Here is a 144,179-nt window from a genome sequence, read left to right as displayed (position 1 = left end):
TGCGGTGGCTTCTCTTGTTGCAGAGCACAGGCTCTAGGTGCTCAGGCTTCAGTAGTTGTGGCATGTGGGCTCAGTAGTTGTGGCTTATGGGCTTTACAGCACAGACTCAGTAGTTGTGGTGCACGGGCTTAGTTGCTCCACAGCATGTGGGATCTTCCCAGACCAGGGCTCGAACCTGTGTCCCCTGCATTTGGCAGGCGGATTCTTAACCACTGCACCTCCAGGGAAGCCTAACACAATGTATTTTTTAAATGATTGTTTTCCAGACCTTTATTTTCAGTGATTCTCAGACATATGATAAAAATACATTAGATTTACTACTTTGTTTTTAATTTTGTTGTTGCTGTTCATCAAAGTTTAAACATAATGCCATAAATAATGGAACGTCTATAGCTAGAGGTTCTACTTAGAGAAAAATTTCTAATTTTAAATGTATATTGAATAATTTGCTTACAGTGGTATCTCTTTGATAAAGAAATATATCTATTTCATAGTTTTCCAAACTTGTCAGACAGAAGAGTCATACTTAACCATTACATAGTTCAGTTAACTAGCAAGATATCCAAAAAAATGATGAGTCAATATAACCTAGGCCAATGCAGAAGAATAGAGCTGTTCTGTTCTGTCTGTGAATACTAAAGCATAATTCACAACTTAAAAGTATGGCCTTTTACTGATTAGGGGCCGTTAGCAGAGTGAACGTGTTTCAGCCTTTTTACTCCAAGCCTGCCCTTCTGGTGAAGAATACAAAACCCAACCATGGCTCTGTTAGGCTTAAAGCACATTTTCTTTTCTAGGCCATGATCTTCACGAATCACAGTCTAGCTGCTGTCAACATTTTAGGCTAGAAGCACAGATAAATCTTCCTTACATAGTGGACCCCGGGCTCAGATATTTCATTCAGGGCGCCAGGATTCATTTTAAGCTTCAGTTCTTTATGAAGCTTGTGTTTTTTTCCACCGCCTTGTCACCCAGTTTGATTAGAGCCCTCACCAATGTCTCTCCATAGCACCTTGCCCATATCACTTTCTTTGTCATTACCTTCTTCATGCTTAAGTCTTGTCCCATTAAACACTGCGTTACTTGGTGTTAAGGCCTGTGCCAGCACAATGGAAGGTATATACTAGGAACTCAATACATGAGTTGAATGAATGACCACATCTATGAATGGTCATTGGTCTGGACACAAGTTCCATCCTGTTGGTTGATCTCCCAGCATTATTTCCTGAGTGCCCCAGATAGTAATTTCTTTCTTCACTGTGACCACTCAGAATTCTTTTTTCTTTCCTCCTTCATGGAACTGCTTTTGTAAAGGAAGAAGATGAGAAGGAAAAAGACAGAAATAGTTCAAGGGAAGAAGAAAAAGAGAGAAAGGAATTGAATTAGAAAAAATTTGTATTGAAGAAAAATAAATATATATTTAATTACTAGAATTAAGAACAGAGCATATAGTTGGAAAAGTAAATAGGCGATGTAAATTTCTGAATGGGGGGAATAAGAAATGCAGTAAATTTATCTTTTCAACCTATGTTCACCAGCATGGAATACAAGAAAGAGCCTGAGTTTTTAGAGTCAGTCGTATGTGGGTTTGAAGTCTGTCTCCCATTCTATCCAGATTTATGACCCTGGGGAAGTCATAGCTTCTCTAGTCTCAGTGTCTTTACTTGTAAAATGGAAATAATGATGGGTACCCCGCAGGGTAAATTCTTGTTTGGATTAAAAGAGGTAAAACTGGAAAGTGCCTGCCACACAGAAGCTCAATGTGTTATTTTCTCTTTATTTTTCCACAAATCCTCTTCATTAAAAGATGATATGGGGGCTTCCCTGGTGGCGCAGTGGTTGAGAGTCCGCCTGCCGATGCAGGGGACACGGGTTCGTGCCCTGGTCTGGGAAGATCCCACATGCCGCGGAGCGGCTGGGCCTGCGAGCCATGGCCTGAGCCTGCGCGTCCGGAGCCTGTGCTCTGCAATGGGAGAGGCCACAACAGTGAGAGGCCCGTGTACCGCAAAAAAAAAAAAAATAGTATGTGTCAATAAGCAGGTGACTGTAGAATTCTCAGCCTCAGTTTTGCGTTAGTGAGGCCCTGAATGCTCAAAGATATGCCAACTATGTAGAGTAGAAGCTGATTTCCAGGAGCAGCTAATTCAGCTGAGTTAAATAACCAATATTTGATCAAAGGTGGTCACCTATGATGAAACTGATTATGCTTTTTATCAGTTTGAGCTTCAAATCCTGTAAGTTTGCCATTTTCTTTTTAACTGGCTCATGTATTTCCTGTCTCAAGGAACTTTAAAATATAAAACAGGCAATTTTTATGTACTGAAAAATAACTATGAAAACAAAGACTTTTTTAAAAAGATCTTTTTCTTAGGACAATTATTATATGACAATACTCATTGTATAACATAATGCTGAGTAAAGTATTGAAAGAATAGAGAAACAAACGTATAGTTACATTCATTAATCTTGTTTTTCAGCATTCACAAATGAATTGTGAACAATTTTGTTAGGTGTCCAGACTTCATAAATACTTCATCTCCCTAAAGATTATTTAAATTTCACTCAAATAGAACTACTTTTCCATCTTTAAAAATTTTCTGATGCTCTATAACTTCCCATTCTTCCTTTGGGTCCATGGAGGAAATAAGATGAAGAACACCAGAGAACAGAAGAACAGTCTGTTCTGTGACTAATAATAATTGTATGATTATGATGTACCACTGCAGATGTTTACCAGGTACTTCTGTGTACATGGCATTGAGGTTCCAAAGATACAGGTCAAGGAAGTGAGAGCAGCACACAGCCTCTTTCCAAAGAGTCCGTGGGGAATTGACTGCTATGTTTTATACCAAGGTGTCTGGATTATGCCTGTTCCAACATCAGAAGCTTCCAAACACAGAACTGTTTAATAAGCTCAGTGATCTCTAAGAAACATTTGCCAGAAAGAAAGCCTGAGGCTCATGATTTCAAAGTGACTCAAACAGAGCTTTTTACTACAAAGGGTCTTTTCAATTAGAATGCTGGAAATCAGACAGTGCTGTAAGATGTAACGAGGGCAGGTAAGTTGGGGCTGCCCATGGCTCAATTTAATTCAGCTCCTTGAAGAAACCTGGGGCGCAGCAGATACCAATGCCTTGCAGTTTCTCCCTTGTTTCCGCTTTGAGTGTCTTTGTATATAGTCTGTTATTCCTTCAAGTCTACTGTGAAGTGGCTATTAGTTTTGCTTTTGTTTCCAAGAGGTAGCCTTTTACTTTTCCCACAACAAGAAAATAAAATTACTAAATATCATAAGCTTGGGCCTGTTTCTAATCATGGGAAGATTAAATGAGGAGATCACCTGACAGTCTCTGGATGTTGGAAACATCAACTAATGACATTTATTACTAACGATCTAGGCCCTCAGGCAATGAAACTAGACAACTCTGATTAAGAGCGAAGCCTGCTGGTTTTTACAGCTATATAAAATAGGAGTTTTTGTGTTAATAGAGCAGGGATAGGGCAGAGGAAAAAATGTACAAATGAATGAGCTATAAAAAAGAAGGACTTTTTCCTTCCTTTGTGCTACATGTTTGAAAATTAATTAGCAAATATGAAGGCTCAGAAGTAATTTTGAACCAATTTGGGGGACTAGGTCTCTGGAATGGACAAATCTAACAACAAAAAAAGCAGTTACCCACCAAATTCTGTGAACTTGTCCTACACATGCTCCAGAAAAATGTGTCATTGTCTAAAGAGAGCTACATCAAGCACCTGAGACTTAGCAGAGTCCTGGCCAACTTCCACCTGACTTCAGTAGTGAGTTTAGCCATTAATATAATAATAGTCCTCAGGGGTCTCTCCTGTTAAGTGTTCTTTCTGTTCTCATGAAGTGGCACCAGGGAACTCCTTTACTGCTTCTCTTGGCAGGGTGTTTCTTTACACAGGCACCACCCACTGCTTAAAACACTTCCTTGAGATTATTGTTCAGACTTTATTTAACCATTGTTCGTCCATTTGTCCCTGGCCTGGAGGTTTAATGAATGCAGCTGATTCATATCCCTCTTTCATTTTAAAAAGATTTTAATACTTAAATCCACATTGGTTTCAACTATTCACTGATTTTCAACTATTAAGATGTCCACACACAGAGAAAATTTTTGCGGTTGCATTAGAAAATTCCCTTATCTAAAATAATTTGAAGTAGAAATATTGTGGAAAAACATAAAAGCAGATTCCATAAAATTAAAATCACTCATAATCCAAACATTCCCTAGAAATAAATACTTTAATAATTGGTTATGTTTCCAAAGAATCTTTCTTTCTAAAAAAAATGAGTTCACAGAGTATACAGAATTTGTGTACTATTTCTTGCGTTTAGCAGTACCGTATATTGTGAGAATTTTCCCATGATGTTGGAAATATGATTTTTATTGGCAGTCTAATGCTGGGCATGCAGAATGTAGTACTCCAATAGATATTCAAGCTGAAAATAATCAGATCAAACAACTAGTTAGTCCAAAAACAGTTAGCACATGATTAATAGCTAATTGTTAAATTCTGCCTTCTGATTAATATATGAACTGGTTGTATGAATTGATAAATCTTCATTTCTAACCCTCTGACTAAAAGCATTAGTTCAATTAGCTTATCACTTATTAAAATGTTTTCCATATGAAGAACAAGATATATCTTTGGATCATTGTTACAGAAAAAAATAACTCTACCTTTATGTGACTATTTTTTGGAGTGTATTTTATTTGAAAATCTTGAGGGTTTCAAATGGCTAAAATAGCTTTTCTTCTCTTTTGTAAAGATGTAGTAGAGTTCAGCAATCATATCTTTGAATTTATAGCATTCATTTATTCAATAAATATTTATTACCAGAGTCTATGCTAGGTGTTACCAATACTGCAGAAAACCAGATAGAAAAGAGTTTGGCAATCATGGAGCTTAGATTCTAATAAGGGGAGAAAGTAAAGAAATTATGGAAGAGAGAGTAATGTGCTAGACAGCTTTGTGAGAGGGTTGAGACCTCCCTGAGGAGGGCATTGACATTGAGACCAAAGAATGACAATGTGAAGAGATGTGAGGAAAGTATTCAGTCAGAAGAAAGAACATATGTAAAGTGCTGAGGCAAAAAGGGCCCCGGTTTCCTCAGGAAACAGAGAAGAGGTCAGTTGCTGGGGACAGTGAATGATGGGATAAGTATTGACATAATGTTGGAGAGTGGATAGAGCCAGGTTTATGCAGTGACTTATAAGTCATAGAAGTATTGAAGTGGGAGATGAGGACACTACAAGATTCTTGTTCCTCTTGGTGCCACAGAAAGATGAGAATTTTCATTTCTCAGGAGGGAAACAAAATATGAGGACTCATCGCTTTACCTAAGAGGAGAAATAGAGTACGTATGACTCAGCCCCATATGCATCCTCATTTTGGCTTAAGGGCTCTCAGGATGGATGTAAGTCCCTCCAGACCCTGTTCTTCATGAGGAGAGCCAGGGCCCAGGACTGCTTTCTAGATGCAGATCTGTAAGTCTGCTCTTTCTGTGAAGCAGTGATTCTTGATATTCATGTCTCTCTGCAAACTCAGACATGCCCTTGAGTGGGTGACCCAAGGTCTAGTGATAAATACATCTGTTTTTGCCATATTATTCACAAAATATAATAACAAACATTTAGTGAGACTTTCCTACTGCTTAAACCTCTGAACCCATTTAATCCTCACAACAGTTGTACGAGGTGGGCGTGATTGTTTTTTCTATTTTATAGGTAGAGAAATTAGGTACAAAGAAGTTAAGTAACTAACCCAATGTCAAGTACACAGCTTGGTAAGTAGCAGAGTTGAGATTTGAACGCAGGTTGTCTGGCTCCAATGTTTATGGTCTTAGTCATGTGTTCTTCTACTCTGCTGTATGTTTGCAATACCCATACTGTTGCTGCCTCTTGGCATTCACACCCTTCATCTTGAGTATGAAAGAGGACCTATTACTCATTTCCAAACAATAGGATAAGGTAAAGGGTGGGAAGTCCCTTCTAAGATTGTAATTTCTGTCTTGCTAGGAGACTTCATTGACTCTCTCCCTTGCTGGTTTAGATGAAGTAAGCCAGCCATTGAAAAGGCCCACATGGCAAGGAACTGAGAATGGCCTCTGGCCAATATCAGCAAAGGCCTGAAGACTCGGCCTGATAATCAAAAAGAACCGAATCTTGCCAACCAACATTTGAGCTTGAAAGTGGATCCTTTCCTATTTGAGTTTCAGATGAATCCCTTGTCTTGGTCAGCACCTTGAGTTCAGCCTTTTGAGAAGCTCTGAAACAGAGTATCCACTAGCTGTGTCTGGATTCCCCAAATACAGAAACTATGAGATAATGAATATGTGAGTTTTTAGCCACTAAGCTTATAGTAGTTTGCAATACAGAAATAGAGAACTAATACAAATGTAAGAGGACATAGGTATTGGCTACAGTGCCACTATAATAGGAACCTACTGGCACCAGTAAGCATTTCCCTACTATCTCCTTTCTCTGGTTCAAGCTGTAATACTCCCACAGACTGGGTCTTCTCTCTGGAGCTAGATGTCCTTTCTAGAACGATGACCTATTCCTCCCCAGAAAAGAAGCCAAAAAGAATGGGCTGCCTTTCTGAAATCATAGGGACCCACAATGGTGTGATACCACCCCTTGATTAAGTACAGTTTCCTTACCTGGCTTTGTCATCTCCTATTCCTCACTGGGCCATATCTCCCATGACTGATCACTGGAAGGAATGATCTATTTTACACTGACTCACGCCACAGCACGTACTCATGAAAAGTGGGAATACATTACTACTGGTCTAATTGCATTGTTCTGCTTAGGGAGATAAAAAAAAGTAGCATAAGAAAATCCATTATTCTAGTAGTCAAGTAGCAAAGGCCAGTATGAAGCCGTTACTCATATCAGAGTCCTTATAGCTTATAAACCAGTTTATATTTATTTTCCCACATTTACTCACTATCTCAGTGAATGCTTATTGAATGAGAAAAATAATTGAAAGAGTCAGTTGATTGATTATTTTATGCTAGGCATGTCTGGAAACTGACAAGCATCAGAAATGAAAAACAGGAGAGAATGGTAAGGTGAGAGAGAGAAAAACCAAAAATCAGTACTTTTTTTCTTTAACTGAAGACAAAATCGGCCCTAACCTTAAAGTGACAGCAAAAGCAACCTGACACTAACTTCACCTGCTACTATCTCCTACTCCATCCTTTAACAGGTCTAGCGTCAGAGTATCTTTCATAAATGCCGTGGCCAAATTTGCGTGTGCACAATTTAAAAAGTTATTCCATGTACTAAAAAGATTCCCACTGGCCAGTACCATCTGTTTAGCTGGTGACTTGAGATGAAATTCTGTTAATTTAAAAATGTCATAAAGGGGAGCACACTCTTAAATGCATAAACATAATTGCATCCTCAGAATTATACTGCCTTCTCTCATAAGGTTTCACTGTTGTTGTTGTTGTCGACTTTGGTTTAATATTAATGGGAGACTAGATGAAGAACATAGTCCAGAACATGGTACAGGACAATTCCCAGCTGAAATAAAGCCTCTTATAAAGCTCATAAATCTTTAAAAGAAGAGGAAGTACGATCAATCCGAAATCTTGCCCTCCAAATGACACAAAATATTCACTAGTGTAATATGCTACAAGTAAAGAGGAGAGTTACGATTCTAGATGTTGAGGTCTGCTTAGATATATAAGCTCCAGGTGGCAGCTAGAACTTTGAAATGAAGTACTGAAATTACCTACAGCAGATCACTGAGAAAAGTATGTGTGTCAGTATGGTATTATGTGCCTTAAACTCAGCATTTCAAAACCTTCATTTATATAATGATAAGAAAAAAAGTCAGCATTAAAAAGATCCAATCAGCCTAATTATTCTACATTTCATGTATATACTGGATTACTTTTCTCCCCAAATAGACCTGCTTCTTTTTTATTTTTTATCTTTGTGAAATATACCACCACACACCAGAGACCCATGCCAAAAATCTAGAGCCATTCTAGGGTTTTACTTCACATTTAGACATTACGGGCACTCAAAGTCTTATTAATTCAAACTCCTTACAACACTCTGAAGCTACTCCTTCCCCATCACTACTACAGATTGCTTTTCTTTTTTTTAATTTGGGGTATAGTTGTTTTACAATGTTGTGTTAGTTCCTACTGTACAGCGAAGTGGAGTTCCCTGTGCTATACAGCAGGTTCTCATTAGTTATCTATTTTATACATATTAGTGTATATATGTCAGTCCCAATCTCCCAATTCATCCCACCCCCCTTCCCCCCCTTGGTGTCCATACATTCATTCTGTACATCTGTGTCTCTATTTCTGCCTTGCAAACTGGTTCATCTGTACCATTTTTCTAGATTCCACATACATGGGTTAATGTGAGATATTTGTTTTTCTCTTTCTGACTTACTTCACTCTGTATGACAGTCTCTAGGTCCAACCACATCTCTACAAATGACCCACTTTTGTTCCTTTTTATGGCTGAGTAATATTCCATTATATATATATGTACCACATCTTCTTTATCCATTCGTCCATCTGCTTTTAAATATGGCTTGCCAACATTTCTGAACTGTTCTCCAAAGTTGTCTCCCTACTTCTATCTGTGCTTGCCTCACATTTGTCCTCCACAGTTGAAACCAACATGATATCCCTAAGATCAAGTTCAATCTTATTAACCCCCCCTCCTCTAAAACCGTGCAATGTTCCTCAACACCTTTTGACTAAATTCTCAATCTTTCAAAATGACATACAGAGCTCTGTAGAATGACATATGGGGTCCTTCAGAATTCTACGTCTTCAGCTGTTTTTCCCCTAACGTAACCCACCCTGTGTCATTGCTTTGTCAAACTGCTCATATATTTTCTTTTTCGTCAGACTCCCTCACTCTAGTCTACATCCTACTTGCTTATGCCATGCCTTATATTCTCTTCTATTCCTGCTTGCTCTTCCTGGAAGACCTTCACAGCTCTGACCAGCTAGAGAACATCTGGCCATCTTTCAACACTCAACTCAAGATTTTTCACCTCTATGAAGACTTGCCTAATCCTTCCCCACCTAAATAGAATTGATGACACCTAAGACCTTCATCCACAGTCTACTTTCTTGTATTTTCATAATCTGTAATACTTTTGTGCTCTTATTCATGTGTTGTCATCCCCAATAGGTCATAAGCATCTAAAAAAAAGGGAGAGAATTTATTAGTTTTTGCATCCTGAGCCACTAGAGACGGTGCCTTAAATGTTCATTCAAGGATTAATGTTGAAATAATGAATACATGTTCTGATATGTTATTCCATTTTTATAGTTTTATTATATATTTGATTTTTATTTGATCAAAAAATCATGAGGTGATTATAATATACATAAATGTAGGAATAACCATATTTGACATATTATTCATTGTGATTTTTTTCTTGGATATTACCCCTTTTACTTTGCTTTATTCCCCCATGTCAAGTTGCTAGACCTTTTCCTACTCAATACTTCACGGGAGAGATGAAAGAAGGCAGAAAAGAGAATTGTCCTGCCTATTGTTTTCCAAGAGACTGGTTCCCTCAGTAAATGGAGAAATACTATGTATACAATAAATATTTAAGGGGGTGGATTGAAGAGGGGAATCTTCACACTCACTCAAATAGAAAATTTTTCTTTGGAAAAAAGGAAAGTGAGAGGTGAGACACGATGAAGACAAGACACTGAAATAGATGGTTCCCTCCCAGACAAACATTCTGAGTTTTACTTCCCAAGCAGCACCATGAAAGTGGAAGAAAAAGACAAGCCCTCAGACAGCCTTCCAGGGATTTCTGTGCCTTAGCTTTGCATGGATATAGTAGCATGATTCTTGTACCTATGAATGTGGCATGGAAGTACAGGAAATAGAGGAAGAAGAAACAGAGGAATAGAGATGCCTACAAGGCAACGTATATGTACTGGTAAATGGGTCCAGATAAAACAATGGATCTCACTCAGCCAGGAAGAGGATGCTGAGGATCCACTGAGTCTCTCCAATGCCTTGTCCTATGTAAGATTTCCCAAAATTTAGCACTGCCTTAGAAAAAGAGAAGTGGTTGGTTATATATTAAATTTTTTTCCTGCCATATTGGCAGAAATTTAATTGAGTTATAGAAAATAAGCAAACATAAAACAGAGGTTCCTACATGTTACATAAATTTGAAACTCTATTCCCAGCCAACTAATTTATTTATAGTTGATTCTTTTTCCAGGTATTTAATAACAATACTCTTCATTGATGGCTGTATCAGTCACTCAGGTGATTGAGTTAGCCATTCATACATTGTGATTGACAGATTTCCCAATCGGGTGACTTTTGCCAATTAAATATAAACGTATATGCCTCACTGCCTGAAACTGTTAGATTTACTGTTACTCAACTTCAATTAACTCTTGACTTGATTTCAAATTCATCATATTTTAAAGAATTCAGTGTGTGATTTTACAAGAAAATCTTTGGAAAGTTTCACCACCCTCTCTGGCTGACTGAGAATGACTGATGTACACATTTCACAGGGAACTTACTGCTTTATATTTTATATTATAAAAAGATCTGCGTGATTTTCTTGTTTTCTGTCCTACTCTGTAAGCCCCTGAGGGTCTATTTATTTTTTTTGTGTTAAACATTTTTGCATCTCCTATGGAGTATAGTAGACTTATTTAAAGGTGGAGGTGCTCAGTAAATATTTATTGAATGAAGGAAAAAAAAGAATAAATCACAATTATATTCTATGAAGCCAAAGTCACAAATGCCTGTTAGAACCAAAACGCATTAGGATAGAAAGGACATATGCCTATAGACAAGGAAACTATTAATATGAAAATGAATTCTTTCTTAAATAGTATTTCAAATATAGGTATTTTGAATAACAAAATGTCCTCTTGAAAGTGCCCTGTATGCTATGTGTAACATTTAAGGATATTTGTGGGGCTTTTAGGAAGTTACATATTCGCTTTGGGAGAATCTTCAATTAGACACTCATGCAGTGAGCTAGATAATCTTCCCTGAGGGACGTTTTCTCTGTGTACATGGGAGTCTGAGTAATGTTCTTTTGGAGATTGTCTTATACAATGAGGTCAGGTACGGCATTTGGTACCAGCTGCAATCTCCACATGGTTTTCTCCCCGAGTTTCAGAAAAGTACATTGAAATAGACACATCTGAACATGATAAATGCAGGGATCACTGTAGCAAAGCCTGTGCTCTGTAGGAAAGGATGCAGACAGTCAGTCAGATGGAGAGTTTAAAAGGGCATCCTGGCCACCTAAGCAATCTGAAAAGCATCAAAAGTGATAAATCTAGTGATATTCCCAGGTCATGTTCCAACTTCACAGTTTGAGTACAACCAAAGTTCAATTTGTGATCCTGTTTCTCTCTTACGCACTATCAAAGTATGGTTTCCTTCTTGACAATATCACTTTTTGTTAACTGGAGTTCCACTTACCCACTCACACCAGATATTGAACTCCACTAGTTCTTTTATTATTTATTGTCAAAAATGAAACTGTATTTATGTCGTATATAATCTAAATGTTCAATATTTTCTTGTTACAATTCTGTCCAATATTTATCATTCACATGTGCATGTGTACCCTGCCAGTCATATATATTAACAGTGTCTGCCTTGCATTATTTCTACCAGATGTCCCAACTAAACCGATGAAACATGACAAATGAAAAATATGGTTTGTTTTGTTCATTAATACCTGACAACAGGTTGCTATATCTTAAAAAATCAGTTTACTGACTCTTTTCATATTTTTTCATTATCTACTCTGTCCTGGGGACTGTGGTAGGCACTAGAAATTAATCTGACTAGTTTCATCTGAAAAGCCCTAAATGGAAAAGTGCTCACTAATGACTCAGAATGAGGATATCATAGTGCTGGTGATGAGGGGCTTCTGAGTTAAGTGGCAGAAATTTAGGGGTACCTGACTGACCACCCCCTCACACTCCCGCCGAAACACAACACAAAATAAAATGTGAAAGTTTTAACAGCACTAGAACTATTTTTTTTTTAATCTGGCAAATATCAATAGAATGTCCCCTAACCAAAGTTCTAACAAAGACTTGAGGCAAAACAGCAAGTGCACGCAAGGAAGAAACACAGTGTATTTGTGTTCACTCACCAGTATTGCAATCACTCATCCCCCCCCCCAAAACCCAAACTTTTTTGTGGCTACAGGGAAGTAAGTCACCCCTTTATAATACTGGACCCAGTTTATAGAGCATTCAAAGCTGTTTTAACCCTTCTCCCTGCGCCACACCTCCCTTAAAATAATTTTTTCCTACTTCAATTTCTAGAAACGTGTTGTATTTGAAGGAGGAAAAAGATGTTAGTCTGGCAATAGCTGTCAGGGACTTCGCCTTGCTGAGACATAGGAACAATACAATCTGGCCACTGTAGCTTACCATTTATTATCCTGGGAAGAGAAGCTCTATACAGTCTTTTGGATTATTCACAAATAAGTAATTTCTTTACAAAACTAGCTGTTCCTATTGCTGCTTCTTTTTAAATATTGTAAACACTGAGACAAGATAATACAAAATCTTGAGAGTCAAAATAATACCAGTTGCTGTCTCTTTTTCATCTTGGTGTTTTCTTGATTTTTCAAATTTTCTAAAATATACACATATTATTCTTGCAGTCTTGAAAACCTAAATGCTCTCCAAAATAATGCTGAGAACCAATTTAGACTAGGTCAGTCTTATGTTTTCAACAGATACTAGGACAGCTGGGATCTTGCTCTATTGGATTTCATTCAAAGATGATGTAGAATTTTGTGTTCTACACAGGAATTGCCATATGAGTCAACAGACTTTGTGACCTTGGTCAGACTTTAACTAGATAGGCTGGCAACACCAAGCGCTTGAAATATCTACCTCTTAGGAAACTTAAAGTGAAATAGCAATTAAACCAAACAGTGTACCAGAACACAATAACTATTAGAATAATTCTCAAGAAGCTGAGAGTACATTTTGCAAAATCTTTTTTCTACACAGAACTATAAGGAACAGAATAAATTTTATAACGCTATCACGGATATGCTGTGACACATTTAATTTCAAGTTTTAATTCAAGGTTTATATGAAATAGGAAAAAAAACCTGAGGTATTAAGGTGGCTTTTTATGAGGGTCAAGTGGATGTATGACTTATAAGCAACAATAGCAGGGTAAAAAACAATAATGATGAAGACAGCAACAATAATAATAAGTGAGAACACTAACACATAACTTTGGATATTTAGTAAAAAAAAGACCCCATTTTATTTAAGTTTCAAAATGGTCCCAGTGTATGTTTTTGGCATTATAAATAGTCTGAGAATGCTCAACTTTTCTACTTATTTTTTATTAATTGACATTTCATAATAGATCACATGTAATTGGCAAGATACCCTGCCTCCTTGTCACTTGCTTCAGATGCAGCCTTTTCCTTCTAGGTTGGATAAACTACCTCATTCATGATGAATTTTTTTTTTTTTTTCTTTTTTTTTTTGCGGTGCTCGGGCCTCTCACTCTTGTGGCCTCTCCCGTTGCGGAGCACAGGCTCCGGACGCGCAGGCTCAGCGACCATGGCTTACGGGCCCAGCCGCTCGGCAGCATGTGGGATCTTCCCGGACCCGGGCACGAACCCGTGTCCCCTGCATCAGCAGGCGGACTCTCAACCACTGCGCCACCAGGGAAGCCCCACGATGAATCTTGAGGTACTCAGTTCTTGGAAATTAAAAACCAGCCCGTACTATGAAAGTGTGGTGAAACAAGGCCTTGTCATGGGGGGCGGGGTGAAGGTTTAAATTCTCTCTGTGTTCAATGGGTCTGTCAATGGATTGCATTTCTTTCGGAACGACAACAAAAAAAGATATAACCAAAGGCTGTATTAATTTGCTCCTGGAGAGTGAATGAAGAAAATCACTGGACTCTGCAGAACCCTATTGTTTTGCACATCTTACTGACACCTGGTGGCTGAATCTTAACAGACTTCACAATAATCAAAGATGAACTGTTTTTGCAATAAAACTTAGTCCAGGATTTGCAACACAGTGACACTGAGGGAGTGATAAACACTAACTCCAGTCTAAGCAGAGTAAGAAATTCAGAGTTGAAGAAAAAGCTTGCAATTTATTCATGTTCAAAGACACTCATGGGTATTCATTTTCAAGTTTTCACACCTGTTTTCAAGAACTCAATTAATCTGCTGTGAGTTTCTATGTGGAGAAAATCTGAGTGTTTGGAGGTTGAAGCAAAATCACCAAGAGGTCTTACTGGTCTTAAATCGATTTGGGCCAATTTTTCTCTACATACAAATGCATTAATAGAAGTACCAACATTAAAAAGAAATCAGTATTCTGTAGTAGGTGTTCATTTTGTGGTCAGGTTATTTTCTTGCTTCAGATAACAAGTGACAAAAAAAATCATACAAATTCACAACTCAGAGAAACTCTACACATTGAATTATTGAGAGACTCAGGCCTTCCCATGGTTATAGTTTTAATCCAGTGATTCTCAAACTTTATAGAGTGCTAAAGAATCCTGGTATTCTTATTTTAAAATGCACATCAATAGGACACAACCCTAGAAGATCTTGTTCAGATTCAGTAGAACTCAGGTGGAGATTATGAATATGTCCTTTTATCCTTTTTTTTCATTGAAGTATAGTTGATTTACAATGTTGTGTTAGTTTCAGGTGTACGGCAAAGTGATTCGTGCATATATATATATTTATATTTCAGATTCTTTTCCCTTTATAAGTTATTACAAAATATTTAGTATAATTCCCTGTACTATATTGTAGGCCCTTGTTATCTATTTTATATATAGTAGTGTATATATGTATTTTTACTTTTATCCTATTTTTGGACTTGTTTTTGCAAATCTCATTGGACTCCATCTCCCAGCTATTAATTTCTTCTAGTCCTTCTCTGATTCTCAGTATCCTGATTCCCTCCGTAATCCCCCACTTCCCTATCTGTCTCCCACCTACATACATTTCTACTTCTTCCAATAACATCATCCTGATTTTCCCTTAGTGAACAACTTCTGCACCCTCAGTCATGTTGAGCCAATGTGAAAAGCCTAACCCCTTACCCATTGAAGGTTGGGCATGTGAGTCAGGCCTGGACAAGGAGGGCATTCCATTTCCTAGATCATTTCCTAGTGAGTGAGTGGTTCAAGGATGAGTAGGTGACCTGGATTTAAAGGAGGCTTTATTATGGGAATTATTGAGAAAGAGGCACTACCTCATTGGAGTCACTTGGCTGGTAGAATATGACCTTGGAGGTGCTGTTGGCAATGTGTCACTTCATATGAAAAATTAAATCACACACAAAAACAGAGCCGGGAGATGATGAAACAGCTTCTTCTGCAGTCATTGTTTGAGCATATGGATACAATGTGTCTGAAGCTAGACAGGCCTCTACCTTTCCTGTTACATGTATCCATAAACTCCCTTTGGTGGTTTCTGTTATTACAATAACAGATTCTGTACTTGCAGTTTCCTGGCATGTGAGTTACCTTACCTTTAAGCTCCTGTGCTTTTCCTCCTCCACTTTCTGTACTTATTGACCACCTTATACCCAATTTATGATCTAGGTATTTGATCCTCCAAAAGAAAAACTAAATGCTGCCACGGCTGTAATGTCATCACAGCCGTAACCTCCTCATTATATTCAGAATAATGTAAAAAGTCCATGATTTAGCTCCATCCTCAACTCATATTGTTACCAAACTGGGTTCGTGGACTCTTTAGTTAATAAAAACTGATAAGAGGCCAGAGGAGGAATTCAGCCAAGGCTTAACTGGGACTCTTGTTGTAGCACAAGGGAGCGAGAAAAAGTAACAATTGCCCTTGCTGCTTGCCGCTGCCGTGGGAAGTGGGGGGCCCTAGCTGGCAAGCTGCTTCCCTAGAGGAGGTGAGGGTGGGAGCAGATCGGTGGGTTGGGCCAGAGGGGTGGCTTAGGTGGGCTGCCCACCATTATGTGGTGTTGTGTGCAGAGATCATGCGTCCTACCCTGCTTTTGCTCCTGGCACCTCAGAAGAGGCAGTTTGGGTTTGGCCTTTTTGTATCTTATTGTTCATAATTTGTCCAACTACTTAGGCGGGCAGTTATTTTTAGTCCCTTGTAGTTTCTTTGTATTCTGTTGCTTGAGGAGATGTTTGTCCAGGTGCAAGCACTGCAGTGAAGGGTTCTAGATCCTAAGTCCCAGCCTGCCTCAATATCACTGCCCCCATTGCTCAAAAACCCTCCAGCCCACCTGGAAATTTTTCACAAGCTCTTCCTTCATCTAAATTGTTATTGTTATTATTTAATGAGCTATTCATCCTGCCTGAAATGCACATCCTTTTTTTCTCCAGATGCATAACTTCTAGTCACCCTTCAGACTGCAGCTTAAATGCCATTTTGAGCAAGACTGTCTATAACCACCTCCCCTAAAAGTTGTTCTTCCTGTTACTGTATATCATTGCATTCTATTCTTTTCCTTCATTGCATTTTTCACAGATTTCAACTGTGGATTTATCTTTGTTCATTTAATGTCATTCCAAGATAACTAAAACTAGGTGCGCTTTGTTGAATACTAATAATAGGTACTCAAAAAGAGTATGTTGAACAGGTTATAGAAGTTTGGTCTCTAGGTTTTTGTTTTTTATTTTTTTAAATGAGGGTAATCTTATACAACTCAATTAAAAGGAGAGAAGAAACACATTATATTTAAATTAGCTTTTAAACAAAAATAACAAATTACTATTGAAATTTACTGTTTTCTGGCAAGTTAGCCTAAGGCTGGTTAACATATAAATAAACTTTAACCGCAGCATGCTAATCCATACATTTTAACTCTAGCAAAATTGTTAGAGATGATATTAGTCCATTTAGTTATGCAGTTATCAAAATTTTGCTACAAATATCTGTATGGTTAATGTTCTGTGGTTTCGATATTTGTACATTCTCCATATTCACCCCAAGATTATTCATGCCTGCTTTGGATAATAACCGAGATGACCTATACCAATGCGGACTAGCAGTTGACAGGAGAACTGACTAACGCATTGTTCCTTTCTCTCTCTCAAAGAGATGCTACAAATATTCTCTATTAAAGTCATCCTCATTTTATATTGTATAAAATGATCTCATTCAGGTGTACTCTTTGTTTTCTGTCCTCCAACTTTTGCTCAGTTATATACATTCAGTTATTTGCTTATGTTTTAAAAAATAAATTGTAAGCCAGTAAAAGACTGGAATCACAATAAGTTTCTTTAAAATAATTAAATATTTTTCAATAATTAAAATTTTCACTTTAAAGTGAAATTATACATGGACAAAAAAAAAAAAAGAAAACGAAACAAAAAAACCCAAAACAAGTTCTATTGATTTATAATGTATATGGAGGGTCTAGAACCTCACCTTACTTCCTTCAAGGACAAAAATTCAAGGAAAACTGAAATTTTTCATTACATATTTTATTTTTATGTTTATTATTTGTATCACAAAGTATTTTATTTCACTATTTTTTAATATTACTTCTGTATTTCACTTACATAGAATGTAGGTTAGTTTTTTTAAATTTTTCTTCATTAAGTTTATTCCCTAGTATTAATAGGTCTTGTATGCTAGTCTAGACAGAGTTTTCTACAGGAAACTACATTCCAAATATCAAGCAATTAATTTTTTAGTCTTTTGGAATGCAGACTTTTTAATTTGAGAATCTGGGGAATTTTGAGAACTATGGGTAAATAATACAATCCAATTATAAATAACCATAAAGGAGCTTAAGATAAATCCGAAGATCCAGGGATTAAGGATATATAATGGATTATTAAGGAAAGAGATTTAAATAACGCCAACTTTGTGAGATGTTAATTTATCAACCATGTTCATTTAACTTTAGGAAAATATTTAGTACAATACTGAAAGAGGAGATGTAAGAGTAGGCATGAATGTATTTGAAGATAGGACTTTGCAATAGTTTTCTGAAAGGTGCTCAGAAAAAAAAGCAAAGTTATGTTTCAGTAATGGGTACTAAAATGCAAAACATGATATTGGATATCTATCAGTATAATGATATCATTTTATTTCCTTTTTAATTTTGTTGTTGTAGTAAATTACATTAGAGATTTCCTGACATCAACTAATCTTTTGAGGTGCTTTTGAGGTGTTTTCCCCTTGATACAGTGTTAGGTTTTATTTACTAATACTTTATTTTGAATCTTTACTCATATGTGAAAATGTTCTACTTTTTTTTGCATTATTTGTGTTGCTTTGGTGACAGTGTTTTCCTCAATTTATAAAATTAGTTGGAAGATTTGGAAAATTTTAAATAAGAATTATATCTTCCTTGAAGGGCTGGTGAAATTTACAGTTTTCGTGTTGCACTTAATTGATTTTTAACTGTGTTTCCCCCAACCTGTAACTTCTCTCAGCTTAGAGACCAGGTCCTGCACCTCTGTACATTTAATACTTAGTGTAGACTTTGCCACATAGCAGATATTCTGTGAACTTATGTTCAGTGGATTAACAAAGTAATGCAGTTGGAGAATTCTTTGGATCTGACCAAGCACAAATAATGAAAGGAAAAGTTTTCTTTAAACACGTCTCCAAACTCTGTGTAAATTTTCTCCCAAACAATAAATGATCCCTCCACTTTAAGATAAAATCAACATACAGAAAAGATTTCTCTTATAACAGTATTGTTAGCTGAATGCCATTCCTTCAACTCCTGTGGAATTTTTTTGTTTCTATTTCAGCTAATTTACATGTTTTATTATTCCTATTCTGCAGAATAATTCTCCTGTGTAATTTAGAGAGAAGGGAAGCCTTGTCTATTCAACAGCAAGTTAGCCCACAATACCCTACAGGCAGTCAACCCATGTCAACTCAAGTTCAGTCATCATAGCAATGCAACAAAAATATTAGCCTTCTGAAAATAATGAGGACTTAGGGAACTTAACAGTATTTCATGCCAAAGATTTAACAAAAAGAGGTTATAATGTACCATATTAACAGAAATATTCTGTTCAATGTTCAAATTCTGTGGTTTATTGAACAACTCTTCAATTTGACTTTCATTCATTCTCACAAGTCTTGAATATCACAGAATATTCAAGTCTTGAACATTACAGCCATATAGTAAACATTAAAATGTTAATTTTGTCTTTTAAGAAATGATAGACTTTAAGAGGAAACATTAAGATAGAAAAGACAACCAAATATTGCACATATGAAAGGTGTAAAATTTTTCAAAGGCCTGAAAATTTCTACCTATGTTCTGCTCTTTCAAAAACAAAGGAACTGAAAAAGAGTGGGACTATAATGAATGCACATACTTTTGTTACTCGTATTTTGGGAATTAACCCTCAGTGTTTTTATTTTGCTTCTATTATTAGCAATTGAGATTGTCAGTGTACCCTTAAAAATAAAAACATGAGAAAAGTAATATTCGAAACATCTCCCTACTATATTCTACTATGCATTTTTCTTCTCTCTATTAAATGTACTGAGCTTTTCTTCCTTATAGACTGCTTAAGCTTTTTCATGGAATAGACTATGTCTCTTTTATCTTTATGTCCTTTAATATGCCTGGCATAATGTCACTCATGAAGTAAAACATTCTCTAAATATATTTAAACTTTCTTTTTAAAGATTATCAAAAATATAACAATGTAAAAACAATGAGATTAAGAGAACAAATTAAATGGAAAGTTTAAAAGATATGTTGGAACCTAACAAACCACATAGGAAACACGATTGACTGTGCAAACTTAAAGTGATATATTACTCTCCCTATAATGTAAATGTTCCTCACTGGCTTTGTCACCAAGGCCAAATATCTCATTTGTCATTATCCAGCACCTTTCCCCCAAGCACTTAAATGTTCCTACAGATTTTTTTTCCTGAAGTTCTTGCAATTGGAATTACTAATTAGAAAACCAAAGGTAGTTCAAAGTTTAAGTCTCTATAGTTTTTCTAAATGTAGGAATTTTTCATGAGATGCTAAACTTAAAAAAAATCCTTGAAAAAAAATTATTTTAGAATGACAGGCAGATTTTTACGCAAACAGGCACAGATGGAAGTTTCAGAACTTTACAAAACCTTTAAACAGACATTTTCCTCCCAATCTTTTCTTTGTTGATTAAGAGCCATTTTAGAAAGATTGAAGTCAAGGGAATTATTCACATATATACTTAGTACTATTGAAACATTAGGTTGACAGTCTTTCTCACTGTATTTTTCCACATTATAAAGTGCCCCAAGCGTAGTAGTAATTTCCTCCCTTGGAATATATAAATTGCCTTATATAACCTCTGACTATATTGTTGCTGAGTTGGGCTTTAGGATTTTCTCTTGGGGCATTATAATAAGGTATGCATGCATATTTGTCTTAAAAATCATTGTCCAATCACATAAGTCTCCAATATGACAAATTCCATTATTTTATGGCTCTTTTGTCTAACCCTAACAAAAATTTTAAAGCATCATTTTAGCGTCTTTCTGCACAGAAGTAAATAATTGTTTCAGTAAAACACAATCCTTGTAGGTAAAAGTATCGTGCCAAACGGAATGAACCATGTTTCTGCAAATATTTTTTAAACTCTCTATAGCTTATTTCCAGGGTTGTGTCAGTGAATTTATTGAATGACTATTACATGTCAGGGTAGGGACTGGCAATAAACCAAGTGGTGAATATCTAATTGGGTGTTGAAAGAACTAAGAGACAAATGTTTTGTTGAGGAAGGTAAGAGTAGGAGAGAGAATTAGATGCAGAGGCCCAGGATGTACATTACTACTCAGGATATTCAATTACTCACTACTTTCTCTTACCAGCAGGAATATACTGAGTGAGATTGGAAAATCAAGAGTAGCAAAGTGTTCACTCTTACAGTTACATTGGTTGTCCACAAAGATGCATGCCTACAAAGAAGGAGGGATTGCATTAGTTTGCCTGTAATTCAATCAGTGGTAAAGTGCAGGGAAAATTCCCTAAGAAGTGAAAGGAAAAGGAATAGCTTTCAGAATTGAAAATGCTGATTTAAGCGTTTCAATTTTTATTCCTCTACGGATCTGGAGTAATGGTATTCTGTAGAAAATGCCTTAGCTTACTAAAATCAGACACTTAGAACTGAACATACAATTACATATTTGTTTTCTGAACTCCTGGATAAGTGTCAAGAAGGCAGAAACAGCAATTGCCATGTTTATTTCTTCCTCTAAGCCACAGATTCAGAAGGGGCTCAGTAAATACCTGTTGAATAAATAGGTACATTAAAATCCAGTCTAAGAGTTGCATCATTTTTCTATTTGGATTAAGAAAAAGGAGAAGTAAAATATTGATATAAACTGAAAATTAACATTTCAAAAACTGCTTTTTAGCTAGCAAGCTAAATTTCCAGCTGGATCAAAGCTACGTAGTAAAACCAACTTGTCAAAAATAGGTTTAGCAATACAAGTATAGGTAGCACGGTTGTGTGAATAGCATCATTATGATCTTTTCCCTTTTCCTTACTCACATTTAGGAAACTATCAAATTACATTCTGGCATGCACATGATAATGGGAGAATGGGGTGGCCAAAGAACATAGCATTCATTACTGAATTTGAACAGTATGATAAAATCTCATACACGTTAATAAGTCCCAGAGCAGCAAATATCCCAATATTGAAAATGAAACTTTAGTTGTAAAGCATTATCACGCCAGAGAGCTTTGTTAAGATGAGATTTTAAGAATCTTTAAATAGCTGATATTTAAAGAAATAACAGCATATAATTGAGAAATACTTAATTCAGTTATGTGTGTACTCTCCTGACTAATGAATTACTTTTTGAGAGAGAACCATAGTACATTTCGATGATAAAATAAAATTAATTAACTCAGTGCCACAGTACACAGAAATTTCAAACACAAAAAGCACAATGTTACCTGAGCATGAACCAGAAACTCAGTTTTCCAGACATAGACCTAGATGATAACTGTAATTCATGTCATTTTATGACATTTCATGGAACATTTGGTCATTATGACATTTATGATGCAATGAAATAGGCCATAAAGTGCTGTAAATTGTTGGGAACAAAAGATTCATATTTGTGATAGGCATTTTAGGTTCAATCAAGATGTTAGTAGGTGAAATCAAAACTCAGTTTAGAGTTGAATGTTAAAGTTTTAAGTTTAGATTTTTCCTTTTCCTTCCTCCTTCCCCAAATCTCTTCAGTCATTCTTTTCTCTCTCTCTCTTTTCTATTAAATCAGATAAATAGTACAGAAAAGCTATAAGTTGAAAAAAGATTTTTTTCATATTTTCTATGTTAGTATTTCTAGAGAGTGAAAAAATTCTATGTGTTAGCATATATGAATGAGAATAACAAATCTAGAAATTGCAAAATACATGATTGTTGGTTCATTTGTTTATATCTCATGCTTGGGGAAAATGTGGAACATGAAGAATTTCTAAGAGTAAATGACTGTTTTTCCTATATCTGGTAACATTATTTCTTGAAAACTTTTTTTTAGCACTTACTGTAAAAGTTTTTAAAATGTCAGGATTGACCTTGTTGAATTATGCATGAAATTAATACAAATTATTTTCTGAGAAATAGATTTTAAATGCATATATATTCACTTTAGGAAAAGAGAGACAAATGTATGCCAGAGAACATTTTACTAACAAAGTTTGTCTATTCTTTTAGATCTTGTTACTTCTTTTTTAGTTAGTATTTAGACTGTCACAAGAGTAGCATTTGAATATTAAAGTTTGATATGTTCCAAAAATGTAATCGGCTCAATGTTCAATGAACTGTATAAGTATGCAGCTGCAATAATATATGAAGACAAGTAAGAGTATTGCTATTAATACCAAGAATACAACATTCCAGACTTGCAATTTTGTGGTTGGTCCACAAATAAAAGGTTAATTCCCTCATCAAATACATATAAACTACCCTGCTATCCAATTATTATCTAATTTTCTAACTTACCTTTTACCATTGTGGTGAGAGTTATTTGAAATACTTTGAGTAGTAAAAAGAAAAACGTATAGAAATGTTCTTTTTAAAAACAATTTTCCAATGTTATTTTGTATGATGTACAGTAGAAGAATATAGTGGTTCATAAACTCAGGAACTTGAAAATACTATTTTTTTTAAAAAAGTTATTATAATAGTAGAATTACTCTTATTGCTCAATGTATTTGAGTGTTTAACTTCTGTCACTTAGCAAAATGCATTTGAGATCTATCCATATTATTGCATGAATCAGTATTTTATTCCTTTTATTGCCAAGTAAAATTCCATTGTATTGATGTATCAAAGTTTATTCAACAATTGAAATGCAAATGTTTGATTTCAGTTTTTGGTGATTAACATAAGGCTGATATCCATTCAGAAACAGATTTTTGTATAATTATACATTTTCATTTCTCTAGGCCAAACACCTAGAAGGAGGATCATTGGATCATATGTCAAGTATATATTTAACTTTACAAGAAGCTGCGAAACTGTTTTCCAAAGCAGTTGTACAATATCATTTTACATTTCTACCAGCAAAATGTGAGAGTTCCAGTTGCTTCACATCCTCACCAGCACTTGGTATCGTAAGTGTTTTTTGTTTGTTTTTCATTTTAGCAATGTTAATAAGTATATGCCTGTATCTCATGTGGCCTTAAGTTACATTTCTCTAATAATTAATTTTGTTGAGTATCTTTTCCTATGCTTTCGCGTCATCAAAATATCTTCTTTGGTGCAGAACCAGATCCTTTTCTCATTTTTCATATTGGGTTTTCTTTCATTGTTTGACTTTTAGGAAATTTTATGCATTCTAGGTACAAATCCTTTGTCAGAAATGTGATTTATCAGTATTTTCTCTAGCTCTGTGGTTGATCTCTTCATTCTGTCAACAGTTCTTTCACAGAACAAAAGATTTTAATTTTGATAAAGTCTAATTTAGCAATTTTTCTTTTATATATCATGTTCCTGGTGCCTTATGTAAAAACTCTGACTAATCCAAGTCTTCAAATCAGGTAATGTGAGTATTCCAAATTTGTTCTGAAGGGGAAAGAACATGGAGGATCACATTCAATCTTCTATGGGTCACCTCTCGAAGTAGCACACTTTATATCATTGTCAAAATTCAGTCACTTGGCCACACCTAGCTGCAAGGTATGCTAGTAAATGTAGGTTAGCTCTGTGCAAGGGAGGAAGAAGAAACAAGTTTGGTAAACAGCCAGCCAGGTCCTGCAACAGAGATTAATAAGTATTTTATTTTGAGCAGCAAGCATAAACTAATTTTACTTTAACTATATCTTTCTAAGCTCATCTTTCATTTTCCTTGGGAAAACTTTACTAAACAGCAGTATTTTCCTAAGTCTTATAATTTCTATTTCTTCTGCTTTGTTTCTACTGCTCAAAAATCTTACTGATTGCTCATAGATTGTCTCAGATGCCACCTACTAAATGAGATATTTCTGGATTCTTAATGATATGTATGATCTCTCCTTTCTCTGGATTTTCACAATACTTTATTTATATTAATAGTGTTGTGTTTATAAATTTTATTTTCTTCATAATTTTTTTTTATTTTTTTTTATTTTTTTTGCGGTACGCGGGCCTCTCACTGTTGTGGGCTCTCCCGTTGTGGAGCACAGGCTCCGGACGCGCAGGCTCAGCGGCCATGGCTCACGGGCCCAGCCGCTCCGTGGCATGTGGGATCTTCCCGGACCAAGGCACGAACCCGTGTCCGCTGCATCGGCAGGCGGACGCTCAACCACTGCGCCACCAGGGAAGCCCTCTTCATAATTATTGATATACTCTCAGTACTTCTACTAGGTTTATAATCCTTGAAGAGAATGACTATAGCTTGTAAATATGTTCTATTCATTCCTATATTCCTAACACAAGAACTCAGTAAACATGTGCTTTACTGTTGATGGTTCAGCCAAATGGCCCTAACATTCTTAGTGAATTAAATTGAAGTCATCATAAGGCCAAAGTTCAAATGAAAGAGTATAAGAATTCATACGGCATTTTGTCACTGTGAAATGCTTCTATAATGCTTCTATCTTGTTCTATAAGGAACAAGAAGAAAAGAGCAAAATAAGATTGACAACCCTGAGCCTAAGGTGATTTGAAATATTCTTTGGCCTACATAAGTCAAATGAATGTCAGACTAATAATATAGAGAGAAGCATTTTCTGGCTGCAAACCTCATTAATTAAATTAAGAAGTGCAATTCCATTAGTTAATTTAGTCTACAATATTTTAAGAGAACCACTGGGCATTCTCAGCATTTTCTATCTCATTTCTGTTGTAGACGGTCCCTCTCTACTTTGATTTTCTCCTGGTGCCATTATAGGCCATGAATTTTATTTCTATTATAGGCAGATATGGTATTTAAATAATTTTAGAAATAGCCAATACAAGTATATCTGTTTCATCAATATTACATTTATTCTTTTCTTTTTAAAAAAATTAGTATATTTGTTAATATGTATTGTGAGATAATAGAAAAAAGAAAATATATATATATATATATTAGCCTCTGCCCCCAGTTCCTGACACAGGTCTCTTGAAACCCTTGTAATTTCCTAGGTGATAGGAGTGTCTTTTGTTCTAATGAGGCAATTCTGGATGGGCTCCTGGATGAGAGCTGGTCACCAGAAAGACCAAGCCATGATTAGAAGCTCCCCACTCCACATTCTCCTGAGAGGGCACAAGGGCTGGAAATAGAATTAATGGTTGATCATGCCTACATGAGGAAACCTCCATAAAATCTTAAAAGTATGTGTTAAGAGAGCTTCCAGGTTGGTGAACATACAAGAGGGTGACACACCACAACTCCACAGGGGCAGAGAAGCTCCTGCACCCAGAACCCTCCCAGACTTTACCCTATACATCTCTTCATCTCACTGTTTATCTGAATCATTTATCTTATCCTTTAATATACTGGTTAACATAAGTGTTTTCCTGAGTTCTGTGAGCCACTCTAGCAAGTTAATCAAACCTCAGGAGGAGGTCATTGGAACCTCCAATCTATAGCTGGTTTGTCAGAAGTATAGGTGATAAGCTGAGCTTGAGGGTGGGAGCAGTCTTGTGGGACTGAGCCTTAACCTGTGGGATCTGTCACTATCTCCAGGTAGATAGTGTTAAAATTGAGTTAAATTGTAGGACACCCAGCTTGTGTCATGGAAACTTGCTTCAGGTTGTGAGGAAAAACCCACACACAGTTGGTGACCAGAGGTGTCAAAAGTGAAGTGTTTTTGTGAATAGTAAAGAGGCTCACAGAGAAGAAAAACATAGTAACGAAGAACTGGGTTTTTCCCTACACAGGAAGGAAATAAGGACATTTGTATCTCTCTAAATGTTATCGTTGTTGAACAATAACCAGTGTCAAGGCTGCAAAGAACTTTATTTGGATTCTTAGGAATTGCAATTCCAGAGACACAGATTTGGGTAAAACCGAAAGAGTGTTCTGGGGAAGAGAAAGAGTCAGGGGATTATAAAGATAAAAGTCACACAATTGTTAAAGTTGTTTAGCAAGAATTGTGGCTGACCGTGATGCAGGAAAGTAAATATTTGTCCTTAAGGAATAGGCTGTCACGAGTTATTTTAGGGTAAGTGGCCAATAAATATCTTAAGTTTCTGGCAGATGGTCTGTATGCCTGGTTAAGACAATAAGTGGTCAAAGGTTTAAATTCCATCTGGGCTGAGACATACTTAAGTCACACTTCCTCAGTGGCCTCCCAGCTCCATTTTACAGAGCATTCCTAACAATACCTACTCCATTATGATTTTCTTTTCACATCACCCAGCTTCTAAAACCAGAAATCTAAAGTCATTCTCCTTTCTGTATCACTCAAGTTTTAAATTAGTCAACAAGTCCAGGTGATTGTATCTCCTAGAGATTTGTCATTCTCTCTACCGAAACATCACTGCTCCAGTCGGATCTTTGTTACCTAGGTTACTACAGTAGCTTCATAACATGGCTTTTCTCCCTCTAATCAGTTAGTGACGCTGCACTCATTGTTAGTGAATGTCATCACCTCATTCTCCTTACAATTTCTTCAGAACCTGACCATTGCCTTGAGGGTAAAATTCCAATTTTTTAGTAAGGATGTCCTTCAAAATTTTCCCTGGGCCTAATTAACCATGGAGGTATTTGTTTGTTTTTAACTTGGATCTACAGATAATTTCAGAAAAGCAACAAATGTTATATTTATGCTCAATTTTCTTCTGAGAACACCATAATTGTTTTTCATCAACTGTTTAAATTGGTTCGTGGCCTTCCCCAAATTTAAGGTCTGCTGTTCTACAATTTCATTTCCCACTTGCCTCCATAGTTTTATAACTTAACATATTTTCCCATATTGTTAAGCTTCTAGGTATGCCTTTCCCATAACCCTTTATTTTATTTTTTTTAATTTTTATTATTTTTTTTGCGGTACACGGGCCTCTCACTGCTGTGGCCTCTCCCGTTGCGGAACACAGGCTCCGGACGCTCAGGCTCAGCGGCCATGGCCCACGGGCCCAGCCGCTCCGTGGCACGTGGGATCCTCCCAGACTGGGACATGAACCCACGTCCCCTGCATCAGCAGGCGGACTCCCAACCACTGCACCACCAGGGAAGCCCAACCCTTTATTTTAAACACACTTCCTCTATGTTAACAAACAAACAAACAGAGCTATAGAAAAATGACTTCCTAACTACTATAAGATCTTCAACATGCATTTCAGGCACATATTGCTTCTTTTCAACTCTTCTCACCACTACAAAAGATTTAACAACTCCTCCTCTGAGCTACTATTGTATTTTTTATACACCATATGGTAGACTGTAAAGTAGCTCCCAATGATGCCTGAGTTCTAGTATGCATGCCTGTATGTAATCCCTTCCCTTTGAATGTGACCTGAATTACTTCTAATGAATAGTACATATGCATAGGGATGAAATGTCACACCCAAGTTTAGGTTACAAAAAGACTCTAGCTTCCATCTTGTTGGACCTCTCTTGCTCTCTCAGTTGCTCACTCTAATGAAGAAAGTGGCCATGTTGTGGGATACTCCATGGAGAGGCTCAGGTGGCAAAGAACTAAGGCAAGCCTCTGGCCAACACCTCAATTCCCTCTATCCAAAAACAGGAGAGGAACTGAATCCTGCTAATGACCACATGAGGGAGTCTGGAGGTGGTTTCACCTCCAGTAGAGCCTTGAGATGACTGTGTTTCCAGCTGATGCTTGATTGCATGTGAGGGACCAGCATTAGAGGACTCAACAAAGCCATTTCCAGATTCCTGACCCATAGAATCTTTGAGATAATAAATATTGCTTTAAGCCACTAAGTTTTGAGGTAATTTACTACTCAACAATAGATCATTAATACACACCATTTCTATTTTATTTGCTTGTCAAGGGGAATGTGGATTAAAGGAAAGAAGTTTTGGAACTAAATTAGACATTTCAAATTCTACTTCTACCATACTATTAACAGAATGCATTTAGACAAGTTACAATATATTTTCTTATTGATTAAATTTGATACATATGTTGCATGGTTATTGTGAGATCTTTACCCCAATAATAATAGATGCTCAATATTATTTTTATTATATTATTTGTCTATAGGAGTGACTGTTCTGCTTATGTATATGATTCTTAAAGACAGGGAAGATGTCTTCATCCTTTTGTATAACAGCATTTGTCACATAGTATTCAATAATAAATGTTTAATTTAAAGTAATTAAGTAGTAGAAAATATGTATTATACTTAACCTTCTCTTAAAAGAAATATTAAGAAATATAGGGTGCTTTACAGTCTTACTTATTTAATGGGCATTGAAGAAGCAAAACTTGGACTCTATTTCTTTATACAAAAATTTAACATTTTTATTTTACAAAACAGCTATTTTTCCTTCATCTTCAAGCAACCATACTTTCTATGCTGGTTTTAATGTCAAAATATGTTCATTATTAATTTCTTAATGTAACTCCAATAAGTAGTGAAAACAAAACCTTCAAAGTGAGTTCATGAAAGTAAAGCCAAAAAGTATCACTGATGAAATGAAACTCTTATTTTTTTTAATCCTTCTCTCCCTTAGAGTTCACCACTTGTTCAAATAAAATAAACAATATTGTGGAGCACACTAGTTTGTAATTCCCCAATAATAAATTTTTTATTGTTTCTGAATTTAAGGCAGATTTTCACATAAAAGCTCTGAATATTTTTGGACTACTTAACTACCTCCTTTCCATATCTCATCTCGTCACATTTTAAAGGCAGAACTCTCACCCCCACCTGTGTTTATTCTTGAGTAACAAATCTTCTCCATGCAGATACACTTTGTCACAACCTCCTTTAGATTTTAAGTATTCTGTGAGCAAGTCATATTCACCTGCATTTTGCTCTAGATTCTAACTCCTATAGACTAATCAGGAAATCACTGAAGAGTTCTCTGATATGAACATTTACTTCCTCAATACTGAATCATTTATGTCATCATAAAAACATGGTGCTATATTTCTCTTCCTTAAAAGATGGCTCTCAACCACACTATACTGTCCTCTCCAACTACCATTTCATTGATTGCCTCCCTTTTACCATGATACACATCAAAAGAGCTTTCTATATTAATTTCCTCCAGTCTGTTTCCTCTAATTTTCTCTTGTAAAACATTTCAATAAGATGTTCACCCTAAATCTCCACAGAAATGACTTGCTCCAAAACCAATGACCTTTATGGTGCTAATCCAATACTCAATCCTCAACCCTAGTTTTATTTGAAGTATCACAGTCAGTTAAAAATTGGACATGGTAGATCAAACTCCGTGCCTGCTTCTTCCTCCCTGAGATATTTTCTTCATTTGAATTTCTGGATTCAACCATCTCCCAGTATCTGTCCCACATCATTAACTGCCCCATCCCAATCTACGTTTTGCTTCCCTCTCATCTTCCAAATATATTAATCTAGGACTTTCCCAGAGCTCAAACTTTTGACGTCATTTCCTATGTATCTATAATTCTCAATAGAAATATGTGCTACAAATATGAGCTGCAAAAGAAACAGGTGAAATTAATCTTAGTAATATATTTACTTGAATGGCTCTAGATATTACTTTAATATTTAAGAATATATAAATGTTAGTAAACTATTTTACATTCTTTTTGGCATACTCAGTCTTTGAAATTTGGTGTATTTTTCACACTTAACAGCACTCTCAATTGAGGATAGCTGTATTTCAGGTGCCCAATAGACACATTTGGCTGTGGCTATCATATTAGACAGTACAGGTTTATATCTCCACTCCCTTGATGTTTCCCTACTGTTTCATGTTGTTAAATAACATCTATATGGTGATGACTCCCAATTTATATTACAAAGCCAGATCTCCTCTCTGAAATTTATACATTTAAGCACAACTACTTACTTGATGTTTCCACTTGAATGCCTACTACTTGTCTCAGACTTAACGCATCCAAAATCAAACTCCTGATCTTCTCCACAGACACACAGAAAACCTCACCTTCCATTCTTCTCCATCTCAGTTAATAGCAAATGCTATGATTCCAATCCTAGAGTCCAAAAAACTTGAGTCATTCTTGATTTGATTTTGCTTTCACAGTCCACGTTAAATCTCATTGGCTTTACCATCAAAATATTTCCAGAATCTGAGCATTTCTCAGCAACCCAAGATCAAACACTATCATTTCTTGCTTGTGTTAATGTTCTAACTTCCTAACTAATCTCCCTGTCTCTCCCTTGCCTACTTTCCAACATAACAACCAGGGTGATCCTGTTTAAATTTTTTTTTTTTTTTTTTTTGCGGTACGCGGGCCTCTCACTGCTGCGGCCTCTCCTGTTGCAGAGCACAGGCTCTGGACGCGCAGGCTCAGCGGCCATGGCTCACGGGCCCAGCCGCTCCATGGCATGTGGGATCTTCCCGGACCGGGACACGAACCTGTGTCCCCTGCATCGGCAGGCGGACTCTCAACCACTGTGCCACCAGGGAAGCCCTCCTGTTTAAATTTATCAGGCAATCTCATTCTGCTACTCAAAACCTTGCAATGATATACTATGTCACTCATGCAAAAATGACTTAGACCTAGATATCCATTACTTCTTAAATCGCCTGTTGCTCTTTCCCTTGCTTTTTCAAATTCAGGCATATGAGCACCTTGTTGCACTAATACAGCAAAAATACAATTTTCTGTTTGCTTTGCCTAGAAAGTTCATTTCCCATATACTCATGTTGCTGGCTTTCTCCTTTAAGTCTTTACCCATATGCCTTCTCTGATTACCTGTTTAAAAATTGCTACCCCTCCCACTAGCTTTTTCTGTCCTCCTTCTTTGCTTTATTTTTTTCCATAAAACTCCTCTCTGTCTAGCTTACTGTATATATTTCCTTAATTATTTTTTATTATCTATATTTTCTACTAGATTGAAAGCTCCATGAGCATATTTATGTCTGTCTTGTGTACCACTAGATACCCATCACTGAAAAGAATTCCTAGTATATACCAAGGTACCCAGAAAATATCTGTTAAATAAATGTATGAATTAATTAATTAGGAGTAGAATAAAAGACCTCTTTCATTATCTTAGTATTTGCAGAACAACTAAGTAATTGGAATAACAGTTAATGCTAGTTACTGCTTCTCACTGCCAAACCTATTACCATTATATAATATCTGCATGTAACTGACATCCATAATTATGAACAGGTGATAATTACATACCGAAGGGAAATGATATCACTCAATCAATCCTTCTGTCTCTTTTGTATAGACTGAAAAATAGCTTTGAAACGTGGGCCTTGATTTATACAGCAAAAGTTAATTACTCTATAAGAGTTATCAATGTGTATCTATTAAGTACTATCTCTAATAGAAGTTAGAGTCACATAGCTCCTCATACTGCATTTACTGATGCCTGGAGTATAAAGGAATTTGTATGTGTCCCAAAGGCCCTTTTAATTTTTTTCCCATTTTCCTTATTTTCATTTTCATATGAGTTCTACTAATTTATTCTGGTCCTGAACAAAGTTCCTTTTGGTTCTTGTACTCACACTATATTCTAGAAGCTATGGAAATATATGGAGCACATGTAATTACAGAGTGAAACTACCAAGTATAATTTGGGGGAAAACTGCACTGATTTTATCTAATACACTGTGGGTTTCTGAGTTCCCTCCTGAGCCTAACATGATTTAAAAAATAAGTCTTCTGGTTCTTCTATGTTGTATTTGAGATTGAGAGGTAATATGGTATAGGGAATAAGAGCACAGACTCTGCAGATAACATGCCTGGATTCAAGTCCTGACTCTTGCCCTTATTAGATGTGTGACTTAGCACAAGTTACATAACCTCTCAGTGTCTCATTTTCCTCATACACAAAATAATACTAGTAATATCTTCTATATAGCTTTGTGATATAATGTGATAATTACATTAATACATGCAAATTACTTGGAATATTGCCTACAGTATGTATAATACCTGTTCACTAGATGCTAGCTATTATGAAAACTGTAAATATTTTTTACATAAAAGAAGCAGTATATACATACAATCTGCTGAAAAAACTAGAATATTCTCTGGGATACTAGTCAATAAATTGACATAATCCAGGCTATAAAAGGAAAGGAAAATTTTAAAATATATTATGAGATTTTTCTCTTATTAAGGAACTCTTTTGGAGTAGCACTGACAGTATTATGCACTAGGGCACACAAATTAGATTCAAATTCCCTACTATACAAATTAAATAGTATTCATCCATTTATTTAATCATGCAATTTATGCTTAAACAATTGTTTACTGAGGGACTACCATGCCAGCTTCTAGAGAGATAATAACCAAAATATGGATCCTACATACAATGTGTTTATAGTCCCAGAAGACATAGATAAATTAAAAAATAAACACTTTAAAAAGCAAATACTAGGGACTTCCCTCGTGATGCAGTGGTTAAGAATATGCCTGCCAAGGCAGGGGACACAGGTTTGATCCCTGGTCCAGGAAGATCCCATATGCCACGGGGCAACTAACCCATGCGCCACAACTACTGAGCTTGCACTATAGAGCCTGTGAGCCACAACTACTGAGCCCACATGCTGCAACTACTGAAGCCCATACGCCTAGAGCCCATGCTCCACAACAAGAGAAGCCACTGCAATGAGAAGTCCGCGCACCACAACAAAGAGTAGCCCCCCCTCACCACAACTAGAGAAAGCCCGCATGCAGCAACAAAGACCCAATGCAGCCAAAAATTAAGCAAATACTAAAATTGAAATAAATATAGGATCTTCCTCGCCAAACAAAAATGTAGGGACCCAGCCCACCCAACAGTAAGCTGGCAGCAGCCCCATGCCCCTCTGGGCCATGTAGCCAATCACACAAGAAGCCTATTCCACCCTCCAGCAGACCTGAGAGCCACTACATAAGGCATGGCCTCAAAAAAAAAAAAAAAAAACAGGCTGGGGGCCAGCCCCACCTACCATCATGCTGACAGTAGTCAGCCCTGCCACACCAGAAGAACCCATGCAGTGGGCACCCCTACCCTAGAGCATATAGCTCTGGTGACCAAAGGGGAATGCATTGCTAGGCCGCATAAGATGTATCTTACATAGGACCTTTTATCCAAGATCAGGATACATAACTAACCTACATGACACATAGAAATAAACATAGAGAATTGGGAGAAAATAAGGAGACAGAGCAACATGTTACAAAGAAGTAACAAGACATAACCTCAGAAAAAGAAATAAACAAAATGGAAATAAGCAGTTTCCCTTACAGAGTTCAAGGTAATAATCATAAAGATGCTCAAAGAACTTGGGAGAAAAGTGGATGAACACAGTGAGAATTTCAATAGAGTCAGAAAATATAAAAGGGAACCAAACAGTGAAGACTACAATAACAGAAATACTAGAAGGAATCAACAGTAGATTAGATGATGCAGAGGAACAGATCAGCGATCTGGAAGACAGAGTAGTGGAAATGAACCAAGCTAAACAGGAAAAAAGAATTAAAAAAATGAGGGCAGTTCTCATAATGGCATTCACATTCTAAGGGTCTCAGAAGGAGAATAGAGAGAGAAAGAAGCAGAGAATTTATTTGAAAAAATAATAGCTTGAAAGTTTCCCAACTTGGGGAAGGAAATAGACATCTAGATCCAGGAAGCACAAGAGTCCTAAACAAGATGAACCCAAAGAGGTCCACAACAAGACACATTATAATTAAGAAGGTAAAAATTAAAAATAAAGAATCTTAAAAACAGCAAGAGAAAGCTGGTTACATACAAGGGAATTCCCATAAGATTATAAGCTGACTTTTCAGCAGAAACTTTGCAGGCCAGAAGGGAGAGGCATGAAATATTCAAAGTGATAAAAGGAAAAAACCTACAACCAAAAATTCTCTTACTGACAGGTTATCATTCAGACTTGAACGAGAGGTAGAGTTTTACAGACAAGTGAGAGCTAAAAGAGTTCCGCACCACTAAACCAGTTTAATAAGAAATGTTAAAGGGACTTCTCTAAGAGGAGAGAGAAGGCTACAGCTAGAAATATGAAAATTATGACAAAAAAACTTCACTGGTAAAGGCAAACATGCAGTAAATATAGTTGATCAACCACTTATAAAGCTAATAGAAAAGACAAAAGTAGTAAAATAGTCTGTATCCACAATAAGTAGTTAAAGAATACACAGAACAAAAAAGATGTAAAATATGACTTAAAAAACATTAAAGTGGGGAGTAAAAGTGTAAAGATTGTTAGAATGCTTTAAAACTTAAGAGATCATCAACTTAAAATAATGATAGATAGGTTGATTGATAAATAGATAGATATAAACCTCATGGTAACCACAAAACAAAATTCTGCAATAGATACACACACACAAACATAACACTAAAGACAGTAAACAAATCACAAGGAAAGAGAACAAAAGAAGAAGACAGGAAAAAAAAAGGCCTACAAAAATAAGCAGAAAACAATCAACAAAATGGCAACAAGCTTATATCTATCACAATTACTTTAAATGGAAATGGACTAAATGCTTCAGTGACAAGACATACATTAGCTGAATGGATAATAAAACAAGACCAATATATATGCTGCCTACAAGAGACTCATTTCAGATCTAAAGACACACACAGACTGAAAGTGAAAGGATGAAAAAAATGTATTTAATGCAAATAGAAACAAAGAAAGCTGGGATAGCAATACTTATATCAGACAAAATAGATGTTAAAACAAAGACTATAACAAAAGACAAAGAAGGACATTACATGATGATAAAGGGAGCAATCCAATAAGAATGTATAACAATTTTAAATATATATGCACTCAACATGCATAAATACGTAAACCAAAAGTTAACAAACATAAAAGGAAAATTGACAGTAATACAATAATAGTACGAGACTCTAACAATCTATTTAAATCAATGGACAGATCATCTAGACAGAAAATCAATAAGGAAACACTGGTCTTAGATGACACATTGGACCAGGTGAACTTAATAGATGTGCATAGAACATTCCATCCAAAGGCAGAATACACATTCTTTTCAAATTCAAATTGGACATTCTCCAGGATAGATCACATGCTAGGTTACAAAACAAGACTTAATAAATTTAAAAAGATTGAGATGATATCAAACATCTTTTCCAACCACAACACTATAAAACTAGAAAAAACTACAAGAGAAAAAACTGCAAAAAGCACAAACATGTGGAGGCTACATGGTATGCTACTAAACATAGAAAGAAAGAAATCAAAAACTAACTGAAAACAAATGAAAATGGAAACACAATGACCCAAAACTTGTGGGATATAGAAAATGCAGTTCAAAGAGGGAAGTTTATAGTGATACAAACCTATATGAGGAAACAAGAAAAAATCTCAAATAAACAACCTAACCTTACACCTAAAAGAAATAAAAAACAAGCAAGTTAGAGGGAAAGAAACAAAAAAGATCAAAGTGGAAATAAATGAAGTAGAGATTTTAAAAACAATGGAAGAGATCAATGATACTAAGAGCTGGTCCTTTGAAAAGATAAACAAAATTAATAAGCCTTTAGGCAGACTCATCAAGAAAAAAAGAGAGGGCCCAAATTAATAAAATAAAAAATGCTAAAGGAGAAATTACAACTGACACCACAGAAATACAAAAGATCATAAGAGGTTATTATGAACAATTACACACCAATAAGATGGACAACCTAGAAGAAATGAATAAATTCCCAGTGGTAAAATCTCGCAAGACTGAATCAGGAAGAAATACAAAATATGAACACACCAATTACTAGTAATGAAATTGAATCTGTGATTTTAAAAAGAAAAACTCCCAACAAACAAAAATCCAGGACCAGATGGCCTCACAGGTTAATTCTATCAAGCATTAGAGGATAGTTAATGCCTATAGTTCTCAAATTATTCCAAAGAAATTGAAGAGAAAGGAATGCTTCCAAACTCATTCAACAAGGCCAGCATTACCCTGATTCCAAAACCAGACAAGAACATCACAAAAGAAGAAAATTACAGGTCAATACTACTGAAAAACCTAGATGTAAATATCCTCAAAAAATACTAGCAAACTAAATTCGACAATACATTAAAAGGATCATTGCTCATGATCAAGTGGGATTTATCCCAGGGATGCAGTGGTGGTTCAATATCTACAAATCAACCAATGTGATGTACCACATTAACAAATTGAAGCATTAAGATGATATGATAGATAATCTCAATAGATATAGAACAAACTACTGACAAAATTTAATATTGATTTATGATAAAAGTTCTCAAGAAGATGGGTAAAGAGGGACATATCTCAACATAATAAAGTTGCAGGATATGAAATTCATGTACAGAAATCTGTTGTGTTTATATACACTAATAATGAGCTATCAGAAAGAGTAATTAAGAAATTAACCCCATTCACAGTTGCATCAAAAAGAATGAAATACCTGCGAATAAATCTAAGGAAGATAAAAGACCTGTTCCTCTTCTTTCTTTTTTGCATGGTAAAATTCTTACTCTTGTTTCACATCTCAACCCAATCTTCACTTACTCAGGCTATCTTTTCTGATATCCCTAAGTTAAATTGTGTTATTTTAGTGCAATGTCCCTAACATTCATACCACTCATCACACTTGTAACATTTTTTATACTTGCATGATTATGGAACTAACACTTGTGATTTGTGTCCAACACCAGAATTTTAGCTCCATTAGGGATGGAATTACATCTATTCTTTCTCTCTGTGGTTAACCCAGTTCCTAGCACAGTGCCTGGTATCCTATTGGTATTCAGCATTTTTAAAATGGATAGATGAAAAAACTTGGTGTTTGAAGGAGGAGGAAAGGTCAAATGTGTTAAGTTTTATGATTTGGCAGAAGGATGGTTGTCAGTATAATTAAGTATATCAGGGAATAGATAGGTTTGGTGTTAAAGACAAGGGGATAATCATGCAACACATTGTAGCTGATATACCTGTATACACCTACTATGGACTAAAATGTGTCCTTAATCCCCAAAGTGTTGGTATTTGGAGGTTAGACTTCGTTGAAGTAATTAGACTTAGATTAGGTCATGAGGGTGGGACCCTCATGTTGGGATTTTTAGTGCTCTTTTAGGAGACACCAGAGAATTCATTCTCTGTCTTTGTCCCCACCGTGTGAGGACAAAGCAAGTAGGCAGCCAGCTGCAAGCCAGAGAGTCCTCACTAGAACCTAACCATGCTGGCACCCTGATCTTGGACTCTCCAGCCTCCAGAACTGTGAGAAATGTATTTCTGTTGTTTAAGCCACTCAGCCTATGGTATTTTGCTATGGCAATCTGAGCTGACCAATAAAACATTCAAGTGAAGTTATCTAGTAAGCAATTTGATATGTAGACCTGATGCCTAGAAGAAAGAAATAATTGGATATTTTAAATAAATGTATATCTTCAATATATAAATTATAATCAAAACCATGGAAATGAATAATATTGCCTTGCTAGTATGTATATAGAATGAGATAAAAATAGGTTTAAACAGAACCTTGTTTCACCAATATATCAATATTAAGAGGAAGCAAAAATGAAAAGAGGTCCTGCAAAGAGGACTAAGAAAGAGAGGCTAGAGAAGAAAAGAGCTGTGAAAGCCAAGGGCATTTCTAAGAGGAAGCTCTCGTCAGTGTCAACTACTGATAGAAATAGTCACAGAAAGCCTGAAACCTGTAATTTAGGAAAATGAGAAAGTGACCTAAATAGATACCCTGTATAATTACTGAGGAATATTGAAATCTCACTTCATATTTTTATACCAAATTCATGGTGGTAACAGTCTAATTGATTATATGAATAATTTTGCACATAGGCTGAGGATCCTGGGCACAGGTACAAACAAAGATAGATACTCTATTCATCCAGGGTTTGGAGTTTTGCTAGATGTGTTTGACAAAAAGATAGGAATAAGGCAGAGAGATAGTAAAAATATTTCCAATATATAGACCACCAAATCAGGGACAGAATATTAATTTGAACAAAGACAAGAAGGGATTGATGCATCAGGAGAATTAGAGGGATGAATTGAAGTGTAGATATTGAAGGGACAGGGAAAAGCAAATAAAAAGGAAAAAAAATCAGTCAGAGAATGGAAAGTTTGAATTTAATATTTCAGAAGTGAAGGGGCTTTAGGTTATAACAAGTACTAACATATGACGGAAAGAGAGTGTGACTGTATAATCTTGTTGAAAATGAGAAAATTTAAAAAACAGAGTTTTGGGATGCACCATCTGGTTTGAATAATGTCTCCCCAAAATTCATTTCCATCTGGAGCTTATGAATGTGACCTTATTTGGAAATAAGGTCCTTGCAGATATAAAGTTAAGATGAGGCTGTGCTGGAATAGGGTGGGCCTTAAATCTAATATGATTGATTTCCTTATAATAAGAGGGAAATTCAGATATAGAGACACAGACAAACATCTTCCGCATGAGATAAGGAACAGAGATTGGAGTGATGCATCTACAAGTCAGAGAGTGCCAAGGACTGCTGGCAGCCAACAGGAGCTAGAAGAGGTGAGCTAGGAAGGATTCTTCCCCCAAAATTTCTGATAGAGTATGGCCCTCCCAACACCTTGACTTTTGACTTCTATCCTCCAGAACTATGAGAGAATAAATTTCTGTTGTTCTAAGCCACTCAAATTGTGGTAATTCATTATGGCACCAGTAGGAAATTAAAACACCATCTATATAAATATAAAATTTATTCAGTAGAATGGCAGGACTGAGATGGAGAAGTAAATTATGAGTCTGACTCAAAACTAAGGACTGCAGATTATGGGCATAGATATAGACTAATGATTAGAACATAGTGGTTTACTAAAGAAACTAAGGTTGGGTAAGTTGGATGAACATATGTGGTTTTGTTTTTGTTTTAAAATATTTATTTATTTATTTAGGCTGTGCCAGATCTTAGTTGCAGCACTCGTGATCTTTGTTGTGGCATGCGGGATCTTTTTTTTTTTAGTTGTGACATGCGGACTTCTTAGTTGTGACATGTGAACTCTCAGTTGTGGCATGTATGTGGGATCTAGTTCCCCGACCAGGGATCAAACTCATATTCCCTGCATTGGGAGCACGGAGTCTTACCCACTGGACCACGAGGGAAGTCCCAGACATAGGTTTTAAAACAACTAATTCCATTAATGGCTAGCTTGAGGGCCTTCAGAAATTCTTCAAGGAGTTCATTAAGGCTTGACTTTATCGTTCTAAAATAATCTTACTCCAATATAGCAGGACAGTGATGACATTAATTTCCCCCCAAGTTCTCTTTACCTATTTAAAGGGAAGCAGGCTCAGATGATTGGAAGAGCTCTTCTATCTTCCAGAAAAATTCAGACTCACTAAAACTGATTTGGGAAAGGCACAATCTATGTTAGATTCAATGTGCAAATTAAATCTCATATGCCTGGTAGATAAAATTTACTTTTATTTTATTTTTTCATTTTTATCTTGTCTTCCTTTTTTATTATTGAGATAACTTTTTTATAACATATAAGTTTAATTTTCATGTGTACGATGTTATCTTTCTACTTTTATATACACTACACATGCTCACCACCAAAAATTTAGTTTTCACAATACAGTTGAACTCCTTTACTCATTTTGCCCTCCCCTCTCCATTCCCTCTGGTAACCAACACTCTGTTCTCTGTATCTACATGTTTGTTTTTGTTTGGTTTGTTCATTTATTTTTGTTTGTTTTTTATATTCAATATATGAGTAAAATCTTACGGTATTTGTCTTTTTCAGTCTGACTTATTTCACTTAGCATATTACCCTTAAGGTATATCCAGGTTGTGACAAATTGCAAGATTTCATCTTTTTTATGGCTGAGTAGTAGTATGTGTGTGTATATATATATATACACACACACACACTGTTCCTTATCCATTCATCTGTTGATGGACACTTAGGTTGTTTCCATATCTTGGCTATTGTAAGTAAATAATGCTACTGTGAACATTAGGGTACATATATCTCTTTGAATTAGTGTTTTCCTATTCTTTGGATAAATACCCAGAAGTGGAAGAGCTGGATAATATGGTAATGCTGTTCTTAATATTCTGAGGAACTTCCATACTGTTCTCCATAGTGGTTGCACCAATTTATATTCCCACCAATAGGATGTAAGTGTTGCCCTTTCACCACATCCTAGCCAAAATTTGTTATCTGTGGTCTTTTTAATAATAGCCATTCTAACAGTTGTGAGGTGATATCTCATTGTAGTTTTGATTTGCATTTGTTGAACATCTTTTCATGTACTTGTTAATCACCTGTACATCTTCTTTTGAAAAAAGAAGGACCTATTCAGGTCCTCTGCCCATTTTCCAGTTGGGTTGTTTGAATATTTTGCTGTTGAGTTTTATGAGTTCTTTGCATATTTTGGATATTAACTCCTTAAAGATACATGATTTGCAAATATCTTCTCTCATTTGTTAGGTTGTCTTTTAATTTAAGTTTATTAAAAAATACCTTTTTACACAACATTGTTAATCAACTATACTCCAAGATAAAATAAAAATGTAAAAAAAAGAAAATACCTTTTTAAAACTTCTGATTATAAGTACATGGTAAAGGTAAATCAGTCAGACAGTAGTAAAAGCAATGAAGAGGAAAGTGAAAATGCACTCATAATTTCATTATAAAAGTTTTTCCATAAACAATATAGCTTAAATCTATTTCAACCTTGATACATGTATCATTTTAAATAATACAAAATATTCAGCTATATAGAGAACTATAATAGATGTTATTTTTCTAAGTATTGTTGTTATAAGCATAACATATATATATATATACATATACACACACACGTGTGTGTGTGTGTGTGTGTGTGTGTGTGTGTATATTTATTTATTCATTTTTTTTTCTTTTTACCTGACAACAAGCTTAGGGGAAAAAATTCAATGCAATAGAGTTATTGACTCAGTATGTTAGTCAGAATGTACTAACTACTGTAACAAACAACCTCAAAAGTCAGTGGCTTCAGACATAAAATTTTTTCTTGGTCATGCACCAGTCTGTCATGAGTAAAGCAGATCTCCAAGTGGTGTCTTAGAGCCTGTGGCTCCTCCTCTCTCATCACTCTGCATTCTCTAGGTAGGTAAGCTCCTCTGGTGAATTCTCTGCAAAGAAGTATGGGGATCATTTGAGGATTTTTAGGAGTTAGGCTTCGAGGTATCACACATCACTTGTGTCCACATTCCACTGGCCGTAATTAGGGACATACCTAAATAAAAAATGTGGTCTAACTGTGTTCCCCAGAAGAAAGGGAATGTAGCTTTTGGTGAACCTATAGCAGCCTCTGACACAGTGTATCCATCTGATCCCCAAGTATCATTTTGTACTTTTTCCGACTTACCCCTTTCCTAAAGAGATACATTCTGAAGTCTTATCTGGTCTTCATACAACTTGAAGTCCAGGATATTGATATAATATGAGTGTAGTGATCTTTATTAGGTCCATGTATATCTACTCTGGTCTGATGCTCTTGAAATAGAGCTTTAGCTCCCCCTACACCCAATATACAGTAGCACAGTTGGGACAGGATGACCACAACAGAAAATCGTATTTGAAAAGGGCAGAGTGGGAGATACATAGCAGTTATTGGTATGCAGACATCTAGAAATCTCAGTGGCAGGCTATATAAAAACTCCATATCATAGGGTAAGGGATTTTCCTTGATGAGACTATGGTTTGCTCTTTGTGTGGAACTCCCTTGTCTAACGGTTCTACCCACTGATAAATTATTATCTTCCATATTCATATCTGAAGTGGTCTGAGGTGAGCAATGAGGAATATGCCCTTATTAGGTCTTCCCTTGTTTCATAGCCTGTTCCTCCTGGTAAAAATTGTGTTCTGAATATTATTTTATCATTTGAATGGCTGGTGGCTTTTAAGTTCAGGCTCTTAGTTCCTTTGGCAATAATATTCTCTCAGAAAATTAGTAGATCTCTCTTTGCCTCCAGTGAGTTCCAGGTGCTGCTAACCACAACCAAGGTTATCTTTTAGGCAGAAATTCTCAAGGCTAATGTTTTGCTTCCTCAAACCCATTCTGCTTTATCAACATAATGGCAATTATTTTGGCCAACTTAAAACAATAGGTGGGAAGTCCATACATTTAACACAGAAATGATGGTCTCTTTTAAGCTTAGAAGCTTTGCAATATCTTTTGAAAGCTTTTTCAATCTTATCTTTCACTGTTTAGGTCTAGAATATATAAGGTGTTACAAACTTTTATTGCTCCAAATCTTTGTACTTTCAAAACTCCTGTCCATATCTAGTAACAAATCAGACAAGACTTTCTTGAGTTTTTCACTTTCTTATAACTTGCCAAAAGCAACCAATAATAACCAAAACACACAAACACTCTGATTTTTTCTCTAGAGGTACAAGATCAGTAAGGCATGTGGTCTGCCTTCCAAGTTATCCCAGGCAAGAATTTTGCCAGATATACCATCACAATACAACCTGGGTTTCCACTTTCTCAGCCTCTGATATCAATTTTCTTGCTGCCAGCCACCTGACCAATTAAGCCAATGCCTCATTAGGTTTCTGCTGTGGCAGCATCATACTTTAAGATAATGATTTATCTATGTCTGTGTTTGTTATAAACAACCTCCAAATTTTGGTGGATTAACACAAATGTTCATTTTCATCATGCAACCATGCAACATATGGATTCTTTGTTGACCAGCTGTCCTGAGTGACTCTCTTTCATGCAGTGAATCAGCCACTCAGATACCTTGTTAACTTATAATTCCTCCATTCCTTGGGGCCTTCAGTCCTTTGCTACATTATCATAAGTCAACTGGTAGACATGAAATAGAGAGTACATAAAATATTACATGTGATATATTTTAGTCTTCATGATTTAAAATTGATGTCACTTCTAACCTCTTTCCATTGGCCAAATCTTAGTTGCATGACCATTTAACAGCAGATCTAACATCTAACAGGAAATCTCATCCAATTATGTGCCCATGAACAAAGGTGAAGCAGGGTTTGTTGAGCACACCTATAGAAACCTCTGACAAAGTACATTTTGGTACTTGTTATCAGAAATATACCAGATTGCCTTCCTATCAGCATTGTATGAGAGTCCCTGCATGTCTCACAATCACATCTACCTTGGTATTACTAATGTCTTAATTACTGACATTCTGGAATATGAATGTGCAATTTTATGATTTTTGTAACTTACATTTGATCTTATATGAGTTTGAAACATTTACTGGTTATTTGTGATCTGTGTTTGTGATTTTACCTGTTCGTGTTGTTGTGCATTTGGTATTAGGCCATTCAGCTTTTTCTTAATCAGTGTATCTAACTCAGTAACTCAGCTCATTGTGTGTGTGTGTGTGTGTGTGTGTGTGTGTGTGTGTGTGTATAATCCTTTTTCACTTTTCTATTTTTTTTCTGCATCCAGGGTAAAGGCTTTTCCATAAAATTGTTCACCATTTCTATGAATTCTCTTTCTATATATCAGTTTAGCTCCTTAGTACTTTTAAAATCATTTTAAAGCTAAAGTATCATTATTTTCATCCTAAATTATTTTCTTAATTCTGCCAATTCACTTTCATGTAATTGACAGAAATCTCATCTTTAATCTCTTATTTATTAAACAAATGCTTTAATTTCCAAGTAATTCAAAGAAATTGTATATTTAAAAAAATAAATCTCCTTCTAGATTATGATTCTCATCTAGCATTAACTGGCCTTGTAAACTACAACTTTTTTGTTATAAAATATTGTCTATGTTTATTTACATTAGAACTGGAACATCACTCTTTCAGCCTGCATTTGATCCCCAAAATTGTATGTACATAGATTCTATTTTAATCTCCTTCATTTTTTTTTTCTGAGTGCAATTTAAAACCTCCCATAAAATATTCACACAGGATTTTGTGGATTTATCTGATCAGTTCTGTCTTTCAGCTGTCTGAGGAAGATAGGACAATGAATAATAATATTTAGGATAGTTTGTGTTTCTACATTTGTTAAACCCACTTAATTTTGGAAAGTACCATTATGTTAAGTTAGGGTAACTTATTCTATCAGGCAGTGATTATATTTGTTCTATCACTTAATGTATAGTTATTTTGGTGAGAGAAGACGCAGGCTATTTTAATGGTGATCTATATTCTACTTTATAAAGTTACCTTTATATTTGCTGCTGTTGAGCCACAGTTACAGAAAATGGTTCTTAGGAGACATTTTCTTGAGGATGGCCAATCCTGAAGTCTGTACTTCTCAAACTGAGGTGCAAAAAACAAAGAAAAGCCCCTGTTTTTGACACTTCTTATATAATACTGAGTTCAGCTTGAGGGCTTTAAGTAAAACTATTATTCAAGAAGATAATGGGACTTTATTAGATATTTATGTGAAGTAAAACATATCTTTCTACATTGACATATTTGAATGGTATGTCATATATTGTATATGTATGTATATACATACACACACACACACACACACACACACACACACATACACATACTCTGCCTCTTATTAAAGGTGATAAAGCCAAATTATTTGACTCATACCTGGGAAAGTGGACAATGATCACTCCTAACTCATACAGACTTAGTTGAATAATTGGGTGTCATTTTTTAGGAGATTGGCTCTATTCTATGTAATAAACTGCTCAAAATTTGGTGGCTTAAAATAGGAGCAATCATCATTTCATGAATCTGAAATTATGGCAAATTTCAGAAGGATGGTTCATCATTGCTCTCTGTAACCATCAAGAGGGGTGGCTTAACTAGAAGCTGGAGAATCTACTTTTAAGATGGTTGATCTATATAGCTGGCAAGTTAATGATGCCTGTCGTCATGAAGCTCAGCTAGGCCTGTAGTCCAGAAGGTCTTGGTTCTTCTCCATATAGACCTCTCCATTAGCTGCTTGTGTTTCCTCACAGCATGGTAATAGGTTCTCAAGAACACATATTCAAGAAAATCAGTCAGAAGTTGGATCACTATTTATGACATAAACTCAGAAGTCATACTTCTGCCATAGACATAATCATATCAAGATTCAAGGAGAGGGAATGTAGACCTTACCTCTTAATGGAAGAAAGGTTAAAGTCATATTGTAGAAGAGAATGTGGAATGGGAGATATTGTTGTGGCTATTTTGGGAAAATACTATCACCCAAGTTATGAAGATAATCTCATTAATAGCCTTGGTCTCAGATCTGTAAGACTTAATAGAGGAGGAGCTTCAAGATGGCAGAAGAGTAAGATGTGGAGATCACCTTCTTCCCCACAAATACATCAGAAATACATCTACATGTGGAACAACTCCTACAGAACACCTACTGAATGCTGGCAGAAGACCTCAGACTTCCCAAAAGGCAAGAAACTCCCCACATACCTGGGTAGGGCAAAAGAAAAAAGAATAAACAGAGACAAAAGGATAGGGATGGGAACTGCACCAGTGGGAGGGGGCTGTGAAGGAGGAAAGGTATCCACACACTAGGAAGCCAGCCCCTTTGCAGGCGGAGACTGCGGGTGGTGGAGGGGGGAAACTTTGGAGCCATGGAGGAGAGCGCAGCAACAGGGGTGCAGAGGGCAAAGCAGAGAGATTCCTGCACACAGGATCGATGCTGACCAGCACTCTTCAGCCCAAGAGGCTTGTCTGTTCACCTGTTGGGATGATAGGGGGCTGGGAGCTGAGGGTCAGGCTTCAGAGGTCAGATCCCAGGTAGAGGACTGGGGTTGACTGCATGAACACAGCCTGAAGGGGGCTAGTGCACCACAGCTAGCTGGGAGGGAGTCTGGGAAAAGATCTGGAGCTGCCAAAGAGGCAACAGATGTTTTCTTGCCTCTTTGTTTCCTGGTGTGCAAGGAGAGGGGATTAAGAGTGCTGCTTAAAGGAGCTCCAGAGATGGGTGCAAGCCGCTGCTATCAGCACGGACCCAAGAGACAGGCATGAGACGCTAAGGCTGCTGCTGCCGCCACCAAGAAGCCTGTGTGCAAGCACAGGTCACTCTCCACACCTCCCCTCCCGGGAACCTGTGCAGACCGCCACTGCCAGGGTCCCGTGATCCAGGGACAACTTCCCTGGGAGAACACACGGCACACCTCAGGCTGGTGCAATGTCATGCCGGCCTCTGCCACCGCAGGCTCGCAGCTCATCCTGTACCCCTCCCTCCCCCTGGCTTGAGTGAGCCAGAGGCTCCTAATCAGCTGCTACTTTAACCCCGTCCTGTCTGAGCAAAGAACAGATGCCCTCAGGAGACCTACAGGCAGACGCGGGTCCAAATCCAAAGCTGAACCCCAGGAGCTGTGCAAACGAAGAAGAGAAAGGGAAATTTCTCCCAGCAGCCTCAGGAGCAGCGGATTAAATCTCCACAATCAATTTGACGTACCCTGCATCTGTGGAATACCTGAATAGACAACGAATCATCCCAAATTGAGGAGGTGGACTTTGGGAGCAACGATATATATATTTTTTTTTTTTCCCTTTTTCTCTTTTTGTGAGTTTGTATGTGTATGCTTCTTGTGTGATTTTGTCTGTATAGCTTCGCTTTTACCATTTGTCCTAGGGTTCTCTCTATCCATTTTTTTATTTTTTGTTTTTAGTATAGTATTTAGCACTTGCTATCATTGGTGGATTTGCTTTTTGGTTTGGTTGCTCTTTTCTTTCTTTCTTTCTTTTGTTTTTTATTACTTAATTTTTTTTAATAATTGTTTTTTATTTTAATTATTTTAGTTTAGTTTAGTTTATCTTCTTCTTTCTTTCTTTCTTTTTGTTTCTCCCTTTTATTCTGAGCCATGTAGATGACAGGCTCTTGGTGCACCAGCCAGGCATCAGGGCTGTTCCTCTGAGGTGGGAGTGCCAAGTTCAGGACACTGGTCCACAACAGACTTCCCAACTCCACATATCAAATGGCGAAAATCTCTCAGAGATCTCCTTCTCAACACCAAGACCCAGCTCCACTCAATGACCAGCAAGCTACAGTGCTGGACACCCTATGCCAAACAACTAGCAAGACAGGAACACAACCACATCCATTAGCAGAGAGGCTGCCTAAAATCATAATAAGGCCATAGACACCCCAAAACACACCACCATATGTGGACCTGCCCACCAGAAAGACAAAAACCAGCCTCATCCACCAGAACACAGGCACTACTCCCCTCCACCAGGAAGCCTACACAACCCACTGAACAACCTTAGCCACTGGGGACAGACACCAAAAACAACAGGAATGACGAACCTGCAGGCTGCTAAAAAGACCCCAAACACAGTAAGTTAAGCAAAATGAGAAGACAGAGAAGCACACAGAAGATGAAGGAGCAAGGCAAAAACCCACCAGACCTAACAAATGAAGAGGAAATAGGCAGTCTACCTGAAGAAGAATTCAGAATAATGATAGTAAAGATGATCCAAAAACTTGGAAATAAAATGGAGAAAATACAAGAAACATTTATAAGTGAGGGGATGGAAAAAGATATTCCATGCAAATGGAAATCAAAAGAAAGCTGGAGTAGCAATTCTCGTATCAGACAAAATAGACTTTAAAACGAAGACTATTAACAAGAGACAAAGAAGGACACTACATAATGATCAAGTCATCAATCCAAGAAGAAGATGTAACAATTGTAAATATTTATGCACCCCAAATAGGAGTGCCTCAGTACATGAGGAAAATACTAACAGCCATAAAAAGGTAAATCGACATTAACACAATCATAGTAGGAGACTTTAATACCCCACTTTCACCAATGGACTGATCATCAAAAATGAAAATAAATAAGGAAACATATGCTTTAAATGATACATTAAACAAGATGGACTTAATTGATATTTATAGGACATTCTATCCAAAAACAACAGAATACACATTCTTCTCAAGTGCTTATGGAACATTCTCCAGGATAGATCATACGTTGTGTCACACATCAAGCCTTTGTAAATTTAAGAAAATTAAAATTGTATCAAGTATCTTTTCCGACCACAATGCTATGAGACTAGGTATCAAATACAGGAAAAAATCTGTAAAAAATAAAAACACATGGAGGCTAAACAATACACTACTTAATAACCAAGACATCACTGAAGAAATAAAAGAGGAAATCAAAAAATACCTAGAAAGAAATGACAGTGAAAACGCAACAACCCAAAACCTATGGGATGCAGCAAAAGCAGTTCTAAGAGGGAAGTTTATAGCAATACAATCCTACTTTAAGAAACAACTCAAATAAACTACCTAAACTTACACCTAAAGCAATTAGAGAAATAAGAACAAAAAACCCCAAAGTTAGCAGAAGGAAAGAAATCATAAAGATCAGATCAGAAATAAATAAAAAGGAAATGAAGGAAATGATAGCAAAGATCAATAAAACTAAAACCTGTTTCTCTGAGAAGGTAAACAAATTGGTAAACCATTAGCTAGACACATCAAGAAAAAAAAAGGGAGAAGACTCAAGTCAATAGAATTAGAAATGAAAAAGGAGAAGTAACAACTGACACTGCAGAAATATAAAGGATCATGAGAGATTACTACAAGCAACTATATGCCAATAAAATGGACAACCTGGAAGAAATGGACAGATTCTTAGAAATGCAAAACCATGTGGTACTGAACCAGGAACAAATAGAAAATATGAACAGACCAATCACTAGCACTGAAATTGAAACTGTGATTAAAAATCTTCCAACAAACAAAAGCTGAGGACCAGATGGCTTCACAGGCGAGCTGTATCAAACATTTAGAGAAGAACTAAAACCTATCCTTCTCAAACTCTTCCAAAATATAGCAGAAGGAGGAACACTGCCAAACTCATTCTATGAGGCCACCATCACCCTGATACCAAAACCACACATAGATGTCACAAAGAAAGAAATCTACAGGCCAATATCACTGATGAATATAGATGCAAAAATCCTCAACAAAATACTAGCAAACAGAATCCAACAGCACATTAAAAGGATCATACACCATTATCAAGTGGGGTTTATCCCAGGACTGCAAGGATTCTTCAATATACACAAAACAATCAACGTGATAACCCATATTAAATTGAAGGAGAAAAACCATATGATCATCTCAATAGATGCAGAGAAAGGTTTTGATAAAATTCAACACCCATTTATGATAAAAAAAAAACCTCCAGAAAGTAGGCAGAGAGGGAACTTTCCTCAACATAATAAAGGCCATATATAACAAACACACAGCCAACATTGTCCTCAATGGTGAAAAACTGAAACCATTTCCACTTAGATCAGGAACAAGTCAAGGTTGCCCACGCTCACCACTATTATTCAACATAGTTTTGGAAGTTTTACACAGCAATCAGAGAAGAAAAAGAAATAAAAGGAATCCGGGCTTCCCTGGTGGCGCAGTGGTTGGGAATCTGCCTACCAATGCAGGGGATACGGGTTCGAACTCTGGTCTGGGAAGATCCCATATGCCCCAGAGCAACTAGGCCTATGAGCCACAATTACTGAGCCTGCGCATCTGGAGCCTGTGCTCCGCAGCAAGAGAGTCTGTGATAGTGAGAGGCCTGCGCACCGTGATTGAGTGACCCCCACTTGCTGCAGCTAGAGAAAGCCCTCACGCAGAAACGAAGACCCAACACAGCCAAAAATAAAATAAATAAATAAAAATTAAAAGCTATGCTGAGTAAAGTTTAAAAAAAAAAAAATGGAATCCAAATCAGAAAAGAAGAAGTAAAGCTGTCACTGTTTGCAGATGACATGATACTATACATAGAGAATCCTAAAGATGCTACCAGAAAACTACTAGAACTAATCAGTGAATTTGGTATAGTAGCAGGATACAGAATTAATGCACAGAAATCTCTTGCATTTCTATACACTAATGATGAAAAATCTGAAAGTGAAATTAAGAAAACACTCCCATTTACCATTGCAACAAAAAGAATAAAATGCCTAGGAATAAACCTACCTAAGGAGACAAAATACCCGTATGCAAAAAATTATAAGACACTGATGAAAGAAATTAAAGATGATACAAATAGATGGAGAGATATACCATGTTCTTGGATTGGAAGAATCAACATTGTGAAAATTACTACCCAAAGCAATCTACAGATTCAGTGCAATCCCTGTCAAACTACCAATGGCATTTTCCACAAAACTAGAACAAAAAGCTTCACAATTTGTATGGAAACACAAAAGACCCCCGAATAGCCAAAGCAATCTTGAGAAAGAAAAATGGAGCTGGAGCTATCAGGCTCCCTGACTTCAGACTATACTACAAAGCTATCAAGTAATCAACACAGTATGGTACTGGCACAAAAAGAGAAAGATAGATCAATGGAACAGGATAGAAAGCCCAGAGATAAACCCATGCATGTATGGTCACCTTATCTTTGATAAAAGAGGCAAGAATATACAGTGGAGAAAAGACAGCCTCTTCAGTAAGTGGGGTTGTGAAAACTGTACAGCTACATGTAAAAGAATGAAATTAAAATGCTCCCTAACACCATACACAAAAATAAACTCAAAATGGATTAAAGACCTAAATGGAATGCCAGATACTATCAAACTCTCGGAGGAAAACCTAAGCAGAACACTCTATGACATAAATCACATCAAGATCCTTTTTGACCCACCTCCTAGAGAAATGGAAATAAAAACAAATGGGACCTAATGAAATTTAAAAAGTTTTTGCACAGCAAAGGACACCATAAACAAGACGAAAAGACAACCCTCAGAATGGGAGTAAATATTTGCAAATGAAGCAACTGACAAAGAAATAATCTCCAAAATTTAGAAGCAGCTCATGCAGCTCAATATCAAAAAACAAACAACCCAATCCAAAAATAGGCAGAAGACCTAGATAGACATTTCTCCAAAGAAGATATACGGACTGCCAACAAACACATGAAAGGATGCCCAACATCAACATCATTTATCATTAGAGAACTGGAAATCAAAACTACAATGAGATATCATCTCACACCGGTCAGAATGGCCATCATCAAAAACTCTGCAAACAATAAATGCTCGAGAGGGTGTGGAGAAAAGGGAACCCTCTTGCACTGTTGATGGGAATGTAAATTGATACAGCCACTATGGAGAACAGTATGGAGGTTCCTTAAAAAACTGACAGTAGAACTACCATATGACCCAGCAATCCCACTACTGGGCATATATCCTGAGAAAACCATAATTCAAAAAGAGCCATGTACCAAAATGTTCATTGCAGCTCTGTTTACAATAGCCAGGACATGAAAGCAACCTAAGTGTCCATCAGCAGATGAATGGATAAAGAAGATGTGGCACATATATACAATGGAATATTACTCAGCCTTAAAATGAAATGAAATTGAGTTATTTGTAGTGAGGTGGATGGACCTAGAGTCTGTCATACAGAGTGAAGTAAGTCAGAAAGAGAAAAACAAATACCATATGCTAACACATATATATGGAACCTAAAAAAAAAAAAAAGGTCATGAAGAACCTAGGGGCAAGACGGGAATAAAGACAAAGACCTACTAGAGAATGGACTTGAGGACACAGGGAGGGGGAAGGTTAACCTGGGACAAAGTGAGAGAGTGGCCTGGACATATATACACTACCAAACATAAAATAGATAGCTAGTGGGAAGCAGCCGCATAGCACAGGGAGATCAGCTTGGTGCTTTGTGACAACCTAGAGGGGTGGAATAGGGAGGGTGGGAAGGGAGGATACTCAAGAGGGAAGAGATATGGGGACATATGTATATGTATAACTGATTCACTTTGGTGTAAAGCAGAAACTAACTCACCATTGTAAAGCAATTATACTTCAATAAAGATGTTTAAAAAAAGACAATAGAAATTTCAATTTGAAATGTACTCATCAATATTTATTTTTCCAATTTTCTCTCTGTCATCTATTGCTACAAAATGAGAAATTACTTGAAGAAAATCATCTTTTTTATGAAATCTCAATAAATACTGTATATGTAAAAGAAATAGTTAATCACATTTCCTTCGAGATACTCACTGAGTAGATCATTATGAGAAAACATGAAATTTAAGTACAAACAAAATCAGGTAAAACATTTTTTTGCTTTTTTGATATCTTTTTTCCACTTTTTATTTTATAAACTTTATATCTTTGTACTGTGATTTCTATGTGCTTTCTTCCTGCGATATTTGAAAGAATTTAGTATCAATCAAGTATGCATAGAGTTTTTTTCTATTATTAAACAGAATAACCAAAATCATAGTGGAAAAAGATTAAATGTAAATAAAATTTATGTTAAAAGAAGGTAATTTTATCTTTGCCTGTAGGAGAAAAGTAAGAGTTTATCGCCCTACAACAAACATAAAGAGCGGGTGGGAAGATATCCATATCTGAAGAGACAGAATTTAAGCTTTTTTATTATTGTTCAGTGCATACGTGTCCCTATTATCAGGTATCTGATTATACTTATAAAGTGCCAGGTTATAACTAAAAGTACCAGTTTATAATTAAGCTCCCAAAATGAGCTCTCATTCCTCAGAAACTTAAAATTCATTTCTATGGGAATTCTATTTTTGAGAATTTCTTAGATTTATTAAAAACACAGAACTCAGTAACAATAGTATCACTTAGAAATTATTTTCATAATCTTTAAAAAATAAATTAGACATGTTAAAATGGTACCATCTGAAACATGTATAGTAAATATACATGAAAGCAGTCTGGCTAAATTAAAATGTGGTTTAGATATATGCTTTTAAATACTCGATACAATAAATAATTTGGTCAATCTAGTAGTCTATATGATGAATACCTTAACTGGTATATTTCACTTTGTCACTGGTTCTCTTATGTCATATGTGAATAGGAAAACGCAGGTATTCAATTTAACACATGCACTCAACACAGAACTCAAAGAACATTGAATGTTAAGATTTTGTAAGACTGTGGTAACAGTTCACTTATATATTTTTTTAAAATCTCTATTATTTGGAATACAGCCAAAAACCTAGTAGTAGGCAGCCATAATAGACAAATATAAACCCATAGGAAAGTGTCTCAGTCATGTCATCAGAGCCAGTTTACCATTATTTTAGGCAATATTTTATCAAGCTAGAGTAACGTTCTCCAAAAACACAACAAAAGGCATACTTTTAACAGCATGGGAGAATGTGGAAGGGAAAAGGGTCTAGTGAGTGCTTTATGTATCAGAATCCTGTTAAATATCTGGTGGATGTTGTTCATTTAATTCACACAGCCGGTAGGTCCTATTATCCTCATTTGACAGGCGAAGATAGTGGATCTCATTGAGTTTGAGTAATCTGCTCACCTTGAGAGGCCCAGGAGATAGCTCAGGCCTGTCTGCCTCAGAGGCTCATTTTGTTTTCACTGTAACTGTAACACTCTGTTTCCCCTGGGAAGTGGAGAAGTGACCAGTGTGGCCAGTGAGCTGACCACAGCACGACTCCAGAGGAGAGCCAAAAACTGCAGGATTAAACACTGAGAACAGAGTAACAGTCTGGGTCCACTTCTGTTTAAGGAATAACTTTCCAACACAGCTCAAATGGCTCATTCTATTACAACCCAGAGGAATAACTAATACTGATAAAAATTTGCCCCAAAGGGTGGGGGAGAGATTTTCCTATCTAAAATACACACATGCATACATACAGGCAAAGTTCACTGCCTAGACTATAAACTTTGATTATATGGGAAATGATTAGATCAGGAGTCAGCTGACCTGGGCCCCAGGTCATTCAGTCAATTCTATCCGGAAGCCTTTTCAATGTACCACCCTATCATTGAGCTTTACCCTTATCCCTCACTCTTTACCCATTTTTCATTCCTAATCCTATTTGTCCTTTTTGTTATTTTAAAAATGTTGAGAATATTCATAATTAGTTCTAAGCCTTAATTCAAACTGGCCATTTATGTGGTAAAATAACTTTTTCTAAAAGTGTCATTAAATTAAGTATCCGTAGCAACAAACAAACAAACAACTTCTGGAGCCTATATTTTGAGGAAGTTCCACAGGCAGAGTCAGAAAATATTCCCCACACTGTGCAAATGCACATTGCCTCTAGAGCCAGGCAACATGTTTGTATTTTTAAAAACAAAAATATTATTAACAAATCAATGAGTCATATTTCTGTTATCTTGCATACATTATTTATAGAAATTAAGCCAATCTTACTATTTTTTCTAGATATCGACCTTCATATGTCTTTGTCAAATGATCCATTTTCAGTCAACATATTCACATAAAGACATTTCAAGACACATGAAGTTTTACTGAAGTGTACATGTTACATGAAGCTTACATGTTACAAATAGGAACCCAAAATATGAATTTGCTATTTAAACCGTTCCCTATTTAAAGATTACTCCAGATTAGTCATTTGCAGCACATGACTAAGCATGTAACACTTGTTTTATCCTTAACATTTTCTAAATGTTAACATCCTCAAGGAAAAGGAAATTATTTTATTTGTGCTAGGCAAACTCCACTCACATCTGGTATTCTCCATCATTTAAATCCCCCTAGGGTGCAATAAATTTTATACTTGAAATCATAGGAAACTCTCTGATTTGTCTCACTTTTATTAACTGGATCTCAGAGGAGGTCAGATTTTTAACTTCTTGTTGAGGCTATGTAATGGAATGATAGGAGAAAATTAATATTGTGGATGTGTGTTTTGTGGCAGGCTTTGTAGTTTGAATGTAAGGAAACTGAGTCTTAGGAAACTCAGAAAACTTAAGACACTAGCCCAAGGCTACATAGTTAGAAAATAATAGTGCTTAGGATTTGAATCCATGACCAGCTATCCTAAGGCCAACATCCTTCCATGATACTCCACTGTTATGATCTGTCAATAAAAAATATTACACGTAATTTTCTGTTTAAAAGAAGTAAGAGGAAAGAGAGTTTTAAAATACTCTGAATTAGAGGTCAGATAATACATATTCTGTAAAATGTATGATTTAAAATTTTCTAATTATATTCAATGTAAAATGTATTTTATTAATTTTCCATTTTAATAAATAAAATATATGATATTTATACTTGAAAATATATCAGCTTTTCTTCTACTTTTAATGCACTCTGAATAAATGTAGCACAATTTTCAGAGTTTACATCATTAAAAGTACAAATTCTTTACATATATTTGCAATTCTTAATTATTAAAATTATATAAAAATTTAACTTACTTCACACAAAATTCTTTGAAAATAGGATAACTCTCCCTATGTCAAGTTGTTCCACTAAGTCAGAGAAAAAAAATTTTTTTGTTACTTTTTGGGAAGAGTTTGTCAAATTAGCTTTTGTACCTTTTTTTTGTCCTGCATTTGTCACTTCTTAATCATTCACTATTTTGTTGCGTAATGTCACAGCATCCACTGCATTTATTTTCTCATTAGACTCATCCAAATGACAAACTGTTTCCTGATTGGTTGAGCTTTTAGTCTTCCCTTCTTACCAAACCCTTTCATTGATTTTTCTAGTCATTCCTAAAGGAAAATAGTGGTCTTATTATCTCCAGGCTTCATGTTTATGGCCCCAGTCCACATGAGTTTTGCTCTGTATGGTTTACCTAAAACAAAAGTAAACAAAATTGCCTGCCATTTCAAGCAGGGGATTTATTCCTTTTAATTAGAATGAACCATGGCATAATAGGAAGAGCATGTGTGTGGAGCAGAGTTGGTTCTAAGTTTAGGTCTGCACTGGCAGAGTGTCAGGGAACTGCTGAACAGCCCCTTTTGCTTGGCTTCATGGTACAGTCATTGATGATGCCGCATCCAGGCTCTGAAGTGAATTACTAAAATAAATTTGGTGGTGATGCAGAAAATGTGAGATAATGCACAGATCTCTCTCTCCCCTGATCTTGGAGAGCTCTTCCCAGTATCTTTTATACATATTTTTTTTCATTTAAGGTTCAGAGTTTCTTTAGAACTTAAAGTCTTCCTCAAATAGCCTCTAACCACTTATTCATTGGTCAGTTCAATCATTTCAAAAAACATGCTCGTGAACAAATGTGGGTGTGGTGAAGTCAGTGATTGGGTAGATTTCCTATAACAGGGTGACAGGAAATCTGGGATTAGCACCAGAAGGCATCAGAGATAAAGAATTAAGGTTGTCAAGTGACTAAGACTTCAAGGGAAATATGCGTTTTAAACCCTCCGTTTCAGAGCCTGTTTCCTCACTTTTTCCAGCTACCAGAGTTTTGTCCATTCTGCAAGGTGTAACTCAAGTTACACTTCCTGAAGGAAACTTCAAATCCTTTTTTAATCACATGATTTTTGTCACCCTCCTCTGTACTTTCTTGTACACATTTGCCATTTCTGTCAGAGGAAACTGTCAGCGGTATTGTTCCAGCTGTTGACGTGTCTGAGGTACTCACTAGATCATAGAGGGACTCTCCTGCAGTGCCTGCAGAGAGTAGATAACAAATGTTTGTTCAACTGACCCGAAGTATCAAAGCTGTTATTTGACCATGGCCAGCCTCAAAAGCTGACTGTAATTTGATCGTGATCTGTAACATCAAAGGTGTTTCTTTCTGAACTCTGCCTTATGGTATGGATTTCTGCAATTACTAGGCAAGAACATGTGTGTGTATGTGTGAACGTGCATATATACACATTTCTTTTACTTACAAATTGTTATAAAATAGATTGTCTGTAAAATGCCAAGTGGTTTTTATTTTTAGTAAGTTTTACAGGATACATAATCAGAACAAGAGTGCTACTTCAAAGGAATCCCTTGGGGGGACAAAATTTATTCAAATTCACTGTCTTTGCTCTGAGCATTTTTGGAATGAAACTCCTCTTAAGAATTTGCCTTCAGAATTTATTGTGGAAGAAAATTGTGAACCTCATTGTTTTATAGTCACAAGACATGTTTCCTTAGTCCCCAGCCTTTATTCTCTCTTCTTCTCCATTCCTCTGTCCTAATATTTTGATGTTAAGTTCTATAATTTTGTCTCTATTCTCAATTGATTAAAAAACAGCCATTCAGAGGAGGGTAAAGGTAGAAGACTTAGGAAAGCAGAGGCTATTAAGCATATAAAGTATACAATAGGAATTAGAGTGTTAACATTTGTGGGCCTTTTTTGATGCATCGAGCACTTTGATAAGTGCTTTGCATGAATTAACTTACTTTTTCCTCCCCAAATGCTATCATGTGCATGCCATCATTATCTTCATTTCTACAGTGAAACAAATGAGAGAAGTTAAGTGACTCGTCCAAAGTCTTGCAGCTAGGTAAGTGATAAAACAGGGAATCAGACTCTGTCAGCGTTGATCTCAGGGCCTGCATTCTGAGTAACTACTCTGGCTATTTTAGATAATTTCAGTGTAACTGAGAGTCTAGTCAGTATTTCTGTTCCTTTCCATTCTCTGCTCAGCACTCTTAGAATAACCCAGACTGAAGTTCCTTACTTCTACCTTCAGACCAGGCTATTCAGGAACAGTCTTCATATCCACTCTCATTCGTGCTTTTCACCTTTCCCTTAGATCATATATTATGCAGAGTCTATGCTAGGCTTGCCATTTGATTACTGGGCAATTAATACTGCTTATAATTAAGAACAAAGGACCAAAATGCACAGTAGGTCCTATATTCCCCAGTGTGTATGGTCATGAAGATGATAAGACATCATAACAAGAAATGGAAAGGATCTTCTTGGATAAAAGGGTAATGGTCCCAGTGCCAGGATGATTCATACTGCCTCTCCTAATAATATTTCTTCCACATTCCTCAGAAAAATGATTCAGTGATCATGGTGATAGGTTGAGAGGGGACAAAAAAATGGGAATAGATTATAAAAAAATTGGGGGGAGGAAACTGGATTTTTTGTAACCTATTTAAATGTTGGTATACCATTGAGACAGATCTAAAATATGGTATTTCCAGTACTTTGAGTAACTCATAGGCTTGATGAGGAAAATAAAATAAACTTAATTAGATTACTTTCATAATCTTTTAAGATAACATAACACCACATTGGGTTATGATAACTAAAAAGGAAGCAGTTCTTCGGTATAAGAGGATGACATATATATAATGCAGCTACATTATCTGTATCTATACTAAGGCTCAGTGCTTTCTATAGAAACCCTCCCTGTGATTATTTAGATTTTATTTAAGAAACTCCCCAAACAACTCATTTTATCTGTCCACAGATTTGATTTTTAGAATGGTTTTCTCTCTCTTAAATCAAAATAGGTATCCTAATTTTAAGGGTATACCAAAAAAATTATTTTTCCATTTGAAATATCTTTAGATTATTTTCATGACAGCTACTCGAATATTCTCCCTGAATCTTCCTTTGTTCAGGATAACCATGTGAAGCCCTTTTAAGTATTTTCTGTAAGTCTTAATTTTGAGTTCATTCATTTGTTAATTCATCAAATATTTATTGAGCATCTATTATATAACAGATACGTTCCAGGAACTTCGATAAGAAGATAAATAAGATAGATAAGCTTCTGTTCTCATAAAGCTTGTACTCCAGTTAGGGCTGATAAAAAATAAGTATATACACATATGTGTACAAACACACATACACAAGGTAATTTTACATGGTATTAAGTAGACAGTATACAAAATATAAAACATAGTATTGACACAGAGATTGCTGGTAGAGTGTGATTAGGTGTGTCTATGTGAGGGCGATATAATTTTGGATAAGGAGTCCTCTTTAGGAAAGTAACATGACATGAGCCTTAAATATTTGATAAACAGAAATAAATCTGGAGTGTGTGCATGTTGGCTATAAGGAACATGTTGCATGAAATGAAAGGATAAAACCAGGTCAGACCGAAAAGGAATTTATCATAAATTTTAAGGAGTTTGATGTATGTTGCAGTAGAAGCCACTGAAGAGTCTTAAGAAGGAGAAATATATAACTTGACCCATTATTTAAAAAAGAAAACAAGTTACTATGAAGATAATAGACCATGGTGTTGCACAAAAGTGAAGGCAGGGAGACCACTTGGGGACAACTGCAATGGGTTAGGAAAGAGACGGTAAAATCATGGATTAGGGTAGTAATGGTGGAGATAACGAGATATAGACACATATAGGAGCTCCTGTAGCCAACCCATTTATATATTTCATTGTTCATATGAGAAATTTTATACTGAGATTTAAATATTCTCAAGTTATTCGTACATGGACATCTGCTAGAATTAGTTGGCCATGACAGAAACTATAATTAATCTTTCCTCTATCTTTCACTGTACCATTCTCAACATGCAGTTTCCACCTGATAGTCAAAATGACTACTTGAACTCCAGCTGATCACATTGATAGGATGCCAGCAAGTAGGACCTGATCTGACAAAGAAAGGTACACTGTCTTCTCTTAAGCATTCTCACTGAGAGTTGTTGCAACGATTTAACATATATTCTAATGGCTAGAATAGAATTTTATGGTCACAATTTGTGAGTTTGGGCAGGTGGAAAATACAGTTTTTATTCCAGATTTTTATGTACTCAAGTGAAGCTCTGAAGGAAGGAGGAAAGTGTGGATACTGGAGGACAACCAGTAGTTTCTGCTACAAAACCACTTAAGCATTTGTATGTATATATGGACATATAGAAAAATACATAGTGAGCTAGGCAGATATTGCTAAGGAAAAAAGAGAACATGGTTATAAGCAGACAATATGTGTGTATATGTATGTGTTTGTGTATGTATTTATGTGTGTATGTATAATTATTGACTCCTTACTAATGTTTCTGGTACTGTTCTAAGCTTTATTTAATCCTAAAGCCTATTCATGTTTCAGATGAGAAAACTGAGGCTTTGAAAAACTAAGAACTTGCTGAGAATCTTGCAACTTGGCTTTGACTGACTTCAAAATTTGTTCTCTTTGTTAGGATGGGTGGATGGACAGATGGACAGATGGATGGATGGATGGATGGATGGATAGAATTTGAATAGCTTGATCGCTGATGATGAGAGATAGATGAATGCATAGATAGATAGGTATATCAGTAGTTTAGCTATACACAATTAATTTTTCCTTTCCTAGAGCTATTGTGGCAAAGTTATCACAAACTGGGTGGCTCAAAAAAACAAATTTATTTTGTTACAGTTTTGGAGGCTACAAATCCGAAATCAAGGTGTCAGCAAGGTTGGTTCCTTCTGGAGGGCTCTGAGGAGGATTTTCTTCCATGCCTCTCTCCAAGCTTCTGGTGGTTTCTGGCAATCCTTGGCATTCCCTGACTTCTAAGTGCATCAATCTAATCTCTGTCTCCATTGTCACATGGAGTTCTTCCCAGTATTTCTGCCTACTCTGTGTCCAAATGTCCCTCTTCTTATCAGGACACTAGTCATTGGATTAGTCACTTTAATTCAATGTGACTTTAACTTGATTACATCTGCAAAGACCCTGTTTCCAAATAAGGTCATATTCACAGGTACTGGGAGATGGGACTTCCATGTATCTTTTTGGAAGACACAATCAAACCTGTCACAGAAATCTATTTTGATATGCTTAGGTTAATTTTCAACAAAAAATAACACTGGTTATTCATAGCAATATTTTGAACTTAATTAATTGAATTTTCTTTCCTAAAATTCCAAAGGAAGAATATCGGGATTTGTTTAGCTAGAAAGATTTGAACTCGAATGAATTCAATTAAACATCCTGATTTCCTCTATTTCTGGGCCCAGGGAGTAGCAACTTAATCCTGTCTTATATTGTGAAATCACCTATTAAAAAAAGAAAAGTTTAACATTTGGATAATTGGGAAACAAAAATATCCCATTATATCTAGATCTATTTGTAACCACTTAACATTTCAAATTTGATTCCTTTTACTATAAATTAAAATATACCTATATCTTGAGAAATATTAAGTGAGAAATAGATAACTAATAGGTGATTAGTTCTAAATCAAAAGCTAGATAATGGTTGTAGGAACAATTAATGCAGCCACTATATCAAGAAAAGATGAACTTGAAAAAATCTTAGAACAAATAGAAAAATTATTTTTCAGTAATGGTATTACATCTCTTTAAAGCTCAATTAATAGGCCAAATCCAAACAACTCCCAGTAGATATATAAACCCTGAGATGTAGAGGCTTTTATAAGTTAAGCTAAAGTTATTTTTGAGAAATCATATGATATAGGGTTGTTTGGATATAGAGAGAGAAACATTACAGGATATACTGTTGAAATTCATTGTGAAGGATGAGTAGATAATGACACAAATTTTTAGAAAAAGGATTTAATCAAGGTTCATCTGTCAGTTGTATGTAGGATGGAGCAGATGGAGGAGACTGAAGTTAGAACACATACAAAGCTCTTTGATTCATCTCTGTGTTAGGTGATGAAACTGTGGATTAGGATGTTGACAATGAAAGTAAAGTGAAAAGAACTTGGACAAGTGATATCTTAAAGAAATAATTCATAGAATTTGGTGACTAACTGGATCTTGAAAAGAATTGGGATGAGTCACATCTCATCCAAAATTTGGAGGCTGGATGACTAGCTTGAATCAAAACTAGGAGGTAAGAGTTTTTCAATGTTACAAGCTAGGAAGAAAAACAGTTTACAATATGTTGACTTCCTCTCCACTAGAACTTGGAAAAAAACAGGAGAATGTCAACTCAGGCTGTTTTTCTTCTATATCCAGATGTCTAAACAAAGCCTATAACCTTCTGCTATGCTCCTTCTATTATTCCCTTCAATTTTCTCTGACCTATTCCATCCTCCCTAATGGAATTTTGGGAAAATTCGAAGCGTTAATTGCCCCTAGTAGATATTTGTGTAACAGATGCCACTGTACTTTCAAATCACATTTTTCCCAAGTTCAGTATTATAAACTTTCTAAAAGATCAATTAAACATGCCAGAGAAATTATATAACAGACATGGATATGGTATATCAAAGGAAGTATACATAATATGTTTTGCCTCCTGGAGCTCAGTCACCAGTGGAGCCTATAATTTTACAATCATCCCTGTTCATGCTTTTATAATGCTCTTATTTAGGTAAATTGACTTTAAAGGGTTCCAGTAATTATGCTTTAATAATTCTAAAGCAAAAGGCATACTTTTAAAAAGTTATAGATCTTATTTCAAGAGCTTTTATTAATAAATTTGTTCTCTTTACTGAGACATATTTGCAAGTCCCCTGTAACAAGTAGTAGGGAAAGTTTAGTTGGTAAATTCCTATGCTTTGCAGAAAAATTGCATTTCAAATGTGATATATTAAAGTCGGTGCTTAGTCTAGGAGTATCTTAATAAGTGTTAGAAAATATAATTTGTATAACATAGATACTTTTTGGATTTTCCATACTTCATCGTTCATGGTTTCAAGGAGCTTATGCAGCTCTTTGAAATTATTTTTAGAAACTTAGGACATCTTGTTATGCTCTAATAAATGGTATGAGTAGCTTTTATAGTTTTACTAAAGTACTGAAAAATGAAAATAAGCAATGATATTTTCTACAAAAGTATTATCAAATCTCTTAAGGAAACAGATCTAGTATTTTGATCAAGACTTAGTTTTAGAGACTTAGGAGATGGATAAAGGATCAAATATTAGATAGCATTTGAGATACATTAAAGATTAAATAATTGTATTTACTTGAAACGTACTAGCCTGTGGAAGTAGTCAGATTTCATTGTGTGAAGCAAAGTTTTGGATTAAAAGGCCTTCACACCATACACAATGAAGCAGCACTCTTAAGGATTCATAACAGCTCAACTTTGCTCATATTTTAAAGTAAATATTAAATGAGGTTCATTTATTTTCTTTTATAAAGTAGTAAGACAATACTTTGTAGGGCTTTCTTGGTTAGTGTTTTTTTGTCTTTATTTGAAACACATGTCGTACACTAGCCAATTTATATACTGCTATATTTTAACATTAATACCCCAACAAAATGGCCTGTGAGGGATTTGGTACTGACTATTCTTGACTTTGACAACGCATCAAATATGAGAATACTGTATAAGTCGATGAAGAATTGCTTGAAGCAAAACTCAAGGAATGTTAACATCTGATTGATTACCTGGCCTTGATGCATGAGTGTTTTGAAAAACAACTTGTCTTTTACTAAGAGCATAAACATGGTTATCAAACAATTAGTCATCTGATACTACTTCATGGAGAATGATGATAAAGCAATGAGCATATACAAGTGAGGTTTTTTTTCACAAATAATTATTTCCAGATGCCTATATATCCATATTACCTAAAACCTGCGTGAGAATTATAGGATATAAAAAACTGTGCGTATGTGTAGGTGTACGTGTATGTATGTATGTATCTATCTATCTATCTGGAAATCTGCCTCGAAAGTCTAAGACCTTACTTGAAGAATAGCTTAGAGCACATTGTGAAATCCTAATGATAAAGAACAGATGGGATTGATTGCTAACTCAGTGTGAAATAGGAGGAAAATGCCTGCAGATATTCAGACCTGGTATGGAACAGCCATTCCAGCCTCAGTAGCCAGGGCTTATCAGGGTGAAAGAACCAGACTGATGAACACAAGGCAAAGTTTGTGTGAAAGAAGTGAAATCAGCCTAGTAATTGCTTGATTACTGAAAGGAAAATATCACTTCTGGAGGGGAATGTTTTAAATGAACTCAAAAATAGGCATACTGGTCTCAGTAGGCTTCAATTAAAAAGTTGCGAGATTTGTTTTACTGGCACTAGAAGATGCCCAGAAGTAATTTATGTTCTGGGGAGCCTTTCATACATGAAGTCAACTCCTCTTTTATTTTTAGATCCCCTGAGTCTCCTAAGAAAAAAATATGCCAGTCAAATGGCAAATCAGAATCAAATAGCCACATAATCCACAGTGGAAAAATTTTTTAAACACATAGAAATATTGCAAATAGGCTGCTTGGAAATCTTACTCTGTTCTACTTCGTATCTGTGGAAGATAAAAAACAAGGGGAACCCTGGCGGTCCAGTGGTTAAGACTTCGCCTTCCAATGCAGGGGGTGCGAGTTCTATCCCTAGTCGGGGAGCTAAGATCCCACATGCCTTGTGGCCAAAAAACCAAAACATAAAACAGAAGCAATATTGTAACAAATTCAATAAAGACTAAAAATGGTCCACATTTAAAAAAAAAAGAAAGAAAAAACAAATTATTGTGAAATAATGAAAGACAGAAAGATCTTACTTGTCATCTAGGATGGATAGAAGAATGGACTCTTGATTCAATTTGGTGTAACATTTTTGTAACAATTCAGGTGCTTAGAAATGCATCATGTGTAAAAGCCATTATTCAGTTAATGAGATGCTAAACCACAATTTGCGTTGAAATTGTCCAGTGTTGCTTTTCATTAAAGAGATAATGATTCAGAAGATATTTTAGGTGTTGCTACAAGCTGCTGTTTCATTCCATTTTTATTTGGCAAATTGGGTCACATTGTATTACAAAAGATAATCTGACCTATAATATACCCATGTTACCTGATTTTGCAACACAGAAATGATGAAACGTGATAGCCCCTTTGCACCTGGCTTGCAATCTCAGCATAATGCCATGCTGAAGCAAGTCAGCAGACCTTTATACAATAACCTAAATTTTGCTTTACGGCACTTTTGTCTGTATTAAATGGTACTCTTGGAATGCAAAACATCTGCAACAGTTCAGTATGGTAAAGTAGACAATATTACAAAGTCTGATAGTTGTTGGCATTGCAAACTAGATGAGGATGAGGGCTCCATAGAACTCATTAGCTAGAGAGAGGAAGCACCTGGCAGTCACTGACGTGCTAATATAGTGACTCCCATAGTAATAGACTTTCTTTGGAAGCGTATATAGCCAAGCTTCAGGGCAGTTTTTTAAGCTGCCAGGCCCCTCGGTACAAAGTCTAGATCTCTCATTCTTCCTCTCAGTACGAAGAGTGAGACTATCATGGAGAAAAGGCAATTCATAAATTTTTACTATAATCATAATTCTCATCACAGGTGAAGGTATGGTGAAATCAGTCAATGCTTACTTTGTTAGTAGTGAAAACTGCCTCTCAGAAATAAGTTGTGTAATATGCCTCTAGGCAGGGTTTAGCCACTTCTTCTGTAAAGAACCAGATAGTAAATATTTTCAGCTTTATGGGCTGAACTACTCAACTCTGCCCTTGAAATATGACAGAGGGCATAGGTGATATCTAAATGAATGAGTGTGGCTGTGTTACAATAAAACTTTATTCACAAAAAGAGGCAATGGGCCACACTTGACCCACAGGCTGGAGTTTATTGACCCCTTCTCTGAAGCCATGTAAAAGTTCATGCTTTGATCCACTAACCCTATTTCTGGGTATGTACCTTAAGAAAGATGTTTACCAGAATAATTTTTAAAAACATATTTCCACCCTAATGTTCATTGCTATGTTAACCATAATGCGTAACACTGTTATTGTCTTAATTCTCAACAACAAAGAAAGAGTCAAGCATACCAAATAGAGGTAACAGGCATCTGCCCCAACATAATTTTGAAAATTATGTGTCCATATCTAAATATCTATTTTTAAATAAATGAGATTAAGTGAAAAATTCAGACCACAAAAATTTGTATACATAAGGACAGAAATTAAACATGAACACACATAATCAAAACATTTTAAAAATTCAGAGTATAAACAAAAGTTAAATTATTCAAAATTCATATAAGAAGACAGAGGGAAATCATTGGGATATGTCTGTACATTAATTCAGCAGTCTCTTATTGAGCATTTCCTATGTGAAAGTCACTGTGTTAGGCATTACAGTAACAGAAATAAATGATAGCATTCTCCTGAAAGAGGCCTAACCACAGACATTGGAATATGACAGAGAAGATGAAATTATGACACATCCTCCAGTGGATAATGAGGGAGGAGATTCTAAGGGAGCTGTAACAACATGAAGGTCAGGACAAAAACTTGCCAGAAAGGAAATTAGTAGTTTAGTACGACTGGAGCTGTTAGGTGGGGAATGAAAGGAGATGGGGCCTAAGAGACCAGGTCAGGGAGAATTTGATATTACATGCTAAGGAGTTTAGACTTTAACCAGAAGGCAATATGGATAAGAGTGGACTGCACTGAAGGGATTTAAATTCAAAGTCAAATAATCTTTTTTTTTTAATAAAGAATGGAGACTTTTTAAAAAATTAATTTATTTATTTATTTTTGCTGTGTTGGGTCTTCGTTTCTGTGGGAGGGCTTTCTCTAATTGTGGCAAGCTGGGGGGCCGCTCTTCATCGCGATGCGCGGGCTTCTCACTATCGCGGCCTCTCCCGTTGGGGAGCACAGGCTCCAGACGCGCAGGCTCAGTAGTTGTGGCTCACGGACCCAGTCGCTCTGCGGCACGTGGGATCTTCCCAGACCAGGGCTCGAACCTGTGCCCCCTGCTTAGCAGGAAGATTCTCAACCACTGCACCACCAAGGGAGCCCCTCAAATAATCTTTTAAAAAATGTTTTTGTAGTAATATTGGGTTGGCCAAAAAGTTCGTTTGAGGTTTTCCCTAATAGCGTGTGGAAAACCCGAATGAACTTTTTGGCCAACCCAATATAAAGGGTCTAATAAGTAAAGCAAGGACATCAGATAGGAAACAATTACCGGAACTGTCAGAGAAAAGTGTCACTAGAGTATCAGTAGAATCCTGGATCCTTCTCTTCCAATTGCGTGGCCTGCAGCGTTTGTTAGCCGTTCTAAATCTCCTTCCCCTTACTTGTAAACTGACACAGTAACACCTTTCTTGACGTAGCATTATAAAAGTTATGAAAAATAATTTGTATAAAACCATTAGCATGGTGCAAGTTTTGAAGAGTAAACATATAAGTGGATGCTGTTAGTACTGATTGGAATAATATAGGTTAGCAGTATTAGAGCCTTGAATAAAATCAGTTTGAGAATAATGGAGAAAAAGTATAGACATACTAAGGAAGCCCCTGGATAGGGGAAGGAAAAGGAGGGGTCAAAATTAACCTTCTGGGGAATTATGTCAGTAATCCAGTTTGGAATTATATGAAAAGGAACCAATTTTGGAGTTAGATACTTAAGAATTTGTCTTACCTTGGAAAATTATTAAAATATTTGAGGTATAAAAATGTTGGAATCTGACCCAGTACTGATGTGAAAATATGAAAAATGGGATTTCTTTGGAGTATACAAAATGTGTAAGACATAATGCTGTGCTGGTCTGGGCTTGTAGGTATGGGAAAACATGAAGTGAAGAAGAAAGAGGAGAAAATATATCTAAGTATATGACTGAAGGAAGGCAGTTAAGATCTGCCCTCCCCTTTTTTGTATATGTCCTTTGAACAGAATATTCTAATCATCCATTAGTGTGTGAAATCCATTTTGGCACGAAAGATACAGCTATTGCTGATGAAAAACTCATATTTTCTAAGGAATTCAAAGCCATTAAAATATCAAGGGAATAAATTTCTAATAACAGACCCAATTTGATCCTAATTTGTTTTAATCGATACTCTGACAATGCTAGCTTCCTCCCACCTTTCAATTTTGTTCCCTTTAGCAGTTGTCTCTCTGAGCAGATATGTGGGCACAGCTGCAGCCCCCTCTTTCCATTTAGGTCTTCTTTCTATGTAATCTGGAATGCCTGTCAATGTTCTTCACCATTGTGCACTTTTTTTCATTCAATGTATAATGTCTCCATAAATAACTTGCTAATTTCATGTTCTTGTCTATGATGTGGTAGCATGTCAAAGAGGTTTTTTAGTCTGTAAACAAATTATGTCTATTACTTTACCCCTGTCAAGAACTCATTGACTCTCCTGCCTGATGAAAGTTAATTGGTTTGTTAAGTCTGACATTCACCTTTTTTTTAATCAATCCATGCCAAATTTTTCCCATACCATTCTGTACTTGCTTAAGTGTTTTCATATTGTTTTCCATAATCTTTTTACCCAATATATTTCTTCTCACTAGAGTTACAGTTCTCCTTTTAGGGGCTTAATATCTATTGAGCTTCTGTCCATAAGAAGAAAATATTTGGCTGAATTCACTCAATTTGATATTTATATTATATTTTAGGAAATGAATGTTCCCATGTTCTGATTTTGTTAAATTAACATTTGTTAAGTGGAGCATAGGATGCCAGATGGTGAATCACAGTTTAACGACAGACCAAAAGAGAAATTGAAATAGAGGTTTATTACTCACAGGTCCTGGGGGAAGCATGGCATGCCTCAAGGGGCTACATGGGGAGGTCAAGGCAGAGTACAGACAGAGCCATAGCATCTGGGGTACATGCCTTTACTAGGGTCCTTGGACAGAGTGCTTTGGGGTTCCAAGGCTAAAGCCAGACTGGTCAATTCAAACCAAAAGAGCACAGCTTTTGTAAGTTGCATGGGGATCTTATCTAAGCACAAGGGAAAGACCCTGGGAGGCTGGGCGACTGTTGATCACAAGGGCAGTTGGAGGAGTCATATCAGGAACTTAACATTTGCTTGTGACTCTGAGCTCTTATCTAAGGCACGCATTTACATGAGGGGCTAGTGTTGGTTTAAGAGCCCTGCAGGTCACTTGGCCAAACAAAATGGACGTCAAGGCAGCAATACCATGAAGTAGCTTAGCTAAACTCTCAATAGCCCAAAATAGGAAAAAATGTGATCCAAGACAGTGGGTTCTGTCAAATGATCTAATTACAAGTGAATAAAGTTCTTATGAAATTGAAAGTTACATACTTACACATCTCTTAGAAATGGAAGACATGGAAGACAGGAAGGTTCTGGAAAAGCCAGTTTCAACTAATATTTGCCCATGAGTCCTGTGATATATTACATCATGCTCCTTGACAGTGACCTCCATTCAACAACAGCACCATCAGAAGTTTCTTACAGTGATCAATTAAGGGAAAATGTGACTTCTAGATATATTCTCTCAGTTATTTTAAATGCTAAAATTATACTTTCTAGACACTATAATTTTTATTAGACCCTCATTTTAACTTAGTGAAATAGGATACAATATACCATTAATCCAAAAACATGACATTATGAAGTGATCAAATGTTGAGAAGCTGTATTAAGCTTTCTATCTAGTATGAATTATATCTGTAAAATGATATCGTGGTCATTTAGAACCAGCAAGCAGACCTAAATAGCATAGAACAAGTAATAAATTATGGCTGAAATGGGTAATTCTGAACAATGAAGTAAAATGAAACAATAAAATATGTGTTTAATGATTGACAGGAAATCAATGAAGAATAGACGTGGCCATTTGGCAGCATGCTGAAGCATTATAAATTTTAGTAGAAATAGTATAATGTTAATTCTATTCATTTCACAAATTGTAATATATTTAATCAAATTAATTCAACATCTGTTTCATACAAAATACTATTCTAGTTATTGGGTAGGAAAAGAAATATTTTCTCTACCTTTAAGAAGAGGTATGAATGTGCAGAAATAATATACAGAAATTAGCAAAGAGCAGGAGGAAGAGGGAGAGCTGAATATGGTCTGAGAATACAGCCTAAAAATGGGTGTGGTTAGTTCCAAGTTCTCAAAATACAGCATAGACATTTTGGTTTGAAGGGGTTGCTTTAAAATCCTCATCCAGTGAAAGAATTTCAGATAGAATATCTCCTCAAAACACTATCAGATCCTGCTGCTTTTATTAATGATTGGATTCTAAACTATTGGCCAGACCCCAAAATTCACCTTTAAATTTCATTTTAACACAAAAATTAATAAAACAAACAAACAATATCTGTAGAAAATAATGAGAAAATAGCTAGATGACATTTTTAGAAGAGAAAGAGAAAAAATATATACACATACAGTGTTTGTTGTTTCTTATTTTAAGAAATCAGTCATAGACACAACAAGGAAAAAGTGACAACCATCATGCATAACACATCTTAGTGCTCTGATATCCACTGTCATAAATTATATTGATAAAAATCAAAGAGGATAAATCAGTGTTTATACTTTTGATGCCAGAGCATTTTATCAACTTTTCAACAAATCTTAGAAGAATTTGATAGGGTAATATATGATTTTCACATAATAATCTGAGAATGACTATTACCTATATATTTCTTATTTATTCACACAACAAATATTGTTGTATATCATATGCCAGAAACTTTGTTGGGCAGTGGGAGTATATTAGTCTGTGGTATTACTGATATAATGGGACAATAACAGAAGATGACAAAAATAAATGATGGAATTTTAAAGCAGAACGGTGGCTTGGAATGAAGAGATAGTAAGTAAGTTAGATAGGAGAAATATTACTTTTAAGGGAAATTGTTGAATATAGAAAAGTTACAATATTCAGTTGATCAAATCAGTTTCAGATGGATAGGGTGTGGTGAGGTATCCAGAATCCCATTCAGTATGCATTACATTTAGTCCTCATGTTTCCTTAGGCATCTTTTGGCATTGGTAAACACCTGTATTTTTAAATTAACATCCAATAGTTTAAAAATACTGCCCCAAATACTCTCACTATAATTATTATAAATGATTATTCCAAAGTTTTAAATTTCCATAGTTTAATCAGAGAATGAGCTATCACTTTAAGTAAGAGATAGTATGTAGATTCCATAATAATAGTAATAAACCCTTTTTCTTCTTATTTACTTTCTTTCCTTCCTGTTTCTCTTTCCTTTTTCTTTCTGTTTTCATTTATTCATTCATTTGTTTCTTTTTTTCTTTCTCAAAATATTAACTGACTGCCAACTGCATCAGACATCATTCCATGCTATGGGAATTTATCCAATAACAAAGCACTAGAAAAACCTGCTTTGTGGGGGCTTTGTTTTAGTGAGTAGAGAGAAAATGTAAAAAATGAGCATAATAATTAAATTACATAGTACTCTAGAAAGTGATAAATGGCATGGGATAAAATAGTGCAGGGTAAGGAAGATTGGAAGGGAAGGAGTAGTCAAAGTCCTCCTCAACTGACATACAAGGAAAGAGGTGAAGGAGATCAAGGAGTGAGCCATGCAGATATCTGGAGAAAGAAGCAAGAGCCACTACAAAGACTTTGAGTCAGGCGCTACCTGGAGTATGTGAAGAATAGGTAAGAATTCTGGCACAGGTGACTGGAGAAGAGGAAGGGAGCAGGCAACAGGCAGTACTGTCAGCAAGGTAACAGAGGGTCAAATCTGGTAGATCCTTGAAGGACTCTGTAAGGGTTATAGCTTTAACTCTAAGAAATATTGAGAAAATTTGGAGAGTGGAGTACAACTGTTCCATGATCCATGGTAAAACAGAATCATCTATGCTGTTCTGCTGGGAGTAGACTGTAGGAAGCAAGAGTGGAAGAAGGAAGAATGTTAGGAGATTACAGTAGTAATCCAGGCCAGAGATGATGGTGCTGTGGAAATAACTGTAGGAGCAGTAGAAATGTTTAGGGGTGGTCTAGTTCTGGAAATATTTGAAGGTAGAGCCACACCAACTTTCTCATAAATTAGATATGAGGTATAGAGGAAGCAAAAAGTAAAAGAGGATTCTAAGGACCTGAGTCTAAACAACTGTAGGGCAGAGTTGCCATTAATATGACAAAGACTAAAGTAGAGCAGGTTTGTGGCAGGAAGGCAGAGTTAGGAGTTCAGTTTGGGGCATGTTGAATATGAGATATCTATTAGACATCCAACGGGCGCTATTGAGTAGACAATTGAATATATGTCTGGAGTTCAAGGTAAAGTTCTAAAACATGGATATAAATTTGGTGCCATTGGCACATAGATCATATTTAAAGCCACAAGATTTCATGAGATCTCCAAAGAAGTAAGTGTTTAATATGAATAGGTGGAAGCACTAAGGCCTGTGGCCTTCCAAGAACAACAAGTTTGGAAAACAGAATTACTCCTAAGGCAAGAGGAAAACCCAGAGAAGTTGTGTCCTAGAAACCAAGTGAAAAACACAGGGCTTCAGGGAGAGGCAGTGATCAACTGAAGCCATCAACACATATACAATTTTGAACTGAAGTATTATAAGACATAGTGAGATCATTTAAAATTCACTGTAAAAGTTGAGTTGTATGGAGGAAAAAGTATGGGTTTTGGACTTATAGACTTATGTAAATATGAATCTCCTCTCTGCCCCTCAGGCTGTGCCTTGGGGAAGTTGCATACCTTCTTTATACCTCAGATTCCTGAGGAAAGCATTTCCTCTGGTTTTTCTCTGAAGTTGTTTGTCAGTTTCCTATATACTGTCAGGCTACAGTAGACAAAAATAATGTTCAGTAACTATTCAGATTTTGAAAATGTTTAATTTTAGCTCTGACTTAATAAACCTTTATTTATTCCTCCAATAAGAGTAGAATTACATTTATGAATTGGGGTCACTTTGAAAAACACACACATTTTTGACTCCTTTTTCTCCCTGACCTGGCCTAGGTGTATGCTATTTAACTATATCATGGCTGCAAGTTATTTAGGGAGATCATATGCAAAAGCAAATGTTTTGTTTTGGCTGCGCTGCATGGCTTGGGGGATGTTAGTTCCCGTCCCAGGGACCGAACCTGCGCCTTCGGCAGTGAAAGCACAAAGTCCTAACCATTGGACCGCCAGGGAATTCCCAAAGCAAATGTTTTGTGAGTACTAAGATGTATGTCTTTGTAACCCTAATGGGTTCTTTTAAAATTCAGTCCTTCCACCTATCTAAATGAAATGGGAGAGAGAAAACTATGAAAAAGCACAGCTGAAAAACTGGTGACCAGGTGCTGTATTTACAAGATGGGTTAATTTGTAATTGGAAAATGGTAGGATGGTTTTGTAACTTACAGCCCCAGGATCCATGACTTGAGATTCTTTTTAGCAATGGAGACAACCAAGAATACAGCAAACACGAGGAGGGATACCTTGGGAGGCAGGAACTCATTCAAAATAAGTGCTTTAATTAATTGAGGTCAGTTATTACATACTTCTGAATTGTCCGTTAGGATATTCAGTTTTATGTCCACATAAAATATTGCATCTCATGTATTTTCCTCAAACTCAGCAAAAAGTAGAAACTGTCCTAACTGAAAGAGCACATCCTCACCACTTAGGAGCTCAATAAGTAATTATTTTTCTAATGAGGAAGAGACCTTCCTTAACTTTAGTGATAATGTAGATTTGGGGTCAGAGGAATAAACGTCTTACATGGAGAGAAGAGTGTTATCCATCAAGGAGAAACTGGAGTTGAGTAACCAGCAGTTTAGTGTGGCATTTGTAGCAAACCAGAGGGATAAGTATCTTAGCCCAAGTCAATGGTCATCATCTTATTTAGGGCGAGCCCCTAAAATGGTAGCTAAAGCCACCAAAGCAGTGAGACTTCATATGGTCAGCTATCCAAGAGAACATTCATGGAACTCAAAGAGATTAATCAGCCATAATTTGACCCTGATTAAAAAAGAGGTTTAAAGGTATTGGAGCTTCAATGATTACACTGATGGGAGCTTATATTTAATTGCTCTTTTCTATGTTTCTTAAGATGGATGTTGGGAAAATCTGTTATGTTTGTGTGAAAATTTGTATCAGCATCTTATTTTTTCTGTTGTGAGTCTTTGAGGTAAATTACAAAAATCATAAAGCCAATGATCTGTTTCTCTATCTCTAAACAAGACCAGATAAATCATTTCAAACAAAATGTAAGCATATTCTAAGAAGACCCCAAAGTAAACAATTCCATCCCAGGCAACTATGACCTCATATAGTAGAAACTTAATAAATATTGAATGACAAATTGAACATATTCATAATCAACAAACTTCAACATCAGGAAATGTTTCCTCATTGCTGCCTTAGTCTCTCCTATTTTATTTCTTCTTATTATGATCTCAGAAAATGTAGAGAATAGCTAGCCATCAATCTCTGTATAATATCTGTTCTGTACATGAAAACTATTATTAAATTTCCTTCATGATCCTCAAGCCCATTTAGTCTTCTCTTCTGCAGGCTAAATAATTTATCTCCTTCTTTTATTTTATTCTTATCTGAATTTCTTGCATTAGCCAGGAGGAGAAATGCTGAAATCACAGGGGATTTTGAACCCAACATTCCTTAAGTATGTTAAGAGTAATGAGAAAAGAGCAGTGATGTGTGGAGATAGCACTACTAAAACATGATAACGAACAGAAATTTTCAAAGAAATTGCTAACATCTGAATAATTTTATAATTTGAGTTTTCTGTAAGACACAAAAGAAAAAATGTTCAGTGAGGGAGAATAAAATATTTGTGCTTAGTCTCTATTCTTTAACTACATGTACTCTGATTCCACAGTTCCTCAGAACTCCTAAAATCTTAGGTTCGTATTCAATACCTGCTAATGGTCTCACTCTGTAAAATGACAAATGCCTTGGAGTCTTCTTTATACAAGTAGATTCCTCTCTGAAGACTATAGAAAAGAAAAATCGTTCATAAATTTCTGATGGCCTCAGAGAAAAAAATCTTGAATTCCATTCAGAGAAGTTAAATATAAAGAATGCAAGCTATTTATCAGCCTGACACTCATGTTTAAAGGAGTGAGACATGCAAAGTTTTTGGTTGTGAAAAAGCTTTGCTACTGAATTCTATCCAACATTCTAGTTCTGTATAATATAACAGAAGGGCATCCTGAGCTGGTTTATGTCATGAAGCAGTGGATTCAAGAGAAGTTAAATGTCTTTTCCTCCGGGATACTGAGAATAAACTGCTGACGTTACTAAACTGGTTCCAAAGTTAATACAGAAGATTGAACAGCTGCAACTTGATCGCCCCTGTTTTAAGAAAGAGTGGCACCATCACGTTAGAACTTCACTAGACAGCCCTTAAAATACTAAAGCTTTAACCTATAATGTGATTACTTTATTCTAAATATTTTATTTGAATCAAATGTATTAGGTATAGCAATCTCATATCCCTTCCAGACATATAAAGATTTCTTGCCTTAAAACGTAGAAAGATTACCCAGGAGACCTGTCATCTCTACAGTGAAATACAAATAATATAATTCAGTCATTTACCTCAGCCTAAGTTCTTAATAGTACTTCATTGGCCCAAATGGTATGCATGCGTCTCAATTTTAATTTTATGTCTTAATTTGCAGTCCGATTTAAAGAGTCATACTCCACCAAGCTTTTGAGGAAAGAGGAGTGTCTCAAATTTTGCAGTATTGTCATTAGTGAGGGACTGAACGGATAACTGGTTTTCTGCGAGACATGTTTTCCCTAGGGAACGCACTCACTCTGGTTAATCAACTGGCAAACAAGACACCTAGGGTTATCTCTTTACCACCCTATTGCCCCATCAATAATGTACAGACTGTCACTAAGTAGTCATTTCTCCCTTCTGGGCTGAATTTTGAGAGGTGAATCATGTGGGAAAAAATAGGAGTTATAGTGTGGATACTGTGGGTCACACTGTAATCTCAAATACATGCTGTGCTATTCTGCAGACAGTCCATCAAGATACGTTCCAAGGCGTGAACTGGTGCATACAAAAATATATAGGCTGCGACCACCAAACTCATTTCATTAGGACCTTTCAAGGTTAACATTATAATCATGCTTCAGGGCATAAACTGATCACCAGCTGAGCTCAGGAAGACATTTTACTTCTGTGAAAAGTGTCCCCAGTGGGTCAGTTGCATTGCAGGTACATTTTACCTTTTGCAAATATTTCTTTAGCCATACCAAAATTTTTTTCTTATCTTTATCTTTGTCTTGCAAATTAAAGCTTAAATCAAGCAATACTAATTTTAGGTTTTAAATAACTCCAATCTGACGTGTTCTTCTTTCTTTTTTCTTATTGTTTCCTAAATTTCCAATTAGTTTTTTATATATATATATATATACACACACACACACACACACACATATATATGTTTGTTTGTTTACTAACAAATTTACATGAGAACTATGCATTAGGATTCATTATAATCATCTCATAATGGAAGTTTTATTTAACTAAGGACACTGAAAATACTGCCAATAGTTAACAATTTCCATTGTCCAGAAAGTTTCTGATGTTTAGCACCAAATATTGGATACTGCATTAGTGTAGTATATTTCTGATGGTCCAGGTCACTCACCTGGTCAACAGCATGAAAACACATACATGATCCCCATCACCAGCTCCTACTTATGGCACCTTGCACAGAATGCCAGCAAAAAAGTCCTTCTTGGAGTGACATCCTTCAAACATTCAGCTCCCATCCATCACAGGAGTATTAAGGCAGGAAGGTGAGGAAACAGAGTTTGGGTCTCCATAAACAACTGGACAGCATGGAGAAGGAATATGAACATCATTAGCATGTCATACTCGTGTTCTTTTAATAGGATTCATCTGGAGTTTCTTGCTCATTATATGCTCATTTTGATAGGTGCTCTCTTCCATCTGTTTAGGATCTGGAGATTATTAGATACATTCAGAGAAAGGAACCACCCTCAAGCAGATTTTTGATCTTCCAGTAATGCTATCGCTGAGAAGCCATAACCCTAACATTGTTTTTAACCATACAGGGGATATCACCTACATCCCCACAACCTGCTCAGCTTGAAAAATCACCTAGAGCTGTAGTTAATGACTTCTCAGCAGGGCCTATCTGCTGAGGCAGTAAAGCACTGACCCAGACTGCCTGGGTTCAAAACCCACCTTCACCACTTAATTAAGCAATCACTTAGCTTCTCTATACTTCAGTTCCAGCCCCATCCCCAGACACATCTGGGGATAAACCACAAGGTCAGTGTGAGGATTACCTGAGATAGTTCAGAACAGTGCCTGGCATACAGTAGATACTCAATAAGTGTTGACTGAATAAATGGATGTAGAGTACATCGGCATATACCTGGCTCATAGCAAATACTCGATTATTTTTGTACTTTTATCATAACTTTATATTAGAAATCTTGATCTTATTTGGGGGTAGAGCCAAGCAAACCTTGTCTTGGCAGTGGCTTTGCTGTGCACATTAAAAATCCTGGAATTTCAGAATGGGAAGGGGAGAATATCAAATTGCCTAAAACTAATTTTCTTAAAATCAATTGGCAAAAAAAAAAAAAAAAAAAAATCAATTGGCATAATGATCAATTTACCTAATGACCCATTCATCTAAAATGTTCACTTACCAAATATACAACTTTTCATGTGTACTAAAATAGCAGTAGCTTGGAGGCATTTTTATAAACTTTCATAGTGACTATTTTGCCGACCTTTGAGGATTTTCAAGGCATTTCACCCAATTAAGACTAAATGTTTAAAGTGTTATAAAGTAGATTTTAAAAGCCCACTATATCCTAAAAATGCTTAAGAGTGGCACCTTATTATATATGAAATGCTATATCGATGACAGATTTTTATTAGGAATATGATCATTAGGCTAATGGGTATTTGGGCAGATTGGATATTAGGAGAATTGGTTTTAGGTGAACCACGCTCAGTCTCTCATGGGGTCGCGATGTGAGAGCAGAGGCACGTTTGTGCCTGAGTCATTTTGTTGACTTTTCTCTGTGACAACGTTCAGCTCTGAAACGAGATCTAGTCTGACAGCTTTCAGCTTCAGATCCATGACAGATTTCCAGACCTGGAGCCTGCTCACCCACCTTGGTTGACCCTATGACAAAGTAGCAAATCTGTATTCTGCACAGAATTGACATGGCCACAGAAATCCATTTTGCCCTATCTATGAACTCACAATGGTACACATGATTTAATACAACAGCTTCTTTTCATTTTACCTGTTTTGATAATATATATTTTACATCACACATCTCCTCTGATAATAGGCTGTTTTATAACCAGTTCTTCAAAAATAAGAAAGATAATTAAGATGCAGAGGTATGGTAAGTTTGCCTAAGAAAAGAGAGTATGGGAGAATATGCAAAAGGTATGGGGGACATGTACAGTTTCTATACACAGGAGTCCTAAGATACATGTGAACTCACAGTGCTTCTCCTAAAATGGCAGCCAACACAACAAACCTTTCTTTGAAATCAGTTTTACTTTCATTGATTCCGGCTCTCATATGGAACAGTCAACGCTCTGCTGTTGCTACTTCATAAAATTCTTCTTCAATTGTACATGTACTATAAAGGCAAGGAATTTTCATCTTGATGAGAATGTTTACATTTTCCTGAACTCAAAGGAAGGTAAACAGCATACTAGGTGCACAGAGTTTGTTTAAAGTTCTGCCTGCCTATATAATAAGGCAAGTGTGTCCGTCATATCATGTAGTAACTAGTGGTGTGGAAACTGACATCTGCCAACCAGTAATGCTGGTCATACTTCACTGCTGCCCCAACTGCTCACAGTATGGTTCAGCCTGCCACCCTGAGCTCCAGCCAGCTGTCAAGGCTGCCGCAGCTGCCATCTTATTTACTGCCATAAGCTTTCTTGGCATTGTGGACCCAGACACTGCTGAGATGGCGCCTGTCATTGGCTGTAAAAGGCACAGGGATGAAAGACTCTGAGGAACCCTGGGAAGGTGCAACATGTTTGAACCAACTGACAGTGGAACCAGTAGGCACTGAATTCTCCAAGGTTGTTCTTTGTTGACTGATAAGATTGGACAAGTCACAGTAGGCCCCCCAGAACTCCTATTCAGAGCTGTTTTAATTGAATGTGTCACTGACAAGGGACAATCACTTGGGCTGTGGCATCTATTCCAAATGAAACAATTGTTTTAAAGTAATTGGTCTGACAAGAAGGCTGGCAGCCATTGAGGATAAGATGCATGTGTTTCTATGAGAAGAGACAGAAAACACACTCCCTGTAATTGCCAGGGCTAACCTTTTAAACTTTTCCCTTTACTTCTCAGGAAACAAATCCTTCCAACACCTCTGATTTGAATAAATATTGAACAATTCTAGGGACACTACTTTGCTTTACATGTTTTTTATACACATAAGAGGCTCATTTTCAGCTTGTTTAAACTAACCAGTCACAACAATTTGTAGTGGATTTAATAGGAAAAAAAGCGGAAAGGGTTAATTTGTCTCCGAACTTCTTTGCAGATCTCACTGTTAGCAACTCTCGATACAAGGGCTGCAACTATGCTCTGTAAGACAGAAGGTCAGTTCCATCAGCCAGTTAGCATGGATTGAGCCAAATTTCCCCAGTATGTACATGGTTTCCCAGGAGACCGCCGAGTCTGCAAGAGCCAAAAGCATCTAGGCAAGTGGTGTTTAGCCATATAACACACCTAGGCCACAACAGAATATATAGCACATTAGAAAGAGAAGAAACGATATGCTCTAACCCACAATCATTGCATACACTCTAGTCCAGATCATGCCCCATTATAGTGGTAAAGAAAACCAATATTGCTATAATATTTTGCAAAATATTTCACATGTATCATCTCATTTGATCTTCACAATATCTGAGGTAGGAATTATCTTTAGCCATTTTATATATAGGAGGAATGAAGCCCACCTATATGACTATGTGGTGGAAGTTAATAGAAAGCAGTATTTTTGACTCCAAGTCATCATTTTTCTAGCACACCACAATGACTGACTCCATCTTCAATCTGCTTTTATTTTTGCTATATTGAATATGCCCTTCCTATGAAATAACATCTAGCCTAAAATTTTAACTAAAATATGTAAATTGGGGAAGGAGAGGGAATTTACTAGTCTTTCTCTAACACCTTCTTTTGTGAATCAGTTTCCACTAAGTCACAAGGCACATAGACATGCATGTTCTTAGTGATATTGCTTACTCTTAATACCCAGCTCTTGACATGGAATAGCTGTAGGAGCTTGGGAAATTTACTTATTTCTCTATGCCACAGTTTCTTCCTCTATAAAAAGAGTATTAATCCATTCATTCATTCATTTTTACATTTATTCAGCAAGTATTATATACCAACAGAATGCAGGAGACTGCCCGTAGGTCCTAGGGATATAACAGGGAACAAGCCAAATACAATCTCTACTTAAGATTACCAGAGAAGATAGTCAGTTAACAAATAATAGATATATTCATTGGGTAGCAATGCCCAGTTACAAATGAAGAAGAACAGAGTTGGTTGGAGGCTAGAGAGTGATGGCAGAGAAAAGAAAACGATGCTATTTTAGATAGAATGGTCACAAAAGGCATCTTTTAGGAGATGACGTTTGAACAGAGATCTTTCCGTGGGAGGGAATTCTGTGAAGACAATTCCAGGCAGAGAGAAGAACAAGTACAAAAGCCCTGAAGCAGAACATGCCTGTGTGTGTTCACGAAACAACAAAGAGGTATATGTTGGGCAGAATGAGAGAGGAGGAGGAAACTGGCAGACATTAGGTCAGAGAAGTGACCAGTGATTGCTCAGGTAGGGCCTTGGTGGTCTTCAACAGGACTTCTGACTTAGGTCTAAGTACGATGAGAATCATCTGGTGTTTCTGAGGCCTGAGGAATGTCACTCCAACAATTGTAGGATGACTAGGATGTAGGGAAACAGACAAGAACAGGGAAACCAGTTAGGAAGCAGTCTCAATTAATACTGGAGAGAGATGACTGCAGATTGGACAAGGGCTATGGCCGTGGAGGTTGTGAAGAATGACTGTTCTTTACTGATGAATTGGAGGAAGGGTGGAGGGGAAAGATTAATCAAGGGTGATGGCATTTGAATCAAGCTATTGGGTGAAAGGTGGTTCTAGTTACTGAGCTGGGACACATAAGAGGTAAACAAGTTTTGGGGTAATTAAACATACCTACCTCAAAGGTTTAATGTGAAAATTAAAAACATTCTGCAAAGAGCGTGGTTTATAATAAGTTTCAATAAACATTAGGTATTGTTATGATCATTATTACCATTACTAAATGAATCAAGTCCTGTAAATCTTATTTCCTAGAAACTCTCCGAGCTTTCCTCTCTATACTCACTATTGTGCCTTGGTCCAAGCCCTCATTATCTTGTACTTGGATTCTTGCGATGGCCAGCTGAGTTTCCTGCCTTTAGACTAGACTATATTTAATGTTTTCTTCACTGCAAGCAGAATGATCTTATCATGTTTCTTCCTTAGCTTCAACACTTCAGTGGCTCTCCATGGCCAATAGAACAAAGCTGTGACTCCTTAATATTTGCCCCTCTTCTACTTCTCAGCAACTATCCTCCTGTTTTTTTCAGCCTCCGATAATATCAAAAAATACCCGTGGTTACCCTAACAATATAGGTGTGTATGCCTTCCTGCCTTTGCCCATGTCATGTCTCTTGCCTGGAATACCCTTTCAAGTCTCAGTGTATCTTGCAAAATTTTATTTTTCTGTTTAAATCCTAATGAGGAATCACCTTTTCCATTGAGGTATTTTGTAAACGTTCCTAAAAGAGTGTATTATCATGTCTTGTACACAGTTCTATTACTGTAAATAGCACATTTCTTTTTCACATACAGAGAATTTTAACATGTATGTCTGTGTTTGTCTCTTCTTCACAATTGTGAAATCCTTAATGGCAAGGATATGTCTTTTTACCTATGAATGGGTGTTTGTGCAGTTAGTGGCACATATGTATTCACCTTTATTTTTGTGACCTAACCTCAGTGGTTTGTGAGAAGAGGGTTTGCTTCATCACTCCTGGGTCTAGATGTCAGAGATGAAGAACGGAGCATTAGTGCACCTTCTACACTCTGCTGCCTAAGATCACCTGCTTACGACAGGTTTTAGGGTTTTACCTGACTTCGTTACTTTATTATGGATTTTCCAATGACACATTGGCTATTAACACTAGTGAGTTATGCTAAATTTGAAAACAATTATAAAAATGAAATGAAAGTGATGGTGGAAGTAACACTTTTTTCTTTGCTTCAAGTAACTACTGCATTCTATCATGACTTTTTAATGTCTTGTGTATTCATCCTTTTCTCTCATCACTACCCCAAAGTATTCATATCGAACAAGCCTCTTTGTAGATTTTAAAAAATTAATTAATGTATTTATTTTTGGCTGTGTTGGGTCTTCGTTGCTGTGTGCAGGCTTTCTCTAGTTGCGGCGAGCGGGGGCTACTCTTCGCTGCGGTGCACGGGCTTCTCATTGTAGTGGCTTCACTTGTTGCAGAGCATAGGCTCTAAGCACACGGGCTTCAGTAGTTATGGCACGTGGGCTCATTAGTTGTGGCTTTCAGGCTCTAGATCACAGGCTCAGTAGTTGTGGTGCACGGGCTTAGTTGCTCTGCGGCATGTGGGATCTTCCTGAACTAGGGATGGAACTGGTGTCCCCTGCATTGGCAGGTGGATTCTTAAGCAGTGCACCACCAGGGAAGTCCCTGTAGATATTTTTAAAGTCATCTCTGCCTTGAAGCCTTTATACCTCTGCTATTTTAAATATTCTGTCTTGTTTTCCGAGACTGTAGGTCTAATACATGCGATTTATGAGTCATCTCTTCCTTGGAGTCTTTATTGTTCACTCTGGTTTAGATTGATATCTCCCTTCTCTGAAGTTACAACATTATCTGTACAACCTTCATTCGTTTCTAAATATGCATGGTTTCATGTTATTTTAGTACTATTTCATTTGTACATTTATTATTTTTCCAAATAGACTTTAATACCCTTATTTGAAAATACTGTTGCATGTCCCTTCTGCATCTCTCAAAGCCCGTGGTACCGTTTTGACCTCGGTACAGGTGTTCAATAATAGATGTTGAAATGAAGAGAGAAATGCATGAAATGTAGTGATCAAACCCATAATTATAATCATTTCAAGCTTACCTTAGTGGATTGTTGCATGATCTTAGACAGAACGTCTTTTTGAGGATCTCAAGGCAAAACGTAGAAAACACTTTATTTCCTTTCACCCATAACATGTCTAGGAAAATGAACTAAATTAAAACTTAAAATTTGATCATCAGTCGTAGTTTTTATAGTTAGAAATGGAGATTCTAGTTGGAAAAGAAAAGCAAAACTCATTTTCCCTTCAATTTTATGAGTAATAAACTCACAGGTGATATTTTACCATGCAGGAATGAGGAAGCAGTATCATCAGACCTTCCAGCTTCCATTTTTCAAGGAAAATGGGCCTATCTGAAAATAGTTGGCTAAAATGTTAGTTTTTTAAGTGCTCCAAGGGCCAACATTTTGAGGGCCAAACAAAAGGGACCTGAAGGCTGGGGGCCTTGTAGGCCCAGATTATACCACCTCTGTTTTCTAAGAACTACCAGAGAAACAAATAATTAGATTCATCAGCGTTAAGAGCTTTCAAGGACCCAGCAAAATTGATATTATCATGGTAAATCCAGTATATAATGTAACTGCATTCCATCCTCGGTTTTCACTCCTGAAACAACAAGTTTGGGGGAGGGGGGAGGTTTGAAAGTATTTCCTCCATTTGACACATATTAAAATGTGAAATAAAGAGACATATATTTTTTATAGTACATAGTCTAAGGACTGTTTCTATTGCCCATGTAATATCTAGTGTAAAGTTTCCTCATTAGACAATTTCACACTGTCTGGCTGCCCCCCCTCCTCCATTACGTCTTTGTCAAAGAAGTTTTAAAAATGAAAGCCCAAGACAAGAGGCATTTTAAATGAATTAAAAACTGTCACAGCTGTTCCAACCAACCTGGGAAGACATATAGCAAATTTTACACCCCTTCATGTTATTTTTTCTCAGGATAACTGTTGGCAAGTGGTCAGCCTGTCATGACAGAGTCCAATTAAAATTATATATCATTGCAAGTTTTATTTTCTCTGTTGTCAATAATGGGATCCTTTAGATAGCTCTTCAATATCCACTCCTGGGCATTTTAATTTCCTGACAAATCTATCATCTGAAATTTGCCATCAGGAGTAGTCAGTCTCTGAGCAGTAATAAAACAGCACAAATCCTGGTACTTTCCTTAGCATTGTAACAAAGAGATAATCTTTATAACATTATTGTGGCTCTGTATTCTTATAACCTTGCCTATGTCTGTGTATCACAGTACTATAGGAATGAAATTCAGGCAGGGATTTGATAAGCTTATGAAGGAATGTATAAATATATGACATCTTAGACCAATATTTCCAAATCTTCAAGATCTCCCTGGTCTCTCAAATTCCCATTATGTTATAATAAATCTCTTATATGTAATTAGACTATGTAAACAATAAAATTTTTATTCACTCACACGGAAAAGCATAATTTCCCAGAGAGTATATTGAGAATGAGTGCAGATAGTTAGAAGTAGAAAAACTACTAACAGAGGTCAAAGCCACAAATTTAAACAGTTAAGAATTTATTGTCTTTGAAATGTATATTTATCCAATTAAACAAAATATAATATTTTCCCTTGGAATCTACAGAAGTACTTAGGATCTGGGGATGGGGGCGGGTGAGAGTTTCTTATTTTTGAATTGTTAACTATTTGTTACTTAACAAATCAAAGTGGAATCAAAGCCAGTAAATTTGTTACTATTAATACTAGACTGTATTAATAGCAGCAATGATCACAAAATATTTGGGGGAGCTATTTAGTTTGTTTTTCAATAGTGATGAGCTTCTGAGGAAGAGATTAGTTAATAAATAGGGTGGCTCAAATGTGAGAACTGCTAAGACATCAGCAGCACAGAGCAGAGTACATGCCACTGTTAAGGGTAGAACTGTGCCCCCTCCCCAAATGTTTATGTTGAAGCCCTAACACCCAGTTACCTTAGAATGGGACCGTATTTGGAGATAGGGCCTTTAAAGAGGCAATTATGTTAAAATGAAGCTCTTAGGGTAGGCCCTAATCCAATCTGACTGGTGTCCTTATAAGAAGAGGAAATTAGGATACAAAAAGTGATACCAGGGATGCTGTGCGCAGAGGAAAGACTATCTGAGGATACAGCAATAAGGCAGCCAACTGTAAGCCAAGAAGAGAGGCCTCAGAAGAAACCAAACCTGCCAACACCTAACCTCAGACTTCTAGCCTCCAGAACAAGGAGAAAATAAATTTCTGTCGTTTAAGCCACCCATTCTGTGGTATTTTGTTATGGCAGCCCTCGCTAACTAATAAATTAGGGAAGGCCAAGACTCATTAGAAATCAATGCAGTGGCATCCAGAATGGAATTGAGGAAGCAATGTTTGCTGCAGAAGTTTCCCCTACCCTACACATTTACCCAAGAGGAGCACAAGAGAGCAAGTCTGCATTTGAAGCCCTGTGTCTAGTGAGCATAAGCTTAGTCACTGTTACATAGCAAGTTACCAAGCATCCCAATGTGCATTCTGGGATATAGCAATAAAAGGAGATTAGGTAATAAATCAGTTCTGAAATGGGGCAGGGTGGTGTTTAGTTCTATGTCAGGCAATTTGTACATGCAAAGAAGGACTCTTTGACAAGAGCCTGAGGTAAACTAAGCAGGATTTAGATCTAGGGTAAGAGGATTGACAGGAATTAATGAAGTACCAGGACTCTTAGGTATTTGTTGAGGTTTAGAGCAGGGCCACCATCCTTGATTAGCACATAGAGTAGAATGGAGAACAGTGGGCCCAAGAATCACAGGAAGATAGGAAACGCTATAACCCAGAGGCTCAGTGAGCCTTGATTTTCTTCCACTTTACCATTCTCCTTAGCAGTACACCAGATCTTTTACCTAGGTGGCCACAGACAAGACGTGGAGACAATGGAGCATTGGTAGAGGGGTAAGGTGGGTTCATGTAAGTGTGTAGATTTATTCAAGGATCTATTAATCATGGTTCAGTAAGAAGATTCTAGGTCTGGGGCAACTTGACTTAATAAGTTTATCATTTATTCATTCAGACACTCATTTAAATGCCAGTATTTATGGAGTAAACACAATAGCTGAGGCTTCTTTCTGCCACAGTTAATTCAGTAACATACTGAAGATGGGGTGGCAGGGAAGGTTTAGAGAGGGACGTAGAACTTGAATGTAGTGAGTTATAGGGTAAGAGGCAGAGAGGTAAAAGTGTAGATTACATTTATTAGGTAATTTACAAATACTTGTTGCTCTTTTAAATAATGTGCCTCTTCTTACACAGGATTTATTAGAGAATTCACAAATCATTTAAAGCATAATCTCAAATGTTAAAGAATGATTCTTACTTAGCAGAAGAATACATTTACAGGGAAATATAAACTATATGACTTAGTTGGAATGAGGAGCATAAATAGTCTTGCAGATGAAGGGCAGGGGAATGTCAGTGTGGATTGAGACTTTGTGCTCTGTAAAAGCACTGGAGAAAAGGCAAGCATTGAAGCCAGACATCCTGAGCAGAGGTTTTGAATTAAGAGATTAGTACAGCACATTTTTTTGAAACAGAAAACCCGTTGATCCTACTTGAGGGACGTGATTAGTTGAAGAGCAAACAGCATTTGAAGGTGTTGATTTCCCCAGGAAGGAGACTCTGAGATGGAGCGTGCGCCAGGGGTGTTCTCAGGATCAATAGCTGTGGCAGGACTAAGCAAAGAGAGGATCTCGGTTTGGAGGCTGTCTCAACAAAGGCCTCAGCTACCCAAGGGGAAGCTCTGAAGCTAAGACGACCCTTCAGAGTTGTATCAAAGGGGACTGAGGATTTATAGTCTCATGTTGACCTGTCAATTGAATGCAGACTTTCCCAGGAAGGAGGGTGATTTTGGACAAACCAGATCTCTTCAGCTGAGGGCAATTTCCAGAGGACCCTGACTGCCAGGGGGATCAGCTGGCAGCTGGGAGATTCAGTCTTTGAGTTCCGAAAGGAGACATGGGAAATAATGCAACATCCACTGCCATTTCACTCTTTGTGCCTCTCAGATACAGTTCTTTGTATAAATTCTTGGAGCAAATCTTCTAGAACTCTGGTGTACCTATTTTCCTTAGGAAAACTTAGAAGAGGAAGGTTAGTGGGACAAACTCTGCCCCAGTGGTACAGCTGGTTTCAGGACCACAAATTATGCTCAGGTCTCCCATCTATACTACTTTCTAAATTTTTCTATCCTCGGCTGACACTCCTCATCTAGGTGGCTTACTGAATGATGTGACTGTGACACTCATCCTTATGGGATCTGAGCTTGCCCTTTTTAGGTTGTGGTTTCTGCGCTAGTCAATTTACTGTCAACGTTGAGCAAGGAAGTAGCAACAGGTACTAAAGTGAATCACCTGGTGCCAAACACTTTCCTTCCTGTCCCTCCTGAGTAACATCCGGGTCAGTTATCCTTGCCAGGATGGTGAGTCCTCCTCTTATCCTCTTGTCTGAGGAACCCAAAGTCCTCAGGAAAAGTCAAAACTTATATAGTTCAGTGGAACTTTTGGTATGTGTCCAGGTGTAGGCATCCCTGCTTTGGAAATTAGAATGTTTCAACCCACAAAGCCCAGCGTTACTAGAACAAGAAACTCAAATTTCCCAAGTGAGTGACGGAAGTGATGCGAAACACAGTCACTCTTGGCTCCAGCCTTTGGTTCCTGGATCCATATATTCTAGCTATTGGAGAAACAGCACCTTCAGAGTACACTGAATCTGGGATGATGGTGCCCCATGTTTACAAAATACTGTCTGCTGCTGTAGTTGTGCTTTCCACAGACTAACCCATCATTGTGTCAGGCTAGAAGCTTCTGGATAGTGTGGTATGTCATAGGACCAGGCAATGGGTTCCTGTTCTTAAAATTGGGCAAGGCATCATGAAATTTTATTGGGACAACTGTCCTAACCTCCTGACCATCATTCTTGACTGGTTTTTGTTATTTAAATGGTTGAATTATTTAGATACCCTTATTGGCTACCGTATGTCTTTCCCCGAAGAAAGCCATGTTCTATTAACCATCTCCAAAACTCTCTGTGTGTCAAGCCACCCCATATCCTCCCTTCCACACTGTGACCTTGCCACCAATTACAATAATTGTATCCGCCTAGATTATGCCGGTTAAGCCTCCCCACCTGGCCTTTATCGCTTGGGAGTCGTATCATCCCCACTGATGTCAGAGAATGCAGTTCTGTAATGGCATATCTTACCACCTTCCTTGGTTTAACAGAGAAGAGGCATAACTGAACTTCTTAGTGACGCTGATTCCCTTATCACCAACCTATCCCTTATTGTTTTGGTAAATAATGAACACTCTGGGTGCTCCTAAGGAACATAATCACTGGTGGTACATCAGACCTTACCTAGCATAGTTATTCTAGCATCCTTTCTTCTCTGTCTGCTATGACAGTTTTGGCATTTCTACCTCACTTTGTGTTGTTGCTTATTTTCAGCTTCTGAGAACCATTCTAAGAAGTGTGTTGCTAAGATCTTTATTTGGGTGCTGAAGCCTATATCCCATGACAGCAGACCCATACTGTAACTTATCCAACTTTATGTTCTTTCCCTCCATTTGATATATCACACTCAGAATCCAGTTCCATGAGTATCTCCTAGTTCCTACTGCTGTATATTGCCTACGTTCTACAGCTCCTTGGGAGTATATTTCTTTCTCTCCATTGGCAGGCACAGCACTTCCTGAGCCAGGTTATGTTGGAATTTATCCCTAATTATTGTCTTAGTGTCCAGAAATGGGGGTAGGGGAGATTCAGAGGGATTGCAGATATATGTGTCGTATTGTCTTACAGGTAGAGGCCTCTGCATTTTCGTCAAGCCAAGGGATACACCAGTCCTTAATAAGGAGACATGGACCATTTTGCCAAGCTGAGAGTTCAGGAATATTTAGAGATTCCTGAGTTTTTGAGTGCCTCAACACAGATGTCCCATTCCATAACTCTGGGCCCTGACTTTTGGGTGGCCGACTTAACCAGGTTTTGTACATAACTTTCTTAGGAGCTCTGCCATATTTATGATTAAGTCCTGGTCTGCAGATTTTTCTGTCTTCAAGCTTTAAAAAGTGAGAGCCTTTTTTTTTTTTTTGCCACGCCGTGTGGCATGCGGGATCTTAGTTCCCCTACCAGGGGTCGAACCCATGCCCCCTACATTGGGAGTGCAGAGTCTTAATGACTGGACTACCAGGGAAGTCCCAGTGAGAGCCTCTTTATATTCTAACAGGAGGACTCCTGACTTTTACACTTAGTTTTAATCCCCAGTTAGTCCTCTCAGCCTTTTTCATTATCCTTCTCTAAACTGTCAGTTGTACTTAGCAACACACATCCAATTTCCTTATCCTTATAGTTACTATTTCACCATTGTTCTCAAACACCTGATATACTGTCCCCATTAATGGAATCCCTTCCAGTCGTATTGTTGCAATTCACCACCAATGAACATTTTAAGGATTGCATCTGCTACCCTAAGCCAGCAACTATGCACACTCTACTTACCACCAGTGATGGAGTCCTCAGTGCCAGTGAGCTGAAGAATGATGGGCTCCAGAATCCTATCTTAGCATCTGCTTTCTTATATCATTATTAATACCACTCATGGAACCAAATGCTGTAGGTTGGGTTCTTCTGAAAGCAGATTCTGAGATGGAGATTAGCATGCAGAAAATGTGTTAGGGAGTGTCCTTGGGATCAACTCCTAGTACAAAGAAAGGAAAGAAGCAGGACTGAGCAAGGAAGAAGTTATGTTGTTATATAATCCACATTAGACTCAGCTGACCCCTTGGGAAGCTCTGAAGCTGGAATAACCTTTTAGATTTAACCTGCTTGTGGCAAGGAGGCCAGACCTTTAATACTCACATATCAGTCAGTCATTGAGTGTAGTTGGCCTCTGAGAAAGGAATATGGCCTGGATTGAGCCAGCTCTCTCCATCTGAGGGCAATCTCTGGAGAGGGTTTACAGATGAGGTAACCCACTCCTAGTAGCTAGGAAAATATGTCCTTCAGTCTTATAGATGTATTTGGGAAATGAATCATAGTGTTCACTACTGAGGAGGTCTAGAAAAGAAATGAATACTTTATTGACTCATTTTGAATAAAAGCCCCTTTCTCTTCCTACCACTATTCACTTTGTATAATCACAAAATTTATTCAGTGTAACTAAATCTGAACTATCACACAAAAGAATGTAGAATTTGATGAAATTGTAAGAACACAACCCCATCAATGCTGATTCCTTAGCATTGTATCACAGGTTATAAAAAGGCAAGAGTTTACATAGAAAAAAATGTTTTAATGTATGATGAACTCATAATTATGTAGATTACCATGAAAATAAGCAAAAATAGCAAAGAGGTTACAATAACCAAAGTGAAAATTTATTGGAGTTCAAAGATATAAAAATCTTTTAGAAAGCTATACAGGAAGAGAATAAATAAAATATTTCTATAGGAGGATAGTTCATAGTTGAGTTGTTCACAACACAGAAGTTTCAAGGAGAAAAATGCTGCAGGTTATTTAAAAAAATAGATTGTTATCTGGAAGTAGGATACTGCTCCTAACTTATCACAAGAATCATAATGGAATTCTTGTTATAATGCATAATGGAATGCAGATTCCTAGTCCCATTCCAAACCTATCAGATTCTCTTAAATTGGATGACCCCCAAAAAAGAAAACCGAGAAAAGTATTTGAGTACAAATATCATATTTGTGGGGGGGGGGTCCCAGGAAGCAGTTAAGGGCGTAGGGAAATGAAACAGGAAAGGAGAGGAAGCCAACAAGTTGCTCATTGCTGAGCATGTTACCGTTGAGCTGAGGCTCAATGTTGGAGAACTGTGGGACCATGTAAATAATTATAAATCGTTATTCCATCCAAAGGATAAGGAAGCTCTGGCTCCCATTAGTCATTGACTGAGGTCTATCCCCAGGAACATGAAGCTTCATTACTTCTTGTCTGCTCTGCATAGACAAGAAAGAGTACCCAGAAGGAGAGTTGCAAGTGCTCGTAGTGGGAAGCAAGAGACATATGCCAGAACAGTGAGACCAAGAGTGGATATGGATGGGGTACTTACAGTGTCTGATAAACAGACTTTCCAGAGAGGAACCCGGAATTAGTATTTTTAATAAGATCCTTAGCTAATTCACGTGACCAGATAAGTTTGTACAACACTGCTCTATTATGTGCTAATGGAAAGTGACACAAATGTTAGAAATGGCCAACATAAAGATATTACAGGCACTCCTCGCTTTATTGCACTTCACTTCATTGTGCTTTGCGGGTAATGCAACCCTGTGTTGAGCAAGTCTATCAGCGCCATTTTTCCAACAGCATTTGCTTACTTCATATCTCTGTGTCACATTTTGGTAATTCTGGCAAAATTTCAAACATTTTCATTATTATTAATTTCTTATGATCAGTGATCAGTGATGTCACTATTATAATTGTTTTGAGGCACCACAAACCATGCCCATAAAAGACAGCAAATTTAATTGATAAATGTGGTGGGTGTTCTTACTGCTTCACACACTAGCCATTGCTCCATCTTTTGCCCTCTCCTCAGGCCTTCCTATTCCCTGAGACACAACAATATTGAAATTAGGCCAGTTTATGACCCTACAATGGCTTTTAAGTGTTCAAATGAAAGGAAGAGTCACACGTCTCTCACTTTAAATGAAAAGTTAGAAATCATTAAGCTTTGTGAGGAAGGCATGTTGAAACCAAGATAGGCCAAAAGCTAGACCTCTTATACCAATTAGCCAAGCTGTGAATGTAAAGGAAAAATTCTTGAAGGAAAGAAATTAAAAGTGCTACCCCAGTGAACACACAAATGATAAGAAAGCAAATCAGTCTTATTGCTGATACAGAGAAAGTTCTAGTGGTCTGGATAGAAGATCAAACCAGCCACAGCATTCCCTTAAAGCAAAGCATAATCCAGAGCAAGGCCCTGACTCTCTTCAATCTATGAAGGCTGAGAGAGGTGAGGAAGCTGCAGAAGAAAAGCTTGAAGTTAAAAAAGGTTGGCTCATGAGGTTTAGGGAAAGAAGCCATCTCCATTACATCAAGTGCTGTTGTAGAAGCTGCAGCAAGTTACCCAGATCTAGCTAAGATAATAAAGGTGGTTACATGAGAAACAGATTTTGAATGTAGACAAAACAGCCTTTTATTAGAAGAAGATGCCACCTACTAGGACTTTCATAGCTAGAAAGGAGAAGTCAATGCCTGACTTTAAAGCTTCAAAGAACAGGCTGCCTCTCTTGTTAATGCAGCTGGTGACTTTCAGTTGAAGCCAGTGTTCATTAACCATGCTGAAAATCCTAAGAATTTCCTAAGAATTATGCTAAATGATTCTTCCTTTGCTCTATAAATGGAACAACAAAGCCTGGATGACAGCATGTCTGTTTACAACATGGTTTACTGAATATTTTAAGCCCACTGTTGAGACTTACTGCTCAGAAAAAAAAAAGGATTCCTTTCAAAACATTACTAGTCATTGACAATGTACTTGGTCATCCAAGAGCTCTGACGGAGATGTACAATGAAATTAATGTTGTTTTCTTGCCTGCTAACACAAGATCCATTCTGTAGCCCATGAATCAAGGAGCCATTCTGACTTTCAAGACTTATTATTTAAGAAATACGTTTCATAAGAATATAGCTGCCAAAGATAGTGATTCCTCTGATGGATCTGGGCAAAGTGAATTGAAAACCTTCTGGAAAGAATTCATCATTCTAGATGTCATTAAGAACATTCATGGGGACTTCCCTGGTGGTACAGTGGTTGAGAATCTGCCTGCCAATGCAGGGGACACGAGTTCGAGCCCTGGTCTGGGAAGATCCCACATGCCACGGGGCAACTGAACCCTTGCGCCACAATTACTGAGCCTGTGCTCTAGAGCCTGTGAGCCACAATTACTGAGCCCACATGCCTAAAGCCCATGCTCCGCAACAAGAGAAGCCACCAGAATGAGAAACCTGCACACCACAGTGAAGAGTGGTCTCTGCTCGCCACAACTAGAGAAAGCCCACATGCAGTGGAAAAGACCCAACACAGCCAAACATAAATAAATAAAATAAATACACTTTTAAAAAAAAGAACATTCATTATTCATGGGAGGAAGTCAAAATACCAACATTAACAAGAGTTTGGAAGATGTTGATTTCAACATTTGAGGATGACTCTGAAGAAAGCAGGAGTTCAGTGGAGGAAGGAACTGCAGGTGTGGTGGAAATAGCATGAGAACTAGAATTAGAAGTGGAGTCTCAAGGGGTGACTGAATTGCTACACTCTCATGATAAAACTTTAACCAATAAGGATTTGTCTCTTATGGATTAGCAAAGAAAGTGGTTTCTTAAGAATATACTGCTGGTGAAGAGGTCATGAAACTTGTTGAAATGACAACAAAGGATTTTGAATATTACATAAACTAAGTTGATAAAGCACTGGCAGGGTTTGAGTGGAGGATTGACTCCAATTTTGAAAGATGCTGTACTGCATACTACAGAGAAATTATTCATGAAAGAATCAGTCAATGAGGCAAAAGTCATTGTTGTCTAATTTTAAGAAATTGCCACCACTACTCCAGTCTTCAGAAATCACCACCCTGATAAGTCACTAGCCATCAGCATCAAAGTAAAAACCTAAAAGAACTAAAGAACAAATGAACAGATATGAACAATACAATAACTAAAATGAAAACTACACTAGAAGGAATCAATAGCAGAGTAACTGAGACAGAAGAACGGATAAGTGAGCTGGAAAACAGAATGGTGGAAATAACTGCCACAGAGCAGAATAAAGAAAAAAAAATGAGGAGAAATGAAGACAGTCAAAAGAACTCTGAGACAACATTAAACATACCAACATTCACATTATAGGGGGCCCAGAAGGTGAAGAGAGAGAGAGAGCACCTGAGAAAATATTTGAAGATATAATAGCTGAAAACTAACCTAACATGGGAAAGGAAACAGTCACCCAAGTCCAAAAAAAGCAGAGAGTCCCAGGCAGAATAAACGCACGGAGGAACACGCCAAGATACACAGTAATCAAATTGACAAAAATTAAAGACAAAGAAAAAATATTAAAAGCAACAAGGGAAAGTCAACAAATAACATACAAGGGAACTCCCATAAGGTTATTGGCTGATTTTTCAGCAGAAACTCTGCAGGCCAGAAGGGAGTGGCACAATATATTTAAAGTAATGAAAGGGTAGAACCTACAACCAAGAATAATCTACCCAACAAGGCTCTCATTCAGATCCAACAGAGAAATCAGAAGCTTTACAGACAAACAAAAGCTAAAAGAGTTCAGCACCACCAGACCAGCTTTGTAACAAATGCTGAAGGAACTTCTCTAAGCAGAAAAGAAAAACCCTGGTAGTCCAGTGGTTAAGACGCCGCACTTCCACTGCAGGGGGCATGGGTTTAATCCCTGATCAGGGAACTAAGATCTTACATGCTGTGTGGCATGGCCAAAAAATAATAATAATTAATTAAAAATAAATTAATTAATTAAAACACATCTTCCAAAAAAAGAAAAGAGAAGACCGCTGCTTGAAACAAGAAAAACATGAATGAAAAAGCTCACTGGTAAATGCAAATATAAAATAAATGTAGGAAATCATCTGCACACAAATATTGTATCAAAACCAGCAATTGTGAGAAGAGGAGAGCACAAATGCAGGATATTGAAAACACATTTGAAATTAAAAGACCAGCAGCCTAAAGGAATCTTTCTTGTATATAGGCTGCTATATCAAAACCTCATGGTAACTGCAAACAGAAAATCTACAATAGATAAGCATACAAAGAAGAAAAAGGAATCCATACACAACACTAAAGTACGTAATCAAATCAGAAGAGAAGAGAACAAAAGAAGAGAAGAAAAAAGACCTACAAGAACAGATCCAAACAATTAAGAAAATGGCAGTAGGAACATACATATTGATAATTACCTTAAATGTAAATGGATTAAATGCTCCAACCAAAAGATGTAGACTGGCTGAATGGATACAAAAACAAGACCTGTATGTATGCTGGCTACAAGAGACCCGCTTCAGACCTAGAGACACATACAGACTGAAAGTGAGGGGATGGAAAAATATATTCTATGCAAATAGAAATCAAAAGAAAGCTGGAGTGGAAACACACATATCAGACAAACACTCATATAGACTTTAAAATAAAGATAGTTACAAGAGACAAAGAAGGATACTACATAATAATCAAGGGATCAATCCAAGAAGAAGATATAACAATTGTAAATATATATGCACCCAACAGAGGAGCGTGCCAATATATAAAGCAAAACTAACAGACATAAAAGGAGAAGTCAACAGTAACAAAATAACAGTGAGGGACTCTAACACCCCACTTTCATCAATGGACAGATCATCCAGGCAGAAGATCAATAAGGAAACACAGGCCTTAAATGGCACATTAGGCCAGATAGACTTAATTGATATTTATAGGACATTCCATCTGAAAGCAGCAGAGTACACATTCTTCTCAAGTGCACTCGGAACATTCTCCAGATTGACCACATGTTGGGCCACAAAGGAAACCTTGGTAAATTTAAGAAAATTGAAATCATATCAAGCATCTTTTCCAACCAGAATGCTATGAGATTAGAAATAAACTACAAGAAAAAAAACTGCAAAAAATACAAACACCTGGAGGCTAAACAGTATGCTACTAAACAACCAGTGGATCACTGAAGAAATCAAACAGGAAATCAAAAAATACCTAAAGACAAATGAAAATGAAGGCACGAGGATCCAAAACCTATGGGATAGGGCAAAAGCCATTCTGAGGGGGAGGTTTATAGCAATACAGCCTTACCTCAGGAGACAAGAAAAATCCCAAATAAGAAACAGAACCTTACACCTAAAGCAACTAGAGAAAGAAGAACAAAACCTAAAGTTAGCAGAAGGAAAGAAATCATGAAGATCAGAGCAGAAATAAATTAAATAGAATAGAAGAAAACAACAGCACAGATCAATGAGACTAAAAGCTGGTTCTTTGAAAAGATAAACAAAATTGATAAACCTTTAGCCAGACTCATCAAGAAAAAAAAGGGAGAGGGCTCAAATCAATTAAATTCGAAATAAAAAAGGAGAAGTTACAAGGGATACCACAGAAATACGAAGGACCATAAGAGACTACTACAAGCAACTACATGCCAAAAAAATGGACAACCTGGAAGAAATGGACAAATTCTTAGATAAGTATGTGCTCCAAAGACTGAACCAGGAAGAAATAGAAAATATAAACAGACAAATCACAAGCACTGAAATTGAAACTGATTTTAAAACTTCCAACAAACAAAAGCCCATGACCAGATGGCTTCACAGGCAAATTCTATCAAACATTTAGAGAAGAGTTAACACCTATCCTTCTGAAAGTATTCCAAAAAATTGTAGAGGAAGGAAAACTCCCAAACTCATTCTCTGAGACCACCATCACCCTGATACCAAAATCAGACAAAGATGCCACAAACAAAGAAAAGTATAGGCCTATATCGCTGATGAACATAGACGCAAACATCTTCAACAAAATATTAGCAATCCAAATCCAACAGTACCTTAAAAGGATCATACGCCATGATCAAGTGGGATTTATCCCAGGGATGCGGGGATTTTTCAGTGTCTTCATATCAATTGGTGTGATACACCACATCAACAAAATGAAGAATAAAAAACATATGATCTGGGCTTCCCTGGTGCCACAGTGGTTGAGAGTCTGCCTGCCGATGCAGGGGACACAGGTTCGTGCCCCGGTCCGGGAAGATCCCACATGCCGCAGAGTGGCTGGGCCCGTGAGCCATGGCTGCTGAGCCTGCGCATCTGGAGCCTGTGCTCTGCAACGGGAGAGGCCACAACAGTGAGAGGCCCACGTACCGCAAAAAAAAAAAAAACAAAAAAAAACCATATGATCATTTAAATGGATGCTGAAAAAACTTTTGATAAAATTCAACACACATTTATGATAAAAACTCTCCAGAAAGTGGGCCTAGATTGAACATACCTTAACATAACAAAGACCATATATGACAAACCTACACTTAATACTCAACAGTGAAAAGCTGAAAGCATTTTCACTAAAATCAGAAACAATACAAGGATGTTCACTCTTACCACTTTTATTCAGCATAGTTTTGGAAGCCCTAGCCACAGCAATCCGAGGAGAAAAAGAAACGCTTTGTGACAACCTAGAGGTGTGGGATAGTGAGAGTGGGAGGGAGGCTCAAGAGGGAGGGGATATAGAGATATATGTATATATTGCAGTACATATAGCTGATTCACTTTGTTGTACAGCAGAAACTAAGACAACATTGTAAAACAATTATACTCCAGTGAAGATATATACAAAAAAAAAGGAATCCAAGTTGGAAAAGAAGAAGTAAAACTGTCACTGTTTGCAGATGGCATGATACTATATATTAAAAAATCCTAAAGATGCTACCAGAAAACTACTAGAGCTCATCAAAGTATTCGGTAAAGTTGCAGGATACAAAATTAATACACAGAACTCTGTTGCACTTCTATACACTAAGAACAAAAGATCAGAAAGAGAAATTCAAGAAACAATCCTGGGAGTTCCCTGGTGGTCCAGTGGTAAAGAATCCACCTTGCAATGCAGGGGACGTGGGATCGACCCCTGGTCAGGGAACTAAGATCCCACATGCCGTTGGACAACTAAGCCTGCATGCCACAACTGCTGAGTTCACAGGCCTCAACTAGAGCCCACATGCCGCAAACTACAAAACCCACGTGCCCTGGAGCCTGTGTGCCACAACTAGAGAAGAGAAAACATGCACATCACAACTAGAGAGAAGCCCGTGAACCACAACAAAGAGCCCGCACACTGCAATGAAAGATCCCACAAGCCTCAATGAAGATCCTGTGTGCCACAACTAAGACCTGATGCAGCCAAAAATAAATTAAATAAATAAATAAATAATAATATCTTAAAAAAAAAAAAAATCTCATTTACCATCACATCAAAAAGAATAAAATACCCAGGAATAAACATACCTAACGAGGCAAAAGACCTGCCTACTCAAAACTATAAGATACTGATGAAAGAAATCAAAGACGACACAAACAGATGGAGAGATATACCATGTTCTTGGACTGGAAGAATCAATATTGTGAAAATGACTATACTACACAAAGCAATCTACAGATTCAATGCAATTCCTATCAAACTACCACTGGCCTTTTTCACAGAACTGAACAAAAAGTCTTAAAATTTGTATGGAGGGCTTCCCTGGTGGCACAGTGGTTGAGAGTCTGCCTGCCGATGCAGGGGACACGGGTTCGTGCCCCGGTCCAGGAAGATCCCACATGCCGCTGAGTGGTTGGGCCCATGAGCCATGGCCGCTGAGCCTGCGCGTCCGGAGCCTGTGCTCCACAACGGGAGAGGCCACAATAGTGAGAGGCCCGCGTACCGCAGGAAAAAAAATAAATTGTATGGAGACACAAAAGACCCCAAATAGCCAAAGCAATCTTGAGAAAGAAAAACAGAGCTGGAGGAATCAGGCTCCCTGTCTTCATACTATACTACAAAGCTATAGCCATCAAAGTAGTATGGTACTATCATAAAAAGAGATGTAAATCAGTGGAATAGGATAGAAAGCCAGGAAATAAACTCATGCACCTATGGTTAATTAATCTATAAGAAAGGAGGCAAGACTATACAATGAAGGAAAGAAAGTCTTGTCAATAAATGGTGCTGGGAAAACTGGACAGCTACATCTAAAAAAATGGAATTAGAACATTCTTTAACATCATACACAAAAATAAACTCAAAATGGATTCAGGACCTAAATGTCAGACCAGATACTATAAAACTCTTAGAGGAAAACATAGGCAGAACACTCTTTGACATAAATTTCAGCAATATCTTTTTCTGAGCCATCTCCTAGAGTAGTGGAAATAAAAATAAACAAAAGGGTCATCTTTTATCTCATTCAACAGTATCTTATTCAATACAATCCCTATCAAATTACCAATAGCATTTTTTTTCCAGAATTAGAACAAAAAATTTTACAATTTGTATGGAAACAGAGACCCCGAATAGCAAAAGTAATCTTGAGAAATAAAAATGGAGCTGGAGGAATGAGACACCCTGACTTCAGACTATCCTACAAAGCTATAGTAATCAAAACAGTATGGTACTGGCATAAAAACACAAATATAGATCAGTGGAACAAGATAGAAAGTCCAGAGGTAAACCCACACACTTATAGTCACCTAATCTATGACAAAGGAGGCAGGAATATACAATGGAGAAAAGACAGTCTCTTCAATAAGTGGTGCTGGGAAACTGGACAGCTACATATAAAAGAATGAAATTAGAACACTCCTTAACACCATACACAAAAATAAACTCAATATTGATTAAAGATCTAAATGTAAGGCCACAAAATCTAGAAAGTGGTATAGATTAACTTATTTGCAAAGTGGAAATAGAGACACAGACGTAGACACAAAGAGTATGGATACCAAGGGGGAAGGGGGGTGGGTGGGATGAATTGGGAGATTGGGATTGACATATATACACTAATATATTTAAAATAGGTAACTAATGAGAACCTGCTGTATAACACAGGGAACTCTACATGGTGCTCTGTGGTGAACTAATGAGAAGGAAATCCAAAAAAGAGGGGACATATGTATACATATGGCTGATTCACTTTACTGTACAGCAGAAACTAACACAACAGTGTAAAGCAATTATACTCCAATTAAAAAACAAACAACAAAAAAAAAAACCTCTTAGAGGAAAACATAGAACACTCTCTGACATAAATCGCAGCAAGATCTTTTTGATCCACCTCCTAGAGTAATGAAAATAAAAACAAAAATAAACAAATGGAACCTAACTAAGCTGAAAAGCTTTGGCACAGCAAAATAAACCATAAAGAAAACAAAATGGGAGAAAATATTTGCAAACAATGTGACTGACAAGGGATTAGTCTCAAAAATTTACAAACAGCTCATGCAGCTCTATATCAAAAAACAAACAACCCAATCAAAATATGGGCAGAAGACATTTACTGATGTTTGACATTTCTCCAAAGAAGACATACAGATGGCCAAAAGACACATGAGAAGATGTTCAACATTGCTAATTATTATAGAAATGCAAATCAAAACTACAAAGAGGTATCACCTCACACTGGTCAAAATGACCATCATCAAAAAATCTCTTAATACAAAAACAAATGCTGGAGAAGGTGTGGAGAAAAGGAAACCCTCCTACACTGTTGGTGGGAATGTAAATTGGTACATCCACTATGGAGAACAGCATGGAGGTTCCTTTAAAAACTAAAAATAGAGCTACCATATGATCCAGCAATCCCACTCCTAGACATATATCCAGAGAAAACCATAATTTGGAAAGATACATGCACTGCTAATGTTTTTTGCAGCAGTACTTAGAATAGCCAGGACATGGAAGAAACCTAAATGTCCATGGACAGAGGAATGGATAAAGAAGATGCAGTACATACATACAATGGAATATTAATTAGCCATAAAGTAGAACGAAATTATGCCATTTACAACTACATGGATGGACTTAGAGATTGTCATACTGAGTGAAGTAAGTCAGACAGAAAAAGACACATATGATATCACTTATATGTGGAATCTAAAAAAATGGTACAAATGAACTTATTTACAAAACAGAAATGGAGTCACAGATGTAAAAAACAAACTTCTGGTTACCAAGGGGGGAAAGGGAGGGGGGATAAATTGCGAGATTGGGATTGACATATACACACTGCTATATATAAAGTAGATAACTAATAAGGACCTATTGTATAGCACAGGGAACTCTACTCAGTACTCTGTAAGGACCTATATGGGAAAAGAATCTAAAAAGGAGTGGATATATGTATATGTATAACTGATTCGCTTTGCTGTACAGCAGAAACTGACACATTTTAAATCAACTATACTCCAATAAAAGTTTAAAAAAAAGAAAGAAAGAAATACTTAGATGGTGGATGGAGAACTTTACCATCTTCATGCCACAAATGCTTTGAAAAGAGAAAGAAAGAAAGAAATCGGTCCTACTTAAGCTCAAAACCTTTTGCACAACAAAGGAAACCATAATAAAAATGAAAAGACAACACACTGAATGGGAGAAAATATTTGCAAATGATGCAACTGACAAGGAATTAGTCTCAAAAATTTACAAAGAGCTCAGGTGCCTTGATATCAAAAAAAACAAAAAACAAAAAACAACCAAAAAACCCAATCAAAAAATGGGCAGAAGACCTAAATAGACATTTCTCCAAAGAAGACATACAGATGACCAAGAGGCACATGAAAAGATGCTCAACATCACTGATTATTAGAGAAATGCAAATCAAAACTACAATGAGATATCACCTCACACTGGTCAGAATGGCCATCATCAAAAAATCTACAAACAATGCTGGAGAGGGTGTGCAGAAAAGGGAACCCTCCTACATTGTTGGTGGGAATGTACATTGGTACATCCACTATGGAGAACAGTATGGAGGTTCCTTAAAAAACTACAAATAGAGCTACCATGTGATCCAGCAATCATACTCCTGGGCAAATATCTGGAGAAAAACATGGTCCGAAGGGATACATGCACCCCAATGTTCATTGCAGTGCTATTTACAGTAGCCAAGACATGAAAGCAACCTAAATGTCCATTGACAGATGAATGGATAAAGAACATGTGGTACATATATACAATGCAATATTACTCAGCCATTAAAAAGGATGAAATAATGCCATTTGCAGCACCATGGATGGACCTGGAGATTATCATACTAAGTGAAGTAAGTCAGACAAAGAAAGACAAATACTTTATATCACTTATATGTGGAGTCTTTAAAAAAATGATATGAATTAACTTATTTACAAAATAGAAACAGACTCACAGACTTAGAGAACCAACTTATGGTTACCAGGGGGGAAGGGTACAGGGGAGGGATAGACTGGGAGTTTGGGATTGACATGTACACATTGCTATATTTAAAATAGATAACCAACAAAGACCTACTGTATAGCAAAGGGAACTCTGCTCAATATTCTGTAATAACCTAAATGTGAAAAGAATTTGTAAAAGAATAGATACATGTATATGTATAACTAAATCACTTTGCTGTACACCTGAAACTAACAAAACGTTGTTGATCAACTATACTCCAATGTAAAATAAAAATTTTTTGTAAATCTCTGTCATAACTAATAAGAATGAAGGCAAAGTAAAGATATTTTCTAATTATCAAACAGTATTTGCTATCATCACATTCACTAAAGGGTGTTCAAAAACTTAGGAAAATGGAAATTGAACCACAAAAGCTGTACTGAGATACAGCAAAGAATAATGAGGAAAATTTTTGCTAGAATGTGGTAAATACTTATGACATAAAACAATGACAAATTAGTGATTAGTCTATAGAATTAGAATAACAACATAGAATTAAAATACAGAAAAATAATGGCATGAAAGATGTCAAGGGAAGAAAAGCAGGGTTAAAGCATTCTAAGTTCCTAAAATTGTTCAGGAGGAGGGTTGAGATGTGGATTCATCTTTGTTATATATGCAAACTGAAAATGTGATATGCACTAAAAAACTAGAAAGAGAATTTATAATATGCAATCCAAAGGAGAAAAAAAATCAATAAATGAAAGGGAAAAAAGTCCCTGCTTGCAAGGTAGAAGGGGAATAAAAAGCATGTCAATAGCTGGGTAAAAAGAAAGTACAAAATAAAATGGAATAACAAATATAAATATGTTGATAATCACAATAAATATAAGTGAATTAAATTTACCAGTTGAAATTCAAAAATTGACATTTTTAAAACAATCCAGCTATATGCTTTTAAAAATAAGAGACACACTTATAGCATAATGACAAAGAAAATTTGAAGAAAAGAGAATGGATAAAGTACACTAGGCATATACCATCCAGAAGGCAGTTGATATGGCTATATGAACATATTTATATGTACATTTATCAAATAAATGATACTCTAAGATAAAAACTTTATTAGGAAATACAATGCTTTCAACATACAAAATATTAATTTGCCATATATATTATAAATATAAATATGTACACATCTAATATGAATTAGTCCACCGTATAGATAATATATATTAATTGAAAACATGCATGCATCTAATAACATCATCCCAAAATATGGAAAACAAAAGTTAACAGACTTACATGAAGTCAACATATAGATTCTTATAATATGTACAAAATAGTGAAGAATTTGTAGTTTTGGTTCTTGATGTTGAATTCTTATTTCTCCTCTTTCTAGTTACCTAATGTGCAACAAACCACCTTAGATCTTAGCATCTTAAAACATTTATTTTGCTCTTGAATCTGCAATTTGAGCAGGGCTCACCAGGGATAGCTTATCTCTGCTGTACTCAGCATCATGTGAGGTGGCCCCAAGGCTGGAAACTGTATTCATTTAAAGGCTTGGTCACTCACATTTCTGGAAGCTAATGTCATCCATTTGAGACCTTAGCTGGGATACTGGTCAGAACATTTACTTGTGGCCACTACATGTGACCTGAAATTCTTCACAGCACAGCGGCTGGATTCTAAGGGTGAGCATTTGAGAGAGAGAGCTGGGGCAGGGGTTGGGCCAGGTAGAAGCTACATTACCTTTTATGACGTGTCCTTGAAAGTTATGCATAATCACTTCTACTGCATTCTACTTGTTAAGGCTGTCACAAAGACCAGCCTGCTTTTAAGTAGAGGGCAAAGAGACTGTACCTCTTGATTGATGAAGTGGCTAGGTTCTAGAAGAGCATACAGGACTGGAAAATGTGCTGTGCCTTCTTGTTCAAAATGCAACATGCCATACCCTTAACCTAGAAATACATGGTGAAAACAAACAAAAAAAAGAATCGTAGCAATTTGACAAATAATTAATTGAACTTAACTACCTTGCCTACTTATCTTACTTTAACATAAGAATCTTAGATAACCAAAAGAGTCATTGCGATCTTTACTGAATTCTCTTTTAAAAGGTAAATCAATTTTTGAACTATAAGACTTGTTAAACCGCCTAAAACTTATTATCTAAAGTAATTACCTATTATCAGAAGCAGTACTTTTCTTCATTGATAGGTGGAAGAAGTTGAAAGATTGCAGTTGGAATGGGAAACAAACAAGGGCTATTTTATAATTGCTTTTCATGGAGTTTTCTCTGGCTGTTAAAAACCCCAGACCAGTAAACAACTTGGGTCAGATTGTGAGATACTCTACAAAATGCTTACCCTTTTAAAGTTCAGTGAGGGAATAAGTTCTTACTTAGTTTCAAAGGCGCATTTTTCTTAGTAAATGGGGAAAATGTTAACATACAATTATATTGAAGCTTTAGTAGAATTCACCTGAAAAAGTTTTTTGTTTGTTCATGCCTTTTTGCCTTGCTTGCCTTCCTCCAAGTGACAGCATCCATAGGTAATGGCACCCATATTTTAATTCATTTTAGGTTGTGATCCTAATGATAGTGGCACTTTATTGACATTTATGTTTTCTCCATAGTATCCATTGCAGTGTCCTTGTGCTTAAAAATAATCACAATTATTTTTAAAAAATTATATTGGAAAATGACATAAAAAATAGTAAGATTTCAAAGGACTGCAGCAGCACAATTAAGCAAGCTTCCACCAAAGGACATATAATGTATGTATCTATTTTCTCTGAGTAATGATTTGGTAAATATACTCTAAGCACATAGAAAATTTATGAAAACTAGTATTAGGTCATAAAGTAATGAACTATTATCCTTCAATGCATGTTTTCTACTAGGTTTTTTTCTTAAGTGCTTTACAGTTTTGTTGCTGTTATAGGTGACTTAACATAAATTTCATTTTATGACTGTTGTTGGAATGTACTTTCATATATTACTCTTACACTGAGGAAACTTGCTGACCTCTCATCAATTGTGAGAATATATCTGTAGCTTCTCTTTGGATTCTATGTGCACTTGGACTTTGTGGACTTCTGGAAGAAGAAAGTAGGGACATGAGGCTTATTGGAACCAATTTTGACTTTCCTTAGTGGAAGGTGGGTACTCTGTTCTAGAGTTCTCATTCCAAATGCTTAGCTTAGTGACGCAGCTTCTAAGCCATCTCCCTGGTCTTCACGTGCAGTACTCATGGCATAGCCTCAGCTCCAGGCTCACACGCCAGTTTTCATCATTCTAAATGTGCTCGGTAGGATGACAGTAGGGTTATGAACAGCTCTTGTAAAGCAAAGACGGTCATTATGTGGAAAACCTCTTTTAGAGGAAAAAAAATCAACTCATCCACTTAGCTGATTGCCATTAATTAATTGCTTTTTAATTCACTCACTCTTAAATTTAATAGCCACTTCACTGACATTTGTTTAATATTTTTCTCTTGCTGCTTATATTTACTATCATAAATATCTAAGGATCTTACCTAGGGATTACATTGAATATTACCAAATAAACAAAGCCTTCTTATGTGGAATTAAATTGTTTTATGATTACAAAATAAAGACTTTGTAGGAATGAGACATTAAATATGGAAAAACCTGGGTATATTAGGATGATAAAAGACTGTAAAGTCACCCACCGTGAACATAATCTAGATGGAGAGGCTGGGATGGAGGGTGTGCGGAAAAATGATACAAGGAAATACACAAACGTTGCCTGAAATGAGATATTGATTTGAACACTGAGCAAACTAAAACTTAGTCTAAGTATCACATTCATCAACTTTCTTTTAAGCGATTGGATACATTTTCTGTGTGTCCACAGGATGATTACCAAAAAAAGTTTTGTTACCATATGTAATATTACTTCCAAAAAAGCCACTTTTAAATGTAAAGCGTGAAGTCCAGAGGAGATGATACGTAATAAGATTTTGTTTTGGAAGTCATGATATGTCTGAATTCCAGACACAGGTCCAGGGGGGTTGGGAGAAATATAGTTCTATCTAGTTAGACAAATGCCCTCAAATAAATAGGTGGGTCTGTGCCTTAGTTTTCTCATATGTAAAATGACACTCATAAACTTAACATAAATCTCAAGAATACTATCCAGTTGGTGATTTGGGGTATTTCTGGAAGAAATTATATATTCATTCACTTATCAGAACCCTGTTGAATGCTAATAATACACCACCCCTCAGAACAAAAAGGACAAAACCTCAGCTTCATGAAGCCCACGTTCTATTGAGGGTAAACAGATAAATATATAACATTTCAGGTGTCAACAACAGTTTAAAATACACACACACAAGAAAATTAAATCAGTGGGGTCTGGGGTTCTGTTCTACCAAGGGTGAGCAAGAAGCCTGCTGAGTAGAGGTTTGAATGAAGCAGGTTAGTGATTGAGGTAGTTACTATGGACGAGAGTGATCCAAACAAAGCAACAGGGCAGGACAAGAGTTCCAAGACAGAAGCAGGAGTGGCATGTGCAAAGGACAGCAAGGAAAGCAATGCGGTTGAGAGAAGTGAGTGAGGGGAAGAGGAAAGAGAGGTAATGGGTCCGGAACTCATAGAATTTTACTCTGAATTACATTGCAAGTTGTGGGAGATTCTTAGAAGGAAAGCAACATGGTCTTATTTAAGTGTCAGCAGGATCCCTGAGGCTGCTGTATGACTGGGATCGGGGTAGACTAGGATTCAAGGAATCTGTCCAGTTGTTATAGCCTAGGTGAGGATCATATTGACTTTGAGTAGGATGGTGGTGGTGAAGGTGATGAATAGTGATCAGCTTTGGGCTCTATTTTAAAGAAAGAGCCAACAAAATATGTTGATGGATTGGATGTGTGATATGAAGAGTCTAAGATGGCTCCAAAGTTACTATTAAAATTTATAACTTAAAATAGTACAAAAAATTTAAAATAAATAAATGTACAGTATTGAAGTATTTTGGTTCTTCCCCCTCATGGTTTGGATCAGTGGTTCTCAAACTTGGGTGTGTAGCAGAATTGTTTGGAAGGCTACCAGAGTACAGAGGCCAACATATTGAAGCAAAATAGCACCTGAGCCTCTGTACTTTTACCAAGTCCCCAGGTGATTGTAATACATGCCCAAGTTTAAGAACCATGGGTTTAGATAAAATCTTTTAGGGATATTGACTAATAGCTAAGGTCCTTTTTCAGCATAAGCCAAAAGAAAAATTAGAAATTTATTTATTTTCCTTCTATGACCAGGGACTATTATTTATAAGTTATTTAGCATTTGCTGGGAAGAAAATAAATCTTATTAAATTAATCATACATGTTTTTTCTTTATGACATTTTCTTTTTGGCTTAGATTTAGTCCCCAGACTAAATAAGTTCTCATTTCCCTATTGTATTTGAAAACTGCATTCATTCTTGGTGCCTGTTGCCCATAACCAGGGAGGTGAGTGTGTAATTCTCTTATGGTTTCACACACACAGGAGGGAATATTTGCTGGCACAGTGGAACACCGTGCTAATACTTTCTGCTTTGCTACATTCACCCTCTTGCTCTTTGGGGCTTTAAGTTTTGTTTTGTGCCCTAATTTTTCCAGCAGAGGAAAATTGTACCACTCACAGGGATCATGCTGTGTTTTCAAATCCTAAAGGTAATGCAACAATGGTCGTTCCTGGAAATGGGGAAACCCAGAGAGAGGAAAACAGTTCTAGTATCTGGGTCATCCCAGCTGCTGTGGCTTAAGGAACAAGCGTGAGAAGCCCCAGACACATGGGAAACTGTGGTTAGTACACAGTTTGTTTTCGCACAGCAGACTGCCTCTATGTGGCTGAGAGAGCACCTGATGAGATACAGTGGAGTGATGGGGGCTTCAGGAGAGAGAAGGGAACTTGGGGATAAAATATTGGACAAAAATGCAAATGAAGTAAAGGTGATGGCCAGCATTACCAGGCTCCGTTACTTTCGGTAACACAAATGCTTTCAAAAAGATGAATTTCTAGGACAAGAGAAAGACAGCACAGATACAATCTAATTGACAGAGTTGTTATGGGCAAATGATTCTATTCTATTCTTTTTTTTTTTTTTTACCCTTTTATAGGAACATTTTTGCAAAAGCATCAGAGTTCACCCAGAACTGTCTGTAAATGACCAAAGACTTAAAAATGACCACGGTTAAACTTTTGTGCCAGTACAATATTGTCTTGATCACTATAGCTTTGTAGTATAGTCTGAAGTCAGGGAGTCTGATTCCACCAGCTCTATTTTTTTCCCTTAAGACTGCTTTGGCTGTTCAGGGTCTTTTATGTCTCCATACTAATTTTAAGATTTTTTGTTCTAGTTCTGTAAAATTGCCATTGGTAATTTGATAGGGATTGCATTGAATCTGTAGATTACTGTGGGTAGTATAGTCATTTTCACAATGTTGATTCTTCCACTCCAAGAACATGGTATATCTCTCCATCTGTTGTTATCATCTTTAATTTTTTCATCAGTGTCTTATAGTTTTCTGCATACAGGTCATTTGTCTCCCTAGGTAGATTTATTCCTAGGTATTTTATTCTTTTTGTTGCAATGGTAAATGGGACTGTTTCCTTAATTTCTCTTTCAGATTTTTCATCATAAGTGTATAGGAATGCAAGAGATTTCTGTGCATTAATTTTGTATCCTGCAACTTTACCAAATTCATTGATTAGCTCTAGTGGTTTTCTGGTGGCATTTTTAGGATTCTCTATGTATAGTATCATGTCATCTGAAAACAGTAACAGTTTTACTTCTTGTTTTCCAATTTGTATTCCTTTTATTCCTTTTCCTTCTCTGATTGCCATGGCTAGGACTTCCGAAACTATGTTGAATAATAGTGGTGAGAGTGGACATCCTTGTCTTGTTCCCGATCTTAGAGGAAATGCTTTCAGTTTTTCACCATTGAGAATGATGTTTGCTCTGGGTTTGTCATATATGGCCTTTATTATGTAGAGGTAGGTTCCCTCTATGCCCACTTTCTGGAAAGTTTTTATCATAAATGGGTGTTGAGTTTTGTCAGAAACTTTTTCTGCATCTATTGAGATGATCATATGGTTTTTATTCTTCAATTTGTTAATATGGTGTATCACTTTGATTGATTTGCATATACTGAAGAATCCTTGCATCACTAGGATAAATCCCACTTGATCGTGGTGTATGATCCTCTATGTTGTTGGAATCTGTGAGTATTTTGTTGAGGATTTTTATATCTGTATTCATCAGTGATATTGGTCTGTAATTTTCTTTTTTTGTAGTATCTTTGTCTGGTTTTGGTATCAGGGTGATGGTGGCCTCATAGAATGAGTTTAGGAGTGTTCCTTCCTCTGCAATTTTTTGGAAGAGTTTGAGAAGGATGGGTCTTAGCTCTTCTCTAAATGTTTGATAGAATTCACCTGTGAAGCCATCTGGTCCTGGAATTTTGTTGGTTGGAAGATTTTTTTTTTTGCTGTACGCGGGCCTCTCACTGTTGTGGCCTCTCCCGTTGTGGAGCACAGGCTCCGGACGCGCAGGCTCAGTGGCCATGGCTCACGGGCCCAGCCGCTCCGCAGCATGTGGGATCTTCCCGGACCGGGGCACAAACCCGTGTCCCCTGCATTGCCAGGGGGACTCTCAACCACTGCACCACTAGGGAAGCCCAGTTGGAAGATTTTTAATCACAGTTTCAATTTAATCACTTGTGATTAGTCTGTTCATATTTTCTATTTCTTCCTGGTTCAGTCTTGTAAGGTTATACCTTTCTAAGAATTTGTCCATTTCTTCCAGATTGTCCATTTTATTGGCATAGAGTTGCTTGTAGTAGTCTCTTAGGATGCTTTGTATTTCTGTGGTGTCTGTTGTAACTTCTCCTTTTTTATTTCTAATTTTTTGTTGTTGTTGTTTTGTTTTTTGTTTTTTGTTTTTTTGTGGTACACGGGCCTCTCACTGTTGTGGCCTCTCCCGTTGCGGAGCACAGGCTCCGGATGTGCAGGCTCAGCGGCCATGGCTCATGGGCCCAGCCACTCCGCAGCATGTGGGATCTTCCCGGACCTGGGCACAAACCCGTGTCCCCTGCATTGGCAGGCGGACTCTCAACAACTGCGCCACCAGGGAAGCCCTCATTTCTAATTTTATTGATTTGAGTCCTCTCCCTCTTTTTCTTGATGAGTCTGGCTAATGGTTTATCAATTTTGTTTATCTTCTCAAAGAACCAGCTTTTAGTTTTATTGATCTTTGCTATTGTTTTCTTTGTTTCTATTTCATTTATTTCTGCTGTGATCTTTATGATTTCTTTCCTTCTGCTAACATTGGGTTTTGTTTGTTCTTCTTTCTCTAGTTCCTTTAGCTGTAAGGTTAGATTGTTTATTTGAGATTTTTCTTGTTTCTTGAGGTAGGCTTGTATAGCTATAAACTTCCCTGTTAGAACTGCTTTTGCTGCATCCCATAGGTTTTGGACTGTTGTGTTTTCATTGTCATTTTTCTCGAGGTATTTTTTAATTTCCTCTTTTTTTTCTTCAGTGTTCTCTTGGTTATTTAGTAACATATTGTTTACCCTCCATGTATTTGTGTTTTTTACGGTTTTTTCCCTGTAATTCATTTCTGATCTCATAGTGTTGTGGTCAGAAAAGATGCTTGATATGATTTCAATTTTCTTAAATTTACTGAGGCTTGATTTGTGACCCAAGATGTGATCTATCCTGTAGAATGTTCTGTGCACACTTAAGAAGAAAGTGTAATCTGGTGTTTTTCGATGGAATGTCCTATAAATATCAATTAAATCTATCTGGTCCATTATGTCATTTAAAGCTTCTTTTTCCCTATTTATTTTCATTTTAGATGATATGTCTATTGGTATAAGTGAGGTGTTAAAGTCCCCCACTATTATTGTGTTACTGTCGATTTCCTCTTTTATAACTGTTAGGAGTTGCCTTAGGTGTTGAGGTGCTCCTATGTTGAGTGCATATATATTTATAATTGTTTTATCTTCTTCTTGGATTGATCCCTTGATCATTATGTAGTGTCCTTCTTTGTCTCTTGTACCATTCTTTATTTTAAAGTCTATTTTATCTGATATGAGTATAGCTACTCCAGCTTTCTTTTGATTTCCATTTGTGTGGAATATCTTTTTCCATCCCCTCACTTTGTCTGTATGTGTCCCTACGTCTGAAGTGGGTCTCTTTTAGACAGCATATATAAGAATCTTGTTTTTGTATCCATTCATCAAGCCTTTGTCTTTTGGTTGGAGCATTTAATCCATTCACATTTAAGGTAATTATCGATATGTATGTTCCTATGACCATTTTCTTAATTGTTTTGGGTTTGTTTTTGTAGGTCCTTTTCTTCTCTTGTGTTTCCCACTTAGAGAAGTTCCTTTAGCATTTGTTGTAGAGCTGGTTTGGTGGTGCTGAATTCTCTTAGCTTTTGCTTGTCTGTAAAGCTTTTCATTTTTCCTTCGAATCTGAATGAGATCCTTGTCAGGTAGAGTAATCTTGGTTGTAGGTTCTTCCCTTTCATCACTTTCAGTATGTCATGCCACTCCCTTCAGTCTTGTAGAGTTTCTGCTGAGAAATCAGCTGTTAACCTTATGGGAGTCCCCTTATATGTTATTTGATGTTCTTCCCTTGCTGCTTTCAATAATTTTTCTTTAATTTTTGGCAATTTGATTACTATGTGTCTCGGCGCATTTCTCCTTGGGTTTATCCTGTATGGGACTCACTATGCTTCCTGGACTTGGGTGGCTATTTCCTTTTCCATGTTAGGGAAGTTTTCAACTATAATCTCTTCAAATATTTTCTCTGGTCCTTTCTCTCTCTCTTCTCCTTCTGGGACTCCTATAATGTGAATGTTGTTGCGTTTAATGTTGTCCCAGAGGTCTTTTAGGCTCTTTTCATTTCTTTTCATTCTTTTTCCTTTATTCTTTTCCACAGGAGTGAATTCCAACATTCTGTCTTCCAGGTCTCTTATCCATTCTTCTGCCTCAGTTATTCTGCTATTGATTCCTTCTAGTGTAGTTTTCATTTTAGTTGTTATATTGTTCATGTCTGTTTGTTTGTTCTTTAATTCTTCTAGGTCTTTGTTAAACATTTCTTGCATCTTCTTGATCTTTGCCATCATTCTTTTTCTGAGGTCCTGGATCATCTTCACTATCATTATTCTGAATTCTTTTTCTGGAAGGTTGCCTATCTCCACTTCATTTAGTTGTTTTTCTTGGGTTTCATCTTGTTCCTTCATCCGGTACATAGCCCTCTGCCTTTTCATCTTGTCTATCTTTCTGTGAATGTGGTTTTTGTTCCACAGGCTGCAGGATTGTAGCTCTTCTTGCTTCTGCTGTCTGCCCTCTGGTGGATGAGGCTATCTAAGAGGCTTGTGTAAGTTTCCTGATGGGAGGGACTGGTGGTGGGTAGAGCTGACTTTTGCTCTGGTTGGCAGAGCTCAGTAAAACTTTAATCCACCTGACTGTTGATGGGTGGGGCTGGGTTCCCTTCCTGTTGGTTGTTTGGCCTGAGGCAACTCAGCAGTGGAGCCTACCTGAGCTCTTTGGTGGGGCTAATGACAGACTCTGGGAGGGCTCACACCAAGGAGTACTTCCCAGAACTTCTGCTGCCAGTGTCATCCTTGTCCCCAGGGTGAGCCACAGCCACCGCCTGCCTCTGCAGGAGACCCTCCAACACTAGCAGGTATGTCTGGTTCAGTCTCCCCTGGGGTCACTGCTCCTTCCCCTGGGTCCCAATGTGCACACTACCTTGTGTGTTTCCTCCAAGAGTGGAGTCTTTGTTTCCCCCAGTCCTGTTGAAGTCCTGCAATCAATTCCCGCTGGGCTTCAAAATCTGATTCCCTAGGAATTCCTCCTCCTGTTGCCGGACCCCCAGGTTGGGAAGCCTGACGTGGGGCTCAGAACCTTCACTCCAGTGGGTGGACTTCTGTGGTCTAAGTGTTCTCCCATCTGTGAGTCACCCACCCAGCAGTTATGGGATTTGATTTTACTGTGATTGTGCCTCTCCTACCATCTCATTGTGGCTTCTCCTTTGTCTTTGGATGTGGGGTATCCTTTTGGTGAGTTCCAGTGTCTTCCTGTTGATGATTGTCCAGCAGCTAGTTGTGATTCTTGTGTTCTCGCAAGAGGGAGTGAGAGCACGTCCTTCTCCTCCACCATCTTGGTTTCTCTCTATTATTTTCAATAGGCTGAATCAGAGAATCTGTTCAAACAGCGTCATACCTTGTAATAATATTCAAAAGGGAAGAATGTATAAGAGGCAAAACTGAATTTAACTTTTTCATATTCTTTCACATAAATACCTAAAGATGCAAAGTTTCAAAATGGCCCAAAGTAAAATTCAGTTACAGGGAATCCATGTCATGCTAAATAACTTAATTAACATAGTTGAGACTTAAAGAAAAAATCAAAAGCAGAATCTTCTCAATCTGATAGTCATCTTTCATTCATCTTTCAAACAAAACTTTTTCCTGAAAATTCTTGTATCACCCACATGTTGGAATTATCTTAAGAGAGCAGATAATTCTAAAAAGCTGTTATAATGGATTTCCATCAACTATTCCATCATATACTATTTTACTAGATTTTAATATATTGATAGGTATTCATAACATTTTATTTAAATCTGTTAGCTCAAAGATATAAAATGTTTTCCTTCAATTTAAAACCAATTTCCTAAGGTAAAATTATTTTCTCAGTTTTAAATCAGAAAGAAAAATATGTATTAGGAGATTTTTTTGTTTGCAAAGGTATTCCTAAAACTATAAATATTTAATTTTTTCTGTATGTATTAGTTTAGAAGCAGGAAACCAATGAAAAATCCAGGGTTAATATTTTGATTTGCATATCCAGTCATGGTCCAAATAGCTATGAGAATAATCATTGAACTATATCTTCATTTTAGTTTCCTTACCTGTTAAGTGAGGAGAATCACAGTCTTGTTCTACAAAGTTTGTAGAAACTTCATGAAGTTCATTGAAATTCTTAGAACTGCCTCATAAATGTAGAGTTACTACTTTAAAAAAATAATAATTAGGCATCACAGAGATTTAGACACACTATACTTGGAAATCCCTGAAAATAGAACTGGCCTCACCTGTTCCCAGGGATATTGGCGAATCAGTACTCTAGTGGGATGGATTTCTGTTGTCCTTTAAATGAAAAAGCCTTTTTTAAATTGCAAAGCACTTACAGAAAGTACAAGTTTGGGTGTTATTATTAAAAATATCAATTTGTGTTACAATTGTAGGTTGATGATCACAGTTGGTCTCTGGCTCTGGGAAGAAACAATTTAAGAGTATATTTTTATCAGATCAAGTAAAGCTTACCTAGTTTCCTAAATTCCATGTTCAACTAGGTGTAACTTTATGGTAGAAAAATATGCTTAAGCTACAGGTTCAATAAATAATTCCTGCATTTACAAAATTATTATTATTATCATTCAGAGGACTTCTTTTTAAGGAGATGCTCATAAATTTTGGAGTCACAGATTCCTTCGACAATCAGATGAAAACCAAGAATCTTACTGCCCCACTCCTGTGCATATACACAAAATTGTACTTAGGATTTCAAGAGGTCTTGGAACCATCTGAAATCCAGGTGAAGAATTCACCTCTAAAGGGACTAAGGTTAATTCATTCAGCAATCACTTATTGGGCCCTTAATTTGTTCTCAAAAATGCCCAGATACTGAAGATACTAGGGAACTAGGCGCTGCCCCAACTCTAGTAGTCATTATACATACGTTGAGTAAAATACGTGTCTCACCTAATCACAGATATGACTTCATTTGCCTTCATGGAAACAAATAGGTGATAATTAGGATGATTACAACTTTTGAATACACTAGGAGAATTGAAAATATTCAGCTCAAGGAAATAATGAGCTTTTTCTTGCCTTCATTTTTTTTTTCTTCCGGCTTTTTACTACCATAAAAATGTAACTAAACATGAAACCCAAATTTCTCTTTCAAAAAGTATGTTATGGCCTATCTTTGAGTTAATAAGCATTTCTGAGTGCCCACAATATGAAGAGAACTACACTAGATACTGTAAGGATACCCATGTAAATATTTCAAAGCCATCTTTTATTTCCATCCATTTCTATGCTTTCATAATCATGTGTTCTCTCTCACTGAGCACTTGCCTTTGAAAAATGGTATTTTAACACTTGATTGTCTCTTCAGCAAAAGTCATCTTATTGAAATAATAAAACAGACTATATCCTGCTGAGCATGGTATTGTGTGAGGAAAAAAAGAAAAGGAATAAAGATTTGCTTAACATTGATGAATGTAAGGAAAAATAAGCAAAATGTCAAGAGATAAAGGATAAATACCAAAAATTATATACCAGTGTGTATGTTCTATGCAGCCAGGTCCTAAACAAAAAATGTGAGTGATATTCAGATAAGGGACCATAACAGTAAACTCTCCCTCCAGATGTATTTTATTGTTTCTCATTTGGGAGCCAATTAATTGGGTAACTGGAAGGTAGGTGAGAGAAGTGAGTAAGGCAATACAAATGGAGGGAAAATAATAGAGAAGGATCCCATTGGAGGTCCTCTGGGAGCTGTTCATGAAGTGGGTGTTCTTCTAGTAGAGAGAAAGAGAGACCCAATAAAACCCTTTTATTTCTGCAACTATTCTTCACCTGAAAAGTAAAGCAAGAAGCACTAATAATAATAATATAAAAGAGAGGACAGCAGAATAACAAATAACCACACACAGTCACTTCAGACCTATTCTGAAACAAGAGAATACACTTTAAAAAGCAGTAAAAACAATAAAAATCCAGTCATTGTGAACAAGGAGAGCCTTAGCTGCAATAAAGCCAGTCAATAAAGAAGCTCTCTCATTTAAGCATCAAATGCACATTGTTTTGCAACACCTGTTATTCAGACATAATAGCTTTCTTAACCTGTCAAAGTGTTTAAGCTGAGGAAAAGAAATGGGCCTCCAGCTGTGCAGTTCTGTGGAGAAAGCCTGTGCGAAGCGATATTAGTTTAATGAAATGTGTACAGATTGTAATTGTGGTAATAAGAGGGCAATTCCCTAAGGTGTCATAGGAAGGCGGTGAGCGCAGCCAGGCAGAAAACAGAAGCTTGCAGGCTGAGGGAGAAAATTCGGCCTGCTCTGGAGAGAGGGCAGGAAGTGAGCAGGAAAGATCAGGGAAAGAGGAGTTCTGCGAATGTGTTTTCCTCAGCCTCACTCCAAGAAAGAAATCAGGTTTACAAGGGGTTAAAACCGTCTCCTTACAGCGCTGCTGACCCAGAGCTAATCTGAATCAGTGTGAACTCTGTGCGCAGGTGCTGGGGAACTCAGGGGAGACAGCTCTCAGTCTGTGACAAGATGACACTGACCTTCTGAAACTCATATTCAGGGTGAGAGACAATGAGTAATCAAAAATAAGTGAGGTGTAAAGGGAGTGATGAAAAAGAAAAATATTGCAAATCAAGCAAGCATTGCCTTCCTTTATGTTTATCTAGCCATCATCCCAGGATTTACGCTGGGAAGAACATATTTTAGGAGTCTTCCTGAGAGAAGGAGCCACTTCTACCAGTTACTTGATAGACAATCAATTTGTCGTTGTTTTAAGCTTCCCAAATAATTTAAACGCCTGAAGGTGAGGCATGTGTAGCAGGTCTCTATAGACTAGCATTATATTTCCAATTCTTTTTCTAACTAGCCGTGTGCCCTTGGGCAAATTATGGAACCTCTCTGGACTTCCATTTATTACCTGTAAATCTGAGGTAGTCAGTCTAAGCAATGATTTAGTATGATGCCTGTCAATGGTTTCCTATTACCTAATAACATCAAGATCCATTTTAATCTTGACCCTCCTTTCCTCCTCAGGGCTCATGTTCCATCTACTTGACTGCAGAATTTTTTTTTTAACATCTTTATTAGAGTATAATTGCTTTATAATATTGTATTGGTTTCTGCTGTATAACAAAGAGGATCAGCTATACGTATACATATATCCCCATATCTCCACCCTCTTGCGTCTCCCTCCCACCCTCCCTATCTCACCCCTCTAGGTGGTTACAAAGCACCGAAACTGATTGCCCCATGCTATGTATAAGGATCTTGCTGTGGTTTATGTCATGGAGTGTTCTGCCTATGTTTTCCTCTAAGAGTTTTATAGTGTATGGCCTTACATTTGGGTCTTTAATCCATTTTGAGTTTATTTTTGTGTATGGTGTTAGGGAGTGTTCTAATTTCATTCTTTTACATGTCGCTGTCCAGTTTCCCCAGCACCACTTATTGAAGAGACTGTCTTTTCTCCATTGTATATTCTTGCCTCCTTTATCAAAGATAAGGTGACCATATATGCATGGGTTTATCTCTGGGCTTTCTATCCTGTTCCATTGATCTATATTTCTATTTTTGTGCCAGTACCATACTGTCTTGATAACTGTAGCTTTGTAGTATAGTCTGAATTTACTGCAGAATTTTATAGAAGTATACCCAAATACTAGTGCTTCTTCATATACATGGTGGATTTAACTCCTCTATAACTTCACATATGGTTTTCCCTTTCTCAAAAATTTTACTCAACTGGTTCAATTCTATTTGTTCTAGTGTATGAAGCTGAGGCTGTTCTTCCTATGTACTTTACTCTAGGCTGGAATATTTCCTTCACTTCCCCCACTTTTCTCTGGCTACTCTTTCTCTGACTTCAATTATAAGTTCAGATGCCACTTTGAGAAAGACTTCCTTGAGTTCCCATGTCTGGGCAGTTTTCATTCCATATATCCCAATAGCTTGTTCTACTTCCTATATCATGTCAGTCTATAGTGCAATAGCATAGTCACTAATAGTCAATTAAATTCATATTTCTTGAGAACAAGGTTTATAGATCTATGTTAATTTTTTTATGGTAGTATCACAAGAGATTGATGAAATTCCTGATATCTGACTGACTCACAGTGAGTGTGCCTTGGAAGAATGAATGAACAGAGCACTAGGAGAAGCTTAGTGTGCACATCCAGGCAGAGCAAAGGACCTAGTCCATGTGCTGGCCGAGTACGTTCCTTATCAGTTAAATATTCTCTGACTTTGTCCACCTCACTCACCAGATTCTTAACTTCCTTCAACACAGGAAGGCCATTACTACCTTGCACAACATCTTGACTGCAAAGATGTTTGACAAATAAATACTCATTGAAATATGTGTTTACTGATGAAAGTTCTATACAGATTATATGATAAGTCATTTCCCAAAAGATTTTCACCCAAAAGGGATTTTTAAAATCCTAAATGATAGATATTGGTTGGGAAATTATATATCTAACTATTCAATACTTGTCCTGTGTTTTAGAGAGCATATGTATAAAATTTAGAGAAGGAAAAGCAAAAATGATCAAAAAACAAACATAGTACCAGAGCTGAACATAGATTACCCAGTTTACTTTCTATCTCCATAGAGGGAATATGGGAGATTATAATTCTTATCCTTAAAACTGTATAGACTGAACATTCCTCAAGCATCTTTGGTAACCACTTATGAATATAAAAATAATTAACTGGCATAAAACTTCCCAGAATAAATTTATATTTTTAATACATAATATAACCCCAGGGATCATTTTTTAAAGTAAATCAATCCTTTAATAAAGCTAATCTGATAGAGCTTGAGCTCTAGAAATCATGTTAAATTATCTTTCTTTTTCATATCTTGGACACAATAGAAGGTGGCCTAGACTTTGAAATTTAAAAGTTAGGTGCATGTCCTGACTCTCTAACTTTCTGTTGGTTGGCCTGTCTGAACCTCAGTTTCCTCTTATGAAAAATCAGAATAATAATACATACTCTCATTTCTACTGGGTCCATCCACGAAAGTTTTATGTAACCCTAACACATCCACAGTTGATTAGGGACAGGCACCTTGAAAGTCTGAGCTAAGAAAACTAAGATCCCAGATAGCACAGGGCAAATTGAACCTGGATTCTTGCATTGTTTGAAATTTGATATTAGAACAGATTTTAAACGTTCTTTAAAAGGTCAAAATTACTTGGGGACTGAGTATATCTTCTTTTCTTCCTCCATGTAATTACTAGACGTTGAAGTCATACAGATATTTAGTTAATTACTCAGAAACCATGGGGTGCCAAGCAGCATTAACTGTTACTATTAACTAATATTTACTAATAGCATTGTAGTTTGTACAGCATCTTCATGAACAGTTGCTCACTTACTGTATGCAAATCATTTACTACCTTTTTACCTAGGAACTATGGCCTAGGATATGGTAAACTCTGAACAAGTGGTAAATTTCTATAGCTTAATTATCTTCAACAACTCTTAGAAAGAGGAATAATATTTTAATTCATGGTTTACAAATAGGAAAACTGGTTCAAAATGTCAAATGACTTGCTAACATTACTGAACTAGGAATTGGCAGGTTAGAATCTGAATCTAGATGATACAGTACCAAATTGCGTACCTTTATCATTACTCTATGTAATCACCTAATCCATAATCCATGAAAGATGACTAAACCATCATGAAAGAGGACAATTATTAGGAGTCCAAAGATTTCACATCTTACTAGTAACTCTATGTATTGCATGTCATTTACTTTCACTAACAATTTATTACAATTTCCTTTTCAAAATTATGCATTGCTTTAATTCCCATAACAACTATGTTTTCCTGTGTCATTTTTATCAAAGGCTATCTTGTTAATTAAGCTACCATATGAAGAGGACACAAACTATGTGTGAGGTGCTGCAAAGCTAGGATCTTTACTATCATTTTCTTGTTTCATCCCCACTCCAACCTTAGGTGGTAAATAATATTATCCCACATTTACTAGATAAGTAAATTCAGGCTTAGCGATGCTAACTGACTTAACCAGGTACGCACAGTTAATGAATAGTAAAGTTAGGATTCTGAGCCAAATCTGTTTGAGTCGTCACCACCACACTACATTACTTGAGGAAATGATGAAGAAACGTGTTAAACAGTTTTTGAAAAAAATTTTTAAATTCTCAGGTCTTTAATACACTAATATACAATGAGCATCTACAGATGATGGTTTAGTATACATTACTGCTCATGTTTCTTTAACAATGGAACTTTATTTTTGGAACATCGTGTGGAAATAATATTCTTAATTCTGTATATTTTAGGAATTAGATGATTTCTAAGAAAGCTTCCAGCTCTAATATTCTGTAGTTTTATTCCTAATTTTTTACTCTCTAGATCTCTCTTTTCTTTCTCTCTGAATCTGCTTTTTAACCAAGACCAGTCTCAGTTTTCCTCCATGTGAAAGAATGTCACATAAACACAGAGAGATGTTTTGGTGTCATTGGGCACCAATTACAAAATAGCATAAAACAAAAAGCATTTATTTCTGAAAGGTAATAAGTACTGTGTAGATTTAAGTAATATCTTAGATTGTATCATCAATTTGAAAACCCACATAGGCTTTTCTAACTTATTTTTAAAATAATGGCCAGATAAATCAAAGAATTTTTAGCAAGTGAGATGAAGCCTGAGCTGAGTAAGTGGGAGAATTCTGACATCTATCTCCGAACTAAAAAAAATCTCCAAACCCAACTTTGTAATCTTTGTTTACTCCCATGTGTTCTTAACTTTTTCTGAGATAAAATTTTGAACCAAATAAAATTCAATTTGCCCAGCAAGCTGAGCTTTTCCTTTCCAATTTATTTCCTTTTAATAATGTGTTGGAGGGTTTCTGAGACTTTCCCCAACAGAGACCTCACATTATGAGTGACACCATCTCCTTTCATCATCTGCACTCGTCTCTGAACCATGAGGTCAAGTGGAGCATTATGATAGATAGAACCTGACACACCCTGTCCTGGGGCCAGATGCACCAGCTGGGAAGCCTATGGAGCAACAAGCTTCAGCCAAGGGCAACTTGGAGGTTAAAAACTTGGTTTTTGTTTGTTTATTTGTTTGTTTTTTGAGGACCAATTTACCTGAATTACAGGGAACCTTTTCTAAATCTAAGCCAAGAAAATGATTTAGAACTAGATCTATGTTCACTTTTGAGTGTAACAAGATTCTGGAACAATCCAACATATATATCTTCTTCTGATTCCTTTTAAAATAAAAATTAAAAGTTACTTTTCTCTCTTAATATTGAAACAAAAAAGAAACTATTAGACTGACTTTTTTTTGTCACCACAATAAGTGGTTTTATTATGACAATCTTTATTTTTTCACATTTTCACTAAGACTGGCATATTCTTAATAAAACTCAAACAGCATTTGGGTCATCTGATCTTGGTAAGTTTCTTAAAACAGAGTACAAATATTGTTTTTGCACTGATTGCTATTTGAGTATTACAAGGAAAATGGTGATCTTTCTCAGTGGCTTATGGAGTAACTTGTATTTTGTGTAGAGGAAAGGTGGCAGGGTGTTCCCACAGGGCGGTTAGTATCGGCTCCCTTCTTTCAGGGCTTACCTGGTAATGTTGCCATGAGAAAAACTCTGCCTAGGGATTAAGCTGAATGAATTTATTCCTACTATCTTGACATTATTAAAATACATCTCCATTCTAAGTAGAAAGTCTTACCTCCTTGAACATTAGGGGAAATCAATTCGAACTTCAGCTGTTCCATCAACTTCTCTGTTCCAGTAGTCCTGAGTTCAGCACAAAAGCAAGACGCCCTGTATGAAATGCCTCTGAAAGTATTATAATAGTACATATTGCCCCAATGTTAAGTAGCTGGACTTTTTCTCCACATGCTTATTCCTATTTTTTTATTATCTTTTTCCATTCAACATCTGAACTCCAAGATATCTTTTCTCTTACCTCACCCCCATCAATCAATAAAGTAAAATGGATCAACTTTAGGTAAATATGAATTTTAGCCAATATTCAGTTGTGCTTCCATAGATATATAAGCCATTTCTCTAATCATGGAAACAAAAATTCTCAGCACCTCATTAAAAGGAACATAAAACTTCATTGAATGGGACAAAGGTAGAAAAGTTTATGGCCTGTGGAAGCAAATTCCCCTAGAACACCTCTACAAAAGGACATTCTAACCAGGATTGTGTTAAAAAAAGATTTAGTCCTTGCTCTAGTTGTTAATTCAACATAACCTCTGCCTATATCAATGTTTCCAAGTTAAGAGTAAAAGGCTTGGTTTCTGATAGTTTACAGAATGAGCTCTATTCCTAATATCATTTTTGCTGTCAGTAACTATCACCAAGGTGAGAATTGTCTATCTCTATTCTACTTCAGGCTTCAGCTTCAGCAAAAAAGAGAAAATGTATGAGTTACCTGTATTGAAAGGCCTTGTTCAGTGAGTCTTCTGTATGTGCTCTCTGGGCATCCACAAGTTCTGCAGTGTTTTGTTCAAGCTGCTCAAGGTTGAGCATCTATTCATATTACTTTGAAATTGATACAGTTATAGCTTTGCCAAAATAACCTTCCTATTAGGTCCAAGCCTTTCTACCCATTGTCTCAGGGAAAATAATCAGAACAGCTTCTTTTTTTCCTTTCTGCACTTTATTATTTGTTTCAAGGTTGAGAAAAATACAGAATCAATGATTCCCTTTAAAATATGACATAGCTATTTCTTGCCCACAGAGTAAATACCATAGATTTTCCTAAGGCCCTGGTTATGATACTAGATGAAGCTAATTTTAATGAGTCTATTTCAGGCTGCTGGACTCCTCTACTCTTTGCAGGAGTAATTCACTTCTGTCTTTACATATATCTCTGCTGACACTTTAAAATGGTCTGTTTGTTTCCTTTTAAGCATAGTACACAAAACCAAGTTTGGTAGCAGCTTTATCCACCCAGAAGCCGAGACAACTCAAAAGCCAAAACAATTTCAAAAGCTAAAAACAGAAGAAAAAATTTTAATATCCATTAGAAAGAATAAAACATTAACTCTGGCTTTGCCTGGGATACTCATCAAACATAGGGAACAATATTGGCTACTTGCTATTATCATCCATCATTGGAGCTTTTCACACTTTGATTTTTATTTTGGTGATACGGCTAATAGAAATATTCCTACATTTTTGTATGATCACATCAAAATGTGTGAATCTCTGCTACTAGAATACGAATTTTCAGGGCACCCAAGCTTTTGCTGGGCAAATCTGAGCCATTTTTCCTGGTGTCAGGAAGATAACATATTTGATCCAGGTGAACATATAACCAAGGGAAAAGTATTTTTAATGGTGGCTTATAGTTTCCATTTCTATTAATATTTTGACTAGCATGGCAGAATTTTTAATAAACGCAGTGAAATAAATGGCTTTTTAGCAGTTTTAATCCAAACTGAGGCCAAAAGAATTCCTAGGCACTGCTGAGCTCATGAGAAAGCTAATTATTTTCTCTTCTTTCAATGAAGTGATGAAGCATGAAATATAGAGATGAAGATCATAAACTTTGAAGTTAGCTATATTTTGCCAGTTATTAGCTGTTATTTAATCCCCATGATCCTCAATTTTCCTGTCTCTACAGTGGGGATAATAATGGGTAGGTAGAGATGATTTGTATGCGATAGCATAGATCCTGGCACATAATAAATATTCAAGAAACTATTGATACCACATTATATTTTTTTAACATTTGCTGAGAATGTAGAAGAGTTCCTCCAAGTTCACTGAAACCAGATAATAGTTCTAGACTCTTAGCTTAAAGCTTATCATTCAAAAACATAATAACCAATGGATATGCAAAACACTCCTTCAACTTCATACTCTTGACAGGCACGAGAGGGAACCATCAGCATTTTAAGGCTTCTTTTTACTCATTTTCTGCACCCTGGACTGAGCTTTACTTCAGGTGTGGTTACCAAATAGTGACCAAATTGAAACTGTCTGCCCCTTGACTTTACTCCATGTTTTAGTCCTGACAAACTATGGGTTTATGTTGGGCAGGCAGAACCAGCTGCCAATGCCAAGTGAGGATTTCCACTGTACGAAAGATGGCAGAGATCATAACAATGCCAACCTCCAGAAGTAGGAGCCCACAGCCCTCGGCCCACTGCATCTCCTCTGGGTGCAGAGTTGCTAAAGAGGACTCAACACATAATATGCTGGTTGGAAGAAGCCTTACTCACAGAAAGGGGAAGAGGTGCAGCGAGATCAGTGTCTATAGTGTGTGCTGTCATCCATGGCCACCAGGTCCCTTCTGATAGCCAACACAAGGCAGTGGCTTCAGCACCTCTCTCATGCTGTGGGCGAAGACCCCTTTACCTTGGGTTGGGGAGGGCAGATTTACTGGTGGACCTGTCCATACGACACACATGTAAGCAATACAAGGAAATTCACTGTGTACCCAGAACATGGGAAAGTTTCCTGCTAATAAGAAAGAAAAATCTGGAGTCAGCTGACACTTCGGCACCTGTCTTCCGTATAAGGGAATGTTCCAGGTGCAGGGCACTGCTTGGGCAATCCCAGAGAGAGGGGTGGCAGGTTGAGCAGTGGCTGCTTACCCAACAACTTACTTATTTTTTTTAATGGTGATGGGAAGACTGAAGTTCTGTGACTTAGAAGTGAAAGTCTTTGTACTAAATTACCAGGCCTCTGAACTCATATGTCTCCTAAATTGGCAATTCCTATCATCAAATTTTATTTTCTTTCTTTATGACTGTATTTCACCCATCGCTAATTCCTTATTTCTCTTGATTCTCATTAACTGCTTTCATTTGTTGTTTTTTTTTTGGCTTATCAGTCCATTGAGGAAATGTGCTCTACAATATGTTTTAAACAGTAACAAGTTCATATTATTTACTCACCAAGCAATCATTAAGAAAGCAACTAGTCTGTACAAAGAAATATGCTAAGGATGGGCAAGTATACAAGGATAAACAAGATACTACTGTCCTTAAGGACCTCACATTTAGAAAATAGAAAAGTGCTCACACCCAAGAATAACATGAGGCAGATTCTGATTAATTTCATAATTGTCTTATTGTCTTACGATAACTGATTTCATAGACTCCATGAAGAATCTATGCCTTGCTTTAATGTATACCTCATCCTGGAGTCATACTGGTCTTCGAAAAAATCTGATCATCGCTGGCCTTAAAATCCTTCAAGGGCTGCCTTTTGTTGTCAAGAAAAACTTCAAACTCCATAGCATGGCATTCCATGCTTTTCACAATTTGATCCCTGTTTAGATCTGTCGCCCTTCTTGTCCTCATCTCTCCCAAACCCTACCACACTTTATGTTTACTTATCTCCATCACAGAAACTACATCCTGTTTATCATTCTATCCTTAGCACCCAGCAGTGCCTGGCTCACTGAAGCCAACTGATAAATATTTTTATTAAGGGGAAAAACGACATGTCTTTTAATATTGATTCAAAGTTCTGGCATAATATTCAGACCAAGATATTCAACATGTAAGTGGAAATGTTGGATTAATGTTTGACATAGCAACTGAGGCCCATTATATGCAGTTATTTGCAGATACATGATCCTTTAAAATATAGCAGTAAACAAGAAACCAAAAAGAGTGTTTGAAATAGTGCTAAATGTTGAGTTAAACACAAACAAGATTCTTTATTCCTAGGACGTGTAAAAGAATCTAAATGCTTTGGTAAGTTACCAAGAAGAGGGTGTTATTTGTAGTATTTTCCAAATTTATTTGACAAAAGGGCACTTTTCTCACCGACTATTATTTGTTTATAAACATTTTGAGAGAGAGAGAGAGAAAGAAAGGAAACAAGAAGTGATCAGAAAGGTAGAAGGAGAACCAGGTAAGTGAAGCATCTTGAAAATAGAAGGATCAATTTTAAGAATAAAGTAGTGTTCAGTAAATCGAGTAATGTTGGAAGATCAAGGAGGAGTTGCCTGGCATAAGTATTCTTAACAAAATAAAGTATAACCAACTTAGAAAATGGAGTAGAGTGGAAAAGAGAGTAAGGAAAGGGTAATGAGTAAGACAAGCAGGCATAAAATGGGACAGTGTAATAGATGGCAAAGCAGTTGTGGAACTTGAATACAGCCATCCTGAATTGTCCCAGTGATATGAATTAGGTGATACGACCTCTTTCAGCTTCCAGCTACCTGAACCACACCAAACTGGGCCAATTAAGACTGCAGTCTTAATTCGTTGAGTACATAGAGACATTGCCCAAAATAGAATTTGGATAGTAGTTGTGCCTGTTAGAATTATATAATTGATGGACCAGAGTCCCCAAATTGAGTTTATTTATTTATTTTTGACAGCCTAATTTATTAGAAACAGGCACATTGACTGTTTAACATTCCAGAATCATATGCTAAGGGACAAATAACAAATGTGACCCCAGAGAGACTCAGCAGTATACTGCCAATATACCTGTGCTTATTTTTTATTCCACATCTATTCACCCCACTTTCCTTCCATTTTATGTGTCATTTCTGTTTTATTTCACTTTTTCCCTTTAGAATCAGGCCTTTGGTGAGTCTCATTTTCTGCTTATTTTCCACCCTCCTTTTTTCTCCCTTCTCTCTGACCAACAAATGCTATATAGCAGACAGACTCATTCATCTCTAGAACCTTATCTAGGGAGGCATATGTTTCTTTTCTTTGAGGTCAGATTAACTATTCCTTATATGTAACACAAAGAAGAAATATGCATTGGCAGCGAATTCTCCTATGGTAAACCAACATTTCTGTCCACTATGTTAAGCCAATTTAACATGCTTAAACATGCCTTTTGTCATCAACAACAAAAGCAAAAAGCAGCTGAACTCTGGTTAATAAATCATTTTCTGAGGCAGAAAGACTGCTTAGGAAATATGATCCCAGACATTTAAGATTATTCTCTCAAGAATTTTAGTCATGAGTTCACCCAGTTTCCTCATGATTAAAACTGTTCTACACCACAACGAAGAGTCGCCCCCGCTCGCCGCAACTAGAGAAAGCCCACGCACAGCAACGAAGACCCAACGCAGCCAAAACTAACTAACTAACTAAATAAATAAATAGGAAAAACAACAACAACAAAAAAAACTGTTCTAACAAAAGACATTTAAAAGTGCATGAGGGGGCTTCCCTGCTGGCGCAGTGGTTGAGAGTCCGCCTGCCGATTCAGGGGACACGGGTTCGTGCCCCCGGTCCGGGAAGATCCCACATGCCGCGGAGCGGCTGGGCCCGTGAGCCATGGCCACTGAGCCTGCGCGTCCGGAGCCTGTGCTCCGCGACGGGAGAGGCCACAACAGTGAGAGGCCCGCGTACTGCAAAAAAAAAAAAAAAAAAAGTGCATGAGGAGTAACTAATTTTAAAAACAAACTCACTAAGTAGTTGAGGCAGACTTTATATTTGCAGAAGGGTTTATTGGATAAATTATAATTCCACAGAGAAGGGTAATGGGAAGATATTACTGAAGTATTTCATGAGGATATGAATTACAAGAAATGCTAGCTTCTATATTTCCCCCCAAAATCCCAATCCTTCAGTCTTTCTCTATTTGAGCTTCCATTTTATTAATGTAAATAAAATGCATTCATTCACTATTAATAGGGTTATATAGTAATAAGGCTAATGTGTTTTCTCCAAGATTACGTTGTAAAGCACTTACCATAAAAGACAGAATACCTCAACACCAAGAAAAAGAAAGATTCAACTTGAAATGCTTACCCAAAAAGAGAGAGAAGCCAGCTCCTGGAGACTGCTACATGTTCAGCTGAAATGGCCATCTATTATTTGACCACAGACACATAAAGACACTATGACTATTATAAGAAAAACTTGCCAAATGCCAGGTTCCTAATTATCGCTGCCAAATATTTGAGATGATAGCATAAACAGGACTATTCACACTCATGTATTTAATTTTATTTCACTATGAAAAAAATTGTCAGTATTATACATTCATTCATGTTAGGTAGTACATACATTCATTTCAAATAGAACGTTTTCAGGTCTGGTGATATGTTTAGAAATACCTCTTCAGGTGGTCTGGGAAGAATTTTTCTGGCCCTGTTTTTATCTCTCCTCCCACCCAGCTGGTAAATGACTTTTAGAGTTTGGTCATGCTTCCAAACTGAGCAAACTCAGAGTAAATGGGAGTAAAAGCTTTTGAACACACAGGTGGCACTGTGTGCAGAATCTTCTGTTGCCAGGCTCACTAATGAGTGTCGGGGAGTGACAAACAGCCCTGGCCAGATAACATAGTCATCTCTAATCTCTGAAAATGACATTGTTTCCTAATAGATGAGTAACATTGCAAAATACCATTGTCCACATGGACAACTAGAGGAAAATTGGGTTGAATGGCATTTAGGACGATATAACAAGCTGTGCTTTGAAAAGAGCTGTCTATAGCCAGTAGAGACAAACAGCAAATCTCTGGCTAGTATATAGTTTGCTACTGTCTTCATAACAACATGCTATATTTATATAAATGCTTTAGCCTTACAATAATTAGGTCCTTAACTTGGCTAAATGAACTTATAATAACCATGGCACTTACGTGCCAGTTAATGTGCAAAGCACTAAATATTCATTATCTCTCTTTTGTGAGAATACTGAGCTGACAGATGAAATTATTTAGCATGCCCTTCGTGATTGTATTTTTATTAGCCTTATTAATGGAAAGAGTGCTACTTTGAAACAACTTCTGTTTGTGGCCAGTTCTATTCCATACAATTAATACGACCGTCACTATCTTTCTAAGCAAATATTTATTAAACACATACTATTCTGCAGGTATTGTTCTAAATGCCTTAGTCATTTAATGTTCACAATAAAACCGTAAAATATTATTTCCATCTTACAGATGAGGTAACTGGAGGCAAAGAAGTTGTTTACCAGATACTACACATGTGTTAGGAGGCACAGACAGGACTTGAATCCCAGCATTCTGGGTGTTCTTAACCACTTTAATATATTGCTTCTCTTAAAACCTTGGAATAGCTCACTTCTTAGAGTTTTTATTGCAAAAACTATTGTGAGTGATGTTGGGGAAAGGAGCTTTGTATTCTGAAAGGTACTATGAAAATGTTGGTGATTTATTCATCCATCCATCCATTCACTTATTCATTCACTCCTTTGTTCCACTAAGGAATGAAAGCATAAAAATCAGTAAAATGCTGTTTTATCAAACCACTGTATTGTTTCAGATGCTAGATTGACTTCTCACTTCCTATCTAACAGCAAAGGGTGAATAATACTGATCCCAACCTATTCGTTTTAAAATCTACTTTGCTAATCCAAATATAATTTTACATTTGCCAGCTCTTTTCTGATTACTTTCTTAGGTATGTTTCAAATATATCACTAAGATACCCAGTTTAAATTGTGTTTTAATTTAACAGTACCTGCTTCAGTTTCTCCTAACTTCCTGATAAAACTTAGAAAAGAAACCTCATTCATTAATGTAAATATCTCAGAAAAAATAATAACTTAAAGTCAACTGCATGTGACACCCTACATAAAGTGTAGTTTACTTCAGGAATGCACAGATAGTTTAATATCAGGAAATATATCAGTGCAATTAATTATATCATTATGTTAAAGAAAGAAAAAGTAATATTCATAGACAGTTCCTATGAGTAGTGAATTCCTGTTCCGCACAGCAACCAGATATATCCTTTTAAAACATAAAGCTTGGGGCTTCCCTGGTGGCGCAGTGGTTGAGAGTCCGTCTGCCGATGCAGGGGACACGGGTTCATGCCCCAGTCCGGGAAGATCACACATGCCGCGGAGCGGCTGGGCCCGTGAGCCATGGCCACTGAGCCTGCGCGTCCAGAGCCTGTGCTCTGCGACAGGAGAGGCCACAACAGTGAGAGGCCCGTGTACAGCAAAAAAAAAACCAAAAACATAAAGCTTATCATATCACTTCTTTGCTCAAAATTCGCCAATGACTTGCTACACATTTAGAATAAATTTCAAAGTCCTAACCATGTCCTTAAAAGGTTTTACATGCTCGGATCCCAGATTATCTCCTTGATTTCATCTCTTAACCACTCTTCATCTCATTCTTTTCTAGCTAAGTCTAAGACCCAACACACCTGTACCCAATCAGGGCCTTTATACTTAAAGTTCTTCTGCCTGAAAACTCTTTTCATTTTATTTTCATGTAATTTTACCCCCTAATTTCATTCAAATTTTGTCTAGTAACACTCCACAGAGTGTTTATTGGCACACATTAGAATGTTAAAAAAAAAAAGAAACAAAAGCAAGCAAAACATGGTAAAATACCTCTAATCAAGCACAGTAATGAATCCCTTATACACATTTTGACTTTTCATAATTCATATATTAAGGGAATGCACATAAATTTTACTCCAGTCTAAATGATAAATATAAACTTTATGTCTTCCTAGATTAACAGACTCATTCTGGATAGGCAATAAAAATTTACATTTTAAAGGATACAGATTTGCTCTGTCTGCCTCACATTTAATTCAGCCCAGACATCCATACAGATCCACAAAAACAACAAAGCGGAATGTTGAAATGAGCATCCACTTGGTTCAGCGTGAGGCAATAACCTAATTAAATGCACCCAACCTTCTTTCACAGCTGCGTATGATAAAACTAATGCTTCTGCAAAGATTACAAGCTTGTGTCCACTTGTCTCTATCCACAAAGGACAGATTTTCTGACTTTACAAAATTAATACAATGGGCAAGTGGTAAAATATGTAGTGTATTCACTGTGCGGCCGCACATTAAAATCTCAGGAATGAGGCGTGCATAGGACACCAGAAGTCTAAGCAATGGACCTCAGTATTCTAGTGTACTGTACACATAAGGACATCCTTTAATGATACTGATTCCTGAGCATGTAATTGGGTTGATAGATGTGCATAAAAATAGTTGTTTTTACAAAATTTGCGTGGTTGCTTGTGTGGGTGGTTAGATTAATTATTTCTGCAATGTAATAGCTCTAAATTGTTTCACTGAGAAATTTGATTGTTGATATAAATAGTTGCCACCTTTTCCACTTGTGTATTTGGATCAAATGAAGGAGTAGTGCGGTCAAAGACAACTGAGCTTCTAGCTAGATTAGCATATCATGGATTTTATAACTGAGGTAGGAAGAAAGAAACAAATATTAGCTTTGACCCCCTCCTCTGGAGTTTCTTCATGTAAGTTTAGATTCTCAACAGATTTCTCAAGGAAACTATGTCACAGCAAACCCCTAGATTTGGATATGCTCTCAGAGCGTCTAATCCTCCCTAGGTCTTTGAAGTTACAAATAGACATATTCTGACTCTGTCTCTGTATCAAGCTTCAGAATTAAGCAGGAAAGAAAAATAAAGAGGAAATGCTTTTATTTGTGAGGGCACCTAATTCAAAGGAATTTACTTTTCCAGGTATCACTGAGAAGTGGTGCTTACTTTCTCAGTCCAATCAGATCACTGGGGTAGTGAGCCCATGCCCACAGTGTCTCTTCTTACATTCACATGAAGGGATTCTCTCAACTTACTGTTGCATGAGGAATGAAAAAAAACTTAGGAAAGACTGATGTCATTTTGGAATTAACTGATTTTTATCTTATGTCACAAAAGCATAATTATATACAGAAAACTACAACTATATATATATCCATAGTCTCCACATAATTTTAGTAAATCTAGACAAGGAAAAGAATAAACAGATCCTGCCAAGTTCTAGAAAATCACCTTACTATAAATTAATAAACATTTTCATAAATATTCTAGTGAAAGGAGTTAATATAGTATACAACATATCTTTAGACAAAATTTATTCTCAGTGAACTATTCTCTGAATTTTTCTGGAAGAGACTCCCTTTTCACCTTTAGTTGTCCCCCTCTTTAGGCCTGAAATTCAAATGTAGTGACATGATGTCATTACATGATGACATTATCCTAGGAGAAGAAAGTTAGAATCAAAGAAGGCTTCTTTTGTATAAGAAAGTAACAAATTCCTATCTTGCTTATAGTACTGCCATTTAATAAAATATCTAACCAAACTGAAACCAACAAATAAAAAAGACAGGTGGAGATAGGGAAGGTAGGTGTCGGTGCCTGGGGCACAAACGAGAAGTCTTCTTTGTATTGACTGCTGTGATGAGCATGTGAAAGAGACCATATACCTGCTCTCAGGGGTTCTACCCTGAGAAGAGAAATATGCTGGCTAAGAATAAGGCTTCTTGTCTTAATATCTTTTTCCTAAAATGATCTTGAAGGTGCAATAACTTGAATTGATTTAGGTTTTTTTTTTTTTAGATGATAAGCTAGAGTCCAATTTCACATATGTCAGTTTTGCTGTGAAGCAGAGATCAGGTGGTCTTAACGATTTCCATCGTTATATGCTTTTATATGCTTTGTCCCAAGCCTGTTCAAAAAAAGTTAACAAATACCTTTGAATCACATTTTATTTACTAACATAGGACCATTTAGGGAAAAATTCACGTATTCATAGACTTTGACCAATAGAAATGACAAAGCAGTTTTTTAAAGAAGGCTAATAAAGAAAAAGCATATTTAAAAAACAATTAGAATCATCTTTCAACCATTTATACAATACGATTTATCTTAGGTAAGGAATCTTTTTTTTTTAATTTCATTCTTTTTTAAAAATTTATTTAATTAATTAATTTATTTATTTTTGGCTCCGTTGGGTCTTCGTTGCTGCACGCGGGCTTTCTCTAGTTGTGGTGAGCGGGGGCTACTCTTCGTTGTGGTGTGCGTGCTTCTCATTTTGGTGGCTTCTTTTGTTGTGGAGCACAGGCTCTAGGCACGCGGGCTTCAGTAGTTGTAGCACACAGGCTCAGTAGTTGTGGCTCACGGGCTCTAGAGCATAGGCTCAGTAGTTGTGGCGCACAGGCTTAGTTGCTCTGTGTCATGTGGGATCTTCCTGGAGCAGGGCTCCAGCCTGTGTCCCCTGCATTGGCAGGCAGATTCTTAACCACTGGGTCACCAGGGAAGCCCAGGTAAGGAATCTTAAGCAAACAATAAAACAGAGTAATTCTTAGGATGTTTTTTTTTTTTTAATTTGCTTTTTGGAATAGTTGTTCCTTAAATGTTTGAGCCAGAATTACTAAAATATATACAGTATGTCAAATATTTTACATTATCTTCACAGCAATGCTTAAACCTAAATACTGTGCATAACTTCAGCAATTACCAAAGATGTTTTCCTGCTTTGTTTGATCTTCATTCCACAATATATCTATATTACACATATGTAAATACTCCAAATATGTATTTTCAAAATCTTCTGTAATGAAAAGAAATACAAAACAATTGTACATTTACTAATATTTATAAATTTATCAAATTTCCCATGGTTTGCCCTCCCTTAAGTTTTATAAATGTCTTCATGCATATCTGGAAAGAGAAAGTCCAAAGGATTTTCAAGGATCATCTTACAATCCTTTTCCAAATGCCATCTGCCTTCTTGCCTAGAAGAAATCTTCAATTCAGAATTAACAGAGCCCCTTGCTTAGGTTTAATTTGGGTACTTTCACTCTTTAAGGAGCCAGACATTTTATACAAACAGTTAAAAATCCTGTTTGGAAAGCAGGTGGCTGTGGCAGGGGGAAATTCCTTCCCCCAGAGTTTTGAGTATGAGGGTGTATCAATGTCAAATCTAATTGCTCTCAGTGTTTTCCTCGACTGATGGAGTTGAAGCCAACAAGTCCATAACATATCTCATCATTATAGCTTTCTCACCGTGGGGTTGATTGGCGCATCTGCCCATGTGAGACCAAGGGCCATCTAGATTTATTTATTTAGTCTCTCTGCTGCCCTTGTGGAGTAGAGCTGTCTCCTACCCTGAACATGAGTTCAACAATCATTTAGATGAAATATGAATTCATGAGGAAACCCCAAAAAATATGAAAACAAATTCATAAAGAAACCAATATGACTAATTTTAAACATAATATAGGCAAATTAAAAACTGATCTTACATATATATGAACTATAAAATGGGCATAGACTTAAACTATAAACTGGGGAAAGGCTTAAGCTATAAGATGGGAAAAACCTCAAACTACCGATAAACTATGAGAGACATAGACTTGGACGCAACAGCGCATCACGGGTAAAGAACACACACTGAGAAAAACTACAGCTCTGGTGGCTGCAGAATCCAAGTGTCATTGAATTACAACCTTAGAAGTTCATGAAGATAAATTTTATGTAATATCAAATAAAAATGTTAATCACTAAGCTCATTCTGTGTTCTTGGTGCTATGCTAGGTCAGACATGGTAATCCCTTTCCAAGGGAACTATTCTGAGAGGGGTACACTGATGTGAGTTAATGGTCCTATAATGTAACTTTGAGGTCATTTTCTCTTAGCAGAGGAAAAATTGCCTATCAGGACAATATCTTAGGATGTTCAGATAACATAGTATGCTAAGTACAAGCACAAAGATGTACGCATGTGTCCGTGTCTTGAGTCTGAGTGTAGTTTGTAGAAAACTACAAAATTAGCATTCTGTCTCAAAATCTGGCAGTACATAATTAATAATTTCACAAGCCTTATTTATTACTCTCAAATATCTATAGATATAGATATTTTACTGTAAATGTGAATTCTAATAATATAGCACCTTAGCAAACAACCTGAACCCTTTTCAGCATAAAAATTCAGACTGAAAAAAAAAAAAATCAGGATGAACTAGAATCTTACATTTTTTTTCTTTTTTTGGCTTGCAATCTTAATTTTAACATCAACAATTAATCAACTTAACTTACCACGGTCAATTGGCTTTCCATCCCAAAGGCCATTATATAGGATGGCGGGATGTTTCCTCTTGGAAACTGTGCCAGTTTCACTGTGGAGCAGATGGCAAGTCAACTGGGTTTAGGTGGGCAGGCTAGATAATGCCATATTAAGTGACATCTTCCAGCAGGAAGTCAATTTCATTGGACACTGGTACCACCTTGTTACACCACAAGGCTATCTACTGCTTTCCATCAGACCTGTTGCCACTGACAATGAAAATAGAGAATGTTGGGCAATGATTGGGATACTCAGACAGTGTACTTCTGAAGGTTTATTTCAAGAACACCCCAGCTTCCAGGTGAATCCCAGTCCTTTAACTGTTCAAACAGAGAAGGGCATGTGGTCCTAGTCCACATTGTGAAATAGCTATTGGCTTAACAGATCAGAATGCATCTTCTCTATAGTATCAGACACACAATCCACATCTTTTTGTCAGGCTGAAGAAACAGTGATACTATATTCCCTTTACCTCCTGAAATACAGTTGGCTAGAATAGTGGAAAATCATCAGTTTCACAGTAAAATAATAGAAATACTAATAACATATAAAATTCCTCATCAGGATTCTTACCCAATGAAAACATATCTGACACCGTATCCAGTCTAAACTCAGGTTAATTTTGGCATGAATCTGTTGTACATCCTTAGCATTAGCTTGGAGCAGAAATAATTTCCTCTTCTACTTTCCTGGAGCTCTGACTTTTATTTAACTTTAGCTCAGCACTTCCATTTTTATACCAGAACACGAAACCTCACTGGTATTCAATTCTTCTGAATTGAAATGATGTCTCAGCCAACGAGCAGCTTCCAGTAGGGACCGTGTAACTGGCACAACCATGGCAGAAACGACAATGTGCTCTGCCAGTGTTCAAGTCTCATCTGTCCTGGGTAGCTTTATTGTTGTCCATGTTTATGGGCATGAATCTTCTTGTCTAAAGATTACAATACCAAAGAAACAGGTCTCTGCCTCTGAAATGAGGACTAAAGCTTTATAATGTAGTGCCTTTGATAGCAAATATTATAGCTGGGCAATTTACCTCCTCAAGAAATAGTATCCACATTTTTGGCAGATTGCAAACAGTATGTTTTTTTTTTTCACATCTTTATTGCAGTATAATTGCTTTACCATGGTGTGTTAGTTTCTGTTTTATAACAAAGTGAATCAGCTATACATATACATATATCCCCATATCTCCTCCCTCTTGCATCTCCCTCCCACCCTCCCTATCCCACCCCTCAACTTCCCACTAGCTATCTGTTTTACATTTGGCAGTGTATATATGCCCATGCCACTCTCACTTCGTCCCAGCTTACCCTTCCCCCTTCCCACGTCCTCAAGTCCATTCTCTACGTCTGTGTCTTTATTCCTGTCCTGCCCCTAGGTTCTTCAGAATTATTATTATTATTTTTAGATTCCATATATATGTGTTAGCATACAGTATTTGTTTTTCTCTTTCTCACTTACTTCACGCTGTATGACAGACTCTAGGTCCATCCACCTCACTGCAAATAACTCAATTTCATTTCTTTTTATGGCTGAGTAATATTCCATTGTATATATGTCCCACATCTACTTTATCCATTTCCCTGTCGCTGGACACTTAGGTTGCTTCCACGTCCTGGCTATTGTAAATAGTGCTGCAATGAACATTGTGGTACATGACTCTTTGAATTATGGTTTTCTCAGGGTATATGCCCAGTAGTGGGATTGCTGGGTCATATGGTAGTTTATTTTTAGTTTCTTAAGAAACCTCCATACTGTTCTCCATAGTGGCTGTATCAATTTACATTCCCACCAACAGTGCAAGAGGGTCTCTATTTTACCAACTAAGAGAAATACACTGATTGCTTTTCAACAACATCTTTTAAAATTATTTTAATGCCCAACTATTTCCTTATTTTTTGAATAATATAAGCAAGAATTTCCATGCTTTTTGTGCTTAATTTTTTGTGATATCATTAAGAAATGATTATGAATTGGAGCTTTTTTCCTTCAGTCAAGTGTGCCTGAGGTCATATCATAAGTCATCATCAACATTTTTAGAGAGAGAGCCAAGCATTCTCCACTGGCACCTTTATCTTTGCATTTAGTTTTAAAATCCATCCCCCATACACCTGCCTACCACGAGAAGCAACCAAAATATTTTGTTCAAAGTTCAGTTCTGTAAAGCATTGCCTGGTGACTAGGACAGATGACGAGAAGTGATAAGCAGTATTTCAGAGGATCTGTATTTTACCCAGGATAAATGTGCCATGTATCTGTGGTTTGGTAACATTTCATTCAAATGTGTCTTCATGGGCTTCCCTGGTGGCATAGTGGTTGAGAGTCTGCCTGCCGATGCAGGAGACAGGGGTTCGTGTCCCGGTCCAGGAAGATCCCACATGCCGTGCCATGGCCGCGAAGACTGCGCGTCTGGAACCTGTGCTCCGCAACAGGAGAGGCCACAACAGTGAGAGGCCTGCGTACCGCAAAAAAAAAAGCTTATATCAAATGTGTCTTCATGCAGAGGGCACCGAAAGCATGCACACTTAAAAGTAAGATGATTATTTTGGTTTGTGAGTTTCGTGATATACCTCCATCTTATCCTCTACCCCCAATCAAGATATTTCTCTGCTTCTTTGTTTGCCCAAGGGGAAGTTAAGAAAACTACTGAAGGCAGACTGATGCAGACACTGCATTAGGTACTTTGTCTATATGGCCTTATTTCATTCTCACAACAGCTATTTGTAGTAGGCATTGTTAGCTCAGTTTTATAGTTCAGAGAACAGAGGCCAAGAGAGTCTAGGTAATTCTTCAAGACTTACAACTTACAAGTAAGAGCCGAAAACCAAGATTTGAACCCAAGTCTAAAAGACTTCATAACCCATGCTTTTTTCCACCCTTGATAATGGCAAAGCGGTTTTCCATCTCTTGATGCCAACTCCAGCAGATTAGCAGTGGTTCTCCTGAAATTTGTCTTTAGAAAGATTCTGAGGTAAAGTTAAGACCCAAGAGGGAAAAGTACTGGGATATGTTGGTATTGCCTGGAAAAATGGGGGCAGTATTTGTCACAGGTGCTGTGTACTTGACATGAAACCTTCTGGTCTTTCCATACTAGGCATGTTCTCTGATCTGCAAGTTGGAAAACATGCTTTTGTATTTCTCCATGTTGCCACTCAGAGTTGAAGTGACATTATGGAGGGCCCTGCTATTATGCTTGCTTTGAAAACACAAATTTGTCCCAACTGATTTATTAATTTATCTATTAAGGAACATTTTGAGCATCGTGCCATTTTCACTTGCTTATGTGTAATTTCATCAGTGAGAAAAGCTACGTGATGGCAAAAAACTGCACCCTGCTGAACCAAGACGTATATGAATATACGTAATACATACAGGCACACACCTCAGATATCTACTAGTTATCTCAGTTCATCCAGTGTGTTATGAACCACACCTATCCACAGCTGCCTTCACAGCTTTCGGACTGATTTCAGGTAACCCTCCCTTTGCCATTTCGCAATAACTCTCAGGCTACAACCCTTCCAAAACCCCCTTCCATGTAAACTTCAGGTCTCTGTCAAGATAAAGTGTCATATTGAATTATTTATCTATTTCTTAACAATTTAAAATGTGTAAAACTATGCTAACATTTTTATTAGATTCCTATCTTTTTTTAATGTGTCACTGAAGTTTTTGAGTGTTGTAACTCTAACCCCATTGTTCCCATAAGTCCTGTGATCTTGACTTTTTTGTGTGTTAAGAGTTTAGCTAAACTATTAACTATATTACTGCCTTGGCATCCAGCATCTGTTTTACGTGGCAAACAGCCTACAGGTACCTTGAACTGACACTAGGCACACCCTCGATTACACACCCTAGATAGCCTGCAGAGTCACAAGTAAATGTAAGTTCCTGATACGACTCTCAGCAACTGCCCTCATGATAAGCAGTCTCTCCCACCTCCCAGGGCCCTCTCCTTGTGCACTACTTATATAAGACCCCCTCAAAGCCAATTTGGTTTTAGCCCTGGAATCCCAAAGCCCTCTGCCCACAGACCCTAGTGAAGGCATGTGCCCCATGCCTTGCCACTCTCTCTGCCTACACCCTGCCTTAATCTCTCCATGTAGTCTCTGAGGAATGCCTTTACCTCCCCCAAGATCTGTGAGTAATGAACTTCTCTTTTTCAGTTCTCTTGAGGTCTTTTGTTGAACCACAGCTCACCTCAGATACCCAGGCCTTTACGTAGCAATTGTTAATTTAACAAAGTCCCAATGTTGAGAATTTGTATAGTGATTTTTAGGCACACAGATGTCTCATTATAGCAGCACTTACTGTACCTGAAATAGCCAGATTAGACTTTGATAAACAGAAATTTTTAAAAATGCATCTGGAAAGAATGTAACTGATTCAATGGCAAACCAAAGGTGGAGCTGCAGGAACAGTCCCCTCCTATGTAGAGATGGTGAAAGGATGTCTGTTGATCTCCTTTTTCTTAACATGATCCTAAACAATATTAGTGGTAAGTTACCTCTCCATGAAAAGGATCTTTTGATGGTCTAACTTTTAAACACGTGCTACAGTTACTCTTGAGTTTCACTAATGTACAAGGAAGTTTAACATTAGCACATTTTCATTGCTTATCCTTTAATAAATATTGTTTCTTTCATTAAAGTTATTTCAGGCAAAATCTAGTTATACAACTGGCCCTGACACATATAGTCTCAACTATGCAAGTTTATTTCAAGAAAATTTCATAGCAATTCAAAATTTTTCACTTTGGGTGCAGTTCATTTATCTAATGCCTATGAAAAACCCTATTTAATAGATTAGAAATAAACATATTTTTGTGTTTAGCTTGTTAGATAGAAATAAATGAATTGAGCACAGTGATTGTAAAAATAAAGACAAAATGCCCAGTACTTGAGTTCCTTCAGTTCCAACCAGTTCAGACTGGTTCCAACCAGTCTGGTGTCTACATGCTGGTGGTCAGCAGTTAATTTCTTCCACCTGGTGGGGGCTTTAGTAGCTGCAAAAAAACCTCAAGGGAATAACTCAAGGCTATACTCCTTAAGAAGGAACTAAAGGAGTAGTTTATTTTTAAACTATTATTATTTTGTCTTGCTTGACTGTTTTCTTTCGTTTCTGCATTTCTGTGATTAAATTTGCTCTTTGGAACTCTAGGAAGGCCTAGGAGGCTAACACTTTTCAACAAACAAGAGGAAGGGGACACGGTTGCGGGGCGGGCGGTGGGGGGGGGGTCTTGGGAAGGCCCCGCAGGGTCTTGCTCAGTTTCAATGTGAGCATTTGGAGTTTTTATTTGTGTTTAAAATATAAAACAGTGAAAGAAAGGGCAAACTGTAAGACACAATATTTTTGATTTGTATGATAGGCAAAATAATGACCCCTTCCCTAAGATGTCCATGTCAGAATCCCTGAATCTGTGAATGTTACCTTACTCAGCCAAAAGGACTTTGCACATGTGATTGAATTAAGGATCTTGAGATGGAGTGGGCTCAGTGTAATCACAAGGGTCCAAGAGGTTGGAGTGATGTAATAGCTGGATTTAAAGAAAGCAGAGGGGCAATCTCTAGAAACAGGAAAAGATAAAGAAAGTCTCCCCCAGAGCCTGCAGAAGGAACATAGCTCTGCCAACAGTTTGATTTTAGTCCCATGAAACCCATTTAGTACTTCTGACCTCCAGAAATGTAAGACAATAAATTTGTGTTAAGTCACTAAGTTTGTGGCAATTAGCTATAGCAGCTATAGGAAATACTACAATCGGTTAAGTGCCATTTTAGCTCACACATGAAATATTTTAATAAATTTTAATAGCTTTAAAATTGAAAGTAATTCTCTTAAATTATTAAGTTTTATTAATAAAGAACAAATAAACATAATTATTATTAAATACTACTTAATTATTACTCAAAACAATTTTTGTCACAGAGAACAGAGAGATGTTAAAAAATATATCAACTAGGCTAGGTGCTAAACAACGCTGATGCTAAAGTTCAAGAGTTAGGTTGGCTTTTACACATTTTATTATATTTATATGCTACCTGCTCTGATTTATTACTTTTCAACTTCTTTTCTCTCTATATCATCTTCTCCACTTATAACCCTAACTGACTGGTTAAACACAATTTTTAAAAAGTTTGTATCAATGTATTTATACTACAGGGGAAAAAGGAAAAAAAATAAATTGCTTTCATAACATGAACCATCACTATTATTTCTTTGAGGGCAGAGACCACACCTTATTCATCCTTCCTCCCAGCATCAGACACAAGGTCTGACATATAATAGAACAATCGATAAATTTTGAGTAATAAATTAACAATTAAAAAGCAAAGGTTTGTATTTTGAATGCCCCTACTCCTCAGATATCTCCTATATAACTTCTAGGTGCCTTTTAATATTCTGCTTCAAAGCTATATATTTACCAGAATTTTCCCAGGTACCCTCCACTCAGAACTAAAAGTTCTTTCTTCCCTAAATTCTTATGGCCTTTTTGCACCACTGTATAAAGATCTTATTATGGCCTGCTGCATTTTAAATCTAATTATATATGATTTTTATTTCCTCTGCTAAATTATATGCTCTTAATGGTTAAGTGCATGCAGTTTATTCATAACTGTGGTCACCATAGTACCTACAGAATAATTTTCATATTTACATTATCAATAAATCATTGTTCAATTTCAGTTGAAAGCACCATCTCATCATTACCTATTTCATTTCTGTCAATTCATGCTTTTAAAGGTATAAGAATGTCAAACATCTTTACATATACTCTAAAAGCCATACGTAGTAAGATCATACCTTTACCTCATTACTTTTCTTATTTTATACTATGATGTATCAGATGAAGAAACTTCCTCCAGGGAACTGATTCAATTTACTTGAAGCAGTTATTATGTCAGTCATTAAGTGAGATTTCAATATATGTTACATGCACTTATTCATGGCCCTGGATATAAATGAGTTATTTTTCCTTTCCTTATCGAAACCATATAGTTTAAATGAGTCTTTTTGATATAAATGCATTTTCAATACATTTTCAAAACATTTTCCTTCCTCCTTTTTCTCTGACTAAATCCTCACCTTACCCCCGCCCACATTATATTACTGCATGTCATATCCTTACTTTCTCCATCTAAGTGACCTGTGGGGATTTATGGAGGCTAAATGGTAATGACTTTAATAAACGATTTGATGTGAAACTGCCTTTGCAATTTAAGTGTATATTCCCTGACAGTCTTTCCTGGAAAATAAAATAATCTGGACGTCATCCTTACCTCTTCATGTACAAAAAGGACAGACAGCTGGAATTTCAGACTAGCTGTCTATATTTACCCCTGCTTCCAAGACTCCCCAAGCTCAAAACCTACTGCTACCGGCTTGTGGCACTAACATTATTATGCCAAAGGGCTCCAGGGTACAGCAGCTTTTCCAACATCTGATGAAAAAACATCAACAGAAAAACTGTCAAAGAACAGTATCCAGCTTAACTCTCTAATATTCCTATCACAAATAATCCACATTGCAGTATCTCAGATAAACCAGGTCCAAGATGTTTTACAAGTAAGTGCTAAGTTTTTAGGAAACAGTAACATGAAAAAAATTGAGAAAAATGAATTTGGCTGGAGGATACTGAGAAGATAAAGTCTTCTCTCAGATGAGGATACTCTCTGAAGCAAATAGTCTCAATGAAATGCAAAGAACATATCATTAACAAATATAATACCTATACATATATCTTGTCACAAAGTTTGTTTTAAACCACACAGTGGTTAAGGGTATGGTTTCATAGACTAAAGATTCAAATATTTCAGATGACATTTGTAGATATTTTTCTAACAAAACATATAAGAAGTAAGACATTTTGAAACAAATTGACTATAAAGAAAACATCTCCACATCTCTCTCCAACAGTCAGAGTGGGAAGGGAAGTAGTAACTCTCAGAGATAATGAAAGAGAATATGCTTTTAAAATATAGACTGTGGTGTGCTGGAGCCAGCTCATACTGGTTCATGAGTATTAAGGTAATTCTGTAAATATTAAGGAATTCTTATTGGTAGCTTGAAATTGTCCACAGTGGAGGTATTTCCACCACAGAAATTATTTATGCAAAATTATTTAGCACATACTAATTTATGGAGCATTATTTAGCCTAGTGAGAGCTATTTTATATACCTGGAAGAAGTAAGTACATATTTAACTAGTTTAAATTAGCTTATTTCTAGTTAGTTCTCATTACAGAGGTTTTACTACACAGGTTGATAGTTGTTTTGTAATTGCTATCATGTTGTTTCCTGTGTCTATGTTTTATTTCCTCAACTAGCTTCTAAGGGCCTTATACTCAGGAACTATATTTTCTATTTCATATTCCTGTCTAAAAGACCTGTGTGCACTACTAGCTGTAAGATTACGATGAATGCTTAATTTATGTCAGATAATTGGGTACCTATTTTTAAAAAACAGTTACTAGTATTCTCAAGAGGCAAATACATATAATACTCTTTTGTGCATCTTCAGTCAAAAATGTAGTTTCGAAAGCAATAATGTTAAGACAAACGTATTTTATTTTTGTAGTAAATACAAACATACAAACTTACCTTCATTGGTAGAGATCATCCTCCATTTTACTAGGCTGTTCCCTTGAAGCAAAGCTGATATTTTGTCTTTCTGACAATTTTCTGTGCTAATCACCAGGGATAGTGCTTTGCTGTATTTGTTTGTCAATAAATTTTCATTAAATAACATATTAGCTCTCTCTTAATAACCATAGCAAAAACAAGAGACCAAATTTCTAAGTTACGAAGCTTACATGGGACAGTTTCTGTGTTCTCAGTTATAGTTTCTAGTTTCTTACTACTAGGTCAGAAAAATGCTAATGATATTTGCAAGATTTTTTTATATTCAGCAGGCTCTCTTTTTCACTTTAATAACTTCTTGATTCTGTTGGGCTTTCTTTGTAGATAATCATGTCATCTGAAAATAAGAAATATTTTTTTAGTGCATTTATATTTTAGCCAGGATCTCCAAACCTGTATATTATATTTTAACTAAGTTTAAAATCAGTATCACAGATTTTCTTTGAATTGATATTTTTCCTGGTATATCTTGTTTGATCCCTGGCTTTGTTCTTTGCCCTGAACTGTTTTTTTCAGGTAAAATCACTTAGACAAAGAGTGGTGAGAGGAAAATTCTCAGGAGCTACCCCCCTATTAGCTCTAGATACTATGTGCTCTCCACCTCAGCTGGACCTCTTTCTGTACTGATGTTACCCTGTCACCTCTGGTTGGCTTCACTGTGACGTCACTGGTTTTTCTGTCCCAGAATAGTGCAAATACAGGCAATTATCCCCCCATGCTTAAGTAGGGGAGAGAGAAAGACACAACTATAAAGCTTTTGCCCACTTTAAAACATCTAATTCTCCTCTGACCTCAACTCCCAGGGTCCCCATTACAGATGTGATCCCAAATGTCTTCTCTCTCCCCAGGATTTTCTTACCATTTGTCAGGTT

Source organism: Neophocaena asiaeorientalis, unplaced genomic scaffold (assembly GCF_003031525.2).
Source record: "Neophocaena asiaeorientalis asiaeorientalis breed wild unplaced genomic scaffold, Neophocaena_asiaeorientalis_V1.1 scaffold7, whole genome shotgun sequence".
NCBI classification, from domain to species: Eukaryota; Metazoa; Chordata; class Mammalia; order Artiodactyla; family Phocoenidae; genus Neophocaena; species Neophocaena asiaeorientalis.
This window is presented reverse-complemented; position numbering follows the sequence as displayed.